The sequence below is a fragment of the Oncorhynchus clarkii genome, chromosome 33, assembly GCF_045791955.1.
Source record: "Oncorhynchus clarkii lewisi isolate Uvic-CL-2024 chromosome 33, UVic_Ocla_1.0, whole genome shotgun sequence".
NCBI classification, from domain to species: domain Eukaryota; kingdom Metazoa; phylum Chordata; class Actinopteri; order Salmoniformes; family Salmonidae; genus Oncorhynchus; species Oncorhynchus clarkii.
This window is the reverse complement of record NC_092179.1, coordinates 3,883,064-4,027,242: the sequence shown is the minus strand read 5'-3', so window position 1 is coordinate 4,027,242 and position 144,179 is coordinate 3,883,064. Positions and strand designations below refer to the sequence as shown.

General features: G+C 42.9%; 1 protein-coding gene across 4 annotated transcripts; it reads left to right on the top strand.

Annotated features, from left to right (window-relative positions):
- The first annotated feature begins 52,769 nt into the window (after positions 1-52,769).
- Positions 52,770-118,416, top strand: LOC139392710 (elastin b). Of its 4 annotated transcripts, XM_071140907.1 has the most exons (46): positions 52,770-53,063; positions 63,942-64,205; positions 66,387-66,536; positions 66,875-67,093; positions 67,188-67,214; positions 67,407-67,595; positions 67,903-68,088; positions 73,195-73,389; positions 73,536-73,868; positions 74,050-74,130; positions 74,253-74,300; positions 74,441-74,503; positions 74,589-74,639; positions 77,552-77,614; positions 80,587-80,637; positions 80,889-81,305; positions 81,716-81,742; positions 84,320-84,730; positions 85,243-85,275; positions 85,405-85,752; positions 88,306-88,338; positions 88,461-88,757; positions 89,051-89,137; positions 89,292-89,321; positions 89,508-89,660; positions 89,856-89,894; positions 90,066-90,161; positions 90,353-90,463; positions 94,094-94,156; positions 94,335-94,409; positions 94,510-94,542; positions 99,958-100,017; positions 107,474-107,956; positions 108,062-108,178; positions 108,291-108,323; positions 108,584-108,778; positions 108,821-109,099; positions 109,215-109,724; positions 109,853-109,885; positions 109,970-110,290; positions 110,419-110,451; positions 110,533-110,895; positions 111,533-111,592; positions 113,707-113,748; positions 114,140-114,205; positions 115,227-118,416. In XM_071140907.1, the coding sequence occupies exons 1-46, from the start codon at positions 52,988-52,990 to the stop codon at positions 115,271-115,273; spliced, it is 6,891 nt and encodes a 2,296-aa protein (XP_070997008.1). In that variant the 5' UTR covers positions 52,770-52,987; the 3' UTR covers positions 115,274-118,416. The 4 variants fall into 4 exon arrangements, with proteins under 4 accessions (XP_070997008.1, XP_070997010.1, XP_070997007.1 ...); XM_071140909.1 differs by having other exon boundaries at positions 80,889-81,221; positions 108,584-109,099; XM_071140906.1 differs by having other exon boundaries at positions 108,584-109,099.
- The last annotated feature ends 25,763 nt before the right edge of the window (positions 118,417-144,179 follow it).

Genomic DNA, 144,179 nt, shown 5'->3' with positions numbered 1-144,179 from the left:
GTGTTGCTGTTGTAGACGGACTAACCTTGTCACGTGTCTATTCAATGTTCGCTTCAACAGGTAAAGCCTGTTGGTATCCCTAGCATCCGGGTAGCCATCCAAGGCGTCCTTTATGTCTGGTAAGAACGTCTCAGTGTCGTTTTGCTTCCCTGGAACGAGGTCAAAGGTGCAGAGGTTCTTGACAATTTTGTCAAGGCGTTCCACGGCAAGTGCAGGGGAGGGCTTTGTATTTTTTTTGCATTTATTATAGATCCCTATTAGCTGCTGCAAAGGCCGGAGCTACTCTTCCTGGTGTCCAGCAAAATTAAGGCATTTTATACAATTTTAAAAACATTACATTCACAGATTTCACAACACACTGTGTGCCCTCAGGCCCCTACTCCACCACTACCACATATCTACAGTACTACATCCATGTGTATGTATGTGTATAGTGTGTATGTTATTGTGTGTGTCTGTGTCTATGTTTGTGTTGCTTCACATTCTCCACTGTTCCATAAGGTGTTTTTTAATCCGTTTTTAAAATCTAATTTTACTGCTTTCATCAGTTACCTGATGTGGAATAGAGTTCCATGTAGTCATGGCTCTATGCAGTACTGTGCGCCTCCCATAGTCTGTTCTGGTCTTGGGGACTGTGAAGAGACCTCTTGGGGCATGTCTTGTGGGGAATGCATGGGTGTCCGAGCTGTGTGCCAGTAGTTTAAACAGACAGCTCAGTGCATTCATAATGTCATTACCTCTCATAAATACAAGTAGCGATGAAGTCAATCTCTCCTCCACTTTCAACCATGAGAGATTGACATGCATATTATTAATATTAGCTCTCTGTGTACATCCAAGGGCCAACCGTGCTACCCTGTTCTGAGCCAATTGCAATTGTACTAAGTTATTTTTTGTGGCATGTGACCACACGACTGAACAGTAGTCCAGGTGCAACAAAACTAGGGCCTGTAGGACCTGCCTTGTTGATAGTGTTGTTAAGAAGGCAGAGCATCACTTTACTATGGACAATCTTCTCCCCATCTCAGCTACTACTGCATCAATATGTTTTGACCATGACAGTTTACAATCTAGAGTTACTCCAAGCAGTTTACTCATCTCAACTTGCTCAATTTCCACGTTATTTATGACAATATATAGTTGAGGTTTAGGGTTTAGTGAATGTTTTGTCCCAAATAAAATTATTTTAGTTTAAAAAATATTTAGGACTAACTTATTATTTGCCACCCACTCTGAAACTAACTGCAGCTCTTTGTTGAGTGTTGCAGTCATTGCAGTTGCTGTAGTAGCTGACGTGTATAGTGTTGAGTCATCTGCATACATAGACACTCTGGCTTTAGTCAAAGTCAGTGGCATGTTGTTAGTAAAAATGTAAAAAAGCAAGGGGCCTAAATAGCTTTCTGGGGAATTCCTGATTCTACCTGGATTATGTTTGAGAGGCTTCCATTAAAAAACTCCCTCTGTGTTCTGTTAGACAAGTAACTCTTTATCCACATTATAGCAGGGGGTGTAAAGCCATAACACATACGTTTTTCCAGCAGCAGACTATGATCGATAATGTCAAAAGCGGCACTGAAGTCTAACAAGACAGCCCCCACAATCATTTTAGCAGTCATTTCTCTCATCAATCATTTGTGCAAGTGCCGTCCGTGCATGTTGAATGTCCTTCCCTATAAGCATGCTGAAATTCTGTTGTCAATTTGTTTACTGTAAGATAGCATTGTATCTGGTCAAACATATTTTTTTCCAGAAGTTTACTAAGGGTTTGTAACAGGCTGATTGGTCGGCTATTTGAGCCAGTAAAGGGGGCTTTATTATTCTTGGGTAGCGGAATAACTTTATGTTCCCTCCAGGCCTGAGGGCACACACTTTCTAGTAGCCTTAAATTGAAGACATGGCAAATAGGAGTGGCAATATCATCACTATTATCCTCTCCATCCAGATCGTCAGACCCCGGTGGCTTGTCATTGTCGATAGACAAAAATCTTTTTTTCACCTCTTCCACACTGACTTTACGGAATTCAAAAGTAAAATTAAACATCTTTCAATATTTGGTCCGACATACTTGGATGTACAGTGTCAGCGTTTGTTGCTGGCATGTCATCCTTAAGTTTGCTTATCTTGCCAATGAAAAAGTCATTAAAGTAGTTGGAAATATCAAATCAAATCAAATGTTATTTGTCACATACACATGGTTAGCAGATGTTAATGCGAGTGTAGCAAAATGCTTGTGCTTCTAGTTCTGACAATGCAGTAATAACCAACGAGTAATCTAACCTAACAATTCCACAACTACTACCTTATACACACAAGTGCAAAGGGATAAAGAATGTGTACATAAAGATATATGAATGAGTGATGGTACAGAACGGCATAGGCAAGATGCAGTAGATGGTATCGAGTACAGTATATACAGTATATACATATGAGATGAGTATGTAAACAAAGTGGCATAGTTTAAAGTGGCTAGTGATACATGTATTACATAAAGATGCAGTAGATGATATAGAGCACATATGTCAGAGTCAAGGCCCGCGGGCCACATCCGGCCCGCAAGAAGGTTTTTTACGGCCCCTGGGATGATCTTGATTTATTATTAGAACCGGCCCGCAGCAAGCCGGCAGCCCGCAGATCTTTTACACGCACCAATACTACATTTCCCACAATGCAAAGGTGACGCACCGAGCAGTAGGCTGCTTCATTTCAATATTTATTGGCACAGCAGTCGTCAGCATCACAGTAAAATTAACTTTCAGATACCCATCAAAAATGGCAAAACGGAAGGTGGATACTGAGAACCGGGGGTTTCAAACAAGGTGGGAGTCGGAGTATATGTTCACGAAGGTAGCTGGAAAACCTGTGTGTCTTCTGTGTGGAGAAAGTGTGGCGGTACTGAAAGAGTATAATCTGAGACGACATTATGAAACGAAACACGCGGACACACACGCGGACGCAACTGTCAAGGCCAGTTTTATTTTGGCAGAAGAGATCGCTAAATCAGCCCGGCCATTTACGGAGGGGGATTTCATCAAAAACTGCATGATTAAAGTTTGTGACGAAGTTTGCCCAGAAAAAAGGCAACTCTTTTTAAATGTGAGTCTGAGCAGAAACACCATTGCCGAGAGAGTAGACCAGTTGTCCATCAATCTAAAAGAGCAGCTTGTGAAAAAGGGAAAAGATTTTATTGCATATTCCTTGGCTGTGGATGAGAGCACCGACATTTCTGACATTGCCCAGTTGTCAATTTTCATCCGCGGAGTGGACTCCAACCTAAGCGTGACAGAGGAGTTTTTGGCTTTACGTCCTATGCATGGCACAACTACGGGGCATGATTTGTATGAAGAGGTGTCAAGATGTGTAAATGAGATGGAGCTGCCTTGGGAAAAACTCGTGGGTTTGACAACCGACGGAGCACCTGCGATGTGTGGACACAGGAGCGGACTGGTGGCGAAGATACGGGAAAAGATGCAAGAGGAAAACGCGACAGGTGAGCTGACAGCTTATCATTGTATCATACACCAGGAAGCGTTGTGCGGTAAAGCCTTGAAAATGGAGCATGTAATGAGCATCATCACGCGCACAGTTAACTTTATCAGAGCCAAAGGTTTGAATCACCGCCAGTTCAAGGCATTTCTGACGGAGTTAGAAACGGAGCATGGTGATTTGCCTTATCACACAGAGGTGCGATGGCTAAGCCAGGGAAAGGTGCTTCAAAGATGTTTCGAGCTTCGTGAGGAGATTTGTCTGTTCTTGGACAGCAAAGGGAAAGACACAACACAACTCCGAGACGAAATGTTTCTGTGTGAAATGGCTTTTCTGTGTGACATTACGAGTCATCTGAATGCAATAAACTTGCAGCTGCAGGGTCGGGATCGTGTCATCTCTGATATGTACAGTACAGTGAAGGCATTTAAAACCAAACTGACTCTGTGGGAGACGCAGATGCGGAAAGAAAATTTGAGCCACTTTCCCAGCTGCCAGACCATGAAAGAGAAGCTCTCTACCAGTGCGTTCCCGAGCACACAGTTGGCTGATAAAATAGGTATGCTTGCCGCTGACTTTCGACGCCGATTTGCTGACTTTGAAGCACAAAAAAGCAGGTTGGAACTGCTCGGTAACCCATTTGCTGTTGACGTGGAAAGCTCACCACCAAACCTCCAAATGGAGTTGATTGACCTCCAATGCAATGATGCACTGAGGGCAAAATATGCGGCAGTGGGTGCTGCGGAGTTCGCCCGTTTCCTCCCCGGCACAATGCCCCAGCTGCGCATCCAGGCTGCTCAAACGTTGTCTATGTTTGGCAGCACATACCTGTGTGAACAACTGTTTTCTTTGATGAACCTGAACAAAACATCACACAGAAGTCGACTTACTGCTGAACACCTCCACTCAATTCTGAGGATTTCTTCAGCTCAGAGCCTTACCCCGAACATTGATGAACTTGTGGAAAAGATGGGACACCACCAAGTATCACCCTCAACCTCAAACAAGTGAACATTACTGTGCAATCACATATTTAGAGTTTTTACTCAGTTCAAGTTTAAAAGTTAAAATTTAATATTTGTTTTCACTGCATGTTACTTCTCCTTAAACAAAGTGTTGTTTTTGATTAATAGATTTTTGCACTTTATTTTTTTGTATTTCAATCCAATTATATTTTTAAAATATTTCAGTTGAGTGGATGATAGAAAATTGCTATTATTGTTTTTTCTTTGAAGTAAATTTAGCCCACTTTTGCTAAAATAGAAAATATAGTCTACTGATGGTGCCTTGAATACCGGTTTCTTTCATTTAATGTTCATGTTATGGGGATATTTATATAAAGGAAATTTGTCTTTTGTGTCTGTTGAAAATTAAAGATTACTGACAGAGCCATAAGAAAATATTGCTTTATTTATCTGATCATATTGTAATATATTTGTTAGGTTTTCAGTAGGTTCAATTAGGTTCACTAGACTATATGCGTCATTTAAAAATTTTTCAATGAACATTCGAACAGTCCGGCCCTCGTCTTGTAGCTGATTTTTTTATTTGGCCCTCCGTCCATTTGACTTTGACACCCCTGATATAGAGGGTATGTAAACATTATATTATATTAAGTGGCATTGTTTAAAGTGGCTAGTGATACATTTTTACATGAATTTACATGAATTTCCATTATTAAAGTGGCTGGAGTTGAGTCAGTATGTTGGCAGCAGCCACTCAATGTTAGTGGTGGCTGTTGAACAGTCTGATGGCCTTGAGATAGAAGCTGTTTTTCAGTCTCTCGGTCCCAGCTTTGATGCACCTGTACTGACCTCTCCTTCTGGATAATAGCGGGGTGAACAGGCAGTGGCTCGGGTGGTTGTTGTCCTTGATGATCTTTATGGCCTTCCTGTGACATCGGGTGGTGTAGGTGTCCTGGAGGGCAGGTAGTTTGCCCCCAGAAATCACTGGGCTTTCTGGTGAACTAGCCACCTGATTATATGAATGATGGAGCTGAGTTGACTTTTTTTCCCCAAAATGTAATTTAAGGTGCCCCAAAGCTTTTTACCATCATCTTTAAATACACTGCTCATAAAAATAAAGGGAACACTTAAGCAACACAATGTAACTCCAAGTCAATCACACTTCTGTGAAATCAAACTGTCCACATAGGAAGCAACACTGATTGACAATACATTTCACATGCTGTTGTGCAAATGGAATAGACAACAGGTGGAAATTATAGGCAATTAGCAAGACATCCCCCAATAAAGGAGTGGTTCTGCAGGTGGTGACCACAGACCACTTCTCAGTTCCAATGCTTACTGTCTGATGTTTTGGTCACTTTTGAATGCTGGTGGTGCTTTCACTCTAGCGGTAGCATGAGACGGGGTCTACAACCCACACAAGTGGCTCAGGTAGTGCAGCTCATCCAGGATGGCACATCAATGCGAGTTGTGGCAAGAAGATTTGCTGTGTCTGTCAGCGTAGTGTCCAGAACATGGATGCGCTACCAGGAGACAGGCCAGTACATCAGGAGACGTGGAGGAGGCCGTAGGAGGGCAACAACTCAGCAGCAGGACCGCTACCTCCGCCTATGTGCAAGGAGGAGCAGGAGGATCACTGCCAGAGCCCTGCAAAATGACCTCCAGCAGGCCACAAATGTGCATGTGTCTCCATGAGGGTGGTATGAGGGCCCGACGTCCACAGGTGGGGGTTGTGCTTACAGCCCAACACTGTGCAGGACGTTTGGCATTTGCCAGAGAACACCAAGATTGTCAAATTCGCCACTGTCGCCCTGTGCTCTTCACAGATGAAATCAGATTCACACTGAGCACATGTGACAGATGTGACAGTCTGGAGACGCCGTGGAGAACGTTCTGCTGTCTGCAACATCCTGCAGCATGACCGGTTTGGCGGTGGGTCAGTCATGGTGTGAGGTGGCATTTCTTTGGGGGGCCGCACAGCCCTCCATGTGCTCGCCAGAGGTAGCCTGACTGCCATTAGGTACTGAGATGAGATCCTCAGACCCCTTGTGAGACCATATGCTGGTGCGGTTGGCCCTGGGTTCCTCCTAATGCAAGACAATGCTAGACCTCATGTGGCTGGAGTGTGTGAGCAGTTCCTGCAAGAGGAAGGCATTGATGCTATGGACTGGCCCGCCCGTTCCCCAGACCTGAATCCAATTGAGCACATCTGGGACATCATGTTTCGCTCCATCCACCAACGCCACATTGCACCACAGACTGTCCAGGAGTTGGCGGATGCTTTAGTCCAGGTCTGGGAGGAGATCCCTCAGGAGACCATCCGCCACCACATCAGGAGCATGCCCAGGTGTTGTAGGGAGGTCATACAGGCATGTGGAGGCCACACACACTACTGAGCCTCATTTTGACTTGTTTTAAGGACATTACATCAAAGTTGGATCAGCCTGTAGTGTGGTTTTCCACTTTAATTTGAGAGTGACTCTAAATCCAGACCTCCATGGGTTGATACATTTGATTTCCATTGATAATATTTGTTATTTTTTTTGTCAGCACATTCAACTATGTAAAGAAAAAAGTATTTAATAAGAATATTTCATTCATTCAGATCTAGGATGTGTTATTTTAGTGTTCCCTTTATTTTTTTGAGCAGTGTATTTGATCTTTGTTTCATAGTATAGTTTATTTTCATTTAGTTTAGTCACATGATTTCTTAATTTGCAGTATGTTTGCCAATCAGTTGTGCTGCCAGATTTATTTGCCATACCTTTTGCCTCATCCCTCTCCACCATACCATTTTTCAATTCCTCATCAGTCCAAGGGGATTTCACAGTTTTTACAGTAATTTTCTTAATGGGTGCGTGCTTATTAGTAACTGGAATAAGCAATTTCATAAATGTGTCTGGAATGAGCAATTTCATAAATGTGTCAAGTGCAGCTTCTGGTTGCTCCTCATTACACACCACAGACCAGCAAATGCTATTTATATCATCAACATATGAATCAACCACAAAACTTCTTGTATGACCTCTTATACACTATATTAGGCCCAGCCTTTGGAACTTTGTTTTTCCTAGATATGGCTACTATATTGTGATTACTACATCCTACGGATTTGGATACTGCTTTAAAGCCAATTTCTGCAGCATTAGTGAAGATGTGATCAACAGATATTGATTATTTAATTCCTATGCTGTAACTACCCTGGTAGGCTGACTGACAACATGAACCAGGTTGCAGGCACTGGTTACAGTTTGAATTTTTTTCTTGAGTGGGCAGCTTGATGATAGCAAGTCAATATTTAAATCACCCAGAAAATAAACTTCTCTGTTGATATCACATACATTGTCAAGCATTTCACACATATTATCCAGATACTGACTGCTAGCAATTGGTGGTCTATTGCAGCTTCCCACAAGAATGGGCTTTAGGTGAGGCAGATGAACCTGTAGCCACATTACTTCAACAGTATTTAACATTAGATCGTCTCTTAGGTTTACAGGAATGTGGTTCTGAATATAGACCACAACACAAACCTAAGGGTTTGCCTCATCCTGTGAGGAAGTCTGGGCCGAAAGGCAAAGAGGAGAAGCCGAGCTTTGGCTTTGTTGGCGAGGATGCGTCATTCTTCTCTGGGCCGAACGGCCAAGTGGAAGAGACGTAGGGATACCTGAGAGAGGTAAAGTCTGAAACCTTCTGTCATCTTCTCTCTTTTGTGTACCAAGCTCCGGTTCCGAGCTTGGTTGCAACCGGAGTCACGCTCTCCAGGTGGTACCGGTTTCCCCGTGTATATAGTCTCGCTATTATTATTTTACTGCTGCTCTTTAATTACTTAGTACTTTTATATCTTATTCATATTTTATTTAAACTGCATAGTTGGTTAGGGGCTTGTAAGTAAGCATTTAGCTGTAAGTTCTACATCTGTTGTATTCAGCGCGTGTGACTAATAAAACTTGATTTGATTTGTAATGGTGGTACCTAAGGGTGTTATTCTGCTGCATAGCAGAGTCCACTTGGGTGCTTAGAGTAGTTATTTTAGACACATGAGTGTCGAACTTGCTCCGTTCAGCCTCATACTTATCTGTCATGGTTTGCAGGTAGAGGTCTTGAGTGCAGTGCGACAGAATCAGTTTACTATTGGCTCATTCACCCCCCTCCTCTCCCCTGTAACTATTCCCCAGGTCTTTGCTGCAAATGAGAATGTGTTCTCAGTCAACTGACCTGGTAAAATAACGGATAAATAAAATCAGTGATGAGATTTCCTCCACTTGTTCAGAGATCATTTGTCCATATTCCTCGCCTGGGTTCTCTCATCATTCATTTGGTCAGCGACTTCAATGAGTTCCGCTGTTATGTCATCCAACTTGGTGATTGTGTTCGTTAATTGACCAGAACATTATTTGGACCAGAAAATTATTGTTTTGAGTGTTATCAAGTTGCGCACCCCTGTTTGTAGATAACTCGGCAGATTTATCTAGTTTGGCGTGGACTTCGGCGTATTTATTTTGGGCTAAACCGAGTTGTTCCTGTAGAAGATTACTTTGTTCCTATTGAAGACAATTTTGTTGAAGAGTTTGTGCTTGTTCGTCGTCATAAGTTTTTGCCATTTCTTTAAAACAAATTGTTCTGAAACGCAGTCCCTCAGCTAGCATTATCTTTTCCTTTCTGCTTTTGTCATTAGTTTCCTGGTTCTCTCCACCTGTCCCTTCATCTCAACCGTTACTTGCTCGTAATGGACCCTGATGTATGGCGGCCATACATCCTAGCTAAACTGGAGAGAACCTTTACAGGGCCTGCGCCTGATGGTTTATTTTGGAGGGCATTTTCCGCAATTTCTGCTGATTTTTGCTTATTGCATTGTGATCTAACATTCTCATCCCTTTGGCATAGTTTGGGTTTAAATCGCTGCTGAGGTCAGCGATCAATCTTTGTGGGTGAGGGTTCAGTAATTAGCGGGGGAATGTGGATCACCCCCTCTGATAGCTTGGTCATTATTTTTATTATTATTATTATTTTAAGTTAAGGTGTTGACCCTTTGGAAGCTGAAAAAAGATTTTAATCAATTTATAGACGTTAATGAATCGTCAACACTGGATCAGTAATCTTGGAGTTGGACTTCAATGAACCTGCAAAAGCTAATTTAATTGATTTAGCAATGTTGATGATTAATCATATGTATAGGCTATCTGGGAATTAAACTTTAATTAACCTGAAAGAGTCACTGTATCTTGGATAAGATTGACAAGTTTAAAATGTCTCATTGGTTGGAACAAATTAATTTGGTCTTTGTCTGAATTGTCAACCTGGGAAAAATGTTTGTTTGGCAATTTAACTTTAAACTGCAGGGCGCCAAATTCAAAACAACAGAAATCCCATAGTTAAAATTCCTCAAACATACAAGTATTTTACACCATTTTAAAGATAAACTTGTTGTAAATCCAGCCACAGTGTCCGATTTCAAAAAGGCTTTATGACGAAAGCTCTCCAAACGATTATGTCAGGTCAGAGCCAAGTCACAGAAAAACACAGCAATTTTCCAGCCAAAGAGAGGAGTCACAAAAAGCAGAAATATAGATAAAATGAATCACTAACCTTTGATGATCTTCATCAGATGACACTCATAGGACTTCATGTTACACAATACATGCATGTTTTGTTCGATAAAGTTCATATTTATATCCAAAAATCTCAGTTTACATTGCGCGTTATGTTCAGGAGTTCCAAAACATCTGGTGATTTTGCAGAGAGCCACATTAATTTACAGAAATACTCATAATAAACATTGCTAAAAGATACAAGTGTTATGCATGGAATTTTAGATGCACTTCTCCTTAATGCAGATTAAATCAGATTTTAAAAAAAACTTTACGGAAAAAGCACAACATTCAATAATCTGAGAACGACGCTCAGTCACAAAAACAAGCCATACAGATATCCGCCATGTTGTGGAGTCAACAGAAGTCAGAAATAGCATTATAAATATTCACCTACCCTTAATGATCTTAATCAGAATGCACTCCCAGGAATCCCAGTTCCACAATAAATGTTTGTTTTGTTCGATAAAGTCCATAATTTATGTCCAAATACCTCCTTTTTGTTCGCGTGTTCAGCCCAGTAATCCAAATTCATGAGGTGCGATGACTAGGTCCAGACGAAAAGTCCAACAGTTCTGTTATAATCTGTAGAAACATGTCAAACGATGTATAGAATCAATCTTTAGGATGTTTTTAACATAAATCTTCAATAATGTTCCAACCGGAGAATTCCTTTGTCTTCAGAAATGCAATGGAACGCAGGTCGCTCTCACGGGTGTTTGTGTGATCAGCTCATGCCAGACACCTGATTGAAAGAGCTCTCTTTCTCTCCCACTTCATAGTAGAAGCCTCAAACAAGGTTCTAAAGACTGTTGACATCTAGTGGAAGCCTTAGGAAGTGCAATATGACCCCATAGACACTGTATATTCGATAGGCAACTACAAACCTCAGATAACCCACTTCCTGGTTGGCTTTTCTCCCAGGTTTTTGCCTGCCATATGAGTTCTGTTATACTCACAGACATCATTCAAACAGTATCAGAAACTTCAGAGTGTTTTCTATCCAAATCTACTAATTATATGCATATTCTAGTTTTTAGGCCTGAGTTGCAGGCAGTTTACTCCGGGCACCTTTTTATCCAAGCTACTCAATACTGCCCCCAGTCCCAAAGTTAAATTGAATGAGACAACGCAATCCAATAAGTTGAGGTTGGTTGTATATTATGAAGTGTAACCAGTTGTTACAGATGTGAGAAGATGTTGTGCCATCACAATGGAAGATTTAAAAAATCACAAAAGAAATTGCTGTCGATTCTTCCCCACAAGGGGTCACATACCCCTGAAATCTGAAATCACACGGGATTCCAGCAAAGGCGGGACTTCTGTCACCCAAAGCGCGGGATTTCTTCTGTAAACAAAAGAGAACGGCTTCTCTCTGTTTGCTAGCATAACTAATGCCAAGCTAGCCGTTCTTGTACAAAAACATTCACTTCAAGCACAAAAAGTCCCCTTCAATTCGGGAACGGGGGTTTACTAACAACATCTCAAGTTCAACCCAATTGGCGTTTCTTGCTAGCAATATTACCAGAACACGCGGCCAGCATTCCGGAGTCGCCTCTTCACTGTTGACGTTGAGACTGGTGTTTTAAGGGTACTATTTAATGAAAATGCCAGTTGATGACTTGTGAGGCGTCTGTTTCTCAAACTAGACACTCTAATGTACTTGTCCTCTTGCTCAGTTGTGCACCGGGGCCTCCCACTCCTCTTTCTATGGTTAGAGACAGTTTGCACTGTTCTGTGAAGGGTGTAAACACAGCGTTGTACGAGATCTTCAAATTGCAAATTATGGTGGAAAATAAGTATTTGGTCAATAACAAAAGTTTATCTCAATACTTTGTTATATACCCTTTGTTGGCAATGATAGAGGTCAAACGTTTTTTGTAAGTCTTCACAAGGTTTTCACACACTGTTGCTGGTATTTTGGCCCATTCCTCCATGTAGATCTCCTCTAGAGCAATGATATTTAGGGGCTATTGCTGGGCAACACGGACTTTCAACTCCCTCCAAAGATTTTGTATGTTGTTGAGATCTGGAGACTGACTAGGCCACTCCAGGACCTTGAAATGCTTCTTACGAAGCCACTCCTTCGTTGCCCGGGTGGTGTGTTTGGGATCATTGTCATGCTGAAAGACCCAGCCACGTTTCATCTTCAATGCCCTTGCTGATGGAAGGAGGTTTTCACTCAAAATCTCACGATACATGGCCCCATTCATTCTTTCCTTTACACGGATCAGTCGTCCTGGTCCCTTTGCAGAAAAACAGCCCCAAAGCATGATGTTTCCACCCCCATGCTTCACAGTAGGTATGGTGTTCTTTGGATGCAACTCAGCATTCTTTGTCCTCCAAACACGACGAGTTGAGTTTTTACCAAAAAGTTATATTTTGGTTTCGTCTGACCATATGACATTCTCCCAATCTTCGTCTGGATCATCCAAATGATCTCTAGCAAATTTCAGACGGGCCTGGACATGTACTGGCTTAAGCAGGGGGACACGTCTGGCACTACAGGATTTGAGTCCCTGGCGGCGTAGTGTGTTACTGATGGTAGGCTTTGTTACTTTGGTCCCAGCTCTCTGCAGGTCATTCACTAGGCCCCCCCGTGTGGTTCGGGGATTTTTGCTCACCGTTCTTGTGATCATTTTGACCCCACGGGGTGAGATCTTGCGTGGAGCCCCAGATCGAGGGAGATTATCAGTGTTTTTGTATGTCTTCCATTTCCTAATAATTGCTCCCACAGTTGATTTCTTCAAACCAAGCTGCTTACCTATTGCAGATTCAGTCTTCCCAGCCTGGTGCAGGTCTACAATTTTGTTTCTGGTGTCCTTTCACAGCTCTTTGGTCTTGGCCATAGTGGAGTTTGGAGTGTGACTGTTTGAGGTTGTGGACAGGTGTCTTTTATACTGATAACAAGTTCAAACAGGTGTCATTAATACAGGTAACGAGTGGAGGACAGAGGAGCCTCTTAAAGAAGAAGTTACAGGTCTGTGAGAGCCAGAAATCTTGCTTGTTTGTAGGTGACCAAATACTTATTTTCCACCATAATTTGCAAATAAATTAATAAAAAAATCCTACAATGTGATTTTCTGGATTTTTTTTCTCATTTTGTCTGTCATAGTTGAAGTGTACCTATGATGAAAATTACAGGCCTCTCTCATCTTTTTAAGTGGGAAAACTTGCACAATTGGTGGCTGACTAAATAATTGTTTGCCCCACTGTATGTATTCACCCCTTTTGCTATGAAGCCCCTAAATAAGATCAGGTGCAACCAATTACCTTCAGAAGGCACATAATTAATTAAATAAAGTCCACCTGTGTGCAATCTAAGTGTCACAGGATCTCAGTATGTATACACCTGTTCTGAAAGGCCCCAGAGTCTGCATCACCAATAAGCAAGGGACACCACCATGCAAGCGGCACCATGAAGAGTTCTCCAAACAGGTCAGGGACAAAGTTGTGGAGAAGTACAGATCAGGGTTGGGTTATAAAAAATATCATAAACTTTGAACATCCCACAGAGCACCATGAAATCCATTATTTAAAAAATGGAAAGAACATGGCACCACAACAAACCTGCCAAGATAAGGCCACCCACCAAAGCTCACAGACCAGGCAAGCAGGGCATTAATCAGAGAAGCAACAAAGCGATCAAAGATAACCCCAAAGTAGCTGCAAAGCTCCACAGTGGAGATTGGAGTATCTTTCGAAAGGACCACTTTAAGCCGTACACTCCACAGAACTGGGCTTTACGGAAGAGTTGCCAGAGAAAAAAATAAGCAAACACATTTAGTGTTCACCAAAAGGCATGTGGGAGACTCCCCAAAAATATGGAAGCAGGTGCTCTGGTCAGATGAGACTAAAATGTAGCTTTTTGTCCATCAAGGAAAACACTATGTCTGGCGCAAACCCAACACCTCTCATCACCCCGAGAACCCCATCCCATCCCATGGGGGATGTTTTTCATCGGGGACTGGGAAACTGGTCAGAATTGAAGGAATGATGGATGGAGCTAAATACAGGGAAATTCTTGAGGGAAAACTGCTTCAGTCTTCCAGAGATTTGAGACGGGAACGGATGTTCACCTTCCAGCAGGACAATGACCCTACGCATACTGGTAAAGCAACACTCGAGTGGTTTAAGGGGAAACCTTTAAATGTCGTGGAATGGCTTAGTCAAAGCCCAGACCTCAATCCAATTGAGAACCTGTTGTATGACTTCAAAACCTCTTAAGGATCCTCCCCTTTTTTCAATTTTCGCCTATAATGACATACCCAAATCTAACTGCCTGTAGCTCAGGCCCTGACGCAATGATATGCATATTCTTGGTACCATTTGAAAGGAAACACTTTGACGTTTGTGGAAATGTTAAAGGAATGTAGGAGAATATAACACAATTGATCTGGTAAATTATCATACAAAGAATGAACCAACAGTTATTTTGTTTTCTTTGAAATCCAAGAGAAAGGCCATAATGTATTATTCCAGTCCAGGTGAAATTTAGAGTTTGGCCACTAGATGGCTGTCAGTGTATGTGTAAAGTGTTTGACTGATCCAATGAACCATTGCATTTCTGTTCAAATTGTTGAATCTTTGCAATTCGTGCAGGTATTAGGAGCTCTCTAAAGTGTTGCTATCTTTTTCGGCGGTCCCACGTGACTCACAGAAATGTATTAACAATAAAAACATAAACACCTTATTTACATAAGTATTCAGGCCCTTTTGCTATGAGGCTCGAAATTGAGTTCAGGTGCAACCTGTTTTCATTGCTCATTCTTGAGATGTTTCTACAACTGGATTGGAGTCCACCTGTGGTAAATTCAATTGATTGGACATGATTTGGAAAGGCACACACCTGTCTATATAAGGTCTCACATTTATTTTTTATTTTATTTCACCTTTATTTAACTAGGTAGGCTGGTTGAGAACAAGATCTCATTTACAACTGCGACCTGGCCAAGATAAAGCAAAGCAGTTCAACACAAACAATAACACAGAGTTACACATGGAATAAACAAACATACAGTCAATAACACGATAGAAAAAAAAGTAAATATACAGTGTGTGCAAATGAGGTAAGATAATAAATAGGCCACAGTGGCAAAATAATTACAATATAGCAAATGAAACACTTTAGTGATAGATGTGCAGAAGATGAATGTGCAAGTAGAGATACTGGGGTGCAAAGGAGCAAAAAAAATAGATAACAGTATGGGGATGAGGTAGTTGGATGGGCTATTTACAGATGGGCTATGTATCTGTGAGCTGCTCTGACAGCTGGTGCTTAAAGTTAGTGAGGGAGATATGAGTTGCCAGCTTCAGTGATTTTTGCAATTCGTTCCAGTCATTGGCAGCAGAAAACTGGAAGGAAAGGAGGCCAAAGGAGGAATTGGTTTTGGGCTTTGACCAGTGAAATATACCTGCTGGAGCGCATGCTACGGGTGGGTGCTGCTATGGTGTCCAGTGAGCTGAGATAAGGCGGGGCTTTAGATGACCTGGAGCCAGTGGTTTTGGAGATGAATATGAATTGAGGCCCAGCCAACGAGAGCATATAGGTCGCAGTGATGGGTAGTATTTGGGGCTTTGGTGACAAAACGGATGGCACTGTGATAAACTGCATTAAATTTACTGAGTAGAGTGTTGGAGGCTATTTTGTAAATTACATCGCCGAAGTCAAGGATTGGTAGGATAGTCCGTTTTACAAGGGTATGTTTGGCAGCATAAGTGAAGGATGCTTTGTTGAAAAAATAGGAAGTCGATTCTAGATTTAATTTTGGATTGGAGATGCTTAATGTGAGTCTGGAAGGAAAGTTTACAGTCTAACCAGACACCAAGGAATTTGTAGATGTCCACATATTCTAGGTCAGAACCATCCAGAGTAGTGTTGGTGGACAGGCAGGCATGTGCTGGTAGCGATCGGTTGAAGAGCATGCATTTAAGAGCAGTTGGAGGCCATGGAAGGAGAGTTGTATGGCATTGAAGCTCGTCTGGAGGTTAGAAGTCTACAGAATGGTGTGTCGGCGTAGAGGTGGATCAGAGAATCACCAGCAGCAAGAGCGACATCATTGATGTATACAGAGAAGAGAGTCGGCCAGAGAATTGAACCCTGTGGCACCCCCATAGAGACTGCCAGAGGTCCAGACAACAGGCCCTCCAATTTTACACACTGAACTCTGTCTGAGATGTAGTTGGTGAACCAGGCGAGGCAGTCATTTGAGAAACCAAGGCTGTTGAGTCTGCCGATAAGAATGTGGTGATTGACAGAGTCAAAAACCTTGGCCAGGTCTTTGAATACAGCTGCACAGTATTGTCTCTTATTGATATAGGTTATGATTTCATATCGGACCTTGAGCGTGGCTGAGGTGCACCCATGACCAGCTCGGAAACCAGATTCCATAGTGGAGAAGGTGCGATGGGATTAGAAATGGTCGTTGATCTGTTTGTTAACTTGGCTTTCGAAGACCGTAGTAAGGCAGGGTAGGATAGATAAAGGTCTGTAGCAGTAGTAGTGTCTCTCCCTTTGAAGACGGGGCTGACCGCGGCAGCTTTCCAATCTTTGGGGATCTCAGATGATACGAAAGAGAGGATGAACAGGCTAGTAATAGGGGTTGCAACAATTTCAGCTGATAATTTTAGAAAGAGAGGGTCCAGATTGTCTAGTTCGGCTGATTTGTAGGGGTCCAGATTTTGCAGCTCTTTCAGAACATTAGCTATCTGGCTTTGAGTGAAGAAGAAATGGGGAGGCTTGGTGTGGGGGGTGCAGGGCTGTTGACCGGTGTAGGGGTGGCCAGGTGGAAAGCCAGAAATTCTCAATTATAGTGGATTTATCGGTGGTGACAAAGTTTCCCAGCCTCATTGTAGTGGGCAGCTGGGAGGAGGTGCTTTTATTCTCCATGGACTTTACAGTATCCCAGAACTTTTTGGAATTTGTGCAGCAGGATGTACATTTCTGTTTGAAAAAGCTAGCCTTTGCTTTCCTAACTAACTGTGTATATTGGTTCCTAACTTCCCTGAAAAGTTGCATATCGCGGGGGCTATTCGATGCTAATGCAGTACGCCACAGGATGTTTTTGTGCTGGTCAAGGGCAGTCAGATCTGGAGTGAACCACGGGTTATATCTGTTTCTGGTTCAACATTTTTGGAATGAGGCATGCTTCTTTAAGATTGTGAGGAAAACACTTTTAAAGAATAACCAGGCATCTTCTACCGACGGAATGAGGTCAACATCCTTCCAGGATACCCGGGCCTGGTCGATTGGAAAGGCCTGCTCGCTGAAGTATTTTACGGAGCATTTGACAGTGATGAGGGGTGGTCGTTTGACCGCAGCCCCATTATGGATGCAAGCAATGAGGTAGTGATCGCTGAGATCCTGGTTGAAGACAGCAGAGGTGTATTTGGAGGGCAGGTTGGTTAGGATGATATCTATGAGGGTGCCTCATTTGGGTTGATTGGGGTTGAACCTGGGAGGTTCATTGATAATTTATGTGAGATTGAGGGCATCAAGCTTAGATTGTAGGATGGCTGGGGTGTTCAGCATGTCCCAGTTTCGGTCACCTAACAGGACGAGCTCTGAAGATAGATGGTGGGCAATCAATACACATATGGTGTCCAGAGCACAGCTGGGGGCAGAAGGTGGTCTATAGCAAGTGGCAACGGTGAGAGACTTGTTTCTGGAAAGGTGGATTTTTAGAAGTAGAAGCTCAAAATGTTTAGGGAACATGCCTGGATAGTACGACAGAACTCTGCAGGTTATCTTCGCAGTATATTGCAACTCCGCCCCCTTTGGCAGTTCTATCTTGTCAGAAAATGTTATAGTTAGGGATGGAAATTTCAGGGTTTTTGGTGGCCTTCCTAAGCCAGGATTCAGACACAGCTTGGACATCCGGGTTGGCAGAGTGTGCTAAAGCAGCGAATAAAACAAACTTAGGGAGGAGGCTTCTAATGTTAACATGCATGAAACCAAGGCTTTTACGGTTACAGAAGTCAACAAATGAGAGCGCCTGGGGAATTGGATTGGAGCTAGGCACTGCAGGGCCTGGATTAACCTCTACATCACCAGAGGAGCAGAGGCGGAGTAGGATAAGGGTATGGCTAAAGGCTATAAAAACTGGTCGTCTAGTACATTCGGAACCAAGAGTAAAAGGAACAGGTTTCTGGGTGCGGTAGAATAGATTCAACGCATAATGTAAAGACAAAATTATGGTAGGATGTGAATTCGGTGGAGGTAAACCTAGGCATTGAGTGACGATGAGAGAGGTATTGTCACTAGAGGCATCAATTAAAACAGGTGAGGTCACCGCATATGTGGGAGGTCGGACAAGAGGGTTAGCTGAGGCATATTGAGCAGGGCTGGAAGCTCTACAGTGAAATAAGACAATAAATAATCACTAACCAAAACAGCAATGCACAAGGCATATTGACATTAGGGAGAGGCATGCGTAATCGAGTGATCATAGGGTCCAGTGAGTAGCTGGGCGTGCTGGAGACACGGTAATTCAGACAGCTAGCGGGCCGGGGTTAGCAGGCTAGCAGGAGGGCCATAGAGCGACTTCGCAATGGATGAAGTCTGTTGAAGCCCCCTCGTGCGGTTACGTCGGCAGACCAGTCGTGATGGATCCTCTGGGGTTCATGTAGTAAATTGGCTGATGGACCTCTTCAGCTAACACTCTCGACAGCTAGTAGGCCGTGGCTGGCAGGTTAGCAGATGGGCATTCAGGGAACGTCACGACGGAGGAGCCTGTTGAAAAAAAACCTCGGGCGGATTACGTCGGAAGTCCAGTCGTGATGGATCGGCGGGGCTCCGTATTGGCAATAAATTAGGTCCAGGCCAATTGGCAAAATAGGTATTGTAGCCCAAAGAGTGGCTGATGGACCTCTTCAGCTAGCCGGTAGATGGGCCTAACATAGGCTAGCTCCAGGCTAATTGGTTCTTGCTTCAGGACAGAGACGTTAGGTAGGAGAAGCCAATTGGATAGCAGCTAGCTAGCTGCGATGATCCAGGTGAAGAGGTTCAGAGCTTGTGGTAGGAATCCGGGGATATGGAGAAAAAGAAGTCTGATAAGCTCTGGGTTGAATTGAGCTGTGCGGACTGGCAGGAGTTGTCTGGGCTAAAGGTTAGCTGATGACCACTAGCAGTGGCTAGCTGACTACTAGCTAGTAGCTAATTAGCTGGCTAACTTCTGTAGGGGGTTTCGGTTCTAAAGTAAAGAAAAATAGCAGATCCATAACACATTGGGTGAGACGGGTTGCAGGAGAGTATGTTGAAGTTGGGGTTAAGAAAAATATTTTTTAAAGATATGTGAAGAAAAAATATATAAAAGATATATACTCGGGACACGACAAGACAAAGACAACAACGCCTGACTGCTACGCCATCTTGGATTTTTGAGGGAATGTTGACAGTGCATGTCAGGGCAAAAACAAAGGCATGTGGTTGAAGGAATTGTCCTTAGAGCCCGAGACAGGATTGTGTTGAGGCACAGATCTGGCGAAGGGTACCAAGACGTTTCTGCAGAATTTTAAGGTCCCCAAGAACACAGAGTCCTCCATCATTCTTAAATGGAAGAAGTTTGGAACCACCACGACTCTTTCTAGAGCTGGCCGCCGGTCCAAACTGAGCAATCAGGGGAGAATGGCCTTAGTCAGGGAGGTGACCAAGAACCTTATAGTCACTCTGACAGAGCTCTAGAGTTCCTCTGTGGAGATGGGAGAACCTTTCAGAAGGACAACTGTCTCTGCAGCACTCCACCAATCAGGCCTTTATGGTAGAGTGGCCACACGTAAGTCACTCCACATTAAAAGGCACATGAGAGCACGCTTGGATTTTGTCAAAAGGCACCTAAAAAAAGATTATCTGGTCTGATGAAACCAGAGAGGAGAATGATATTGTAGAAAAAGAGAATGAGCTGGAAGAGGAGCAGAAAGAGCGAAAGAGAGATAGGAGGTAAAGGAGTTGTAAGATGACAGAGGGAGAGAATTTTTTAGGATACATTTGAAATATAAAACATAAAACATAGAATTAATTACATTTTCGTCAGGGAGCTTGGCCCCAGTGATGTAGCAAGCCAGTCTTGTTTTTTTCTAATCTTTTTAGAAAGATAATTGTCCCTTAATGATGATGTCAGTTATTGTCGGCTCTTCTCCAGACCTGACCACCAAATCTGTCATGCATGAAGGATGAGTGTCACTTAATCATGACCTCTCTCTCGCTCTGAATCCACAGATACCACAACCTCTCCACGGCGACTCTTCTCATTGGGAAGCACTGATATGTATAGACTCTTGTAATATTTAGTGTAGGCTTTACCGAGACCATTATACAGAATATATGTGTGTCTGTGTTTTGTGTGTGTATGTTTGTATGGCTGTATGTCTTCATGTGAGTATGTGTGTGTCTGCGTGTGTCTTCATGCATTGGTATGTGTGTGATTCCCACCATAATCAATCAGAATATTCCCCACTTCCCAGTAATGGGAACTCCAGTGCTGATTGTGTGAAAGCGTATCACACACATTGTGATGTCACATTAAAACAATGATGGCTGTAGAATACCAGAGATCTTTTCCACCCCAGCGCACTGAGGTCATGGCTGAAGCCTGGGCCTTCCACAGATAAGGCAATTACGGGCTCAGTCCTATCTCACGGAGCTGTTAATGCTTGCGTGTGTATGCACATGCATGTGTGTGTGCTTGTGCTTGTGCATGTGTGCGTAGATAGGCATTGTCCTACTCCACAAATCCCAGGCAAACCAACAGAACACACCGTACCCCAGGATTTGCACACCCACATTTTTTTGGGGCCTTTCATTAACACATTTCATGCAATTCTACGTAATTTACATGACTAGAGACCAGGGGTTGGAACCAAAATTATTTTCCAATCGTTACTTTCTGAACAGAACCACTATTTTTTTTTTATTCGTTCCACTGTTCCCGGAAGAAGAAGAAGTAGAAGAAGAAACTGGTTCCAATCCAAAGTTCTGGACTGGTTCCAACTTCCAAAAAGTACTGGTTTACCTTTCTGTTCCTTTTTCAACCCGTGAAATCAACTGTTGTTTACATTTAGCTCATTAAATGACTTCACCAGTCAGTGCAGGAAAGCTGATTGTTTACATGCGTGACGGATAGACGAGTGTAGCCAATGGCACAAGATGCCACTGAGATTTTTCAGGGTGGGGAGAGAGTGAGAGAGGGTTGAGGAGGAGGCTTGAACCGCTGGGCATCTTGTTATGACATGTATTATCTGCATCACCTGTCCTTTGAGCTAGCTAGCAAACAAGCTTGTGTGTGCAGAGCGGCACCACAATTAAAAACATGTCTTACCTTTTTGTAGTGAATAAATAGGCCTATAGTGTCTTTAACTAGCATTGAAAAAGTGAATCCATTATTTTCTAGCTAATAAAAAATCTCTACTCCCTATCTTCTGAATCAAACTAGTAATGTCAGTACAGTAGCCTATGCTTCAGAGGGGGGAGGGGCAGGTAGCCTAAACACGCACAAGCACAGGCAAAGATTTTCAGCTTGCGTGCAGACACTGGAATACATTTCTGTGTAACAGACAGAGGGCTTTGCCGAGGCGCTTGTTGTGTTTTGTTGTGGAAGTTGATAAAAAATGCCTGAAACATTAAAAAACGTTACAAACCAGTTCCCAGGCTTTTAAAATAACGGTTATTTTTTTCAGAACAGTATGGATCAGTTTCGTTCCAGGTTCCATTTCTGATCTTTGAAAAATGTTGATCTTTCCCGGTTTTCTGTTCTGTTCCCTGAACCAACCCCTGCTGGAGACATTAGCAGAATATTTTTTAATACCACACAATTAACCGAAATGAGTAACTACTCAGACATTGAAAAACTGAGATCAATAAAAATGACCTCATCGTGAATGCAACCAATAGTCCAGGCCAATGAAAAGAGAATATTAGGAGGAAATATAATAGGCTACATTATAGGCTACTAAATAAACTTTTGAGTGGCACTGACTCACCCACTGAGAAAGAGAGCATGAATATGCATAGGCTACTCACCGTTGATTGGCCGATGCTCTTGCACCAATAGCTTGTCTCAAGCTAGGCTACTTTGAAAAACAGTGCTGTTTGCTCAAAATTGAGAGCTGAGAAAACATTTGGTAGCTTCTACAGATGGATTAGTCTTCTCTTTTCATCAGTAGGCATTTGCTTTCCAAACAAACTAAATTATATTTTTTAATCTAGACATACTACATATGTTAGAGCACACTATAAGGAGGATTCATTTTTTTTTTTAAATTTTACCTTTATTTAACTAGGCAAGTCAGTTAAGAACAAATTCTTATTTTCAATGTCGGCCTAGGAACAGTGGGTTAACTGCCTGTTCAGGGACAGAATGACAGATTTGTACCTTGTCAGCTCAGGGATTGTGAACTTGCAACCTTCTGGTTACTAGTCCAACGCTCTAACCACTAGGCTACCCTGCCTACCCTGACACCAAGATGGGTCTTACAGGAGGCATCTATAGCTATAAAAAGTGCCTAAGATGGCCACTCTCATCATGATTTTCCCCCCAAAAATATGTGATTCAAATGTAACAAGCATGTCAAACATCCTTCCTCACGATGAAGATCCTACGTGAGAATTGGCAGAACAATCTGAGATACCCAAAATATTTTCGGGCAGTCCTGGTGTGGAATCGCCCCCATAGGGCTCTAGTCAAAAGTACACTATGTAGGGAATAGAGTGCAATTTGGGGCACATAGTCCTACATAGGATTCTATTTGTAAGTGTAACTATGGCAATCTGTGAGGGAACAGTGGCCATAATGGTTGAATCACATTGGGCTATTCTTCGGATTTGTCATTGGATGAATTCATCACATCCCAGTTTTATTTTAGGGTATGTACTGTAAGAGAGAGTCTGATTGACTGGGAGACAGAAAGCATCTCTGGACAGAGTTTAGATGGACTCAAGGGACGTCCCTGTCTTTGAACAATTATTATTTTGTTATTCAATAAATTTATTTATTAGCAACAGATACCATAGATTAATGAGTCATTAGCATCAATGTGTTGTATGCAGATGGGACAAGACAGCCAAACAGTCATGTCTGACTGCATTAGTTAGTTAGTTAGTTACTTTAATCAATTATTATTCTGAATACTATACCGCAATTCATGTCTGTTGTTGGTGTGTTCGTCTCTCTGGGTAAGACCCTTTGATTAATGAAAGTCTGTTTGACAGGCTGAGTGACACAATGAGTGACACTGAGTGACAGCCACATCAGTCTCATATGTCAGAGGTGTGCTTTAGCAATGGTCTAACGTTAATGAGTGAAGCCCTTCAGTCCACTCTCTATATAATTAATGGTACTGTATGTCACATCACAGTCAGCACAGCACACAGACTAGAAAAAGATTACAGTAATACTCAGTTCTTTCCTTTTATTTATAAAAAAACCCGAACTGTTCATAGTTTCAGGGTTTACCTCACAGTTTGAACTTGCCAAAGTATCTCAAATCAATATTTATAGCGCGTCTCAGCTCGGCAGTCTGTGATAGGGGCTGATTCTATGTATGGTCAGAAGTAAAGAATGCAGGTATGTGGTCACTAGTGGAGTGGGCTGCTGGTTGCTGCTGCCAGGATTTTGACTGACAGGCTGACCCAATCTCTCTCTCTCTCTCTCTCTCTCTCTCTCTCTCTCTCTCTTTCTGTGTGTGTTTCTCTGTGTCTATCTCTCCCTTTCTCTCTCCCTCTTCTGCTCTCTGCTTGGAGTGATTACATTCCTGTGTTCTGTTTGTGCAGTGATTCAGAGGTCTGAATCAGACGTTGTGTGCTCATAACTGTGGCATGCACTGATATTTGCCACACACACACACACACACACACACACACACACACACACACACACACACACACACACACACACACACACACACACACACACACACACACACACACACTAGCACACACACACACACACACACACACACACACACACACACACACACACACACACACACACACACACACACACACACACACTTGTAAGAACATGTGCACTCACACTTGCAAGAGCACACACTACACTGGGAGAGTGTCTTGGCACACGCATAGACCAGCAGACATTAAAGGTGCTTAGTTTTGGCATTTTCACTTTTATTACGATTTGTACTGGTTTTATTGAATTATTGGATGTTTGCTGGCATCACTGCACCAACCAATGACTTTGCATGTCTGACTGCAACATTGAATAAGTCCTCCATTAATATCCAAGCAAGCATTGATTTGTGAGCATAAGACCTGTTGCCAGGCATTTCAATCGCCATAATCATGACCTAAGTGGCTTACGTTATATGGGCATTGAATTGGTGAAGGTGCGACATAGGGGAGGAGATAGGGATAAAAATACCCTCCTTACATTTAGGTTATGGCATACTAATGTATCTTTATTGTGTGTTTGTATATTTTTATTTCATTTCACCTTTAGTTTATCAGGGAGTCATATTGAGACCAAGGTCTCTTTTCACAATTTACATGAAGAACAGAAAATGCAAGCAGAACGAATTAAAAGAGTCATAAAAAAACATCCATCAGTAATAAGGTCTCAATCACCGTTTTGAATTGCCCTGGAGGGACCAGAACATTACGTTAATGAGTAATAAGGCCTCAATCACCGTTTTGAATTGCCCTGGAGGGACCAGAACATTACGTTAATGAGTAATAAGGCCTCAATCACCGTTTTGAATTGCCCTGGAGGGACCAGAACATTACGTTAATGAGTAATAAGGCCTCAATCACCGTTTTGAATTGCCCTGGAGGGACCAGAACATTACGTTAATGAGTAATAAGGCCTCAATCACCGTTTTGAATTGCCCTGGAGGGACCAGAACATTACGTTAATGAGTAATAAGGCCTCAATCACCGTTTTGAATTGCCCTGGAGGGACCAGAACATTACGTTAATGAGTAATAAGGCCTCAATCACCGTTTTGAATTGCCCTGGAGGGACCAGAACATTACGTTAATGAGTAATAAGGCCTCAATCACCGTTTTAAATTGCCCTGGAGGGACCAGAACATTACGTTAATGAGTAATAAGGCCTCAATCACCTTTCTGAATTGCCCTGGAGGGACCAGAACATTACGTTAATGAGTAATAAGGTCTCAATCACCTTTCTGAATTGCCCTGGAGGGACCAGAACATTACGTTAATGAGTAATAAGGCCTCAATCACCGTTTTGAATTGCCCTGGAGGGACCAGAACATTACGTTAATGAGCAATAAGGTCTCAATCACCTTTCTGAATTGCCCTGGAGGGACCAGAACATTACGTTAATGAGCAATAAGGTCTCAATCACCTTTCTGAATTGCCCTGGAGGGACCAGAACATTACGTTAATGAGCAATAAGGTCTCAATCACCTTTCTGAATTGCCCTGGAGGGACCAGAACATTACGTTAATGAGTAATAAGGTCTCAATCACCTTTCTGAATTGCCCTGGAGGGACCAGAACATTACGTTAATGAGTAATAAGGCCTCAATCACCTTTCTGAATTGCCCTGGAGGGACCAGAACATTACGTTAATGAGTAATAAGGTCTCAATCACCTTTCTGAATTGCCCTGGAGGGACCAGAACATTACGTTAATGAGTAATAAGGTCTCAATCACCTTTCTGAATTGCCCTGGAGGGACCAGAACATTACGTTAATGAGTAATAAGGTCTCAATCACCTTTCTGAATTTCCCTAGAGGCACCAAAACGTCACATTAATCGGTAATAAGGTCCTCAATCACCTTTCTGAATTGCCCTGGAGGCACCAGAACATCACATTAATCAGTAATGAGGTCCTCAATCACCTTTCTGAATTGCCCTGGAGGCACCAGAACATCACATTAATCAGTAATGAGGTCCTCAATCACCTTTCTGAATTGCCCTGGAGGCACCAGAACATCACATTAATCAGTAATAAGGTCCTCAATCACCTTTCTGAATTTCCCTAGAGGCACCAAAACATCACATTAATCAGTAATGAGGTCCTCAATCACCTTTCTGAATTGCCCTAGAGGCACCAGAACATCAACTTTAAGAATATTTTGAAGATTGTTCCACATAATAAGGTGCTAATTTACTGAACTCAGTAGAGCATTTCCAGAGAATTTCCAGAGATAGCCATCCCTGAGATTGTGACATCAACCTCTGTGACATCAAAAGAAGGCCAATCAACTTTCTGGTATAGAATGCAGTGATGAGAAACTGTTGCTTTTTCCTTGCTTTGGCCCAGGCCTGATTTCTCATCTGAATGAGCTCAGATAACTCAGAAGAAACACAAGGATTCGATCTACAGTGCCTTGCGAAAGTATTCGGTCCCCTTGAACTTTGCGACCTTTTGCCACATTTCAGGCTTCAAACATAAAGATATAAAACTGTATTTTTTTGTGAAGAATCAACAACAAGTGGGACACAATCATGAAGTGGAACGACATTTATTGGATATTTCAAACTTCTTTAACAAATCAAAAACTGAAAAATTGGGCGTGCAAAATTATTCAGCCCCCTTAAGTTAATACTTTGTAGCGCCACCTTTTGCTGCGATTACAGCTGTAAGTCGCTTGGGGTATGTCTCTATCAGTTTTGCACATCGAGAGACTGACATTTTTTCCCATTCCTCCTTGCAAAACAGCTCGAGCTCAGTGAGGTTGGATGGAGAGCATTTGTGAACAGCAGTTTTCAGTTCTTTCCACAGGTTCTCGATTGGATTCAGGTCTGGACTTTGACTTGGCCATTCTAACACCTGGATATGTTTATTTTTGAACCATTCCATTGTAGATTTTGCTTTATGTTTTGGATCATTGTCTTGTTGGAAGACAAATCTCCGTCCCAGTCTCAGGTCTTTTGCAGACTCCATCAGGTTTTCTTCCAGAATGGTCCTGTATTTGGCTCCATCCATCTTCCCATCAATTTTAACCATCTTCCCTGTCCCTGCTGAAGAAAAGCAGGCCCAAACCATGATGCTGCCACCACCATGTTTGACAGTGGGGATGGTGTGTTCAGCTGTGTTGCTTTTACGCCAAACATAATGTTTTGCATTGTTGCCAAAAAGTTCCATTTTGGTTTCATCTGACCAGAGCACCTTCTTCCACATGTTTGGTGTGTCTCCCAGGTGGCTTGTTACAAACTTTAACCAACACTTTTTATGGATATCTTTAAGAAATGGCTTTCTTCTTGCCACTCTTCCATAAAGGCCAGATTTGTGCAATATACGACTGATTGTTGTCCTATGGACAGAGTCTCCCACCTCAGCTGTAGATCTCTGCAGTTCATCCAGAGTGATCATGGGCCTCTTGGCTGCATCTCTGATCAGTCTTCTCCTTGTATGAGCTGAAAGTTTAGAGGGACGGCCAGGTCTTGGTAGATTTGCAATGGTCTGATACTCCTTCCATTTCAATATTATCGCTTGCACAGTGCTCCTTGGGATGTTTAAAGCTTGGGAAATCTTTTTGTATCCAAATCCGGCTTTATACTTCTTCACAACAGTATCTCGGACCTGCCTGGTGTGTTCCTTGTTCTTCATGATGCTCTCTGCGCTTTTAACGGACCTCTGAGACTATCACAGTGCAGGTGCATTTATACGGAGACTTGATTACACACAGGTGGATTGTATTTATCGTCATTAGTCATTTAGGTAAACATTGAATCATTCAGAGATCCTCACTGAACTTCTGGAGAGAGTTTGCTGCACTGAAAGTAAAGGGGCTGAATAATTTTGCACGCCCAATTTTTCAGTTTTTGATTTGTTAAAAAAGTTTGAAATATCCAATAAATGTCGTTCCACTTCATGATTGTGTCCCACTTGTTGTTGATTCTTCACAAAAAAAATACAGTTTTATATCTTTATGTTTGAAGCCTGAAATGTGGCAAAAGGTCGCACAGTTCAAGGGGGCCGAATACTTTCGCAAGGCACTGTATCTTTGACTCTGAACTGTTTAAAAGGGGAAGGTTTATCTGCCAGAGGAATAAATATGGAGGATACATTTTCTAGAGCCAACCCAGGTTCAGGAATACAGGAGACAGTGGCAAAATCAGAGTAGAACATGTCATGTAAAAATCCTTGAGCAGAAAAAATGTAACTTCTTAATTAAACAAGGATTAGTATTTTGCTGTTTCGTATCGCTAATATATACTATGGGATAATGGTCACTGAGATCGTGTGCAGATACTCCACTAGACACATATTTATGGGGGTTATTAGTAATTAAATCAATCAATGGAGAGTAGCAGGCAGTTTACTCTGGTGCCACTGCCCCCAGCCATAAGAAGTTAACAGGTTTTTTCACATTTAGCTGTGTGGGTTTTGACATAGAGGCCAGGGATAGCCAATCCAGATTAAAATCCCGTAAAATGACCAACACCGAGGACAGAAAAGGTGTTAAACCCTTAGATATAGCACCAATAGCATCCGCCATGGCAGCAATGGAGGCGGTAAATCCCAGCAACAAATAAATGTTTATTCTGGTTTACGAACACATCTACAATCAAGAGCTCACATTTCTTGGGAACATAAATGTTTAAAGATTGGGATGCCATAAAATTAAATTGTACATATATGGCCACTCCTCCCCTTTTCTGTAATCTGTCACATCAAATACATTATAATAAGAGACAAAACTATTTGACCATGTTTCCATATAATCATGTTTCCAGAATGTCAGTCCAAATGTAAATTGTGTCAATTTTTGTAATCATACTTTGCCCATTTAAGTGCATTAGTCCAAGTCCCCTATGAGATTTAAAGTCAGAGGGGGTATTAAGCTCCTTCCCATAAGAGCTAAGAGGCATGGGGTCATCTGCAGCTATTTGTTGAGAGAGCTGAGACTTTGTCAAGGTCCCTGGCCAACAACGTGAGAGCAGAGCAGAATGAGCATTTGACAGACCTCCCTCAAGAACTGGGAGAGCAGTGTTTGCAGAGCTCAGTGCACCCATATGTCCTAGGCCTGTCCTGGGGATGGGAGTAGGGAGGGTAACCAAAACTAGCCTGGAAGGGAGGTTGTGGCGGAAATTGATGAGGTTGGTGTGGAGGGCAGTGTGGCTGGCAAAGCTCAAAACTCTCATTATATGCAAGTTGATGATGAATATGATACATGGTGTGGACTGCATCATGTGGTGCATTGACAGTGTTTTGTCAGACCCTAGGGTAGAGCTGGGCTGAGTTGAGGTGGGCCTGGTCTAGTAGAGCTGTGATGGGCCGGCTCTGGTAGAGCTGTGCTGAGGCAGGCCGGGTCTGGTTGAGCTGTGCTGTGATGGGCCGGCTTTGGTAGAGCTGTGCTGAGGCGGGCCGGGTCTGGTAGAGCTGTGCTGTGATGGGCCAGTTCTGGAAGAGCTGTGCTGAGACGGTCCGGGTCTGTTTCAGCTGTGCTGAGACGGGCCTGGTCTGGTTGAGCTGTGCTGTGATGAGCCGGCTCTGGTAGGGCTGTGCTGTGACGGGCCGGCTCTGGTAGAGCTGTGCTGAGGCGGGCCTGTTCTGGTTGAGCTGTGCTGAGTCGGGCCGGGTCTGGTTGAGCTGTGCTGAGGAGGGCCTGGTCTGGTAGAGCTGTGCTGTGATGGGCCAGCTCTGGGGAAGCTGTGCTGAGACGGACTTGGTCTGGTTGAGCTGTGCTGTGATGGGCCTGGTCTGGTAGCATGGGAGGGAGGTTTTAGAGGGTATTGAAGAGGGAAGTGTGGCCGGCGATGCTCCAAACTCTGTGTGGGGTCTCTTTTACTGCGTATAGCTTGGGCATAGCTCAGTGTATCTGCATACAGTTCCTGGGAGATAAGTGGTGGAGAGTGGTGTGGGGGGCGTTGTCTGCTGGCTGTTCTCCAGTCTCTGTGAAGCGCCACCAGATACATGTCTAAAGGAGTGTCTGATTTGTCTAGGGGAGTTGGTGGCTGGTCTCCAGTCTCTGTGAAGCGCCACCAGATACATGTCTAAAGGAGTGTCTGATTTGTCTAGGGGAGTTGGTGGCTGTCTCTGTGAAGCGCCACCAGATACATGCTAAAGGAGTGTCCTGTGGGGTGAGTCTCTGTGAAGCGCCACCAGATACATGTCTAAAGGAGTGTCCACACAGAGCAACATCTTTTAATGCCCTTTCGAATGTGGAGACTGTCTCTTTGTACATGTGTACATTATCATAAAGACAAGTCCAGGCTGAAGATGGGATGGTGGGCCAGGTGTATGTTGGGCCATAGCACACAGTCCCGAGAGAGGCTGACATTTACCCTCTGTATGGTGGCGGGGTGGAAATCTCTCCTCTGGTGTAGTGTAGATATTGCAATCTTCTAAGGGGGAAGATGGTGGAGGCCCTCTCTATCACTCAGTGATGTGGCCACCTCTCCTGTGAGATGGGGATGAAATGGGTCAACTGGGTTGGTGCGTTGGTTGGTTGGTTGGGTGGGTACTGATCCAGCTGTTGGCTTGGTTCTGGGTTTTTGTGGGACTCTTTTAGAGTGGATGGTTGCAGCTGAGAAATTCCTGCCTTAGCTCGTGTACTGTAGCTCCATCTGCATGTGGCTGGTGTTTTCTGTGCTGGACAGTTCCTCCCAAAATCTGCGCACTTCCATCCTGAGAGCCTGGTTGTTTTTATTTGATTTTTCATTTAAGTTTATTCACCGGGGGGCTGTCCTATTTTTGTTCTTTGGATTATATACGAGGATTCAGCGCCCAATTTAAGTTTATTTAATGTGGAGTTGAGCGTGTTGTTTATCTTTTAAGCAAGAATGGCCCTCATTTATAAATACAAAGCAGGCCTATATGAAACACTGTGAGCTCATAACTTACACCATTGTGCTGTGACTTTGGGTGGACACCAGAGAGACTTTTCCTACTTTTCCATGGCTGTGCCAGTCAACATAAACATGCACCCAGTAAGCAAAATGATGTTGAAATCACGTGCTTTTCAGGTTAGAAGACCTCTTTTCCGGATGTCAGAAATACGTCTTATATGAACGTTGAAAATACTTCTTATACGGACATTTTAGGTGATGAATGAAAGGTAAAAATACATTGAAAATATATAATTTACAGGCATTGAAAATATATAATTTACAGGCATTGAAAATATATAATTTACAGGCATTGAAAATATATAATTTACAGGCATTGAAAATATATAATTTACAGGCATTGAAAATATATAATTTACAGACATTGAAAATATATAATTTACAGGCATTGAAAATATATAATTTACAGACATTGAAAATATATAATTTACAGGCATTGAAAATATATAATTTACAGGCATTGAAAATATTTATTTTCAGTCATTGATTCTATGGCCAAATTTCAACTGCTAGACATTCTAAATTAAGCATCATATACGTTAATAATCGTTCACGTCTCTTAATAGGAAATATCACGTGCACTTATGTTAGCTTTTTCAAAAGCTTTAAAACTGGCAATGATGTTATAAGTAGTCCAACATAAAGAATAAACCAACAGATCACTTCAACTACAATAACATTCTAATAAGAGTCATGGTTACAGATTTTTATGTTGTTGCTATGAATGTTGCATTTTGTTGTTTATCTACCTTAGTTGAATGCACTGGATGACCGTAAGCCAAATCAAATGTTATTTCACATGCGCCAAACACAGCAGTTGTAGACCTTACAGTGAAATGCTTACTTACAAGCCCTTAACCAACAATGCAGTTTTAGGCAAAAAGGTGTTAAGTAAAAAATTAGATAAGTAAAAAATAAGAAGTAAAAGAGCAGCAGTAAAATAACAATAGCGAGGCTAAAAACAGAGGGTACCAGTACAAAGTCAATGTGCAGGGGCAGTGGTAAGTGGATGTAATTAAGGTAATATGCAGTTATTAGTGACTATGCATAGATAATAACAGAGAGTAGCAGAAGCGTGAAAGGGGTAGGGGCAATACAAATAGTCTGGGTAGATATTTGATTAGATATTCAGGAGTCTTATGGCTTGGGGGGTAGAAGCTGTTTGGAAGCCTGTTTGTGAAGCCTCTTGAACTTAGACTTGCCGCTCCGGTACCGCTTGCCGTGCGGTAGCAGAGAGAACAGTCTATCACTAGGGTGGCTGGAGTCTTTGACAATTTTTAGGGCCTTCCTCTGACACCTGGTATAGAGGTCCTGGATGGCAGGAAGCTTGGCCACAGTGATGTACTGGGCCATACGCACTACCCCCTGTAGTGCCTTGCGGGCGGAGGCCGAGCAGTTTCCATACCATGCAGTGATGCAACCCGTCAGGATGCTCTCGATGGTGCAGCTGTAGAACTTCATTAAAAATCCTACAATGTGATTTTCTGGATTTTTTTTTCTCATTTTGTCTGTCATAGTTGAAGTGTACCTATGATGAACATTACAGGCCTCTCTCATCTTTTTAAGTGGGAGAACTTGCACAATTGGTGGCTGACTAAATACTTTTTTGCCCCACTGTATGTGCTTTCTTGAGCAGTGGGACATTGCGGGCACTGCAGGATTTCAGTTCTTCATGGCGTAGTGTGTTACCAATTGTTTTCTAGGTGACTATGGTCCGAGCTGCCTTGAGATCATTGACAAGATCCTCCTGTGTAGTTCTGGGCTGATTCCTCACCATTCTCATGATCATTGCAACTCCACGAGGTGAGATCTTGCATGGAGCCCCAGGACGAGGGAGATTGATCGTTTTTTTGTGTTTCTTCCATTTGCGAATAATCGCACCATGTCACGGCTGGCTGAAGGACCAAGGTGCAGCATGGTAAGCGTACATTTTCTCTTTATTAAAAATGATGCCGACAAAACAAAGAACAAAACCAAACCGTGATGCTTTGGGCTATGTGCCCTGAACAAAGTCAAAGTTAACTTCCCACAAAACAGGTGGGGGAAAAGGGTACCTAAGTATGGTTCTCAATCAGAGATAACGATAGCCAGCTGTCCCTGATTGAGAACCATACCAGGCCAAGACATAGAAATACAAACATAGAAAAAAGGACATAGAATGTCCACCCTAGTCACACCCTGGCCTAACCAAAATAGAGAAAAAAAAGCATCTCTATGGCCAGGGCGTCCGGGTGGGCTTTCTTACGGCGGCGGCTCGGGTGCGGGACGTGGAGCCCGCTCCACCTCAGTCTTGGCCCACTTAGGTGGCGCCTCTGGAGCGAGGACCCTCGCAGCGGGCCCCGGACTGAAGACCCTCGTAAAGGGCGCCACTGGACTGAGGGCTGCCTCTGGACTGAGGGGTGCCACTGGACTGAGGGGCGCCTCTGGACTGAGGTGCGCCTCTGGACTGAGGGGCGCTTCTGGACTGAGGGGCTGTGGCTATGGCAGCTCCGGACAGGAGGGCGGCTCTGGCAGCTCCGGACAGGAGGGCGGCTCTGGCAGCTCCGGACAGGAGGGCGGCTCTGGCTGTTCCGGACAGGAGGGCGGCCCTGGCAGCTCCGGACAGGAGGGCGGCTATGGCAGCTCCGGACAGGAGGGAGACTCTGGCAGCTCCGGACAGGATGGAGACTCTGGCAGCTCCGGACAGGAGGGAGACTCTGGCAGCTCCGGACAGGAGGGAGACTCTGGCAGCTCCGGACAGGAGGGAGACTCTGGCAGTTCCGGACAGGAGGCAGGCACAGGACTCACCGGGCTGGGGAGACATACAGGAGACCTGGCTCTGGGAGCAGGCACAGGACACCGGGCTGGGGAGACATCCAGGAGGCCTCTTCCATGACCGAGGCACCGGATACACTGGGCCGTGGAGGCGCACTGGTGGTCTCGAGCGCAGAGCTGGCCCCACCCGTTCTGGCTGGATTCCAGCTTCCACCCGGCAAATGCGGGACGCTGGCACCGAGCACACCGGCCTGTGAATGCTCCGCCTCGACACCGTGAGCATCACCCCATAGCACGGGGCCTGATCAGTCCCGTGCTCTCCACGGTAAGCACGGGGAGTTGGCTCAGGTCTGCTTCCTGACTCTGCCACACTCCCCGTGTGCCCCTCCCCCCTAAAAAAATTGGGGCTTCCTCTCGGGCTTCCTTGCCAGCCGTGTTCCCACATACCGCTGGTTCCTCTCTCCGGCTGCCTCTGCTCTCCTAGCTGCCTCCACCTGTTCCCATGGAAGGCGATCCCTTCCCGCCAGGATCTCCTCCCATGTGTAGACTCCCTTGCCATCCAACACGTCCTCCCATGTCCAGGAGTCCACCTTACCATGCTGCTTGGTCCGTTGGTGGTGGGAAGTTCTGTCACGGCTGGCTGAAGGACTGGACCAAGGTGCAGCATGGTAAGCGTACATTTTCTCTTTATTAAAAATGATGCAGACAAAACAAAGAACAAAACCAAACCGTGATGCTTTGGGCTATGTGCCCTGAACAAAGTCAAAGTTAACTTCCCACAAAACAGGTGGGGGAAAAGGGTACCTAAGTATGGTTCTCAATCAGAGATAACGATAGACAGCTGTCCCTGATTGAGAACCATACCAGGCCAAGACATAGAAATACAAAACATAGAAAAAAGGACATAGAATGCCCACCCTAGTCACACCCTGGCCTAACCAAAATAGAGAATAAAAAGCCTCTCTATGGCCAGGGCGTGACACACCAACTGTTGTCACCTTCTCACCAAGCTGCTTTGCGATGGTTTTGTAGCCCATTCCAGCCTTGTGTAGGTCTACAATCTTGTCCCTGACATCCTTGGAGAGCTCTTCGGTCTTGGCCATGGTGGAGAGTTTGGAATCGGATTGATTGATTACGTCTGTGGACAGGTGTCTTTTATACAGGTAACAAACTGAGATTAAGAGCACTCCCTTTAAGAGTGTGCTCCTAATCTCAGCTCGTTATCTGTATAAAAGACACCTGGGAGCCAGAAATCTTTCTGATTGAGAGGGTGTCAAATACTTATTTCCCTCATGAAAATGCAAATCAATTTATAACATTTTTGACATGCGTTTTTCTGGATTTTTTTGTTGTTATTCTGTCTCTCACTGTTCAAATAAACCTATCATTAACATTATAGACTGATCAATTCTTTGCCAGTGGGCAAACGTACAAAATCAGCAGGGGATCAAATACTTTTCCCCCTCACTGTATATACGTCTAAAATCGGACAAAATCTGATCGTCTATGTTTGGGTCAAATATAGGCCAATCGGGACATCTGTACACATCTATGATTGGTTCAGATTTGTTCAGGACCAGACCAAAAGTCAACGTACATGGACGTTGAAATCAAGGCAAGTCTGGACCAAAAAAAGCCTGCCAAAAGACATTGCCTGATGTCAAATACTTAATGGGCAGCGTCCTCCTGTTGATTTTGTCATCCATTCGTATGTTTGTTTATCCTTCGTTCTCAGGAGCGCCCGTCCTCTCCTCATCTGCCCAGACACTAAGGAAAACACAACAACCGCCCTTCTCTTTCTCTCTTCTTCTAAACACAGCAGGCATCATGCATCACCATGGTTACAGACGTATTCACGTGTAGTCATCGCACATCTCACTGGTGTCCTGCACACACACACACACACACACACACACACACACACACACACACACACACACACACACACACACGTTAACGGCCTGTACCAGTCACAGCAATGACACAATACATGATTTACCATTCTTTTCTATTGGTCACAAAATAACCTGAAACACAATCAACACAAACAGTAAATTTATAGAAAAAGTTTGTACAGTCACAACTTTGTACAGCCACAAGCTTAATGTAGTCATTGCGTGCTAGGAATATGGGACCAAAGATTGAACTTTTTACTACTTTAATACACAAGTTAATTTGTCCCAGTACTTTTGGTCCCCTAAAATGGGGGGACTATGTACAAAAAGTGCTGTAATTTCAAAATGGTTCACCCGATATGGATCACAATTCCCTCAAATTAAAGCTGACCGTCTGCACTTTAACGTCATAATCATTGATTAATTTCAAATCCAAATTGCTTGAATACAGAGCCAAAATGACAAAACATTTGTCACTGTCCCAATACTTTTGGAGCTCAATGTGACTATGAATGACATCCATGTAAAGTATGTGGTACAGTACAGTGTGTGATCTTGGCTGTGCAAAGGCAGATTGTTGAGTGAAGGATAAATGAATGAGACTATATAATGTATTGTGTCAGACACAGACCTTGTGCCACCTGCCTGCCTGCTGTAACCGTCGCACTCTGATGACATTCATCATATGGATAAGCCTGTGATGACCAGGGGCAGCATGGTTCGTATCTTTTAGTAGTGTACTATATAGGGAATAGGGTGCCATTTGAGAAACTGCCGTAGTTTGCCATTATAATTGCTATTGGCCTAACTCAGGGATTGGCATGGCAACGCTGGGCCTGGAGAGCTGTATATGATGTGTATAGTCTGTTCTCCAAGCATAGCACTAACACACCTGATTAAACTAGTCAACTAAACATTGTCTTCTATTTAGATCATGATTAGTTTAATCAAGTGTGTAAGTGTTGGGCTGGAACAAAAGCCTGCACAAACGTCAGACCTCCGGAACCGGAAGTGGCAGTTTACTTAGATTTTTTGTAAGGTTTTAAAAAAACAGATTCACCCGTTTTGAGTGTTATATTGTTTTTGTGCATCTCTGAGTGATGTTCTGTCGATTCCCAGGTTCATTTCATGTGCATCTGAGCTAATGCTCTTCAAGCAGGCAGAAATTCGGCATTGTGAAAAGCCGCTCTCACTACACTGGATGTTACTAGGAATACGACTTTTAGATCACAAAAGCATGTCAGTTTTCAATACGGGACAATGGCATAACGTTGGAGGTTGTCTTCTCTCGAATGAGACATTGATCATATTTTGGTGATATTCCTACCTCGGGAAATGTGTAATTTAACAGAGTAATCACTTTTGTAATACAGTAGATCGCCTAAAGCTATCTTACCATGTAACATTCAACCTTAAAATTAGTAGCACATATATGTCCACGTTGTGAGGTTACTTGGTCTGTAAATGTATTGTTATGTAATCATATAAAGATTACATGTTCAAAATAGGTCAGTGGAGATCTTCACAATTGCTGTAATAGTGTGTACAGAATCTCAAACGGCATTTCTAACTTGTACCGAGTACTTTTAACGTCTCAAAAGCTCTGGTGAAGGCCGTGAGGCCGACACGTAAAGCTTATTAAAGAGCAGTGATACTAGCAAGACCAGTGTGTCTGACTTCCTTCTCATTTTATTCAACTGTTACCCACGCACCTGCAAAAAAAAGATAGCTCAGATGTGCCAGTGCCTTTTTGAATTTCGAATGTAATCTCAACTGAAATCCAAGTCATTTGGTTCTGCTAATAGATGAGGAACGGTGATAACACATCAATATGTTGTATAATTAAACAAAATATCTCAATTGTAATCCTGTCGAACTTTACAATGATTGAAGCACAGTGATAGACATTTGGGTGAAAACTAAACCAAAAATAGTTTTTCCATTGGATTATTATACACATATATATTTTTTTTAATCATTATTTAAGCAAGGAGTCATCATTGAGACCCGAGGAACCTCAAGAGTTAACCATCCTTGTGAATAGGTTTTGTATCTTATGTTATTATATTTGAATAGCGGAGTTAGGTAAGTCGGAATGTAGTAGAGCTTTGTAACCAAAAAGGGAATAGTGAAGAGATCTACGGGACTTTAATAAGTTACGCTTCTAGATAGTTGACACAACAGAAAATGGGACCTCATTCACTCATAGGGCTCTGGTCAATGGAAACACACTATATAGGGAATAGGGTGCCATTTGGGACACACTACAGCGGTACTGACAGTCCAGGTTCAGATGTGTAGCTGGTCTAGTTTAGTTTCTCTAATTAACGCACACACTTGCTTTTTAAAACATTCGTACAGCTCGAAAAAAAAAAAGAATACATACCACATCGAAGGACAATTAGTCACCACAAGCCAAGGGTTTTTGTGCTAGGTACATGCAAAACTGATTAATGTTACTCAAAATTTTGGCCCATGTGTGCAAGAAATCAGTGTGTGTGTATGTGTGTGTGAGTGAGAGTTTGCGAGCAAGCAAGTGATCAATCTGTGATAGCTAATATGGTGTGTGTTTCTTTGTCTGTTAACATGTGAGCGCTGTGCGTGAGACTGCGTGTGGGCGGAAATGTGTGTGTTTAGTTGCGTCAGCGTGCTGTTATTAACGTGGTCAGACAGCAGGTCATTGCTCTCTCAGGGAGCACCAGCTCTCTTATCTGACTGGCTGCTCTCCATCCCACATAAACTAAACATTATTAAAGATTAGTAAATGGCTTCAGCTGGGACTGCAGGTTGGCTCTGAAAAGCTATTAGTTCTCAACCAATATCTGTTTTGGATTTCAATGTTAGAGCCAGAGGGAGAAATGACAACTCTTTGCTGCAGTCTTGTAGAGATAGGGAGAGAATGAGAGAGAAAAAGAGTGAGCCAGAGAGAGAGAGAGAGCTCTATTTTCATGTAATCTGACCATAACACCGGTTACAATCTAAGTTCTCATGCGGTTTAGCAAACTCCCAGCATTTACTTTTGTTGGACGACATGAAAATAGAGCTCTTTGGCCACGCACACCAGTGGTGGCTTTGGCATCTAAATAAGGATGCGTAAGCAGAAAGGTCAACAGCATCACAAACTTTACCCAGTACCAGGACATTTTAGCCAAAATGTTTTTTCATGTTTTCTGGGTGCATGAGGGTTTTGGAAGGCCAATGGGGAGGGTTACTTTTGGGGGTTGATTTCTAGAATCCACACTCAGCAATAGGTCGTTATCAATAAAAAGTTGCATTAATAAAGTACAGTATTTCTCACATGTTGGTATTATGAGTTCATCTCTATAATTATTTTGTTTATATTTTTTTTAATGTATTGTTAGTGCATTGCCAGTCAGGGGTGCCAATAATATTGGAGCCCACTGTAGATGGCTATATGCAAATATTGTTTGATTTACTTGCCATCTATACTGGTGATGACAGTAGTCAGACTGACAACTTTACCAGGACGAGGACTTGCCGATGTCAAATTCTTACCAAAAGCCTAATCTCTGATAAAGCAAGCTAAATTACACGTTGTTTGCCTAGATAGCTACTTGCCAAATGCGTCAACTTCTCTCACGTATCTGAAAATAAATAATAAATTGATGTTTACTGATCATGAAAACCGTACAGTTATTTGCTGTAAAACTCTGATGATAGAGCTAAATGTGGAATAATCGGAAATGTGTAGTTCTGACTATGCTCTTCAAGAGGTGATGATATTTAAACCAAATAGTTATAACATTTATTTAACAATCCCTTTGAAAACGGGATTGGTAATGGTTTTAGCAGAGCTGGTGGTCTCCTTGCCCCCCAGCAGTCAAATCGAACGCTCTGCACTGTATTGTGACGTTTTCTTCATTACGACCTCTATAAACAATTGATTGAAGGTTGGTAAATAGTATGTGTTCCATTATTCTGGAGGACATTAAAATTCCATTCATTCATAATTCCAAGCCCTCATTTGGCAGACTGTGACCAATCAGTGTGCTCAGAATAGTAACTCACGGAAACCCATAGGAGTGGTCACCATCTTGTTCTGAGTCAAGATCACTTTTGGAGTCAAAAAGCAAGCTGAGATCTACCGCTCTGAATTTTTTTTCAACATGACTAAGCCTATGCAACATTAACCTAATTAAAACAGTTTTGTAGGAATGAGGTTTGTGCTGTAGGCCTAATACATAATCACAGCATATTGGCTATATGCTTGGCCTGCCAATGTTGTTCTTTCTCAGACTATATTATATTTCAAAACTCAAGCTTTGATAAAAACACTTATCAGTTGTTGTATCACTTGCAAGAAATATCTGAGCATAAATTGAAATAATTAGCAAATAATTATGTTTTTAATTTACTGTACCAAATGGTACCTGCATTTGATGGTCAGTCTCAGCGAAGGGAGGGAGAGAGAGAGCAGCAGAGGGTCTGCCTCTCACAGTCCCTGCTCTCTTCCTCCCTCCTGTGAGACTGACCAGAGAGAGGGCCACAAATTCATGTTGTTCCCATGAACAGATGAAGTGAAATATTCCTAGATATTAAAATAGACACAATGAGCTGCAAAGAATAAAAAGGCAGGCCTGTCAATACACTTGGCTACTCATTCATTGCAGCTGCAGTGCTGGTTGTAGCATGAGTGGAAGTAGGGAGAAGCGCATCATATGTTTTGGAAAAGTGTTGAATAAGCACAGTGTTGGCAGTGCTGAATAAAACTGAAACATGAACTCACTCTTTGCAGTATTCTTTGACAGTCTCTCTCCGGTCATGGTTTTAAAAGTTGTGAAATCTCACATAGGCTAGTATCACACTTTGCTGTGGGGTCATGGAAGCTGTTGACTGAATGATTTTTAGCTATCTGATTGGCCAGCGCGGTAGGCACACTTGATTTAGCTCTCCTGGTTCACCGGTAGGCGGAATCTGTCCCTTCAGACAAATTAAATGGTTCAAAATGGGAACACGTTGCCTACCCGGTTTGCAAAAAAATAGCAGCGCAACGTTTCTCAACCAGTTTAAATCACGATTCAGCTGCCATCATTTTTATAGATAAAAAAATATATATATAATTTGAAAAAAGATATAACGAAACGCAGCTAATTTGCAGTCTTTCCAGCTTCAGTTTGAAGTGATTGTGTTACTCTATATGTGTTGTTGGAAAGCTCCTCTGAACAACAGTGTCCTGACAAGTAAGCACATTTTCTATGCCAGGCGAAATCGCGTCTCATCAGCATATTGTTATTGATGTATGCAAATAAATGTCACTAGAAAACAGTTTATGCAAATGCAGGTACTTTGCTGTTATTCTGGCTGCACTTCGTCTTGGGCCGAACAAGTGGCGCAGCGGTCTAAGGCACTGCGTCTCAGTGCCAGAGGCGTCACCTCAGTCCCCGGTTTGAATCCAGGCTGCATCACATCCGGCTGTGATTGGGAGTCCCATAGGGCGGAGCACAATTGGCCCAGCGTTGTCCAAGTTTGGCCGGGGTAGGCCGTCATTGTAAATAACTAAAGTTAAATGCATTTTTTTAATGAAAACAACACCCGTGCCAATATATCCTTCAAATATCAGCTTCTTGGGAATTATTACTTAAATAAATGCCTGCAGCTGGGCATGGGGTGGGGGTTTGGCTTTGCGTCAGTTTAATCACTGTGGAGGGTGGAAATACCTGAAAGCCTCATGCAATGCATGAGGTTTACGTGAGCAATACAATACCTGCAACATTGACTAATGTTTTATTATTAGGTAACATGGTCTGGGTAAAAGAGCCTGAGATACTAACGTTATCTAACGTTATCTAACTAACTTCATCATTAAAACAATGTCAGATAGTTTCAGTCAGGGATATCCCCCTGACTTTGTATAACATTTCCTTGACATTAAAAGCAAACCATAACTCTAAAATAATGGTAGGAAAATTACTACTAAGAAATGGCAGGCTTTGAACATCATTTGATAAGGCGTGGGGGGTGTAACCGACAATATTTCCTCATAATGTTCCCCTTTGGTTTCTCCAGGGAGAAAGTTATTGTGAAATAAAGTCATGATGAAGACAATGAACTTTGTCATACTTTAACAACTGGAGCAGAGAAAAAGAAGAAGAAGTTCTACATACATTGCTATTTGCAGTTGCCATGACATCAGGGGAGTCTGTTGCCTTGCCGACCTTGTCTCTAAGGATATGACCTATTCTCACAGGTACTATTTGACAAAGGTGAGCTCACATCAGTAGTATGCGTGTGGGTGCGTGTGTGTGTGTGTGTGTAACGTTCGTCGTTGGGAGAAAGAGAGGAGGACCAAGGTGCAGCGTGTGAAGTGTTCATAGCGTTTAATGAAGTACTAGAACACTGAACAAAACAATAAATAACAAACGAACAGTCCCGTAAGGTGAATGACAAAACCATACCAGGCCAAACACAGAAATCCCAAATCATAGAAAAAAGAACATAAACATCCCACCCAACTCACGCCCTGACCATACTAAAAACAAAGACATAACAAAAGAACTAAGGTCAGAACGTGACAGTGTGTGCAAATGCATTATTGTTCTCCTTTTCTGTGAGCTATGCTGGGTGGTCATCCACTCTTCTTCTAATCCCCATTATTAGGTGAGATTATGGTGTTCATAGTGACACGTTTCGTTTAGGCGAGTATTTATCCTCTCTACTCTATTGGCCCTGCTTTGTGCCCCCATGGGATTTGGAATGTAATATAGAGTAATTTACTCTTCACTGAAAAACAGATACTCTTAAATAACAGGTAAATGTACATTAGAGGTATTGCAGGGGAGAGAAAAATAAGACTTGATTGCCCATTGTCATACCTTGAATGTTTTCGCTCCCACGCCTGTCTCCATCTCAGCCCTGCAGAGAGGAGAATCCTTAGAGCTGACCTCATACACACATCACAGCCTGTGTTATTACAGCAGTCTAATGAACCAAATACACACCCAGTCCTCACATTTCTCCTGCCCTGGCACAGGCAGTCAACACACACACACACATGCAAATTGTTTTTTATTCTATCTTTGTGGGGACCTAAAACTTATTTACATTCTAAATGTCCCTTAAACCTAACCCTAAACCTTAACCTAACCTAACCCTAACCGCAAACCTAACACTAAACCTAACCCCTAAGCATAGCCTTTGTCCTCATGGGGACGTGGGAAATGGGAGCATTTTCCTTGTTTTACTATCCTTGTGGGGACCCACACGCACGCACACACACACACACACACACACACACACACACACACACACACACACACACACACACACACACACACACACACACACACACACACACAGAGTGGAATCAGTCAACAACCTTCATTAAAGCGTTTTTCATGAGGGTAAAACACTTTTGACCATTTTCCAGAAAGTCAGAATGATGACGTAAACCACAGTCAGAACAGGTAGAAATATGAAGGTGTGTGAATGACACCCCCATCTCCTAACCAACATCCATTCTGTCTGATTAGTTTCCATGGATACCAACAGTATGTTTTGGTCCAGCCACCTGTCTGAAGCATGGAGAGGGTGGAGGTCTGGGTGAGGATAGGGGTGTGTAATGCTTTGGCGAGGGTCGACACTGAAAGCCAATACCGACCTAGATCCAGACCTTCATGCTGAGAAATAACAGGGCTCACTCGTGCCAGATTATCAGAGGAGTGTGTGTGTGTGACCTTGCTCAGATTTGACTTTTTACTTCTCTCTCTCTCCTTTCAGGGGTACCAGGCTGGAGGGGGTAGACTGAGCAAGGGAGAGCAGCACAGAGCATTGCTCCCCACAGGTCCTTATAAAGGCAGCAGACGTTGGGTAAATGCTAGGTAGACGTTAGGTAAACTTAAACAGGCAGGACTCAATCGGTAGCTTTATACATAGCACCAATACGCCTCTCTGAGCTGGCACAGGCATCACTCAACATAGGGTACTGGGAAGGCATGGGGTGTGTAAGTGTGCACGTGTGTGTGTGCACACAGGCATGCATGAATATGGGTGTGGGCAGGTGGATGTGTGTCGGTCTGTTTGTTTGGTTTGGATAGGAGTCAAGAGAAGCATATCTATATCAGAGGGATCAGCTCTTCCCTCTCTAGCTGTCAAATGAAGTAAATGGGTCAGATTCCCCTCTCACATGTCTTTTCCTGTACTGTTGGACAGATGCCTGCAGTGCTGGCTCATAAATCTTCTCAAAAGGTCACAGCACCCACTTACATTTTGTATGAAAGGTGCGAACCAAATAAGGTTTCTGATATTTACCACAGCTCATTGCTGTTTTCCCCTCAGAGGCACTAAAAACCGTCCTGGTAATTTCACCGTGGGCCAAGTCCTCTGCCACCACTACCACTGACTCTCCTCTCTTGTTTCTTATTACATGTCTGAGAGGCTGAGTTAGAGTAGTGTTTCATCTCCCTGTCTGACCCCTTTCTACACTGCTGCATGTATCACCTGAGAGAAGGAAAAATGCATACCGTTCCATAAGTATATATTTTATATTTCCCCTAATTTTTTTCTCTCTCTATTATTCTGGTCTTATTTCACTGCATAACTATGCTACTCCATTAAAGCATACGACCTAATTTGAAAAAGGGGTAATACAATCTATGCCTTCAAGCCCAATTATGGGAGTTCAGGTAGTTCTTTACACACACACACACACACACGCACGCGCGCACACACGCACGCGCGCGCGCACACACGCACGCGCGCGCGCACACACACACACACGCACACACACGCACACACACACACACCACACAAAACTAGTAAAGTTGTTTCAGATGGGTCTCAGAGCCAACAGTGTCAGCTTGATCAAGTCTCCAAGACTTCTAAAGGTGTCCGCATACATAGTTTCGGTTTGCTCCTAGCAGAACTAGGCTAGGCGAAGCGACAGTCTGTGCTCTCATACTCACTATAAAGAACTTTGCTTGAAAAACAAGAAAAAAGCAGCAACATTGCTGTCGTTGGTCCCTCTTGAGCCATCATAGCAACAACAAAGCCAGAAACATTTCCTCAAAATAGTCAGAAGTATTTTACGTTTTTGCCGATGAGGTCTTAGTAGCTAAATTTTACATCTAGCTAAGGTGCAGTATTTCTCAAGTTAAAAAATGTGCATGAAAACTACTCCCCTCTCTTTGAATGACAACAAACACTTAATGTTCCCACTCCTACTAGGGTAGTACCAGGGGCGTAAACTTAGGTTACTGAAATTCGACTTGCCACAAGAAAAACATTTGCGTTCACGAACAGTCAAAAGAAAACCTGTTCAAAACGATCAAAGCAAACAAAATCGTAACCAAATGTTGTTTTAATATACAGTGGGGAGAACAAGTATTTGATACACTGCCGATTTTTTCAGGTTTTCCTACTTACAAAGCATGTAGAGGTCTGTAATTTTTTATCATAGGTACACTTCTACTGTGAGAGAAATAATCTAAAACAAAAATCCAGAAAATCACATTGTATGATTTTTAAGTAATTAATTAACATTTTATTTGATACATCAGAAAAGCAGAACTTAATATTTGGTACAGAAACCTTATAGTAATTTCTTTTTTTTCACGTGAGATGGGAAAACTAGTTTTTTGAACATGTGCTCTTGATGATAGAATGTAAACGTTTGGTAAAATCAAACTTGCTCATTTTTACTCACCATCACCATTCAAATGATATCACAAAACAAGTTTTGGCTTGTTGTTCCAAAAAATTATCTCCGTTGATCAATACGTAAAGAGTAATTTATGAAGCCGAATTAAGAAACCACTTTGGCCACCCTGTGTAGACTTGATGCCATTATCCATACATTTCTGGAATATTGTCAGGCATTACATGCATTTGAGCAACGATGTAAATCTATCTACATGTATTTGAAATACATTTTACGGGACATTAAAACTTCTTCGGGATCGGTGTCCCTTCCACGGGACGGTTGAGCTAATGTATGGTATGGTGGAGGACACGTTCCTCCATCGATGGGAGAGGGTTGGCAGCTGCTCCTGCTGACTCCATTTTTAAGGTGCGGGATTCTGTAACGCCCGGGGTGTAGTGGGGAAGAAGTCAGGCGCAGGAAGCAGAGAGTTCAGGGTAGCGTTCACTTTTAATGCACCACACGGTGAACAGACGCCAACCAAACCAAATGCCCTAAACACGGGGGACTTAAACAGTCCAGCAAAAACCCAAACACACAGACAACCGTGACATGCAGCCGTGTACACATGTGCATCGAAATAATCTCGCACAACCAGCAGGCTGGTAAATAAAGCCCAACCAATCAGCCTAAACTAGACACAGGTGAAACCAATAAACAGAAAAGGGGAAAAAAGGGATCAGTGGCAGATAGTAGGCTGGTGACGACGATCGCCAAGCGCCACCCGAATAGGAAGGGGAGCCACCTTCGGCAGGAGTCGTGACAATACTTCAACAGGGAAGTGAGGTATGATGGATGCTTGTGGAGCAGAACTTTGTAAACAAGAAGGGAGCAATGAAGTTATCTACAGGATTTTTGTGAGGTCTAGCCGACCTTCTGATACAGGATGCTGCGAGGAGTATTAAAACTGTCACCTGTAATAAAGCGAAGGGTGCAATGGTAGACGGCTGCCAAAGGTTTAAGAGTAGTGGCTGCTGCATTCTGGTAAATGGTGTCACCATAGTCAAGAACTGGCAGGAAAGTTGACGTTACAAGCTGCTTCCTGCTGTTCATGGAGAAGCAAAATCTATTCTTTAAAAAGAAGCCCACTTTAAATCTTAGCTTATTAACTAGCTCATCGGTATGCTTTTTAAACGTTAGATCTGTAGCAATCCAAACAGCCAGATATTTATAAGTGAAGTCTTCTCTGATTTAAAGAATAACATATACAGTGCCTTGCGAAAGTATTCGGCCCCCTTGAACTTTGCGACCTTTTGCCACATTTCAGGCTTCAAACATAAAGATATAAAACTGTATTTTTTTGTGAAGAATTAACAACAAGTGGGACACAATCATGAAGTGGAACGACATTTATGTGGATATTTCAAACTTTTTTAACAAATCAAAAACTGAAAAATTGGGCGTGCAAAATTATTCAGCCCCCTTAAGTTAATACTTTGTAGCGCCACCTTTTGCTGCGATTACAGCTGTAAGTCGCTTGGGGTATGTCTCTATCAGTTTTGCACATCGAGAGACTGAATTTTTTTCCCATTCCTCCTTGCAAAACAGCTCGAGCTCAGTGAGGTTGGATGGAGAGCATTTGTGAACAGCAGTTTTCAGTTCTTTCCACAGATTCTCGATTGGATTCAGGTCTGGACTTTGACTTGGCCATTCTAACACCTGGATATGTTTATTTTTGAACCATTCCATTGTAGATTTTGCTTTATGTTTTGGATCATTGTCTTGTTGGAAGACAAATCTCCGTCCCAGTCTCAGGTCTTTTGCAGACTCCATTAGGTTTTCTTCCAGAATGGTCCTGTATTTGGCTCCATCCATCTTCCCATCAATTTTAACCATCTTCCCTGTCCCTGCTGAAGAAAAGCAGGCCCAAACCATGATGCTGCCACCACCATGTTTGACAGTGGGGATGGTGTGTTCAGCTGTGTTGCTTTTACGCCAAACATAACGTTTTGCATTGTTGGCAAAAAGTTCAATTTTGATTTCATCTGACCAGAGCACCTTCTTCCACATGTTTGGTGTGTCTCCCAGGTGGCTTGTGGCAAACTTTAAACGACACTTTTTATGGATATCTTTAAGAAATGGCTTTCTTCTTGCCACTCTTCCATAAAGGCCAGATTTGTGCAATATACGACTGATTGTTGTCCTATGGACAGAGTCTACCACCTCAGCTGTAGATCTCTGCAGTTCATCCAGAGTGATCATGGGCCTCTTGGCTGCATCTCTGATCAGTCTTCTCCTTGTATGAGCTGAAAGTTTAGAGGGACGGCCAGGTCTTGGTAGGTTTGCAGTGGTCTGATACTCCTTCCATTTCAATATTATCGCTTGCACAGTGCTCCTTGGGATGTTTAAAGCTTGGGAAATCTTTTTGTGTCCAAATCCGGCTTTAAACTTCTTCACAACAGTATCTCGGACCTGCCTGGTGTGTTCCTTGTTCTTCATGATGCTCTCTGCGCTTTTAACGGACCTCTGAGACTATCACAGTGCAGGTGCATTTATACGGAGACTTGATTACACACAGGTGGATTGTATTTATCATCATTAGTCATTTAGGTCAACATTGGATCATTCAGAGATCCTCACTGAACTTCTGGAGAGAGTTTGCTGCACTGAAAGTAAAGGGGCTGAATAATTTTGCACGCCCAATTTTTCAGTTTTTGATTTGTTAAAAAAGTTTGAAATATCCAATAAATGTCGTTCCACTTCATGATTGTGTCCCACTTGTTGTTGATTCTTCACAAAAAAATACAGTTTTATATCTTATCTTTATGTTTGAAGCCTGAAATGTGGCAAAAGGTCGCAAAGTTCAAGGGGGCCGAATACTTTCGCAAGGCACTGTATTTAGTTTTGCCTGCATTAAGTAACATTTTTATATCAACAAGGGCTTTTTGTAATGTAACAAATCAGATTGCAGCTATAACATAGCTTGGTCAACAGTCGGTGCAATGGCATACATAACTGTATTGAGTGAATACAGATGGATATTGCAGTACTTAAATCATAGACCAATATTATTTATATAAAGAGTAAAGAGAACAGGTCCCAATACGGACCCCTGCGATTCGCCTTTCATAATATCGAGGAAACTAGACTTGACACCATCAGAAAGCACACATTGTGTCCTGCCTGTCAAATAGTTCTTAAACCATTTGCAAGACTCCTTATCCGGGCCATTTCAGACCGTTTTTGAATGAGTAGGGAATGGTCAACGGTGTCGAATGCCTTGGAAAGGTCTATACATAAGGCAGCACAATATTTTTTATGATCTAGGCAGTTTAACACATCATCTAAGACAAGCGTAGTGGCTGAAACAGATCTATGTCCAGGTCTACAACCAGATTGTTGCATGTTTAGAATACAGTTAGAAGTTAAAGTTCTTAGCTGGGAGTTGGTCAGGGATTCTAATATCTTAGCTCGGCAAGATAACTTGGGTATTGGATGGTAATTATCTAAGTCAGAAGGAACGCCGCCCTTATCTAGGGGGAGGACATTTTCCGCTTGTCAAATCTTAGGGATAACATCAGTAGCAATTGTTAAATACGAAATGCAGGTTCAAGGTTCAACAATGAGTGGGGCAGAGAGCTCTAGTAAGACGGGGTCAAGTAAATCAGCCCCTGTGGATATGTTTTGCGTCGATCTTTAGCAAGGCACTTAATACATCATAGACAAATGGTTGAACTGAAAATAAAGTATGTGAGTCTGTTAGAGCATCATTCTCCACAATCTGTTTTGAGGTGACTAAAGGACTCCCTCTAGTGGAATGAGATACATTTTCAGAGACTATCATTGTAAACAGCTGTTATTAAAAGCATATCTACAGTATTTCACTTTTTAATGTGTATAGTATTGCTTACTAGGTGTAGTCCAATGAATTATGTAACCACTCCTTCAAATCAAATGGTGTACCTTAGCAGCGCTTCCCTTCCTTCTTTTTTTCTACACTACAAATGTCTAGTTTGGTACAAGAGGCTGTCAAAACCTGCTGGTGCCACAAAGGGGTGAATTCTCAATTCAATAAATATATTGATATTGCTTTTTTAACCATGCATAGATAGACATCTATTTCTGAAATGTCTGAAGGACTGCCACAGACATAACCCACCAGTAACTCAACCCCAGCTAAGACAAAAGATGTTGCTCATTAAAATGTCTATAATATTCATTTGTAATGATTCGTGAGCGAGATTTAAGGCAGTTTAAGGTCTCTTATGCTGGCAATGGAACAAATATTCCATTGCCTGTAAACTTATGAGGAGCATGTGTTAGAATAATAGCTAAGAGAGTCAATTTTTCGGGGTGTTTAATCAAGTTGAGGCTAGTTAGTTTAGTTGAGTTAGATTTAGCTCCGTACAAATATCTTTCAGATTATCAGATGTTGGTGTCAACTAGTCCAGATTAAGATCATCCGCTGTTAATAATTCAGATTTAGAATAGTTAGACAGCAGGTCAGACAATTTGTTAAGAGCACATATGGAGGCAAAGGGCGGGGGATAAATTCCCACGAGCTTCAGATTATTACCATGGCTCACATCTAAGAGATGACATTCAAATTGCTTAGGCACAGAGATGTTAATGGATACAAAAACATTTAACTTGCTCTTTATGCATATGGCGTCAGCCCCTCTGTCAGATCTAAAAACATTCTAACAAGTCAGATACACATCAGAGTCCGGCATAGACTTCTTTAGCCAAGATTCGGTTATAACCAAAACGTCTGCGTCGGTTTGAGAAGCAGGAGTCACAATAAAGGCAATTTTAGAAATCAAAGATTTAGTTTTTACATGAATCAATCCAAGGCCGCAGCTGCGGGATTTCAGATCAGGAGTAATTTCTAATAACGAACATGCCATGTATTACTAAACACCATGGGTTTGGCTTGAATACAACATACACGATTTAAAGCTGCAATATGTCACTTAGGAAGAAACCTAGAGAGGAACCAGGCTATGAGGGGTGGCCAGTCCTCTTCTGGCTGTGCCGGGTGGAGATTATAACAGAACATGGCCAAGATTTTCAAATGTTCATAAATGACCAGCATGGTCAAATAATAATAATCACAGGCAGAACAGTTGATACTGGAGCAGCAGCACGGCCAGATGGACTGGGCACAGCAAGGAGTCATCATGCCAGGTAGTCCTGAGGCATGGTCCTAGGGCTCAGGTTCTCCGAGAGAGAGAACGAAAGAGAGAATTAGAGAGAGCATACTTAAATTCACACAGGACACCGGATAGGACAGGAGAAGTACTCCAGATATAACAAACTGACCCTAGCCCCCCGACACATAAACTACTGCAGTTATAGATCTGTCATTCTCATTGAATGCAAGTCTAAAAAAGACAGTGGAAGATGTGTTCTATGTGCGCTATTTCTATGCTTTCCGTTCTTAAATTTTATTTACTCTCTGTTTTGTACACCGCCTTCAACAGCTGAAAAATACATATTTTTCGTATTTGAAAAGATTTTTCACAGCGGTTTAGATGGTACAATGATTTTGTGATGTCTTGTTACATTTACTGAAATTAAGCAAACTACTATAATTTTTGCAACCAGGAAATGGTGGAGCAATTTCTGCATATTGCACCTTTAACTCTGTGGCAGTGTTCCCAATTTAACTCTGAAAGTGTGAAATGCACACTGTTTTCACTGTACTGTCCCACTGTTCTGGTGTTAAAATAACACTTTTGAAAGTGTTAAAGATTTAACTATGTTGCAGTGTTCCCCATGTAACTCTTAAAGTGTTCAAAGGAACTAAATGGTGGTGCTTGCATAGCTTTACTGTGGAGTAGTATGCCACACCTACAGTGTGAAACATAACACTTGATTTAGAGAGTAACGTTTAATTTGTATGTTTCCCAGGGTGCCTTTTCTTTTTGAGTAAATTGAGTTAACACCCATGACTGTATTTGTTAACACCCAGAGACATGTTTGTTGAATTATTTCCATTATAAAGGCCCGTGCTTTTGCCAAGTAGGTACCTAGGGGAACGTTATCATTTAAAATTAAACCCTATTCCAATGCATTACATATATCATAAGGTCTTAATTATTAGTATAGTAAATGGCCTAGATTAACCCTAAAACAGTGGTGTTAGGAAACTCCTGGATGACAGGCCACATCAGGTCTGCAAATCACATTATGCTTGCTTGCAAGGTTATGTGTATTGGATTCCAGCCTGGGATTGGATATCCAACAGGTGGCATTTTTATTCACCCTCAACCTGCATTCAGATTGACTGTGTGGATTAAGATACTTGGTTAAAAAAACACTACCTAAATCATTTAAACCGGAAAAAACATAAATCTAACTAACTGATTGGATTAGATTAGCAAAATGTATGTTATATATCTTTGTGTAGCATAAGATGAATGAATATATCAATATACAGTACATGCAAAAATGCAGATATTTTTAAAAATCGACCTGCAGTAGAGCATGCTGGGAAATATGATAATGATGGGCGTGGTTTTGATGGGACTATTTTACTTTCCACAGTGTAAAACAATAACTCTAGCTATTAACACCAACACTGGAGGTTATTTTATACCACTGAATGTTAATTTCACTCTTACAGAGTGAATTTAACTCCTGAATCAACAGTATAAATATTAAAATGAAAAATTAACACTGGCCAATTTAATGTGTGTCTGTGTGATTGTGTGTGTGTGTGTCACTTTTTCAAAGGAATGGTACTAGGAGGTGCTAATTTCTATCTGGCTGATATATCTCCTATTCTTTAATTACGTCTTTCTATGAATAACAAGTTTACATTTCAGTTTCCCCCGTTAGTGACATGACTTCATGCTCTTCTCAGAAAAGGACTGTGTTGAGTGGAAGCCTGCCAAGGACCCTCCACCCCCTCTACACACATACACCAACACATGCACAAAATATGCACATGCATACACACACACAAACACACACACACACACACACACACACACACACACACACACACACACACACACACACACACACACACACACACACACACACACACACACACACACACACACACACACACACACACACACACACAAACAAACTGTGGGTCTAGAAGAGTGTGCAAAGAGGATAATGGGATGATCAGGTGAGGTTCCTCAGTCTTTACTTGGTGCTACTTGTCATCAACACAGTATCCACTTACTCCACTGTTCTAGAGTTGTCCATGGATATACCGTATTGTATAATGTTCCGGAAAAGTTTCCGTCTTTCTTCAGTTACATTCAGCAGAAAAAACACACATCTGTAATTGCCGTATCAGGCCTGTATAGTTAGTTACCTCTTCCCCTTGACTTAACAAAATGACATCATTTTGGAATCTATGAGAATATCTGGCAGACTGTCCCATTTATTTTCCTTTGGTGGGGTGGGATGGGGGGTGGACCCCCAACTCTCTCTCAATTTCCTTCCCTCTCCATCTCTCTCTCTTTACATCCTCCACCACTCTGTTTTTTTTGGGGAGGGGTGGGATAGGGGGTGGACTCACCCGACTCTCTCTCCCTCTTCATCTCTCTCTCTCTCCTCTTCATCTCTTTCTTTTTCTCCACCTCTTTCTCAATTAACCCCCCCCCCCCTCTCTCTTTTAGGCAACCATGTTTTTATGGCAGGAGTCAACCAAATAAAAGCAGCCCCACCAGTCTGTGGGGGAGAAAAGCCGCTGGTTCAATGAAGTGATCTATTCAACTCAGTGTTTCTCTCTCTTGCTCTCTTCATTAATTACATACTGTCCTGCCTTTTCATCCTTTCTGTCTTTTGTTTTCTGTCTCTCTTACTTTTTATTCCCCTCCTTCTTTCTCTGACTGGCTGAGCTCTGACAAGGGGATAGAATCAAGAGTTTTGGGAGAGGAGAGGGACATTTGGGAGCGAGATGGCGAGTGGGACGGTGGCGTTGTTCCTGTATGGATTCCTGCTCCTGTCTCTGTGGAAACCTTCACTGCAAGGAGGTAGGACCCCCTTTACTATGGATATCTATTTATATACACCCCTGTGTTTCAGGTGCCCCTCTAAGCTTGTACACACAAAAAAAGGAGGGTTTCTCAAGGGTTCTTTGGTAAGGGTGATTGTTCTGTGTGCAATTCTAATGAGTCAAAGAACCCTTTGAACTCTTCAATGGTTCTTTACGGTTCACAAAAGGGTTGTTTGCTCTTTTAGTGATAATTAAAATGTAGGGGAGGTGGTACATTAGAATATTTTGGGGTGTGGTTTATGCACAGCTCTTTTTGTAAAACCGTGATTGGGAGTGTCATTCCAGTTTATCTAATGTGTTGTGTTACTGTATGAAATTACATATTTTGAATGGCTATGGCTAGTGACAGTGTCTTGTGTCAATTGTGAACAGTTGACGAAATCAGTCAGTGGGTCTTGATTCTTTCCACAGGGATCTCGGGCTGTTCCTGAGAAAGCTCACGTTATTCAACAAGTAAATTAACATAATAACAAGTAAATTAACATAATAATAACGTATTTGGAATTTTAACAATATAAAATGGTTGACCAGAATAAAAAACCCTGTATGGTTCTTCAAAAGGATCTACAAAGAACCTTTCAGATTGAGAATGTTCTATAAAGAACAATAAAAAGATCTATATAGCCCCCAAAACGGTTGTAACTGTAGCGGAACCCTGTTTTTGAATGGTTCTTTATAGAACCTTAGAAAAGGGTTCTTTATAGCACAGTGCAGGTGTACACGCTCCAAACGCTCTCCCTGCTGCAGGCACTGAAACCATAGTCCTGAAACCATAGTCCTCCTCTCCCTGCCGAAGGCACTGAAACCATAGTCCTCCTCTCCCTGCCGAAGGCACTGAAACCATAGTCCTGAAACCATAGTCCTCCTCTCCCTGCCGAAGGCACTGAAACCATAGTCCTGAAACCATAGTCCTCCTCTCCCTGCCGAAGGCACTGAAACCATAGTCCTGAAACCATAGTCCTCCTCTCCCTGCCGAAGGCACTGAAACCATAGTCCTGAAACCATAGTCCTCCTCTCCCTGCCGAAGGCACTGAAACCATACTCCTCCTCTCCCTGCCGAAGGCACTGAAACCATAGTCCTGAAACCATAGTCCTCCTCTCCCTGCCGAAGGCACTGAAACCATAGTCCTCCTCTCCCTGCCGAAGGCACTGAAACCATAGTCCTCCTCTCCCTGCCGAAGGCACTGAAACCATAGTCCTGAAACCATAGTCCTCCTCTCCCTGCCGAAGGCACTGAAACCATAGTCCTCCTCTCCCTGCCGAAGGCACTGAAACCATAGTCCTGAAACCATAGTCCTCCTCTCCCTGCCGAAAGCACTGAAACCATAGTCCTGAAACCATAGTCCTCCTCTCCCTGCCGAAGGCACTGAAACCATAGTCCTGAAACCATAGTCCTCCTCTCCCTGCCGAAGGCACTGAAACCATAGTCCTGAAACCATAGTCCTCCTCTCCCTGCTGAAGGCACTGAAACCATAGTCCTCCTCTCCCTGCCGAAGGCACTGAAACCATAGTCCTGAAACCATAGTCCTCCTCTCCCTGCCGAAGGCACTGAAACCATAGTCCTCCTCTCCCTGCCGAAGGCACTGAAACCATAGTCCTCCTCTCCCTGCCGAAGGCACTGAAACCATAGTCCTCCTCTCCCTGCCGAAGGCACTGAAACCATAGTCCTCCTCTCCCTGCCGAAGGCACTGAAACCATAGTCCTGAAACCATAGTCCTCCTCTCCCTGCCGAAGGCACTGAAACCATAGTCCTCCTCTCCCTGCCGAAGGCACTGAAACCATAGTCCTGAAACCATAGTCCTCCTCTCCCTGCCGAAGGCACTGAAACCATAGTCCTCCTCTCCCTGCCGAAGGCACTGAAACCATAGTCCTCCTCTTCCTGCCGAAGGCACTGAAACCATAGTCCTCCTCTCCCTGCCGAAGGCACTGAAACCATAGTCCTTCTCTCCCTGCCGAAGGCACTGAAACCATAGTCCTCCTCTCCCTGCCGAAGGCACTGAAACCATAGTCCTCCTCTCCCTGCCGAAGGCACTGAAACCATAGTCCTCCTCTCCCTGCCGAAGGCACTGAAACCATAGTCCTCCTCTCCCTGCCGAAGGCACTGAAACCATAGTCCTGAAACCATAGCCCTTAACCCCTGCTCAGGATTTTGGTTGTATAGTTCACCAGCCTGGTACGCAAGTACAAGGTACATGATGCTCCAAGCTGAGCATTAATCCTTGGTAGAGTCAAGGGTGTTTGAGTGTTTTTAGTTTAAGTGTTTTCAGTTTTGAGCGTTGTACTGATTTGCTCAAGACGTATTGATGTATTATGCTATTTAGATAGATTTGTTAAAAAGTGTGTAACATTCTGGAGCTCTACTGTTCTGTGGAGTGACATAGAATCGGCCCGTGGAGCTGTGTGTATTTACCTGCTGGTATTCCCTCTAGGAGTGGGGCTTGTAGTTTGAGTCCCACTCTGCTCCCCGCTACAGTACAGGCAGTTACATCATTCAGAATTACCCACGATGCCATACTATAGGTAGACAGTGAGCTGTCTGATTGGCTGTTGGGTTTTGTTAAGCTTGTTTTGATAGGCCAGCTGAGGGTTACTGGTTCCTATGATCTCTCCGCTCACTGGAACACAGGACTTAAACAGCTCTGAGAGAGGTCAAAGGGTGGAGGGTAATAACTATGTTTCTAACACTGTAATAAGCATGTAATAAGATCGTAATATCAGTATCTCACATGTTCAACCAAGGTGTGTGAACTGTGTAACCAACTGGAAATACTGTATATTCAGCTACTGTTGGAGGAGAACAGAAGTTGAATAGAAAATGCAACTTTATTATTACACACTGATTGAAGAAAATGCCAAATCTTGCTGGTCTTTGGTAACAGTGAAATAACAGTGAGGTTTGTGGTTCAGGCTTAAGTTTATATGGAGTGTAACTCAATGAAAGGAAATTATTTGTAGAGCATGGTTCAGGTTTGTATGATTGAGTTCCCCATTGATAGAGAAATACTCAATACAACATTGGGCCCCTCCAAGACTCTTACATCTATGCTGATGTGAGAAATCTGTCCTGTTCTGTTGAAACATACAGAACTGTCGTGTTCTTTTACAGACGACTCATGGCAGAAGGGAATGAGTAATGTTGTCCACTTCACAGATACTGAATCTCCCACTGTGGATTATAGCAACATGCACAACAATTCCTGTACATTTCCAACCCACTGGGGTCTTGGTTAGGTCCAAGACAGAACATATCACTGGAGTCTCTGGTCAAAGTAGTGCACTTTATAAGGGATATGCTGTCATTTGGGGAACAACCTATACCTTTCCGCTCCACCGTGCTCTTGGTCAAGTCCAATGATAGAAGCAGATGTCCTTCTCATGTTCAGTTTCCTTTGAACACAGACCACAACTCTCCCAAAACTAGATGCATCATTTCTTATTATCTCTGAAACAGTGAAGATTCTTTCGCAAGTTCCTCATGAGATCAAACATGGCATTGATGAATGACTGAAAAGGGAAAAGACTAAAGTGTAAAAATCCATCATATAACAGATGACAAAACATAAATCAATTCTTATAAAACTGCAGTTCCTCACAATAAAATGACAGCTCTTTAATAAAGATTGTTTAAAAAAAAGACCAGCTCTATACTGTTAACAAAATTATTTGAAACTCACAGCCTACATCCCAAATGGCACCCTCTTCCCTTTACAGTGCACTAAGGACTCTGATCAAAAGTAGTGCACTATATACTGTGTATCGGCTGCCATTTGCTGATGTAGCTGATGTAACTGCACAAGGGGGGCACAACAGACTTCCCTCCGTCGCGTCATCCCTCTAAGGCCTTTCTGCTAGCCTGCTAGCCTCGTGCTGCTAGCTGCTTGAAGCCACGCACTGGACTTGAATGATCACCCGGCTATGCATGCCTTTCCGTAACGTCACCATGCCGTGTCGATTGCTGTTCTGGTTTGTAACTATTGTTTTATTTCACCGTAGAGCCTCTAGCACTGCTCAACACGCCTCGGCTAACAATTTAGTTCCACCCCCCACACACGCAGTGACTTCACCTGGTTTAAATTCTATTTCTAGAGACAATATCTCTTTCATTATCACTATATGCACAGGTTTACCCCCACTGTATTCACATCCTACTATACCTTTGTCTGTACATTATGCCTTGAATATATTCTACCGTACCCAGAAATCTGCTCCTTTTACTCTCTGACTCTCTGTTCTGAACGTACTAGGCGTCCAGTTCTGTTAGCCTTTAGCCGTACCCTTATCCTACTCCTCCTCTGTTCCTCCGGTGATGTAGAGGTTAATCCATGCCCTGCAGTGTCTACCTCCACTCCCATCCCCCAGGCTCTCTCATTTGTTGACTTCTGCAACCGTAAAAGCCTTGGTTTCATGCATGTTAACATTAGAAGCCTCCTCCCTAACTTTGTTTTATTCACTGCCCTAGCACACTCCACCAATCCGGATGTCCTAGCCGTGTCTGAATCCTGGCTTAGGAAGACCACCAAAAACCTTGAAATTTCCATCCCTAACTATAACATTTTCCGACAAGATAGAACTGCCAAAGGGGGCGGTGTTGCAATTTACTGCAAAGATAACCTGCAGAGTTCTGTCTTACTATCCAGGTCTGTACAATTTGAGCTTCTACTTCTAAAAATGAACCTTTCCAAAACAAGTCTCTCACTGTTGCCGCTTGCTATAGACCACCCTCTGCCCCCAGCTGTGCCCTCGACACCATATGTGTATTGATTGCCCCCCATCTATCTTCTGAGCTCGTGCTGTTAGGTGACCTAAACTGGAACATGCTTAACACCCCGGCCATCCTACAATCTAAGCTTGATGCCCTCAACCTCACACAACTTAGCAATGAACCTACCAGATATAGCCCCAAATCCGTAAACACGGGCACCCTCATAGATATCATCCTAACTAACTCACCCTCCAAATACACCTCTGCTGTTTTCAACCAAGATCTCAGCGATCACTGCCTCATTGCCTGCATCCGTAATGGGTCTGCGAGCAAACGACCACCCCTCATCACTGTCAAACGCTCCCTATAACACTTCTGCAAGCAGGCCTTTCTAATCGACCAGGCCGGGGTATCCTGGAACGACATTGATCTCATCTCGACAGTAGAGGATGCCTGGTTATTCTTTATAAGTGCCTTCCTCGCCATCTTAAATAGGCATGCCCCATTCAAAAAATGTAGAACCAGGAATAGATATAGCCTCAGGTTCACTCCAGACTTGTCTGCCCTTGACCAGCACAAAAACATCCTGTGGCGTTCTGCATTAGCATCGAATAGCCCCCGTGATATGCAACTTTTCAGGGAAGTTAGGAACCAATATACACAGGCAGTTAGGAAAGCCAAGGCTAGCTTTTTAAACAGAAATTTGCATCCTGCAGTACAAAAACAAAAATGTTCTGGGACACTGTAAAGTCCATGGAGAATAAGAGCACCTCATCCCAGCTACCAGCTACCCACTGCTCTGAGGCTAGGAAACACTGTTACAACCGACAAGTCCACTATAATTGAGAATTTCAATAAGCATTTCTCTACGGCTGGCCATGCTTTCCACCTGGCTACCCCTACCCCGGTCAACTGCCCCGCACCCTCCACAGCAACCCGCCCAAGCCCCCACCATTTCTCCTTCACCCATATCCAGATAGCTGATGTTCTGAAAGAGCTGCAAAATCTGGACCCCTACAAATCAGCCGGGCTAGACAATCTGGACCATCTCTTTCTTAAATTATCTGCCGAAATTGTTGCAACCCCTATTACTAGCCTGTTCAACCTCTCTTTTGTATCGTCTGAGATTCCCAAAGATTGGAAAGCTGCCGCGGTCATCTCCCTCTTCAAAGCGGGAGACACTCTAGACCCAAACTGCTACAGACCTATATCTATCCTACCCTACATCTCTAAGGTCTTCGAAAGCCAAGTTAACAAACAGATTACTGACCATTTTGAATCACATCATACCTTCTCCGCTATGCAATCTGGTTTCCGAGCTGGTCATGGGTGCACCTCAGCCACGCTCAAGGTGAACCTTTTGTGACTAGGGGGCAGTATTTTCATTTTTGGAAAAATAACGTTCCCGTAGTAAACGGGATATTTTGTCAGGACAAGATGCTAGAATATGCATATAATTGACAGCTTAGGATAGAAAACACTCTAAAGTTTCCAAAACTGTAAAAATATTGTCTGTGAGTATAACATAACTGATATTGCAGACGAAAGCCTGAGAAAAATCCAATCCGGAAGTGCCTCATGTTTTGAAAGCGCTGCGTTCCAATGCGTCCCTATTGAGCTATCAATGGGCTATCAACCAGATTACTTTTTCTCCGTATTCCCCAAGGTGTCTACAGCATTGTGATGTAGTTTTACGCATTTATGTTGAAGAATACCTGTAAGCGGCTACATTGCGCAACAGGTCACCTGATGGTTCCCAGAGTGATTCTCGCGTAAAATACAGAGGTAGCCGTTATTCCAATCGGTCCTGCTGAAAAACCAATTGTCCCGGTGGATATATTATCGAATAGATATTTGAAAAACACCTTGAGGATTGATTATAAACAACGTTTGCCATGTTTCTGTCGATATTATGGAGCTAATTTTGAATATTTTTCGGAGTTTTCGTGACTGCAATTTCCGGGCGATTTCTCAGCCAAACGTGAAGAACAAACGGAGCTATTTCGCCTACAAAAATAATATTTTTGGAAAAAAGGAACATTGGCTATCTAACTGGGAGTCTCGTGAGTGAAAACATCCGAAGCTCAGCAAAGGTAAACGATTTAATCTGATTGCTTTTCTGATGTCCGTGACTAAGTTACCTGCTGCTAGCTGGACAAAATGCTATGCTAGGCTATCGATAAACTTACACAAATGCTTGTCTAGCTTTGGCTGTAAAGCATATTTTGAAAATCTGAGATGACAGGGTGATTAACAAAAAGCTAAGCTGTGTCTCAATATATTTCACTTGTGATTTTCATGAATAGGAATATTTTCTAGGAATATTTATGTCCGTTGCGTTATGCTAATTAGTGTCAGTCGATGATTACGCTCCCGCATATGTGATGGGGAGTCACTAGAGGTAACGATATCATAACCGCCATCGATAAGAGACATTACTGTGCAGCTGTATTCATCGACCTGGCCAAGGCTTTCGACTCTGTCAATCACCACATTCTTATTGGCAGACTCAACAGCCTTGGTTTCTCGAATGATTGCCTCGCCTGGTTCACCAACTCCTTCTCTGATAGAGCTCAGTGTGTCAAATCAGAGGGCCTGATGTCCGGACCTCTGGCAGTCTCTATGGGGGTGCCACAGGGTTCAATTCTCGGGCCGACTCTCTTCTCTGTATACATCAATGATGTCGGTCTTGCTGCTGGTGATTCTCTAATCCACCTCTACGCAGACGACACCATTCTGTATACTTCTGGCCCTTCTTTGGACACTGTGTTAACTAACCTCCAGACGAGCTTCAATGCCATACAACTCTCCTTCCGTGGCCTCCAACTGCTCTTAAATGCAAATAAAACTAAATGCATGCTATTCAACCGATCATTGCCCGCACCTGCCCGTCCATCCAGCATCACTACTCTGGACGGCTCTGACTTAGAATACGTGGATAACTACAAATACCTAGGTGTCTGGCTAGACTGTAAACTCTCCTTCCAGACTCACAGTAAGCATCTCCAATCAAAAATTAAATCTAGAATCGGCTTCCTATTTCGCAACAAAGCTTCCTTCACTCATGCTGCCAAACGTACCCTCGTAAAACTGACCATCCTACCGATCCTTGACTTCGGCGATGTCATCTATAAAATAGCCTCCAACACTCTACTCAGCAAACTGGATGTAGTCTATCACAGTGCCATCCGTTTTGTCACCAAAGCCCCATATACTACTCACCACTGCGACCTGTACGCTCTCGTTGGCTGGCCCTCGCTTCATACTCTTCGCCAAACCCACTGGCTACAGGTTATCTACAAGTCTCTGCTAGGTAAAGCCCCGCCCGATCTCAGCTCGCTGGTCACCATAGCAGCACCCACTCACCCCCAAAGCCAATTTCTCATTTGGTCGCCTTTCCTTCCAGTTCTCTGCTGCCACTGACTGGAACGAACTGCAAAAATCACTGAAGCTGGAGATTCCCATCTCCCTCACTAGCTTTAAGAACCAGCTGTCAGAGCAGCTCACAGATCACTGCACCTGTTCATAGCCCATCTGAAAACAGCCCATCTACCTCGTTCCCATACTGTATATATTTATTTTGCTCCTTTTGCACAACAGTATCTCTACTTGCACATCCATCTTTTGCACATCTACCATTCCAGTGTTTAATTGCCATATTGTAATTACTATGCCACCATGGCCTATTTATTGCCTTAACTCCCTTATTTGACCTTGTTTACACTCACTGTATATAGACTTTCTTTTCCTTTTTTTCCACTGTATTATTGACTGTATGTTTTGTTCATTCCATGTGTAACTCTGTGTTGTTGTACAGGTATCTTATGTATAATCTTAAAGTGCAATTCCTTAAATTTGTTTGGTATACAATATTTGTCAGGCATCAACCAAGCATTACAGGAAGACAATGACAGGAATAAGCATTTCCACACTTTGTTACATTACAGCCTTATTCTAAAATTGATTCAATAACATTCATCATCAATCTACACACTATACCCCCTAATGACAAAGCTAAAACAGGTTCATAGAAATGTTTGCTAATTTATAAAAAACTAAACAGAAACACCTTGTTTACATACTTTCTCAGATGCTTTGCTATGAGACTCGAAATTTAGCTCAGGTGCATCCTGTTTCCATTAATCATCCTTGAGATGTTTACACAACTTGATTGGAGTCCACCTGTGGTAAATTCAATAGATTGGACATGATTTGACAGTGCACAGTTGACAGTGCATGTCAGAGCAAAAACCAAGCCATGAGGTCTAAGGAATTGTGCGTAGCGCGCCGAGACAGAATTGTGTTAAGGCACAGAGCTGGCGAATGGTACCAAAACATGTCTGCAGCATTTAAGGTCCCCAAGACCACAATGGACTCCATCATTCTTAAATGGAAGAAGTTTGGAACCACCAAGATTCTTTCTAGAGCTGGCCGCCCGGACAAACTGAGCAATCCTGGGAGAAGGACCTTGGTTACGGAGGTGACCAAGAACCCAATGGTCATGCTGAAAGAGCTCCAGAGTTCCTCTGTGGAGATGGGAGATCCTTCCAGAAGGACAACTATCTTTGCAACACTCCACCAATCAGGCCTTGATGGTAGTGGCCAGACAGAAGCTGCTTCTCAGTAAAAGGCACATGACAGCCTGCTTGGAGTTTGCCAAAATACACTTAAAGGACTCTCAGACCATGAGAAATAAGATTCTCTGGTCTGATGAAACCAATATTGAACTCTTTGTCAGGAATGCCAAGTGTCACGTCTGGAGGAAACCTGGCACCATTCCTACGGTGAAGCATGGTGGTGGCAGCATCATCATGCTGTGGGGAAGTTTTTCAGCGGCAGGGACTGGGAGACTAGTCAGGATCGAGGGAAAGATGAATGGCGCAAAGTACAGAGATATCTTTGATGAAAACCTGCTCCAGAGCACTCAGGACCTCAGACTGAGACAAAGGTCCACCTTCCAACAGGACAACATCGCTAAGCACACAGCCAAGACCATGCAGGAGTGGCTTCGGGACAAGTCTCTGAATGTCCTTGAGTGGCCCAGCCAGAGCCTGGACTTGAACCCAATCTAACATCCCTGAAGAGACCTGAAAATAGCTGTGCAGTGAAGTTTGTGATCTAACCTGATTGATCTTGAGAGGATCTGCAGAGTTGAATGGGAGAAACTACCCAAATACAGGTGTGCCAAGCTTGTAGGGTCACACCCAAGAAGACTCAAGGCTGTAATCACTGCTAAAGGTGCTTCAACAAAGTACTGAGTAAAGGGTCTGAATACTTATGTAATTGTGTGTTTTTATTTAATTTTTATTATTATTTTCAAAAATAAAATAAAAACTAACTTTTTCTTTGTTATTATGGGGTATTGTGTGTGCAAATTTGCATAATGTCCAAAAGTGTGCAATGGAACAAGTTAGGGTAAACTATTAGAACCATACTGAACAGCACAGGCAATGAGGAAATTAAACGGTGCTTTATAAACTATGACAGATTTAATACAGGCTGGGTTTACACAGACAGCCCAATTCTGATATTTTTTGACAAATTGCATCAGATGATTTCACATCAGCTCTTTTTCAGAGCTGATCAAATTGGTCAAAAGACCAATTAGTGTAAAAGTATCAGAATTGTTCTGCCTGACATAGAACCGCAGAAGTATCATGGTCATTTAAGAGTCCAGAACAAATGAAAATATGGATAAACGGTTGTTTATTAACATATAAGGCCAAGCCCTTTGTATTAAGATTTACATGGTTATGAAATCAGCCGTCCACTGTGGACTGACAGAATGAAGAAGGGGAAGAAGGATCTGAGCCAGTAGAGAAAATCCTTCCTCTATGTTTCTTATTGGTCATCAGTGTTGCTGCCAAGGCCAATGTTTATCACAGACAATCAATCAACCCACCAATCAACCAATCAATCTGGCAATCAAACACACAATGTATTTTTTTTTTAAATCACAATACAGAAATGTCCCTGAACACAAACTCAATCCCATACCTCACTTGACGATTGATTAGGTATTTTGGTGCTGGACTGGAACAAAAGCCTGGACTCCCTATAACTCTCCAGGACCAGAACTGGTTGTGCTATGTTTCAGGTGTGTGCTTTAGTTGTGTGTATACAGTGGTTTAACATGGTTGTGCTGTGTTCCAGGTGTGTACATACCTGCTGGTGTAGGTGAAGGAGCTGGGGCTGGATTAGGAGCTGGAGCAGGAGTCAGAGCTGGATTTGGTCCAGGTGGAGCTGGCACCGGTTTTGGGCCTGGTGGTGTAGGCACTGGATATGGGCCAGGTGGCGGAGCCGGAGTTGGACCAGGAGTTGGACCAGGAGGTGTAGGTGGAGCTGGCGCTGGTCCAGGTGGTGCAGGCTTTGGCCCTGGAGCCGGTGGAGGTTACACCAAGCCAGGGAAGACGGGAGGTAAGGGAGAACGTTAAACTATCAACTGCTATTTGCCATATCTTCAATTTAAGTCTACTAGAAAGTGTGTGCCCTCAGGCCTGGAGGGAAGCAAAAGTTATTCCACTACCCAAGAATAGTAAAGCCCCCTTTACTGGCTCAAATAGCCGACCAATCAGCCTGTTACTAACCCTTTGTTAAATTATGTTTGACCAGATACAATGCTATCTTACAGTAAACAAATTGACAACAGAATTTCAGCATGCTTATAGGGAAGGACATTCAATAAGCACAGCACTTACACAAATGACTGATGATTGGCTGAGAGAAATTGATGATAAAGAGATTGTGGGGGCTGTTTTGTTTGACTTCAGTGCAGCTTTTGACATTATCGATCATAGTCTGTTGCTGGAAAAGCGTAAACTATCGTTCAAAAGTTTGGGACCACTTAGACATTTCCTTGTTTTTGAAAGAAAATCAAAAAACATTGTCCATTAAAATAACATCAAATTGATCAGAAATACAGTGTAGACATTGTTAATGTTGTAAATGACTATTGTTGCTGGAAACTGCAGATTTTTTTATGGAATATCTACGTAGGCGTACAGAGGCCCATGATCAGCAACCATCACTCCTGTGTTCCTATGGCACGTTGTACTAGCTAATCCAAGTTTATCATTTTATAAGGCTAATTGATCATTAGAAAACCCTTTTGCAATTATGTTAGCACAGCTGAAAACTGTTGTCCTGATTTAAAGAAGCAATAACACTGTCCTTCTTTAGACTAGTTGAGTATCTGGAGCATCAGCATTTGTGGGTTCGATTACAGGCTCAACACGGCCAGAAACAAAGACCTTTCTTCTGAAACTCTTCAGTCTATTCTTGTTCTGAGAAATGAAGGCTATTCCATGCGAGAAATTGCCAAGAAACTGAAGATCTCGTACAACGCTGTGTACTACTCCCTTCACAGAGCAGAGCAAACGCGGTCTAACCAGAACAGAAAGAGTGGGAGGCCCCGGTGCACAATTGAGCAAGAGGACAAGTACATTAGAGTGTCTAGTTTGAGAAACAGACGCCTCACAAGTCCTGAACTGGCAGCTTCATTAAATAGTACACCAGTCTCAACGTCAACATTCAAGAGGCGACTCCGGGTGGCTGGCCTTCTAGGCAGAGTTCCTCTGTTCAGTGTCTGTGTTCTTATGCCCATCTTAATCTTTTCTTTTTATTGGCCAGTCTGAGATATGACTTTTTCTTTGCAACTCTGCCTAGAAGGCCAGCATCCCGGAGTCGTCTCTTCACTGTTAACGAGGCGTTTGTTTCTCAAACTTCTGTTGAATGCACCGAGCTGTCTGTTTGAACTACTGGCACACAGCTCAGACACCCATGCATTCCCCACAAGACATGCCAGCAATGGTCCCGTCAGTCTCCAAGTCCAGACCAGCCTATGGGAGGCGCACAGTACTACATAAAGCCATGACTACATGGAACTCTATTCCACATCAAGTAAATGATGCAAGCAGTAAAATTTGAATTAAAAAAACACTTAAATATACACCTTATGGAACAGCGGGGACTATGAAGCAACACAAACACAGGCACAGACACATGCATATAAACACACGATAACATACGCATTACACACTCATGTACAGATGGATTTTGTGTTGTAGATATGTGGTAGGAGAGGAGGGGCTTGAGGGCACACACTTAATATGTTGCGAAATCTGTTGGTAATGTTTTTAAAATGTAACTGCCTTAATTTTGCTGGACCCCAGGAAAAGTAATGGACATCCATAATACATGCAATACATCATTTCTGTAATGTCTTTATTTAAGTCCTGCTGATACTTTATTAACATATAAAGCCAAGTCCTTTGTATTTAAGATTAACATGGTAATGAAATCAGCCGTCCACTGTGGACTGAAGGAATGAAGAATGGGAAGAAGGATCTGAGCCAGTAGAGAAAATCCTTCCTCTGTTTTTCTTATTGGTCGTCAGTGTTGCTGCCAAGTCCAATGTTTATCATATTCCTATTAAAGTCTTACAATGATTCATGCTCTCACAGACAATCAATCAATCAACAAATTGATAATTGCCTTTATTTAGTCTCAAGGTTAGGATGATGACCTTCGATTAAACAAATATCTGTGTTTTCATTTGCTGGGATGTAATTCTGTTGATATGACCATTGTATCTTGCAGCTGGCTATGGTGGTCAGGTTGTAGGCCAAGGCCAAGGAGGACTGGGGACTGGAGGTCTGGGGGAAGGAAGAGTTAGACCAGAAGGAGCTGGGGCCGGACCAGGAGGTTATGGACATGGCGGTGGTTTAGGAGCTGGAGGCCTTGGAGCAGGTATACTATGAGCTACTCACTGTTTGTGTTTGTTATATTGGTATTTTCTTGGCTTAGAGATGTAATCAGGGCCGAACAACTGAATTTGGGGCCCCAGGGATATTTGTGGGGGGAGTGGGGTAGGGCAGATTTAAAGCAAATTTCCTGCTATACTAAACATTTTTCATAATGCTGAGATAATTTTTTATAAGTTTTAAAGCTAATTTCCTGCAATTCTACACATTTTGCTATCATATGGTATCTGGGGGCCCGTGCCCTGCGTGCCCCTTCTGTAATCCGGCCCTGGATGTAATGGACAGATTCAGTTGTGGTACTGATACTTGAGTCTTCCTCTCCAGGAGCTGGCAATGGAGGTTGGGGTCCTGGAGGACAGGGGGCTGGACTAGGAGCTGGAGGTCTGGGAGGAGGAGGTCTTAGACCAGGAGCCAGACCAGGAGGTTATGGACCAGGTGGTTATGGGCCTGGAGCTGGTCTTAGTCTGGGCGGAGCTGTAGCTGGAGGTCTTGGTGGTGGTTACGGACTTGGCGGGGGTCTAGGTGCCGGAGGCCTTGGAGCAGGTATGAGGCTCTTGATTTGATCATCTGATCAATTATAACTAATTTCAGTTAATTTTACAGAAATGTATTTTTGATGATTGTTGTGTTTCCACAGGAGCTGGAGGAAAGCCAGAGAAGGCAGGTGAGTGACATATGCAGTTCAGGTCTGCCCTAGACTTCTTTTAGGGCTCACAAACTATTGACTTGTTTTTTCAATGGCAGCCTATTTCCTCAGTACATCCAAATTAACACTACACATGACAAAGACCCTCCTAAAGGTTTTAAGCCTGTTTGTTGTTATCGAGAGGATGATGCAGTCAATCTTGATCTCCAGGAGCTGGCTACGGTGGTAGAGATCCAGGAGGACAGGGGGCTGGACTGGGTGTTGGAGGTTTTGAACCAGGTGGCTATGGACCAGGTGGAGCTGGTGCCGGACCAGGTGGCTATGGGCTTGGTGTTGGTCTTGGTCCTGGGGGAGCTGGCCCTGGAGTTTTTGGTGGTGGTTATGGACCCGATGGAACAGGTAAAGAACCCTGAGGTTTACAGATGGAGTACAGTCAAAGATACCGGACGTGTACCCAAATGTTACCTAAATAGTGCACTACTTTTTCCCATAATTGGGTGCGTTTTGGGAGTCACACTAACTCATGCAGTACAACCTGATCTTATGGCCTCTGTTATTCCTCTGCTGTTTCTCCATCTTTCTATAGGAGCCAGTGGGAAGCCTTCCAAAACAGATGTGTGTGAATCTTGTCTCTATGTTCAGTAGACCTTTGAGATGTACGTGTTTTTGTCTGTTTGAGTCTGTATTTCTTGTGTTTGATCCCCAGGAGCTGGCTATGTAGGTCGCAGTCCTGGGGGACAGGGGGCTGGATTAGGAGCTGGAGGCTATGGACCAGGTGGAGCTGGACCAGGAGGATATGGGCCTGGTTCTGGTGTTGGCCAGGGTGGAGCTGGTCCAGGTGGTTTTGGTGGTGGTCTTGGAGCTGGCGGACAAGGAGACACCCTTGGAGCTGGTAGGGTGTATGGCCTAACTCGTATAGCCCATGAGTCTGATATACTGTAACTTGCTACTGTAGGTGCGTCTTTGGGTGCTATTAATAATGACAAAGTCTGTGACTGCTGTAATGGAGTAAAGCCAAAGCCATGTTACCATCTTTATGCACTAGCATCCATAGACCCAGGAATTTGATTATTAGAATGGACCTTCTTATTATGGTCCAAAGGTCAGCCGCGTTGGTCAGGGAGTTTGTCAACCATGGTTTGCCAGTGCTGAGATAAGATATTGTGTAAAACAATGAATGTTGATAATTGATCTGCATTGTATGTGTGTTAGCTACAGTGCCTTGCGAAAGTATTCGGCCCCCTTGAACTTTGCGACCTTTTGCCACATTTCAGGCTTCAAACATAAAGATATAAAACTGTATTTTTTTTGTGAAGAATCAACAACAAGTGGGACACAATCATGAAGTGGAACGACATTTATTGGATATTTCAAACTTTTTTAACAAATCAAAAACTGAAAAATTGGGCGTGCAAAATTATTCAGCCCCTTTACTTTCAGTGCAGCAAACTCTCTCCAGAAGTTCAGTGAGGATCTCTGAATGATCCAATGTTGACCTAAATGACTAATGATGATAAATACAATCCACCTGTGTGTAATCAAGTCTCCGTATAAATGCACCTGCACTGTGATAGTCTCAGAGGTCCGTTAAAAGCGGAGAGAGCATAATGAAGAACAAGGAACACACCAGGCAGGTCCGAGATACTGTTGTGAAGAAGTTTAAAGCCGGATTTGGATACAAAAAGATTTCCCAAGCTTTAAACATCCCAAGGAGCACTGTGCAAGCGATAATATTGAAATGGAAGGAGTATCAGACCACTGCAAATCTACCAAGACCTGGCCGTCCCTCTAAACTTTCAGTTCATACAAGGAAAAGACTGATCAGAGATGCAGCCAAGAGGCACATGATCACTCTGGATGAACTGCAGAGATCTACAGCTGAGGTGGGAGACTCTGTCCATAGGACAACAATCAGTCGTATATTGCACAAATCTGGCCTTTATGGAAGAGTGGCAAGAAGAAAGCCATTTCTTAAAGATATCCATAAAAAGTGTTGTTTAAAGTTTGCCACAAGCCACCTGGGAGACACACCAAACATGTGGAAGAAGGTGCTCTGGTCAGATGAAACCAAAATGGAACTTTTTGGCAACAATGCAAAACGTTATGTTTGGCGTAAAAGCAACACAGCTCATCACCCTGAACACACCATGCCCACTGTCAAACATGGTGGTGGCAGCATCATGGTTTGGGCCTGCTTTTCTTCAGCAGGGACAGGGAAGATGGTTAAAATTGATGGGAAGATGGATGGAGCCAAATACAGGACCATTCTGGAAGAAAACCTGATGGAGTCTGCAAAAGACCTGAGACTGGGACGGAGATTTGTCTTCCAACAAGACAATGATCCAAAACATAAAGCAAAATCTACAATGAAATGGTTCAAAAATAAACATATCCAGGTGATAGAATGGCCAAGTCAAAGTCCAGACCTGAATCCAATCGAGAATCTGTGGAAAGAACTGAAAACTGCTGTTCACAAATGCTCTCCATCCAACCTCACTGAGCTCGAGCTGTTTTGCAAGGAGGAATGGGAAAAAAATTCAGTCTCTCGATGTGCAAAACTGATAGAGACATACCCCAAGCGACTTACAGCGACCTAATCGCAGCAAAAGGTGGCGCTACAAAGTATTAACTTAAGGGGGCTGAATAATTTTGCACGCCCAATTTTTCAGTTTTTGATTTGTTAAAAAAGTTTGAAATATCCAATAAATGTCGTTCCACTTCATGATTGTGTCCCACTTGTTGTTGATTCTTCACAAAAAAATACAGTTTTATATCTTTATGTTTGAAGCCTGAAATGTGGCAAAAGGTCACAAAGTTCAAGGGGGCCGAATACTTTCGCAAGGCACTGTAGGTAGCCACAGTTTTAGAGGAATGATTCCATTCATTTTTCAAATGAACTGCCAACATTCCATTCAAGTAATGCAGTCAATCCACAGCCATACACTGGCTGAAATCAGTTGATGATACAGATGTACTGTAGGATCTTCATTTGCTCACTATTTTTTTGCTGATCATTTTTCCTGCACAGGAGGAAATGCAAACTTCTAGTGTATTTGAGTTTTAAAAAGGCTTCTAAAGTTTGTAATTTCAACTTTGAAATTTGAGACTTGTTTTGCCCTAATGGAAAATGTATCGACCCCTACAAAAAGGTATATTAATTATAATTCGCATAATAATTCAAATATCCTGTTGCGGCAGGATTATTTTCCTGCTGTAGCAAGCTGTCTTCAATTAAGATCCTACATCTGTAGGACTTAGAGTTGTAAATTAAACGAGTACTCCTCATATAATCAAATATGATATCTCATATACATATACACTCCATGGTCAGTTTATTAGGTACACCCATTGCCTACAGAACAGTCTGAATTCTTCAGGGCATGGATTTTACAAGGTGTTGGAAAAGTTCCACAGGATGTTGGTCCATGCTGTAGATTTGACAACGGTACATTCATGCTGTGAACAGCCCATTCCATCTCATCTCAAAGATGGTCAATTGGGTTTGGTCAGCAGCAATATTCAGATACACCGTGGCGTTCAATCGTTGCTCAATTGGTATCAAGGGACCCAAAGTGTGCCAGGAAAACATTCTCCACACCAGTACACCACCGCTGCCAGCCTGTACCGTTGACACCAGGCAGGATGAGTCCATGGACTGATGCTGCTTACGCCAAATCCTGAACCTGCCATAAGCATGAAGCAACAGAAAACGGGATTCATCGGACCAGGCAATGTTTTTCCATTCCTTAATTTTCCAGTGTTGGTGATGGCGTGCCCACTGGAGCCACTTCTTCTTGTTTTTAGCTGATAGGAATGGAACCCGGTGTGGTCGTCTGTTGCAATAGACCATTCGTGACAAGTTGTGTGTTCTACACACCACTGTGCACCGTTATTTGTCTGTCTGTGGTCCATCTGTTGCCTAGCACGATACTTGCCATTCTCCTTTGACAATCTGTTTTTGCCCACAGGCCTGCCGCTGACTGGATTTTTTTTGTTTGTTGCACCATTCTCTGAAAATCCGAGACACTGTCTTGCGTGAAAAGCCCAGGAGGGTGGCTGTTTCTGAGATATTGGTTCCGGCACGCCTTGCACCTACAATCATACCACGTTCATTCTAATGTTCAATCAAAGAATAACTGAATGCCTGCCTGCCTGCCTGTCTTCCTGCTTTACATAGCAAGCCACGGCCACTGTCTGTAGGAGTGATACATTTTTGTGAACTGGGTGGTGTACACAATTAACTGGCCGTTGAGTGTATATCATATGATATATACATGCATATAATCATATAATAACACAGCTTTCCAAGAAACACAATCTGAGACATTTATAGTTTGTTTATACAGAAAATGTCTATATAAACTTTATTTAGAATTATATGACAATAGTTTAGGTCGATTATATTCCATTACACAATTTCTGATACATCACATGCTTTAATTGTATTTTCCTGCATAAGTGAAAGCAGGAAATGGATCAAGTTATCCATCATTTCATTTCCTCAGACACAACTGAAGCCTGGGGTTGTTATTTGGATTGTATGCACACCGAACATGCACACACACACACATACACGCACATGCACGTACACACAGGCACACACACAGCTTATATAGAATGAGGAATGTTGATGATGTTATCCGAGGAGCAGTTCTCGATACTTATGACCCGGCTTTGTGGAACCTTTAGTTAGATGTTCCACCCTTTAGACCAGAGGTCTCCAACCTTTTCTAGCATGAGAGCTACTTAAAAAAATGAAATGTTGTGAGCTAATTTTTTTCTAGCTTTTAAATAGGCACATTCTTCTCCTCTCCCATGCAACTCTTCCTCAGGTCCTTAGTGTATAAGAGAAAGTAATGCACAACGTTTTCTGTCAATATACCTGGTAAAATATGGTTAAAAAACAACTTTAAGGGGGGCCCTATAAAATTAGATTTTTTTTCCAAAATTATGTTTTAGCAGTTTTATTTTTCCTGGTTTTATAATTATAATTATCATACTAAATGGAATGTCTCGAATTTATGTCCAGAATAATACAAAATGCCCTGAGCCCGAGTTGACTTTGCAGTTAACATTTAATTGAGAAGGTTTTGGGGAAAGTATTTCTGGCTACACACGGAGTGATAGACAAATGCGCACACCATACAGACAGACAGGGGCAATATTGCTGGAAATTAATTGGCAGATATTTTCATAGGTTTGGCTTTTTAAGCCAATAGTGGCTAACCAGGGGTGGGATAACGTCAATGTTGCGTTGATTAGACAGTAGCTGGGAGCTTGCAGTGTCAGATACTTGTGTGATTTGTTTATGACAGTTTGCGATGGATTACATACAAAATTGCATATACTTTCGGAATTGTTTGGTGAGCTACTCATAGGTGGGCTGCGAGCTACTGGAGACCCCTGCTTTAGACCCTGAGATAGAAAGTGTGCCACAGACCTGGGTTCAAACACTATTTGAAATACTTTAAAATATAACAATGAAAAATGTTTTCCAGATTGTATCTTGTCGATTATTATTTTTAAAAATTGCAATGCGAGTATTGGGTTGAAACTGAGACAACCTGGTTCAATTTGGGTACCGGGGTAAAACCAGTTCAGAAACACTGATGTAGTGTAATACACCTGGGAATTAGACTGCATGCTGTAATGTAACTGGCCAAAGGAGGGCAGTGCTTCGTACTCCAGGGCTTGGAGCCGGGCTTGGATTTAATTCAAGCACTAAACCCTTATATACCCAGTGTGTTTTTAGAACATTAATCTCAGTGTTCTATTTTGGAGTGTTATTTAAAATGTATTTTACATTAACCTCAGAAAAATGTGCCCACAATGCAAGGATGCCATCATGTGTTGGATTCATATAAAACATAATTCCTCCTGTGTTCCCATCAGGGTATGGAGGCCTCGGAGCAGGGTGAGGCCACAATTTAATAATGCCGTCATGTGTTGGATTCATGTAACACATCAAAACATCATGTCTATACTGTGTTCCCATCAGGGTATGGAGGCCTCGGAGCTGGGGGACTGGGATCCAGAGGTACAGGTCAGGGGGCTGGAGGACTTGGAGCAGGCCAAGGTCTTGGAGCCGGCCAAGGAGATGGATACAGACCTGGAGGAGGCTACGGTGGTGCTGCTGGTGGTCTGTACCCTGGAGCTGGAGGGGCGGGGGCAGGCCAGAAACCTCCCAAAACAGGTACAGGCTCCGGGAGGATGGGGCTAGGGGTGGAATGACCAGAGCCATATGTCATAGGTATACAGAGTTTGGTCAGCTCTTTATGGCCACCTGGCTATTGCCTGATTGTTCTGTGCATTTCTCTCACCCTTTTTCATTTGCATTAGGAGCAGGAAGCACACTAGGAGGAGATGGATATGGGCCTGGTGGTGCTGGTGGATATGGGCCTGGTGGCGCAGGTGGACATGGGCCTGGTGGCGCAGGTGGACATGGGCCTGGTGGCGTAGGTGGACATGGGCCTGGTGGCGTAGGTGGACATGGGCCTGGTGGCGTAGGTGGACATGGGCCTGGTGGCGCAGGAACTGGGACTGGTGGCGCAGGAACGGGACCTAGTGGCACAGGTGGATATGGTCCTGGTGGCGCAGGAACTGGGCCTAGTGGCGCAGGTGGAGTTGGCCTTGGTGGTTTTGGGCCTGGTGGCGCAGCAGTACCAGCTGGAGGTTAGTAAGGGTTTATCAAACCCGAGAACTACGACATACACAGAGAACATGCAAAAAAACAGAGCGAGACTGAACACTATTTCATTGTGTAAAGTATATATGTTAGACTGAGTGGGAAATGAAGGGAGAAGATATGCAGTACAATACACCTCATTAAGATGAATGATGTATATTGTTGCAGCACCAGTACTTCCACAGACTGGAGTCCCTGGGGGTGGAGCTAGAGAGAAGAGCGGTTGGAAGGCCAACAAACAAGTGCCAGGTAAACTACAAGTCCCAGAGGCCAACTCCTTATCTTACTGCAGTACAGATGTAAAGGTAGTAGTTTTATTTCAAAACACAGTAGTTTTGTTTTGTCATATATTCCTTACTTTATCAACACAGGTGTTGGAGTACCTGGACTTTATCAAGGTGGAATAGTGCCTAGTCAAGGTATGTCTGCCAAGATGTTCTGATTTGGTTGATATGTTGTGAGATTAGATGAGCTGAGATGCGTTACAATACTTTACATGTCTGCTTTTGCAAAGCTTTGCTTTGGTGCTCTCTCATTTCTCCTCCATTATTGTGTTTAGGTTTCGGAGGGCGTGGGGTTCTACCAGGTGTTGCCACTGGATCCGGACTTGCTCCCCAGACAGGTGAGTCTGTCATCCACCTGTTGAACTACTGACCTTTGACCCCTAATTCTGCACCCTGTTGACCTTGGTCTCGTCTTTCCTACAGGGGCAGGTGTGCTGGGCCAGGGTGGAGTTGGAGCTGGCACTGGAGCTGGAGGTAACGGTTTATCAAACAGAGAGGGACAACAGTGTTATAATTGATTTTATAAGACGTGAATATACAGTGAGCTCCAAGTATTGAAACAGTGACATTTTTGTTGTTGTTTCGGCTCTGTACTCCAACACTTGAAATGATAGGAGGTTAACCTCTTAAAGGGCAGACTGTCAGGGCAGACTGTCAGCTTTAATTTGAGGGTATTTTCATCCATATCAGGTTAAATGTTTATAAATAACAGCACTTTTTGTACATCGCCCTCCCCATATTTTAGGGGACCAAAATTATTGGGACAAATTCACTTGCAGTGCATTTGGAAAGTATTCGGACCTATTATCTGTTTCCAATTTTTGCTACCATAAAGCCTGATTCTAAAATGGATTACGCAAAAAAAAATGTCCTCATCAATCTGCACACAACACACCATAATGACAAAGCAAAAAAAATAATAGATTAAAAATCAAAAACAGAAATACATTATTTACATAAGTATTCAGACCCTTTGCCATGATACTCGAAATTGAGCTCAGGCGCATCCTGCTGCCATTGATCATCCTTGGGATGTTTCTACAACTTTATTGGAGTCCATTTGTGGTAAATTCAATTGATTGGACATGATTTGGAAAGGCACACACCTGTATATATAAGGTCCCACAGTTGACAGTGCATGTCAGAGCAAAAACCAAGCCATGAGGTTGAAGGAATTATCTATAGAGCGCCGAGACAGGATTGTGTCAAGGCACAGATCTGGAGAAGGGTACCAAAAAATGTCTGCAGCATTGAAGGTCCCCAAGACCACATTGGCCTCCATCATTCCTAAATGGAAGAAGTTTGGAACCACCAAGACTCTTTCTGGAGCTGGCCACCCGGCCAAACTGAGCAACCGGGGGAGAAGGGCCTTGGTCAGGGAGGTGATCAAGAACCAGATGGTCACTCTGACTGAGCTCCAGAGTTCCTCTGTGGAGATGGGAGATCCTTCCAGAAGAACAGCCATATCTGCAGCACTCCACCAATCAGGCCTTTATGATAGAGTGGCCAGACGGAAGTCACTCCTCAGTAAAAGGCACATGACAACCCATGACAACCCACTTGGAGAAGGACTCTCAGACCATGAGAAACACGATTCTCTGGTCTGATGAAACCAAGATTGAACTCTTTGGCATGAATGCCAAGTGTCACATCTGGGGGAAACCTGGCACCATCCCTATGGTGATGCATGGTGATGGCAGCATCATGCTTTGGGATGTCTTTCAGCGGCAGGGACTGGGAGACTAGTCAGGATCGAGGGAAAGATGAATGGAGCAAAGTATGGAGAGATCCTTGATGAAAACCTGCTCCAGAGTGCTCAGGACCTCTCTGAACATCTCTGAAGAGACCTGGAAATAGCCGTGCAGCAACTCTCCCTATCCAACCTGACAGAGCTTGAGAGGATCTGCAGAGTTGAATGGGAGAAACTCCCCAAATACAGGTGTGCCAAGCTTGTAGCGTCATACCCAAGAAGACTCAAGGCTGTAATCGTTGCCATAGCTGCTTCAATAAAGTACTGAGTAAAAGGTCTGAATACTTATGTAAATGTGAATATTTCAGTTTTTTTTTAAATAAATTTGCAAACATTTCTAAAAACCTGTTTTTGCTTGTCATTATGTGGTATTGTGTGTAGATTGATGAGGGGGAGAAACTATTTAATCAATTTTAGAATAAGGCTGTAATGTAACAAAATGTGGAAAAAGTCAAGGGGTCTGAACATTTTCCAAATGCATTGTATATGTGTATAAAAGTAGTAAACATTTTTAGTTTTTGTTTAAAACATTTGCTGTTTGTTTTAGTTGTTTCAGATTATTTTCTGCCCAACAGAAATTTATGGTAAATAATGTGTCATTCTGGAGTCACTTGATTACGGATAGTCCTGATGAATTGTGAATAATGATGAGTGAGAAAGTTACAGATGCACAATTTCATGTGTCTAACCTTCTCACTATACATTATTTACCATTAATTTGTACACAAAATGTTGGGCACAAAATAATCTGAAACGCAACCAAAGCAAACAGCAAATGCGTCCAACAAATTTGTAAAATCACAAACTTGATGTTGCGTGCTATGAATATGGGACCAAATACTTAATTTTTTACTACTTTAATACACATAAGTGAATTTGTCCCCATAGTTTTCGTCCCCTAAAATGCAGGGACTATGTACAAAAAGTGCTGTAATTTCTAAATGTTCCACCTGCTATGGATGAAAATACCCTCAAATTAAGATTGACAGTCTGAACCTTCTGAACCTTGACAGTCTGAAAGTGCTGGAGTACAATACTTTTGTAGCTCACTGTATGTACTCTATATAAACACTCACCTTGTGCATTAATATACAGGTAACTGGCAAAATAAAGGAAACACTGAGTAAATAAGGAACACAAAGTATATTGAAAGCATGTGCTTCCACACAGGTGTGATTCCTGAGCTAATTAAGCAATTAACATCCCATCATGCGTAAGATCATTTATAAAAATTCCCCGTTGCCCATTATTTTGTCTACCATGGCTAGAAGAAGAGATTTTGAAAGAGGAGTCTCTAAGGAGCATAAGCGTGTGTGTGTCTCAGTTACCAGATCTCAACCGAATTGAGCACATATGGAAGATTCTGGAACGGCACCTGACACAGCGTTTTCAACCACCATCAATCAACAAAACATAAAATTATGGAAATTCTCGTGAAAGAATGGTCACATCCCTCCAATAGAATTCAGACACTTGTAGAATCAAATCCAAGATGCATTGAAGCTGTTCTGGCAGCTCGTAGTGGCCCAACACCCTATTAAGACACTTTATGTTGGTGTTTCCTTTATTTTAGCAGTTACATGTACATTAATATAGAAATAAATACATTGTACATAGTGTATATTTTTCTCCTCAGGTGGCCGAGGCAGTTTAAATGGAGTGTTCCGTGGATATCCCCTCATATCACCTAAATCTGGAGGTACTGGACACTCAGCCTGGTCTCATAAACTAGACATAGTAAACATAAATTCGGGACACTCAAATTTGTATGATATGTTATGTTTTGTATGAGACTTAATGAAAGTAGCGTGATTGGTCGGAGTGGATGGGTGGGCATATAACGCAAACGTCTATCAACCCAAAAGTTGCAAGTTCGAATCTCGTTACGGACAACTTTAGCATTTTAGCTAATTAGCAAGTTTTCAAATATTTAGCATGTTAGCTAACCCTTTTAGCTAACCCTAACCTTAACCCTTTTAGCTAACCCTAACCCTTTAACCTAACTCCTAAACTTTACCCTAACCCCTAGCCTAGTTAATGTTAGCCAGCTAGCTAATGTTAGCCACCTAGCACCTAGCTAGAATTCAAAACATATCATAAGTTTAGCAAATTCGTAACATATAGTATGTTTTAGAAATGTGTAAGTTATTGTACAATTGCAGATTCATAATATTTACTGCTCAAAAAAATAAAGGGAACACTTAAACAACACAATGTAACTCCAAGTCAATCACACTTCTGTGAAATCAAACTGTCCACTTAGGAAGCAACACTGATTGACAATAAATTTCACATGCTGTTGTGCAAATGGAATAGACAACAGGTGGAAATTATAGGCAATTAGCAAGACACCCCCAATAAAGGAGTGGTTCTGCAGGTGGGGACCACAGACCACTTCTCAGTTCCTATGCTTCCTGGCTGATGTTTTGGTCACTTTTGAATGCTGGCGGTGCTTTCACTCTAGTGGTAGCATGAGACGGAGTCTACAACCCACACAAGTGGCTCAGGTGGTGCAGCTCATCCAGGATGGCACATCAATGCGAGCTGTGGCAAAAAGGTTTGCTGTGTGTGTCAGCGTAGTGTCCAGAGCATGGAGACACTACCAGGAGACAGGCCAGTACATCAGGAGACGTGGAGGAGGCCGTAGGAGGGCAACAACCCAGCAGCAGGACCGCTACCTCCGCCTTGTGCAAGGAGGAGCAGGAGGAGCACTGCTAGAGCCCTGCAAAATGACCTCCAGCAGGCCACAAATGTGCATGTGTCTGCTCAAACGGTCAGAAACAGACTCCATGAGGGTGGTATGAGGGCCCGACCTCCACAGGTGGGGGTTGTGCTTACAGCCCAACACCGTGCAGGATGTTTTTAATTTGCCAGAGAACACCAAGATTGGCAAATTTGCCACTGGCGCCCTGTGCTCTTCACAGATGAAAGCAGGTTCACACTGAGCACATGTGACAGACGTGACAGTCTGGAGACGCCGTGGAGAACATTCTGCTGCCTGCAACATCCTCCAGCATGACCTGTTTGGCGGTGGGTCAGTCATGGTGTGGGGTGGCATTTCTTTGGGGGGCCGCACAGCCCTCCATGTGCTCGCCAGAGGTAGCCTGACTGCCATTAGGTACCGAGATGAGATCCTCAGACCCCTTGTGAGACCATATGCTGGTGCGGTTGGCCCTGGGTTCCTCCTAATGCAAGACAATGCTAGACCTCATGTGGCTGGAGTGTGTCAGCAGTTCCTGCAAGAGGAAGGCATTGATGCTATGGACTGGCCCGCCCGTTCCCCAGACCTGAATCCAATTGAGCACATCTGGGACATCATGTCTCGCTCCATCCACCAGTCGTTGCACCACGACTGTCCAGGAGTTGGCGGATGCTTTAGTCCAGGTCTGGGAGGAGATCCCTCAGGAGACCATCCGCCACCTCATCAGGAGCATGCCCAGGCGTTGTAGGGAGGTCATACAGGCATGTGGAGGCCACACACACTGAGCCTCATTTTGACTTGTTTTAAGGACATTACATCAAAGTTGGATCAACCTGTAGTGTGGTTTTCCACTTTAATTTTGAGTGTGACTCCAAATCCAGACCTCCATGGGTTGATAAATTTGATTTCCATTGATAATTTTAGTGTGATTTTGTTGTCAGCACATTCAACTATGTAAAGAAAAAAGTATTTAATAAGAATATTTCATTCATTCAGATCTAGGATGTGTTATTTTAGTGTTCCCTTTATTTTTTTGAGCAGTGTATTACGAATTGCAATTCGAAACATATCATACGAAATAGGTGATGGACAACAACAAATTTTACAGAGTTACAGTTCATATAAAGAAATCAGTCGATTTAAATAAATTCATTAGGCCCTAATCAATAGATTTCACATGACTGGGCAGGGGCACAGCCATGGGAGCCAGGCCCACTCACTAGGCAGCCAGGCCCAGCCAATCAGAATGAGTTTTTCCCTACAAAACAGCTTTATTACAGACAGAAATACTCAGTTGGGTGGCTGGTCTCAGACAATGCCACAGGTGAAGAAGCCGGATGTGGACATCCTGGGCTGGTGTGGTTACACATAGTCTGCATTTGTGAGGCCGGTTGAACGTACTGCCAAATTCTGTAAAATTACGTTAGAGGTGGCTTATGGTAGAGAAATTAACATTAAATTATCTGGCAAATGCTCTGGTGGATATTCTTGCAGTCAGCATGCCAATTGCATGCTTCCTCAAAATTTGTGACATTGGTGGCATTGTGTTGTAACAAAACTATACATTTTAGTGGCCTTCTATTGTCAACAGCACAAGGTGCACCAACGTAATGATCATGCTGTTTAATCAGCTCCTTTATGTGCCACACCTGTCAGGTGGATGGAATTATCTTGGCAAAGGATCACTAACAGGGATGTAAACAAATTTGACAGAAATGAGCTTTTTGTGCAAATGAAACATTTCTGAGATATTTTGTTTCAGCTCATGGAACATGGGACCAACACTTGACATTTTGTTCAGTATAAATTGAGTGTCCCGTATTTACGTACGAAATGCTCTGAGACCAGGTTGGGACACTATAAAACTACTACAACAATCCACAATCCATATCTATTATCCTGCTATTTCTCTTCCTTTTCTTATTTCATTCCTCCTCTTTGTCCTCTTTGTTCTTCTCTTCCATTTTTAGGGGCTGGGGGCAAATCAGCTAATTCCCAGGCCAAGCTTGCTGCTAAATATGGTAAGACTGAATTCATAATTAATCCTTCAGGAAGGTGGTAGTTGGTAGGTTTACGGTAAGACTATATGAACTAGTCCTTAGGAAGATGGTAAGTGTACGTTTGGTGACATAACAGGTTGTATTACCCAGGTATTGAATGATTCAGGTGTTTGTAGTCTGGGGGATTCAGGTGTTTGGTGTGGAGAGGCTCAGGTGTTTGGTGGTTCAGTGTGAATTGGAGTCAAAGATGAGAATTGTCTAACCCTGGACAGCTGGAGGTGTACTTCGTCAAGGGGGCATGTCGGGAGCAGGAGGAGTACCTAGCGGTGTACCTGGAGCAGGTGGGGTCCCTGGTTATGGAGTTGGAGCTGGAGGTGTACTTCGTCAAGGGGGCATGGCCGGAGCAGGAGGCGTACCTAGCGGCGTACCTGGAGCAGATGGGGTCCCTGGTTATGGAGTTGGAGCTGGTGGTGTACCTGGTTACGGAGGTGGAGCAGGAGGCATACCTGGATTCGGAGGCGTAGCCAGAGCAGGAGGCGTACCTGGTTACGGGGGCGGAGCCGGACCAGGAGGCGTACCTGGGGCAGGGGGCGTCCCTGGCTCAGGTGGGTATGGATACCCAGGGGGTTACCCAGGTGGAGGGCGGTACCCAGGGGCTGGCCTAGGTGTAGGAGGTGCCTACCCCGGAGGTGAGTTAGAGACATAAAGGAAAAGAAAGGAGAATACTTGCTGCCAAGTTTTTAAATACTCCTAGCTGTTTTGATGTTGCAAAATTTTGACCATATTGACCTAAACATTGAATCTGGTCCTCAACTAACTCTAAGAGCATCTAAACAGTGTGTGGGGGCATTCTCCTATCTTTCCACATGATATCTTACATATCATACACGTGTAGAATGTGCTAGATCTGTGTACACTCACTCCTACCACCCAGCAGGTCCCTCCACCTGCTACCTCCCATCCTACACTCTGCATGGCTATGCATTTGGCGTTTGAAATACAAAAGGAGTTCACTTAAATATTCTTATTTTTTGAAGGATAAGTTTTTTCATCTGATGCCAATGTTAATTTTAGTTTCTTGCATCCCTCTATTTTACAGGAGCTGGATCTAAGGCAGCCAAATATGGTGAGAGTTTGCTTCAAAACCAAGAGCACATAACTATGATTTATTTAAGGTAACTGTCTGCATCCTATTCAGTTTTGGGTAAGCTACTCTGAAAAAATAGTTTACCAAGCTACCAATTACTTCACACTGGAAGACGTTAAGCTACACTAAAGCTACCCTTAAGAAAAGTATAGTTTACTTAGCTAAAATTACTTTGGAAAAGTAGTTCACGACATCCAAACTACTTTGGGAAAAATTATCATATCTAAATCTGATATGTCAGACTACAAATTGCAAGAATAGATCACTCTGGAGTCAGATGTTAACAGAATGGGTAATTTAGCCTATTAAACGCAAACTTACCCATATTATTATTATTACTACTTTTATTATTATATATACAGTTGAAGTTGGAAGTTTACATACACCTTAGCCAAATACATTTAAACTCAGTTTTTCACAATTCCTGCCATTTAATCGTAGGAAAAATTAGTTAGGATCACCACTTTATTTTAAGAATGTGAAATGTCAGAATAATAGTAGAGAGAAAATTTATTTCAGCTTTTATTTCTTTCATCACATTCCCAGTGGGTCAGAAGTTTACATACACTCAATTAGTATTTTGTCGCATTGCCTTTAAATTGTTTAACTTGGGTCAAACGTTTCGGGTAGCCGTCCACAAGCTTCCCACAATAAGTTGGGTGAATTCTGGCCCATTCCTCCTTACAGAACTGGTGTAACTGAGTCAGGTTTGTAGGCTTCCTTGCTCACACACGCTTTTCCAGTTCTGCACACTAATTTTCTGTAGGATTGAGGTCAGGGCTTTGTGATGGCCACTCCAATTCCTTGACTTTGTTGTCCTTAAGCCATTTTGCCACAACTTTTAAAGTATTCATGGTGTCAATCGCCATTTGGAAGACCCATTTGAGACCAAGCTTTAACTTCCTGACTGATGTCTTGAGATGTTGCTTCAATATATCCACATCATTTTCCTGCCTCTGTCACGCGGGACTAGGTGGGTGAAGGAATCAGGCGCAGAGAGTTCCACTGGGGAAAAGTGCTCATTAATACGGCACACAAAAATGACAAGCCCAATAACACAGGGTGCAGACAACAAAGTGACTACCCAAAAACACAGGGTCCCAAGTCCAGAAAATATAACTACCTCTACCTAAAACGCACACATGTAACATAAAGACAATCCCGCACAAAACAAGGGCGGGTACACGTACTTAAAATAGGGAAGCTCATTAAGCCATACAACAGAACACAGGTGAAACTAATAAGACAAAACAAACAGACGACCGAAAAAGGGATTGTGGCGGCTAATAGGACGGTGACGACGAGGCAGGGGAGCCAACTTCGGCGGAAGTCGTGACAACCTATTGATGACATCTATTTTGTGAAGTGCCCCAGTCTCTCCTGCAGCTAAGCACCCCCACAACATGATGCTGGCACCACCGTGCTTCACGGTTGGGATGGTGTTCTCCGGCTTGCAAGCATCCCGCTTTTTCCTCCAAACATAAGGATGGTTATTAAGGCCAAACGGTTCTATTTTTGTTTCATCAGACCAGAGGACATTTCTCCAAAAAATACGATCTTTGTCCCCATTTGCAGTTGCAAACCGTAGTCTGGCTTTTTTATGGTGGTTTTGGAGCAGTGGCTTATGTCGATATAGAACTAGTTTTACTGTGGATATAGATACTTTTGTACTTGTCTCCTTCAGCATCTTAACAAGGTCCTTTGCTGTTGTTCTGGGATTGATTTGCTCTTTTCGCACCAAAGTACGTTCATCTCTAGGAGACAGAATGCGTCTCCTTCCTGAGTGGTATGACGGCTGCGTGGTCCCAGGGTGTTTATACTTGCGAACTATTGTTTGTACAGATGAACGTGTACCTTCAGGCATTTGGAAATTGCTCCCAAGAATGAACCATACTTGTGGAGGTCTACAATTATTTTCTCTGAGGTCTTGGCTGATTTCTTTTCATTTTTGCATGATGTCAAGCAAAGAGGCACTGAGTGTGAAGGTAGGCCTTGAAATACATGCACAGGTACACCTCCAATTGACTCAAAATATGTCAATTATCAGAAGCTTCTAAAGCCATGACATAATTTTCTGATATTTTCCAGGCTGTTTATAGGCTCAGTCAACTTAGTGTATGTAAACTTCTGACCCACTGGAATTGTGATACAGTGAATTATAAGTGAAATAATATGTCTGTAAACAATTGTTGGAAAAATTACTTGTGTCATGCACAAAGTAGATGTCCTAACCGACTTTGTAAACTTCCGACTTCAACTGTATAATATATATATACAGTATATATATATAATAGTGTGTAGTTGGGTACACCACTGCATGGCAAAAAAAAAAGTTATTAACTTCTGAAAACAATACCTAGACTTGAATTTTGTTGAACTACCACCAAGCTACTGCAACGTGGAATTAAATAACTAGTTGAACTACCACCAAGCTACTGCAAAATGCAGTTAAATTACTAGTTTAACTACATGTAGTTCACTACTCCCCAACACTGGTCCTCTAATTGTTGAGGTATAAGCACTCTTCATACAAGACCATTGCCTCCCTTTCTCCAGGTCAGGGTGGAGCAGGCACTGGAGCTGGTGGTGGGCTCAGCCAGGGAGTGCCTGCATCTGGGATTGGAACAGGAAGACTGCCTGGTGGGGCTGGAGGGGAACCAGGAGGCGGTTACAGGCCTGGCGGTAGCTTCGGTCCTGGAGGTGGAGTTGGACCAGGTGGGGCCAGTTATGGACCAGGTGGGGCCGGCTATGGACCAGGTGGAGCTGGACCTGGTGGCTATGGACCAGGTAGTGCTGGAAGTTTTGGAACAGGTGGAGGGGTTGGACCAGGTGGTGCCGGGGAAGGACATGGTGGAGCTGGCTATGGACCAGGTGGAGGAGTTGGTGGAGTGCCTGGTGGTGGACACAGACCTGGAGGTGGTTTACCTGGTAGTGGTGCTGGTTACGGACCTGGTGCTGGTGTTGGAGGTACATTAAACCAGTGGGTCAAAAAATCGAATATGATTTGTCACAAGCTTCGTAAACAGGTGTTGGCTAACAATGAAATGCTTAATTACAGGCCCTTCCCAATAATGCAGAGAGAAAAATAGAAAAATAATAACACAAGGAATAAATACACAATGAGTAACAATAACTTGGCTATATAGATGGGGTACCAATACCAAGTCGATGTGCAGGGGTTCGAGGTAAATGAGGTAGATATATTTATTTAACTACATTTCAACAGGGAAGTCATATTGATACTAAAGTCTCTTTTACAAATGAGCCCTGCACCATACAAAACAAGTGTATCAATAGACAAGTATGGATAAACATAAATATACACATTAAATAGACATTCAGTCAAAGAACCAGGTGAAGCTGGGGAAGGACAAGGAACTGGAGCTGGAGGCATAATTGTATTCCTGTTCAGTGACAAGAATAATCTGTAAAAGAGAAAACAGGATGTGTATTTAATTCAAAAATGTGCTCCTTTACAGGATATGATGCAAATGCCAAAGCTCGTAAATATGGTGAGTAAATCCAATATCCTTGTCTTTTGTAAAGTTGAAAGTTCCGTTTTGAAATATTTATGTGTATGCATACTGTACCAGCTGGTATAATACTTTAATAGAGAGGTAAATCAATGTCTCCACTGACAGGTATGCTAAGTGGTGTCCTTGGGACCCCAGGAGGAGGACAGGCAGCCAGCCTGGGAGGAGTACCAGGAGGGGGAGCAGGGACTGGAGTAGGCCAGGGTGGAGTGCCTGGATCTGGGCTTGGTGGTGGTGGAGGTGTCCCTGGTGGTTATGGTCCTGGAGCTGGATTTGGGCCTGGCCGTGGAACCGGTGGTGGTTATGGACCAGGAGTGGGTGCTGGGACTGGACTTGGCCAGGGAGCAGGGCCTGGAGCTGGGCTTGGTGCTGGTGGAGTGCCTGGTGGTGGATACAGACCCGGTGGTGGTTTACCTGGTAGTGGTGCTGGTTACGGACCTGGTGCTGGTGTTGGAGGTACATTAAACCAGTGGGTCAAAAAATCTAATATGATTTGTCACATTCTTCGTAAACAGGTGTAGGCTAAAAATGAAATGCTTAATTACAGGCCCTTACCAATAATGCAGAGAGAAAAACAGAAAAACAATAACAAGTTATTTATTGCAAGTTATTTAACCCTGTGAACGGGGTTGATAACTTGTAGTTATAAATCGTAACAGTAAAGAGAGGTAAGTTGGAAGCTTGTTGAGCAGGGCTTTATAAACAAAAAGAGCGTAATGATGTGATCTACTGTACGTGACTTTCACCTTTAATCGTCCAGCCAACCTTTGGTAAAGAATGCAGTGATCAGTAATACAACTGTCTACTGTGATAAAACGAAGGGTACACCAAAGGGTTTAAGAGTAGTGGCAGCTGCACTTTGATAAATAGTATCACCATAATCAAGAACAGCTAGAAAGGTTGACAGCACAATCTGCTTCCTACTGACTAGAGAGATGCAATATCTGTCTCTGTAAAAAAAAAGCCCACTTTTAATCTTAGCTTCTCATTCATATGTTTTTTTTTATGTTAAATCACTGTCAATCAACACACCAAGGTATTTGTATGCAGGGACTTGTTTGATTTATAGAACCATCCGATGATAAATGAAGATGTAATCCAGCAGAGACAATTTTAGGGGAAGTTCAAAACAGCATTTATTTAGTTTGCCCGTATTAAGCACAAGCTTTAAAATAGAAGTCATGGATTACAGGCAACATTCACACTGAGCTACATTCGCACAGACCCTGCTTGTCTGGTCTGTGAGGTTTGGTGAGTGGCCCTATCTTGGCAGGTTTGTTGTGGTGCAATATTCTTTCCATTTTTTAATAATGGATTTAATGTTGCTCCGTGGGTTGTTCAAAGTTCCGGATCTTTTTTTATAACTCAACCCTGATCTGTACTTCTCCACAACTTTGTCCCTAATCTGTTTGGAGAGCTACTTGGTCTTCATGGTGCCGATTGCTTGGTGGTGCACCTTGCTTATTTCTATTGCAGACTCTGGGTTCTTTTAGAACAGGTGTATATATACTGATATCATGTGACACTTAGATTGCAGACAGGTGGACTTTATTTAACTAATTATGTGACTTCTGAAGGTAATTGGTTGCACCAGATCTTATTTAGGGGCTTCATAGCAAAGGGAGTGAACATATGCACGCACCACTTTTCAGTTGTTTCTTTCTTTGCACAAGTCATTTTTTTCACTTCACCAATTTTGAATATTTTGTGTATGTCCATTACATGAAATCCAAATAAAAATAAATTATAATTACAGTTTGTAATGCAACAAAATAGGAAAAACACAAAGGGGGATGAATACTGTTGTGGTAATTTCCTGTATTACTAAATGAGGAGAGTTACAAACCACACACCAGTCAGAGTTGTACTTAAACTTAATATTTTAATAATATGACCTTCACCATAGCCCTGTGACTCTCAGATCAATTCAGTGTCTATAAATGAATTCTGAGAGTGCTTACAAAAGAATACTTCATATTTTATAGCCAAGATACACCCCTCTCAACTCACAATGACGAACCACAGATCTTAGGAACTTCACAAAGGGCCTTTTACTTGAAAGAGGAGTATACCATAGCCAGATAGCATTAACTATAAATTATCGTTCAGTTTGGTCTCTTAGACGAGGTTCTACTTCTCGTTCTTGGTACTTCATATTACCAAAACATTACCTCATCCAATGGCATATATCAATTGTCAATTCTAGATACCCCCATCTCAAATACACCCCATCCTGGACAAGAGTGAGGAGGAGGAGGAGAGTGAGCCTCCAGGTCATATACTAGGTCAAGAGAAGGGCAACATCAGAGGGGACATACAATGGTTCCAGACACTGCCATACTCCTCCCCCAATGGGAAAAGAGAGGGAGTGACTGGAGTACAGACATTATGGAGCCCTTCACATGGTTTCACAGATATATTCATTATGAAGACAATGTTCAAACCTGACTTCTCCCTTTCTGATATTCTACCTATTACCAGACATGTAAAAGACAAGCCTGACCTCTCCCCTCTCTGGGCCCCAAGGGACTTTTCCCTAGAGGAGAGGAAAATGCAACTGCCAACAGTATAGTCCAAAATAAGACATTCTAATGACAAGTATAAAGTAAATAAAACATCTTATTTATCTATGTTACCTAACTAATTCTGATTCAGCTACAACAATACTTTTGCAAGGCACTGTATAGGTAGAGGTAAAGTGACGAGGCAACAGGATAGATAATAAGCAGCAGCAGCTGCATGTGATGAGAGTTAGTGCAAAAAGGGTCCGGGTAGCTAATTGGTTAACTATTTAGCAGTCTTTTGGCTAGAAGCTGTTCAGAGTAATGTTGGTTCCAGACTTGGTGCATCGGTACCGCTTGTCGTGCGGTAGCAGAGAGATAAGTCTATGACTTGGGTAGCTGGACTCTTCAACCATTTTTAGGGCCTTCCTCTGACACTGCCTGGTATAGGACCAACGAAGTGTCTCCCATCATTAAAATGTCTCCCATCATGTGCTCTGTCTCACAGGATATCCTGCTGGGGCTAAGTCTCTGAAATACGGTAATCATTATTTTCTCTTTGTGGAGAGTATTTATGTTAAAATCCTTGAAACAAAACAATATGGCTGCCATATTTATGTTGTCTAACCCTAACCTTTGACCCCTCCCGTGTTGTCCTGCCAGGTCCAGGAGGAGGTGGAGGAGCTCCGGGTGGAGGCCTTGGTGGGCGATTCGGTGCCCCGGGAGGAGGTCTGCCAGGAGGAGGCTACGGACCAGGGGCAGGAGGCGCCTTAGGAGCAGGAGAAGCAGGAGCAGGAGGAAGAGTGCCTGGGGGTGGATACGGGACCGGAGCTGGGCCTGGTGCAGGAACAGGGCCTGGAGCTGGGTACGGTCAGGGAGCAGGAGGAGTCCCTGGAGGAGGCTATGAAGCTAGGGTGAGAGCAGGAGGACTACCTGGGGCCGGATATGGACCTGGAAGAGGTTAGTCAACAGCAGAGCCAGGGGTTCCCTAGGGCAGGTTGGGATATAGGGGCAATTTACAAAGTTTGTTTGTTGAGAATATGTTCTCAATGATTTACCTGGTTAAATAAAGGCAACTAATAATAGTTGGACTTGGGGGGATTGTTTGATTGGGAATCCTTGTTGTGTATTCCAGGGAAAACATTGTTTGTTGGGCTTCAAGCTTCCTACTAAATGGCATTGGTTGGCCAGTTTTTTTCTGTTGGTTTTGAGTTCAACATTCTGTAGTGAAAAGAGTCGCTATGATTCTACAGGATATGGAACCGGATCAAAAGCTGCTAAATATGGACAAGTTGCTGGTGGGGCCGGTGGGGCCCTTGGAGGAGGAGCTGGACAAGGATGTGAGTTTATTTGTCTTGTCAGTCTGGTCGTACGTTGTTCAAGGAAACCAATATGGTAATTTGGGTGAACTATCCCTTTAAGGGAATATAAAGTTGAATCGATGTCCAGAAAATGTCTAACTTTGATCTGGGGGATTACCTCTTACTTCCATAGTCGGAGGGGTACCAGGTGGCTATGGACCAGGTGAGAAAATATTGCCTATTATTTAGCACCAATGTCGACTTTGCCTCTCAAAGCTACTTATTGCACTACCACAATTTAAGTAACAGCTGAAAATGTTACATATAATCACACTGCAACACCACATTCTAGCTAAACAGATGATACAATATCATCACATCCCTATATTAACACACTCTGTATACAAAGGTGGCTTCGGAGCCGGACCAGGTGGCTTCGGAGCCGGACCAGGTGGCTTTGGAGCCGGACCAGGTGGCTATGGACCCGGGGGCGGAGCAGGATCAGGAGGGGTGCCAGGTGGGCTTCCAGGAGGGTACAGCGGTTCTCCCTGGGGGAAAAGGGGTAAGTGTGAGGAGAGCTGAGAGGGTGGAGAGGATATAGATGGGTTAGTTTGAGTCATTTCACTGACCTTTACTTTACATAGAAGACAAGTTGGTAAGTACATGAAATGTACAGAGAAAGACCAATGAGTAAGTGTATTGTATCAGTATGTTCTGATGTCTGACACTGGTCTCTGTGTTTGGTTGGGATCTGCAGGCTACGGTACTGGATCTGAATTTAAGGCAGACAAATACGGTGAGAATAGGTTTTGTTTTCCAGAATACTGCACTGTTGCATTCAAGTGAAGCCGTTCCCAGAGCTAAACCGGCACCCATTACCCCTACTATACCTTGCTGCTGCATTTCCCATCATCTCTCAGATGGAAAGATGCAGACATATGAACTGCCTTCATGTTTATTTTTCTAGGACCAGGTGGGGCAGGAGGGGCCCTTGGTGCTGGGGCAGCTGGAGGTGCAGGGGCTGGGACAGGGGCTGGGACCGGAGCTGGGACAGGTGCTGGAGGTAAGGTCAAGTTGGTACTGTTAGGGATAGAGTCTAGGAAGGGACAGATCTTATGGTTTATATGTTTTGCAGGTGTGCCTAGTGGAGCCGGAAGCAAACCTGATAAATACGATGAGGGTCCATTCTTTGTTATCCGGTCTAATGATGACGAGGAGGAGGATGTTGGATGACTTATTTCTATTTTTACTTAGGAGGTGCAGGACCTACACCTGGCCCTGGCACAAGAGCAGGAGGAGATGGCACTGTGACAGGAGCCGGAGGAGACAGGACAGGCGCAGGAGGAGCAGGCACAGGAGCAGGAGGTAGCTTACACAATCAGTTATTGGTCAAAGTTTGAGTTAACTTCACTTCAATTCTTTATGGGTCAAAGTTTGAGTCGACTTCATTTCAATTCATTTCAACTGAATAATCCTGTTTGAACTGGTTCTGGCATCTATTCATCTCTCTTTACCTGCTGCATGCCCTTACAAAAAAAAACAGGCTTCTGGCAAACAGTTGTGGCAATAATATTTTCACTAAACTGTTGTGCCAAATTTGCGACGACGTGAACATCTGGCAAACAATTCTGGGAAACTTGTGGAGAACACGGTTTGTTGCAAATTTGTTTCAAACTCATTCTGAATATGCAAATTAGATGAGGTTTTTGATGACTTCACATTGAAATGTCTTATTTACATAAAACCAATCACACATAGCTTAAAATGAACTTGTTTTTCATAGAGTAAACTAAACAACATGTATTGAATGTCTTAACATATACAAATAAATCCAAACAAATTCTTATCTATCCTACAATTAAAGCATAATGCCAAGTGTTACAATATTACCCTTGAAATCATCAGCATGTTAATGAAAAAAAGAGCAAAGACTGAATATTTCCCAAATAAATTGTTTATTTAATGCTTTCACATTGCTACAACATTTACATGAGAGAAATGTGAACACTATAGGGATGTTAGCTTTAGGACAGTATATAACTGAGCAATGAGCTTTCAACCAATGGGTTTAAAATAGAATAAACCAAATTTAAACAATTAAAACAACAAAAACAAAATCAAACCCAGGTCAGAACTATTGCATTTTTTGAGTGAACTTTGGAGTCCTTCATCCAAAGCTTGTTGAATGCATGCACTGGAACATGAGAACACAAAACAAAAACAAAATGAAGATAGAAAACCTAGTACCTAAACATTTAATATTTGTGCATCTTAAGAGGTAGACTCACCAGCTAATGGGTGGGTTAGGCTTTGGAAAAACTGGTTGAGCTGTAACAAAGTTGCCTTGATGTTGCTTTTCTTCTAACTAAAACAGATATTCTATATATTTTTCAGCAAGGAAACAATGTTTCTGCCTTGTATAAATGATATATAGACAAACGATGTAGCTAGCATAAAGTGGGACTTAGGCCTACTAAATCTTAAATGTGTGGCTAAATCGTTCCTATACAAGATTTTTCTCCAGCCAAGCCTCAACACAATTGATTCAAACGAATTAACTAATTACGATCTTCAATCTAGACTGCATTCGGACATCATGATGAAGAGCCAGATGTCTACTAGCTGTCTCTTATTCCTGATTTGGGTGTATAAGGCTTGTGTGGAAGAAAAGCAACATACAATTGAGTTATGCCTAATATGGCTATGTATATTATTTTTCCAAAATTAATTGTATTTGAGTTACATCAAGGTAATGTATGGAAGAAGTCTTGATTTGGTGCACACATATTTCGCTTTCCTCCGTTTGAAAGCTTCAATCTGTCTTTTTGCCTGGTAACTGATTGCTTCTAGAAAGAGAGAGAGCTCCTAGTATAAAGTAATGAAAGATCCAATTGTTACAAAGAATGAATGAGTTGGCGTTTGAGAACAATACATGCATTTTCTTACCTTATCAAGCTTGAAGACGATACACATATTTATCAATAAAAAAAAGTCTTAGTGTACCACAAAAATCTTTCCAAGGTGTTGATGCATCCTCTTCCCAATGCAGCCTCTTCCAACACCATGAGTAGGGAAAAAAGGGTATCCATCCGCAAAAGATGTCAACTCAAATAGTTGCTACCTTAGTTGTTGTGCTAGCTAATAAACATGCTAACCTTACTGAACAGTGACGCTACCATATTGACATGTATATTGGTATTTAAAGACAGCAACGTCTTCATCTAAAAATATGTCTTTAAGATATCAATCGAATCATTAGTTAGCTAGTTATAATAGCCAACTTTAGCAAGCTAAGCTAGCTAGCTAAGCGCTAGCCATTTACCCAGTAACAAAATGTGCTTCCCTCTATACCATAAAAACATGACAATTCTAACCAGGCATCAAATACCTAGCGAGTTTTAGGTTTATTAGGACAATTTATGAACAAGTTATCCGGCACAACTTTGGTAGAAAGCTAGTTTACAAGGTTTCCAATTCCAATATATTTTTCTTCTATGGTTCTAAATATGGCTGCCACAAGAATTTCGGCAGAAAAAAAACCTCTGATGAACTGTTTGCCATTAAACATTTGCATATTTCTAGCAACATTTTTTGGCACACTATTTACAGTGAACAAAAATATAAACGTAAATGTAAAATATTGGTCCAATGTTTCATCAGCTAACATTTTTAAGATCACAGAAATTTTCCAGATGCACAAAAAGCTTATTTCTTTCAGATGTTGTGCACAAATTTGTTTACATCCCTGTTAGTGAGCATTTCTCATTTGCCAAGATAATCCACCCATCTGACAGATGTGGTATATCAAGAAGCTGATTAAACACCATGATTATTACACAGGTGCACCTTCTGCTGGGGACACAACACAATGCTACAGGTTTCTCAAGTTTTGAGAGAGCGTGCAATTGGCATGCTGACTACAGGAATATCCACCATAGCTGTTTCCAGAAAATGTCATGTTAATTTCTCTATCATAAGCCGTCTACAATGTTGTTTTAGAGAATTTGGCAGTATATCCAACCAGCCTCACATCCGCAGAACACGTGTATGGCATCGTGTAGGCGAGCGGTTTTCTGATATCCATGTTGGGAACAGAGTGGCCCATGGTGGCGGAGGGGTTATGGTATGGGCAGGCATAAGCTACGGACAATGAACACAATTGCATTTTATCTAATACTTGGTAAAGTCAAAGTACTATTTGGGATGTTACCTAGGTTTATGTGGACAGGGGTAACTGTATTGGAGGTACTCTGGATGGTGCCTCCATGGAATTTAGATATTTACATTTGGTCTGTTAGAGCATGTTTTCATTAACAGTTACAGTAAATACGTGGTTACACATGCCATAACTTTGCAATGGATGTTTAAATAATATCTAGGATGTCCAGTATAAACACTTTTCTCCCTTTTTGTTTGCTATGTCACACTGGAATGTCACTGCATGTGTCATATTCATCCCATTAATATTTGAAACTTTCCCAGTTTTCATAGTACAGGTAACTGCCAAAATAATGAAAACACTTGAGTAAATGAGGAATGCAAGTATTCCACACAGGTGTGGTTCTTGAGTCAATTCAGCAATGAGCATCCCATCATATATAAAAATGCTGTGTAGGCTATTATTTTGGCTACCATGGCTATACCCCCATAGGATGACAATGCCCCAATTCACAGGGCATGAGTAGTCACTAAATGATTTGATCATCATCAAAACGATGTAAACCATATGCCATGGCTGTCTCAGTCACCAGACCTCAACCCAATTAAACACTTATGGGAGATTCTAGAGTGGTGCCTGAGACAGTTTTCCAACACCATCAACAAAATTATGGAATTTCTCATGGAAGAATGGTGTTGGATCCCTCCAATACAGTTCCAGACACTAATCTATGCCAAAGTGCATTGAAGCTGTTCTGGCCCAACGCCCTATTAATATGCTTTATGTTGCTGTTTCCTCTATTTTGGCAGTTACCTATAGTTACTTTGTTCCACCAGGTGAGCCTGGTGGTGCCGGTGGGGTTCTAGAAGGATCTGGAAGTTCTGGTGGCCCAGGAGATGGTGGGTGTGGTGGGATAGGCCAAATCCTATTGCTGAAACCATTCATTGATTCTGGCCAATCAAGATTTAGCCATTGACTTCAATAAGTGCAACAGTGGTTTTAGAGAAGAAGCCATAAACTAAGGTGATGTTTTTGACTTTATATAATTCTTATAACACCTTTATCATCTCATGACAGGCACCGGCGTCACAGCTGGTGCTGTTGGAGGAGGGGTGGGAGACACAGGAATCCCTAGCATTGGAGGAAAACCAGGTATTTCTGATAACTACCTGATCAAACATCCCTAGTCCCAGTCTTGGGCTTTAGTTGTATGTGTGAACACATGCATTTCTATTTCTTTTCTGTTTAACAGATCAATCGGGGCTCGGGGGGACAGCAATCCCAGGTGTGTTCATCTGATCTTTTAGAGAGAATGTAATAGGTCTCTTCTGCATCTGTTAATGAGCACTGTTTGTGTTAAAGTTACCTTTGCTTCATCCTCAACATCACTGCATCCTCTCTTCAACCTCATTGGCAATGCTGTGTGCGCAAAGTACCAGTAGTTGGTTTTTGTCTGGCTTCATGTGCACACATATGATACCAGATATGCTGTAGAACACAAAAGGGGTGCGTGCCAAATGGCTCCCTATTCCCTGTATAGTGCAATACTTTTGACCAGGGCCCGACAAGGGCTCTGGTCAAAGTAGTGCCTGGTCAAAAGTAGTGAATTATGTTGGGAATAGGGTGCGGAAAGCACACAAAGTATTCTGGTATCATATGTGTGCACATGAAGCCAAAAAACAACTACTGGTACTTTGCACACACAGCACTGCCAATGAGATTGCAGAGAGGATGCAGTGATGTTGAGGATGAGGACCATAGTCATTGTTCTCTGTTGTCTCTTTTGGCAACAGGCATCGCTATTATCATTAGTGACACAGCCCCTGATTCACCCAGTAAGGCAATATGCATCTCGCTCTCACCCTTTCTCACCTCTCTTCGCTTCCAACTCACACATCAGCTCTCAACCCTTTTCATGCTAACTTTTATCACTATAATGTAACAGATGCACAGTACATAGTATTGTTTCACTTCTAAAATGTCTGTTTCCATTTGGTTCCGTAGGTGGAATTGCAGTGCCAGAAAGTAAGTGATTTAAGAATCTGACGTTATCTAAACGTATAATATGCTAATCCTGAATTCAATAAGGTGTGGTTTCATTGGCCAACATCTGAAATTATTGTGTCTTATACAGCTGGAGTTGTTCAACCCAGTGGTGAGTCTGTGGTGCATTGATATTATCTTGATGTCTGTGTCACCATTACATGAAGTCTAATACTATCTTTCATGTCTTGTCTTATACAGCTGGGGCTGGAGTTGGTGAGTATCAGTTGTCTTTGTGTTAATTGTGATATCAATATACATATGTAATAACAGCCTTTTAATTATTGATATCTGTTGCATGCATACGTGACTTAAGGTATTCTTTCTCTTTCTTTCTCTCTCTCTTTATTTGTCTTTCACTCCATCCGGCTTCCTCTCTCTCTTGCTCTAACTCACCCCCCCCCCCCTCCCCCTCCCCCTCCCCCTCCAACTCACCACCCCCTCCTCTCCCACTATCACTCTCTTGAGCTGCAGATGGGGTAGGAGTTCCCTCTGGAGGTGAGAAATAGAATAACAACATATTTGTAAACTAACACCATACCCTTATGTCTACGTGCCTATTTTTTCCTTCTGTGGTCTGCACTTGGATCACGTGGTCTGTCTTTCTACAGAGGACTCAGGAGCTGGTGTTGAGCACCAGAGCCAGTCTGGTGCTGGTAAGTGACTTTCAGACCCCTGATGTTCCAAATACTTTTAGACTTTTACTCAAGTGTATTTTACTGGATGACTTTCACTTTTTTTTTCTTTTTTTAACTTTCTATTAAGTTATCTACTTTACTCAAGTATGACAATTTTCTACTTTTTCCACCACTGTGTGTGTGTGTGTGTGTCTGTATATAGATATCTATGGACATGATGCTCGTCTAGCATACTGTCTAATATACAAAGAGAAAAGGTGTAGTTTTAACTAAATAAGTCTGTTTGATCCAGTCGAATTGGCTGTTTGAAACTGAATGTAGATTATTTGTCTTTCTACAACACTCAGAAGACATGGGAGGAGCATGAAAGTACCTCTAGAGTGATGACCTCATTGACAACAGGTTCATCTCTTTCAACCTATGGTCTCTTCATCAGGTTCCGCTGGTTCTGGGTCAGGTTCATCTGGTGATGCGATTGGTGTGGGGTTTGGTTCTGGTACTGGTGTTGGTGCGGGCACTGGTATTGTCGGGCTGGGCGATGGTGGTATTGGGTTGGGTATCGGTATCGGCTCTGGTGGTAAAGCTGGAGGTAATGAAGGCTCTGTGCCTTGACAGGCCAGTACCGTATGTGACTGGAACCTGGTCATAACATGCCATGATATTGACATTAGTATATGACTGAACATTGTCATAACATGTCAGTACAGTGCAGTATATGACTGGAGCTTACCATAACATGTCAGTCGAGTTTGTGACTGGAGGTTACCATAACATGTCAGTCCAGTACAGAATGTGACTGGAGCTTACCATAACATGTCAGTCGAGTTTGTGACTGGAGCTTACCATAACATGTCAGTCGAGTTTGTGACTGGAGGTTACCATAACATGTCAGTCCAGTACACAATGTGACTGGAGCTTACCATAACATGTCAGTCCAGTACAGAATGTGACTGGAGCTTGCCATAACATGTCAGTCCAGTACAGTTTGTGACTGGAGCTTGCCATAACATGTCAGGCCAGTACAGTTTGTGACTGGAGCTTACCATAACATGTCAGTCCAGTGCAGTATGTGACTAGAGCTTACCATAACATGCCAGGCCAGTACAGTATGTGACTGGGGCTAACCATAACATGTTTATGCAGAACAGTATGTGACATTCATGTAGATATGCCTGAACTTGGCAGTATTCGCCACTAATAGCTTCAAGAAGGAAACAAGCTGCTTGGTTCACTGATGGTCTGCTTGTTTGTACGGTTTTACTACTACTAATAATAATACATTGCCAGTGCAAAGATAAGCCCTTTTATAATCAAATATTTCTGCTTACATAATTAATCATTCATTTTCCAGATGCTCATCATTGTTCAAGATAAGAGTTAAAAGTGATGTCTCAAACACTTAGTTCAGGACTTTAACCTGGTTATTGTTGTGATCTAACCCTGCCTGGTCTAGGGCTAATGCAGGTACAATTTCTGGATTATTCTATTACTGCATGGCTGTCTCAGCCATTTGGAATTGTAAAACCAAAGTACTTTCCTCTTGCACCGAAAACGAATCAACAATCTGATTCTCCATGACAAATATGAGCGTACTGTAACTAACTTGCTTTAAGCAGTTGTTATTTTGTAAACAAATTAAACAATAACAATGTACCTGTACAACGTAACCACCAATACTTATTAACATATATTAGAAACAAATTAATCCTAGTCTATATATGTGCAAGTGTCTGAATTACCTCCAGTTATAATCTAAACACTGTCCCCACTGGCCTACACACAATACTCCATAATGTCAACGTGGATTTATGTTTTTTGACATTGTTATAAATTAAAAACTGATATCGAGTCAATAATTATTCAACTATTTTGTTATTGCAAGCCTAAATAAGTTAAGAGTAAAAATGTGCTTAACAAGTCACATAAAAGTAGCAATAATAGTTTTTAACATGATTTTTAAAATGACTACCTCATCTCTGTAAGATCTCTGACGAGCAGTGAAATTCAAACACAGATTCAACCACAAAGACTAGAGAGCTATTCCAATGCCTCGCAAAGAATGGCACCTAATTGGGACATGGGTAAAAATATTGCGTATCCTTTTGAGCATGGTATAGTTATTAATTACACTTTGGATGGTGTACCAACCCAGTTACTACAGATATAGGAAAACTTCTTAACTCAGTTGCTGGAGAGGAAGGAAACTGCTCAGGGATTTTACCATGAGGCCAATGGTGACTTTAAGAAGAGATAGAGTTTAATGGCTGTGATAGGAGAAAACTGAGCATAGATTAGCAACATTGTAGTTACTCCACAACACTAACCTAAATGACATAGTGAACAGAAGGCAGACTGTACAGAATAAAATATTCCAAAACATGCATCCTGTTTGCAACAAGGCACTGAAGTAATAACGATAAAAATGTGGCAAAGTAATTCACTTTTTTTCCTGAATACAAAGTGTTATGTTTGGGGCAAATCCAAAACATATTACTGAGTGTAACGGTTTTCTTCCGTTGAAGGAGAGGAGGACCAAAATGCAGCGTGGTTAGTATTCAACATCTTTAATATAGATGATAAACGAGAACACTACAAAATACAAAATAATCGAAACAGTCCTATCTGGTGCAATGACACAAAGACAGAAGACAACCACCCACAAAACCCAACACAAAACAGGCTACCTAAATATGGTTCCCAATCAGAGACAATGACTAACACCTTCCTCTGATTAAGAACCATATCAGGCTAAACATAGAAATAGACAAACAAGACATAGAATGCCTACTCAGCTCACGCCCTGACCAACACTAAAACAAAGAAAACACAAAAGAACTATGGTCAGAACGGGACACTGAGTATCACTCTACATATTTTCAAGCTAGTGGTGGATGCATCTGTAACGAGTTTCTTCTTCCTCTTCTGAGGAGGAGTAAGAGATATCGGACTAATATGCAGCGTGGTAAGTGTCCATAACGATACTTTATTTACATGAACACTAAACTACAAAATAACAACGTGAAATACCGAAACAAACTAAACAGTCCCGTGTGGCACAAACACTGACACGGAAAATAATCCTCCACAACTCAAAAGTGAAACCAGGCTACCTAAGTATGGTTCTCAATCAGGGACAACGATTGACAGCTGCCTCTAATTGAGAACCATACCAGGCCAAACACAGAAAACCCCAAAAAAGAACATAGACAACCCACCCAACTCACGCCCTGACCATACTAAAACAAAGACATAACAAAAGAACGAAGGTCAGAACGTGACAGCATCATGTTATGGGTATATGCTTGTAATCGTTAAGGATTGGGGAGTTTTCTGGAAAAAAGAAAGGAAATGGAGCTAAGCACAGGCAAGATCCTAGAGAAAAACCTGGTTCAGTCTGCTTTCTACCAGACACTGGGAGATTAATTCACTTTTCACAATAACACAAAACACAAGGCCAAATCTACACTGGAGTTTCTTACCAAGAAGATAGTGAATGTTCCTGAGTGGCCGAGTTACAGTTTTGACTTAAATCTACTTGAAAATCTATGGCAAGACCTGAAAATGGTTGTCTAGCAATAATGAACAACCAATATGACAGAGCTTAAATATTTTTGAAAAGAATAACGGTAAAAGTTGCACAATCCAGGGGTAGAAAGAGGCATACCCAAAAAGACACAGCTGTAATCACTGCCAAAGGTGCTTCTACAAAGTATTGACTCAGGGTTGTGAATACTTATGTAAAAGAGATACATTTGCAAAAATGTCTTAAAACATGCTTTCACTTTGTCATTATGGGGTATTGTGTGTACATGGGTGAGATTGAAAAAACTTTTTTTAATCCATTTTAAATTCAGATTGTAACAAAACCGAAATGTGGAATAAGTGAATTGGTTTGAATACTTTCTGAAGGTACTGTAGATGCCAAATCAAGCTCCACCCCTATAGCCTTCAGTAGTGCTTGACTAACAGTTATGCTATGTGTACAGGTAATGTCATTTTAAGTCCTTTATCTTCATTAGGTCCGGAAACAGGCATCGGTATTGGTGCCGGCGGAAAACCCTCTAAAGAAAGACAAGCAGGTGATGGTTTCATCGTGTACATGATTTCACCAAAATAATCTCCCGTAAAACTTAAAACATGAAATATCAGCTAACACTGTCTGAATAAAACTGTTAAAAGAAAGGTTATTAAACCTCTTACTTCTACCCCTTCCTTTTTCGAAAATTCTGTTAAAAATCGCGCAACTTTTCAGCGTCCTGCTACTCATGCCAGGAATATAGTATATGCATATGATTAGTATGTGTGGATAGAAAACACTCTGAAGTTTATAAAACTGGTTAAATCATGGCTGTGACTATAACAGATCGTGTGTTTCATTGAAAAACGCAAGAAAAACTGCTCTCTGAAAGCAAAAAATAATTTCCATAAGTCACTTCCACCAGTTGTTAAAAGAGAACAGAATTTAATGGCAATCTGCCTGCAATTCATACAAATTCCGCACGATGGCGCCATTGTCCTAATTTTCAATTGAATTAATTGTTGGAAAATCCTTCTATCTGAACTCCATTTTCCCAGTCTTCACCCGGATGCAGTTGAGGGAGATATCAGATGGCATTGTTTTTGAAGTGAAGACCTATTGAAGAGACATCGCCCTGTAATCATTTTGATAGATTATAAACGTTTACTAATACCTAAAGTTGGATTACAAAAGGATTTCGAAGTGTTTTGTGAAAGTTTATCGTCGACTTTTTTAATTTTAAAAAATTACGCAGCGTTTAAAAACGATGATTTTTTCTGAATGACACAACTTCCATACAAAGCTATTTTGGGTATATATGGACCGATTTAAACGAAAAAAAGACCCAATAGTGATGTTTATGGGGCATATAGGAGTGCCAAGAAAGAAGCTTGTCTAAGGTAATGAATGTTTTATATGTTATTTCTGCGTTTTGGGTAGCGCCGGCTATCGCAAAATCTGTTGTTTACGTGTCGAGCTGGCATTTTGGGGGGTGCATGCTATCAGATAATAGCTTCTGATGCTTTCGCCGAAAAGCATTTTAAAAATCTGACTTGCTGGCTAGGTTCACAACGAGTGTAGCTTTAATTCAATACCCTGCTTGTGAATTTTGATCAAAGATTGAGTTGTAACGAGTACATTTAGCATTTAGCGTAGCGCATTTGCATTTCCAGGGGCATACTTGAGACGTCTGCGTCTCAAGTATGGTCAAGAAGTTAAAACTTCTTAGGGCTAAAATCCCGTTAACGGGATCGATATGACAACAGCCAGTGAAATGCAGGGTGCCAAATTCAAAACAACAGAAATCTCATAATTAAAATTCCTCAAACATACAAGTATCTTATACCATTTTAAAGCTAATCTTGTTGTTAATCCCACCACAGTGTCCGATTTCAAATAGGCTTTACAGCGAAAGCACCACAAACGATTATGTTAGGTCACCGCCAAGTCACAGAAAATTTTTCCAGCCAAAGATAGGAGTCACAAAAAGCACACATAGAGATACAATGAATCACTAACCTTTGATGATCTTCATCAGATGACACTCATAGGACTTCATGTTACACAATATATGTATGTTTTGTTCGATAAAGTGCATATTAATATCCAGAAATCTGTTTACATTGGCATGTTATGTTCAATAGTTCCAAAACATGCAGTGATTTTGCAGAGAGCCACATCAATTCACAGAAATACTCATAATAAACATTGATGAAAGATACAACTATTACACATGGCTCTTTAGATAAACTTCTCCTTAATGCAACTGCTGTGTCAGATTTCAAAAAACCTTTACGGAAAAAGCATACCATGCAATAATCTGAGTACGGCGCTCAGAGACCAAACAGCCAAAGAAATATCGCCATGTTGGGTAGTCAACATTAGTCAGAAATAGCATTATAAATATTCACTTACCTTTGATGATCTTCATCAGAATGCACTCCCAGGAATCCCAGTTCCACAATGAATGTTTGTTTTGTTCGATAACGTCCATCATTTATGTCCAAATTCCTCCTTGTTTTTAGCACGTTCAGCCCAGTAATTCAAATTCATTTATTTATTTATTTTACCTTTATTTAACCAGGTAGGCAAGTTGAGAACAAGTTCTCATTTACAATTGCGACCTGGCCAAGATAAAGCAAAGCAGTTCGACAGATACAACAAAACAGAGTTACACATGGAGTAAAACAAACATACAGTCAATAATAAAGTATAAACAAGTCTATATACAATGTGAGCAAATGAGGTGAGAAGGGAGGTAAAGGCAAAAAAGGCCTTGGTGGCAAGGTAAATACAATATAGCAAGTAAAACACTGGAATGGTAGTTTTGCAATGGAAGAATGTGCAAAGTAGAAATAAAAATAATGGGGTGCAAAGGAGCAAAATAAATAAATAAATTAAATACAGTTGGGAAAGAGGTAGTTGATAGGGCTAAATTATAGGTGGGCTATGTACAGGTGCAGTAATCTGTGAGCTGCTCTGACAGTTGGTGCTTAAAGCTAGTGAGGGAGATAAGTGTTTCCAGTTTCAGAGATTTTTGTAGTTCGTTCCAGTCATTGGCAGCAGAGAACTGGAAAGAGAGGCGGCCAAAGAAAGAATTGATTTTGGGGGTGACTAGAGAGACATACCTGCTGGAGCGTGTGCTACAGGTGGGAGATGCTATGGTGACCAGCGAGCTGAGATAAGGGGGGACTTTACCTAGCAGGGTCTTGTAGATGACATGGAGCCAGTGGGTTTGGCGACGAGTATGAAGCGAGGGCCAGCCAACGAGAGCGTACAGGTCGCAATGGTGGGTAGTATATGGGGCTTTGGTGACAAAACGGATTGCACTGTGATAGACTGCATCCAATTTGTTGAGTAGGGTATTGGAGGCTATTTTGTAAATTACATCGCCAAAGTCGAGGATTGGTAGGATGGTCAGTTTTACAAGGGTATGTTTGGCAGCATGAGTGAAGGATGCTTTGTTGCGAAATAGGAAGCCAATTCTAGATTTAACTTTGGATTGGAGATGTTTGATATGGGTCTGGAAGGAGAGTTTACAGTCTAACCAGACACCTAAGTATTTGTAGTTGTCCACGTATTCTAAGTCAGAGCCGTCCAGAGTAGTAATGTTGGACAGGCGGGTAGGTACAGGTAGCGATCGGTTGAAGAGCATGCATTTAGTTTTACTTGTATTTAAGAGCAATTGGAGGCCACGGAAGGAGAGTTGTATGGCATTGAAGCTTGCCTGGAGGGTTGTTAACACAGTGTCCAAAGAAGGGCCGGAAGTATACAGAATGGTGTCGTCTGCGTAGAGGTGGATCAGAGACTCACCAGCAGCAAGAGCGACCTCATTGATGTATACAGAGAAGAGAGTCTGTCCAAGAATTGAACCCTGTGGCACCCCCATAGAGATTGCCAGAGGTCCGGACAACAGACCCTCCGATTTGACACACTGAACTCTATCAGAGAAGTAGTTGGTGAACCAGGCGAGGCAATCATTTGAGAAACCAAGGCTGTTGAGTCTGCCGATGAGGATGTGGTGATTGACAGAGTCGAAAGCCTTGGCCAGATCAATGAATACGGCTGCACAGTAATGTTTCTTATCGATGGCGGTTAAGATATCGTTTAGGACCTTGAGCGTGGCTGAGGTGCACCCATGACCAGCTCTGAAACCAGATTGCATAGCAGAGAAGGTATGGTGAGATTCAAAATGGTCGGTAATCTGTTTGTTGACTTGGCTTTCGAAGACCTTAGAAAGGCATGGTAGGATAGATATAGGTCTGTAGCAGTTTGGGTCAAGAGTGTCCCCCCCTTTGAAGAGGGGGATGACCGCAGCCGCAGCTGCTTTCCAATCTTTGGGAATCTCAGACGACACGAAAGAGAGGTTGAACAGGCTAGTAATAGGGGTGGCAACAATTTCGGCAGATAATTTTAGAAAGAAAGGGTCCAGATTGTCTAGCCCGGCTGATTTGTAGGGGTCCAGATTTTGCAGCTCTTTCAGAACATCAGCTGAATGGATTTGGGAGAAGGAGAAATGGGGAAGGCTTGGGCGAGTTGCTGTTGGGGGTGCAGTGCTGTTGACAGAGGTAGGAGTAGCCAGGTGGAAAGCATGGCCAGCAGTAGAAAAATGCTTATTGAAATTTTCAATTATGGTGGATTTATCAGTGGTGACAGTGTTTCCTATCTTCAGTGCAGTGGGCAGCTGGGAGGAGGTGTTCTTATTCTCCATGGACTTTACAGTGTCCCAGAACTTTTTTGAGTTAGTGTTGCAAGAAGCAAATTTCTGCTTGAATAAGCTAGCCTTGGCTTTTCTAACTGCCTGTGTATAATGGTTTCTAGCTTCCCTGAACAGCTGCATATCACGGGGGCTGTTCGATGCTAATGCAGAACGCCATAGGATGTTTTTGTGTTGGTTAAGGGCAGTCAGGTCTGGGGAGAACCAAGGGCTATATCTGTTCCTGGTTCTAAATTTCTTGAATGGGGCATGTTTATTTAAGATGGTTAGGAAGGCATTTTTAAAAAATATCCAGGCATCCTCTACTGACGGGATGAGGTCAATATCCTTCCAGGATACCCCGGCCAGGTCGATTAGAAAGGCCTGCTCGCTGAAGTGTTTCAGGGAGCGTTTTACAGTGATGAGAGGAGGTCGTTTGACCGCTGACCCATTACGGATGCAGGCAATGAGGCAGTGATCGCTGAGATCTTGGTTGAAGACAGCAGAGGTGTATTTAGAGGGGAAGTTGGTTAGGATGATATCTATGAGGGTGCCCGTGTTTAAGGCTTTGGGGAGGTACCTGGTAGGTTCATTGATAATTTGTGTGAGATTGAGGGCATCAAGTTTAGATTGTAGGATGGCTGGGGTGTTAAGCATGTTCCAGTTTAGGTCGCCTAGCAGCACGAGCTCTGAAGATAGATGGGGGGCAATCAGTTCACATATGGTGTCCAGAGCACAGCTGGGGGCAGAGGGTGGTCTATAGCAGGCGGCAACGGTGAGAGACTTGTTTTTAGAGAGGTGGATTTTTAAAAGTAGAAGTTCAAATTGTTTGGGTACAGACCTGGATAGTAGGACAGAACTCTGCAGGCTATCTTTGCAGTAGATTGCAACACCGCCCCCTTTGGCAGTTCTATCTTGTCTGAAAATGTTGTAGTTTGGAATTAAAATGTCTGAATTTTTGGTGGTCTTCCTAAGCCAGGATTCAGACACAGCTAGAACATCCGGGTTGGCAGAGTGTGCTAAAGCAGTGAATAGAACAAACTTAGGGAGGAGGCTTCTAATGTTAACATGCATGAAACCAAGGCTATTACGGTTACAGAAGTCGTCAAAAGAGAGCGCCTGGGGAATAGGAGTGGAGCTAGGCACTGCAGGGCCTGGATTCACCTCTACATCGCCAGAGGAACATAGGAGGAGTAGAATAAGGGTGCGACTAAAAGCAATAAGAATTGGTCGTCTAGAACGTCTGGAACAGAGAGTAAAAGGAGGTTTCTGGGGGCGATAAAATAGCATCAAGGTATAATGTACAGACAAAGGTAAGGTAGGATGTGAATACAGTGGAGGTAAACCTAGGTATTGAGTGATGAAGAGAGAGATATTGTCTCTAGAAACATCATTGAAACCAGGAGATGTCATTGCATGTGTGGGTGGTGGAACTAGTAGGTTGGATAAGGTATAGTGAGCAGGACTAGAGGCTCTACAGTGAAATAAGCCAATAAACACTAACCAGAACAGCAATGGACAAGACATATTGACATTAAGGAGAGGCATGCTTAGTCGAGTGATCAAAAGGGTCCAGTGAGTGGAGAGGTTGGTTGAGGCTCACGGCGATTTAGACAGCTAGCCGGGCCATCGGTAGCAAGCTAGCATAGGATGGAGTCTGTTGTTAGCCACCTCTTGCGTTCGGTCAGTAGATTAGTGGGGTTCCGTGTGGTAGAGGGGATTTATCCAAATCACATAACAACAACAAAAATAAGAACAATAGATATAGTTATAGAGGCCCGAGAAGAAAACATAATAATAAAAATAAATAAATTGTCCGATTGTCTATTCAGATAGCAGCCGGTAAGACAGCTAACGGTTAGCGGGCCGCAGATGGGCGTTCAGGTAACGTCGCGACAGAGGAGCCAGCCGGATCTCATTCAGGTAGATAACGTCGGCAGTCCAGTTGTGAAGGCCCGGTGGGGCTCCGCGTAGGCAGTGAAACGGGTCCGGATAGGTGACTGCAGCCCAGGAGTGAATGATGGAACTCAGGAGTGATTGACGGAGCTGGCTAGCACCGGAACAATCGATGTTTGCTCCGGAATCGACGAAAGCCGACTGTCACACGGATAGCAGCTAGCTAGCTGTGAATGTCCAGAGAGCAGTTGAAATCCAGGGACATGGAGAGAAAAATTGGTCCGGTATGTTCCGTTCCGAGCCGCGCTGCGCCGTACAAAACTGGCGATAGATTTTCGAGCTAAAGGATAGCTGATGACCACAAACCGTGGTTAGCTGAATACTAACGATTTGCCAGTAAAGAAGCTAACTAGCTTCTGATTAGCTTCTGGATTAGCTTCTGGGCTAGCTCCTGGCTAGTTTCTGGCTAGCTTCTTGGAGTTTCTGGCTAGCTTCTTGGAGGATTACAGATCTGAGGTAAATAATACTTTTTTATAAATATAAATTGGTGAGGCTGGTTGCAGGAGAGTGTTTAGAAGATGAGTTGATGGAAAATTAAAATAAAATGTATGTGAAAAAAGTTGTAAATATATATATATATATACAGGACACGACAAGACGAGGACAAAAGACGTCTGAACTGCTATGCGATCTTGGAGAGAGTGTAATTCAAATTCATGATGCGCGAGCAGACGAAAAGTCAAAGTTCCGTTACAGTCAGTAGAAACATGTCAAACGATGTATAGAATCAATCTTTAGGGTGTTTTTAACATGAATCTTCAATAATATTCCAACCGGAGAATTCCATTGTCTTCAGAAAAGCAATGGAATGGGAGCTACCTCTCATGTGAATGCGCATGACCAGCTCGTGGCTGCTGGCAGACCTCTGACACATTCCCCTCTCATTCGGCCCCCTTCACAGTAGAAGCCTCAAACAAGTTTCTAAAGACTGTTGACATCTAGTCGAAGCCTTAGAAAGTGCAAGATGACCAATATCCCACTGTATCTTCAATTGGGTCTGCATTAAAAAACTACAAGCCTCAGATTTCCCACTTCCTGTTTGGATTTTTTCTCAGGTTTTTGCCTGCCGTATGAGTTCTGTTATACTCACAGACATCATTCAAACTGTTTTAGAAACTTCAGAGTGTTTCTATCCAAATATACTAATAATATGCATATATTAGCAACTGGGACTGAGGAGCAGGCAGTTTACTCTGGGCACCTCTGGGCACCTTATTCATCCAAACTACTCAATACTGCCCCCAGCCATAAGAAGTTATTAACAAGAGACAATTGCAGCAGTTACGATCGTGGTATTCTGTGTTCCACATCGATCTGTCTGGCAAGGTTTGGGTCTGAAACCTCTGTCCCCTGATTGGTTCTACAGGTGCTGCTAACGGTGATATCACTGGAGGGGGGACTCTACCTGGAGCTAAACCTCTGAAGGCTCCAAGAGGAGATACACCTGGTGAAGGAGAGGGAGATGCAGGAGGAGGAGCAAGAGGTGTTGGTGGAGGTCCTGATGGTGCAGGAGGAGCAGGCAGTGGATCTGGCGGAGTAGGAAGAGATGGTGATGGTAGAGGAGGAGGACCAGGAGGAGCAGGCAGTGGATCTGGCGGAGTAGGAAGAGATGGTGATGGTAGAGGAGGAGGACCAGGAGGAGCAGGCAGTGGATCTGGCGGTGTAGGAAGAGATGGTGATGGTAAAGGAGGAGGAGGACCGGGAGGAGCAGGGGGGAAAGACGGTGGTGCAGTTAGAGTGGGAGGAAGTCCTAACGGTACAGGGGGAGCTGGAGGTTCAGGAGGTGGAGGAGCAGGAGTAGAACCTGGAGGAGGTGCAGGACCAGGCAGTAGTGACAAACCACCCAAAGGTACAGTTTAAAAGCTACTATAACAAGACTATATAGGGCTGTCACTGTCAACGAAGTGAAGATTAAGATGACACTTTAATGATCTGTTGGTCTCTGCAACTTTAGGTTATGGAGCAGGTGGGGCTGGCAGTCTGGGTGCAGGAGGTGCTGGAGGAGCAGCTCTGGTCCCTGGGTCTGGTGGTGCCAGTGATGTAGGAGCTGGAACCCCCAAACCAGGAAAAAGTAAGCCATGACTGCAAACCAGATAAACCAAACCAGTCTTCTGGTTTCAACTCAACACCACAACAAGATGATTGTCCTGATGTTTTCATTATGGTAATTATTCTCTCTGCAGGCTACGGAGCTGGTGTAGTCCTGCCAGGTGGAGGTATGTTAAAGTCATTCCCCATTCAGTCTGAAAGGAGTTCACACACATAATGTTAATTTTATTAGAACATTAATCACAGGCTTGGTTTCTCAGGTCTACGTTACCCAACTGGGGCTAGAGAAGGACTGGGCTCAGGGAAGCCGGGCAAACGTACCTTTGAGCATTCTTTCAGCTGTCTGCATGTCTTTCTGTGTTTGTATCTCTTCTAAAAAAATATCTGCTTCAGGCTCATCCATGTAATTTCTCTCTCCTCCACTTAGGATATGGTGCTGGCCAATTTGGAGCAGGAGGACGACGTCCTGGAGGATATGGTGCCGGACCAGGCGGATACGGAGCCAGTCCTGGAGGATATGGCACTGGACCCGGTGGTTATGGGGCCAGGCCCGGTGGTTATGGTGCTGGTCCAGGTGGTTATGGGGCTGGAGCTGGTCCTGGTGGCTATGGTGCTGGGCCAGGTGGATATGGTGCTGGGCAAGGTGGCTATGGTGCTGGGCCAGGTGGCTACGGGACAGGGGCTGGGCCTGGAGGATATGGATCCAAGCCATACAAGACTGGAGGTGCTGGAGCCGGTGGTGTTGGTGGAGGTCTGGGTGGAGCTGGCAGCCTGGGTGCCATAGGAGCCGGACCAGGAGGAGTGGGTGGAGGTCAAGGAGGCGGTCTAGGTGGAGGTCAAGGTGGAGCTGGACCAGGTGGATATATACCAGGTGGAGTTGGTAGCAGATACCCCACAGGTGCTGGAACTGGTACAGGAACTGGCACTGGAAAACCACCTAAAAGTATGGCAGAAACATTGTCACATACATTTTTAATAATGTCACATCACATTTACATCATGTGTGAAAATAAAAATGTATCCTAGTGTCTGTGAATTCACTGTCCCCTCTGTTTCAGGCTATGGGAGAGCTGTTGGAGCTGGAGATGGGCTTGGTGGTTATGGTGGCGGAACAGTTGGTTATGGACCAGGAGGAACCGGGGCCGGACTAGGTGGGGCTGGGGCCGGGCAAGGTGGATATGGTGCCGGACATAAAGGTTATGGACCAGGTGGAGCAGGGCCGGGAGGAGCTGGGGTCAGACCAGGTGGAGCAGAGGCCGGACCTGGTGGCTATGGTGCTGGGCCTGGAGGTTATGGGCCTGGGGCTGGTCTTGGTCCTGGAGGTTATGGGGCTGAACCTGGTGGCTATGGACCAGGTAGAGCAGGGCCGGGAGGAGCTGGGGTCAGACCAGGTGGAGCCAGACCAGGTGGAGCAGAGGCAGGACCTGGTGGCTATGGTGCTGGGCCTGGAGGTTATGGGCCTGGGGCTGGTTTTGGTCCTGGCGTAGCTGGTCCTGGAGGTTATGGGGCTGGACCTGGTGGCTATGGACCACTTGGAGCTGGGGCTGGACGGGGAACTGGAGCTGGAGGTACTGAAAATAACTGCTTTTAAGTGTGGATCGATAGAGATCGTCTCTTTGTATTTATTTATACACCTCTCCACTCAGAAAAATGCACTTTAGAGCAAACAATTTGTGATATCTGTTTTGTATTGCAGGGTATGACGCAAATGCAAAAGCTCGTAAATATGGTGAGTATATCATTTTTTTAGATGTTCCATTCATTCTCTCAAAGAATAATAATCTTTGTTCTGATGAAGTTCTTCCATTGACAGGTATGCTAAGTGGTTCCCTTGGAGGAGGACAAGCAGCTGGCCAGGGAAGAGTGCCAGGAGGGGGAGCAAGGACTGGGCTAGGTCAGGGAGGAGTGCCTGGAGGGGGAGCAGGTACTGGGCTAGGCCATGGAGGAGTGCCTGGATCTGGGCTTGGTGGCGGTAGTGGTCCGGGTGCTGGGTATGGACCTGGCATTGGAACCCATGGAGGTTATGGACCAGGAGGTGGTGCTGGGACCGGACTTGGTCAGGGAAGAGCCGGGGCCGGACCAGGTGGCTATGGACCACTTGGAGCTGGGGCTGGACAGGGAACTGGAGCTGGAGGTACTGAAAATAACTGCTTTTAAGTGTGGATCAATAGAGATCATCTCTTTGTATTTATTTATACACCTCTCCACTCAGAAAAATGCACTTTAGAGCAAACAATTTGTGATATCTGTTTTGTATTGCAGGGTATGACGCAAATGCAAAAGCTCGTAAATATGGTGAGTATATCATCTTTTTAGAAGTTCCATTAATTCTCGCAAGGAATAATCTTTTTGCTGATGAAGTTCTTCCACTGACAGGTATGCTAAGTGGTACCATTGGAGGAGGACAAGCAGCTGGCCAGGGAAGTGTGCCAGGAGGGGGAGCAGGGACTGGAGTAGGCCAGGGTGGAGTGCCTGGATCTGGGCTTGGTGGTGGTGGAGGTGTCCCCGGTGGTTATGGTCCTGGAGCTGGATTTGGACCTGGTGGTGGAACTGTTGGTGGTTATGGACCAGGAGGGGGTGCTGGGACTGGACTTGGCCAGGGAGGAGTTGGGGCCGTACCAGATGGCTATGGGACTGGGCCTGGTGGTTATGGACCAGGTGGAGCCGGACAGGGTGCAGTGAAGCCAAACAAATCAGGTTATGGCTCCTCCTCCTCGGGTGGAGCTCTCTTTGGACCAGGTATGGAAGGAAACATACTTGTATCCCCTCTGTAGTTAACTGTCCAGGGTCTTGGTGTAGCTACAACTGATGATGACTAGACACCTGCTTACCTTTTCACTGGCCTTCTGGCGCTTTTGAATTTACAATCAATCTGTTCTTCAGGTGTGTCCAGTTTACCTGTGTTAGTCCATAGGGGCGTTTAAGAAGGGAAACATTCCATTTGTTTTGTATATAACCTTGATGCATTTTAGGATACATGTGAATTATAAATGTTTTGCCAAATAAGGTATTTCTTTGGCAATTTTGAAACGTAAATATATTTGTAATACATACATTTGGAAATATATTTTCGGGCCAATTCTTTATATTTATTTGATATGGGAAGGTCATTGTTTGGCGAACATCTGTTTCGGGTTTAAACTGCTGATACAGTAGGGTTTCTACGCAGTAATAATAGCAAAGTAATTTGCACTTTGAATATTGCTGGTAAAAAGTCACAGTTATCCATACTAAGATTTGCTATTTGCAGCTTTACCGTAACATTTTGGAATGGTAATTCAAATTGTTGAACTGAAATTGTTCACCGCAAACAGCACCCTTGTTGAACTTCCATTTATCTTACACACACCCTAACACACCTGTACCTCTTCTCCAGGTGGTGGAGCAGGTGGGGTACCTGGTGCTGGAGCTACCGGGCGAAGAGGAGGAGTACCAGGTTAGTTACCTGGGGTGTAAATATAGGGTGTACCTGGAGTTAGGTACAAGGTGAACTACCAAGGGGGGTAGGAACATACATCCCATGTGTTGGTATTCTCTGTAGCCTCTGCTTGTTTAGTGCAGGCTAGATGGCTTGTTTACTGTGTGCTCTTTCCAGGTTATTATGGCTCCCAGGGTGGAGCTGGCTATCAACCAGGTTATTATGGCTCCCAGGGTGGAGCTGGTTATCAACCAGGTTATTATTACACACACACATACATCCAACCAAACTGAGCAACCGGGCAAGAAGGACCTTGGTCAGGGAGGTGACCAACAACTCAATGACCACTCTGACAGAACGACAGAGTTTCTTGGCTGAGACGGGAGCACCTGCCAGAAGGACAACAGTCTCTACAGCACTTCACCAAACTGGGCTTTATGGGAGTGTGGCAAGACAAGAGGTCGCTCCTGAGACAAATGCACATGACAGCACGCCTGGAGTTTGCAAAAGGCACGTGAAAGTCTGAGTGCATAAGACAAAAGATTCTGTGGCCTGATGAGACAAAAATGTAACTCTTTGAGATGTAACTCCTTGGCCTGAATGCAAAGCGCTATGTCTGGAGAATACAGCTCATCACCCTTCCAACACCATCCCTACCGTGAAACATGGTGGTAGCAGCATCATGTTATGGGGACGCTTTTCAGCAGCAGAGACTGGGAGTCTGGTAAGGATAGAGGGAACAATGAATGGAGCCAAATAAAGGCAAATCCTTGATGAGAACCTGCTTCAGCGTGCAAACAACCTTAGACTTGGGCGAAGATTTACGTTCCAACAGGACAATGACCCTAAGCATACAGCCAAAGCAACGCTGGAATGGGTTCAGAACAAGAATGTGATAGTTCTTGAGTGGCCCAGCCAAAGCCCAGACTTGAATCCCATTGAACATTTTTGGAAAGACTTGATTGCTGTGCACCACCACTCCCCCGTCTAACTTAACAGAGCTTGAGAAAATCTGCAAGGAAGAATGGGAGAAAATCCCCAAATCCAGATGTGCAAAGCTGATACAGACATTTCCAAGACGACTTAAAGCTGTAATGGCCGCCAAAGGGGCTTCTAAGTATTGAGTCAGGGGTGTGAATACTAATGTAAATGAGCGATATCTGTATTTTATGTTCAATACATTTGCAAACATTTCTAGTTTTCACTTTGTCAGTATGGGGTATTGTGTGTACGTGGGTGAGAAGAAAAAAAAAATCGAATACATTTTGAATTCAGGCTGTAACACAACAAAATGTGGAATAAGTCAAGGGGTATGAATACATTCTGAAGTTAGTGTATATGTGATCACCTAAGGGGGTGAGAGAGAGCGATAATTCCCAAGAGGACAAAAGAGATCCTTGCTTATGGTGTCGAGAGTACACACTGAACATATCCACGTTACCACAGAGATCATACATCCATATAGCATCAGAGTTACCCTCAGTGAACAAGTTTCAGATAGATACCAAACATGAATTCTTACTATTATTATATCACACATTCCAATGGTAAGTCCTCTGGATACTGTAGAGAGAGAATTTGGCCTCTTGACAGGGAAGGGCTGACTGACCTTTGGGCATTGTATTGGGCCATTTGCCATGCGGCCAGAGGTGATACACATAAATTAGGACCGAGACTACAATGTCAATTCACAAATACCAATTCATCTCTACTTCAAAATAGTCAATAGTGAAATATCTAAATAACAGCCAAGGTGTCGTAAAACATTGTTGCGACACCATATCAATGCACCTTTTCTCAATAGTTCTAAGTGTAATCCTCCACTGTGTATGCTAGAAGATGTTAACGAGTTTTACTATAGAGACCTCTCACATGAGTTTATATTCACTATGTTCTCCCATGGTATGAAAAAAGATGTTGGAAAAGCTTTAGTATACAATTTTCTGAGAGTCAAAAGTCTTTGGGTTTTATAAACGTTGATGTTGCAGAGATGTCAGTCCTTTTATTTATTATGTTAACAAATGCCTGACAAAAAATGAACAGATTAAATAGTCAGTTTAGTAGGAATGATCAGCTGTTTATTATGACTGATGTGGGTTTGTCTATTTCCTGTTATTTTTCTTCTCCTCTAGGAGGCTACGGAGTAGGAGAAGCGGGACAGTCAGGGCAGAAATGTAAGACATTCCGCTTCACATATTATAATCAATTACTGTCCTGATACTCAAATGCACATGTAAGCACAAATACACATGTGCGCATGCTCACTCCCGCTTGCTCACAGTTAATTAACACATGTTAATCTTGATTAGCTTGACATCTCACTGAGTCAGAATGATTAACATAATGAAACACAATATCAGCTCAAAGACTTACAAATAGTTTACTATTTTTTTGTATTTTAGGGACTTGGTCTCATTTTGCTTAGTGATGAATTGAGTCAAAACTACTTGACCTTATGGCACAACACCTGATACATGAAATAGACATGTTTCTGGCATTCCTGAGCTGTACTGGACACATAAGGTTTAAATAGATGAACCTCCTTGTCTTATTCTACTCTTCCAGCAAAGGCACAGAAGGCAGCCAAATACACAGCCATGCAAGGCTTCCTGGGAGCACGCAGCTACAGAGGTAAACAACAGCACCAGAGCACAATGACTTGTGTTGTAAATAATATACAGTGGGGTCCAAAATGATTTACCTACTTGATAAAGATGAGCTATACTGTGTGCTCAAAAAAAATTGAAATTACATTATTTTATACTAATACAATAGCTCACAGAAATAGATTTTGTTTAACAGGTAATCCATTTTTTCTCAAAAAGGTAGGGGTCAAAATGGTTGAAACCTCTGTTTTTTTAATAGCTTTCAATACCTCACCTTGCGAGGATGTTTTATTTTTTGGAGAACACATTGGGAGGGATCTTAGTCCATTACTCCTTATAGAATTCGCCTGGTAGAGGTGACCAAATTTTGGGGAAAATGTCCTGGTACTGGGTAAAGTTCATGATGACCTTAACAAAGACCCCAGGACACGTGGAAGCAAAATAGCCCGATAACTTCAAAGATCCACCACCATATTGGTTTTATAGAAAAATGGAACATTTAAAACATCTGTCGTTCTGTCCCTGAAAAAGGCCATTAACCCACTGTTCCTAGGTCGTCATTGTAAATAAGAATTTTCTTAACTGACTTGCTTAGTTAAAAAAAGGTGAACTAAAAAAGGTGACATGGCTGGCGGCCATGGAACAGTTTTTTGGGCAATTTTTTTGACAATTTATATAATAAGCCTTTGGCTGATCAGTAGGCAACGGCCAGCCCCCATACCAAGATGGACCAGCACGGTTTTCTGATAGGCTGAGCTGAAGTCACGCAAACTAACATTCAAAGTCAAATGCGACATCAGCAAAGAGACCTGCTCCGACTCCATCATTAGTTAGACAGCCAAGATCATGAATCGTAAAAAACAGAAAGGGTGCCTATAAACGTAGAAAGAGCACATTCTATATTGTAACCTCACTCAACTTCATGGCTAACAGTAAAGGGCATTATCGTAATTGTTCCACCCTTGCTATACTGTAAATATTCTTATTTGATTGTATGTAATTTGATCAAATGGCCCTGAGATGCTGTGCTGTGAATGGTCCTTCAGGGGTCGCCGACTGCCAGGGTATATACTGCGGACGGAGGAGGAAGTGAGAGAGCAGCAAAAAGAAGTGACCTCATCAACAACATTGTGGTGCTACTGCATGATTCAAGAATGTACTGATTTTCAACTACTAATATGTCCCTTTTTTCTTTTAAAGTGTGAATCTCGGGCAATGGCAAAACCAGAGCCTGTTTGATCTTTTATTCTGAAACTGTGATCATGTGTTTATTGTTCCTCACCTGTAACCCTTTAGCCCCTCCTGTGTGTACCCCATTTACCCATTTAGCTCCACCACGAATCATGTTTGTTTAAAACACTGATACTAAGGCGTCCCACAACGGAGTGCCTCTAGACCTGTCTGTATGCTGACTAAACTGTCTGTTTTCTGATTAATGTGACTAACATCCCTCTATAAAGCTATGCTATTGACACACAGGCCCAGACTTACTCAACATTTGCACCTGCACTTTTCAATATACCTAGTTTTTGTTCAAGTTGTTTAGTTGCAAACATTTACAATATCTGGCCCAAGGCGTCTTGAGATATATACACACACTGCTGCCATAAATGAAAATCATAGGAGATATCTTTAGAGTGGTAATCTTACAACCACCATTTTTGATTTAGAACTGTGTCCACTCTGAACCCTCAAAAGCAGTGTGTGTCCACAGCAACGCTCATGTTCTAACTCTGATTCTAGTTTCAGCAGTTCTCAAAAAAAAGGAGCTTATTGCCCTTAGAGCCATTAGTAAAGGTTTTAAGATCTTATATGCAGTCGTGTATAATGCCTTTACAGAATATATATAGTAAGGTTTAACTAAGCCACTTGCCTGAAATATTATCAACATCTTTCTGAATGGCTGTATAACACTGAATTGCTGTGAGTGTTTTGAATACTTAATCACACCGATATGACTGTGTTAGTACAGCCATAGTTGAGATGACTGAAAATGCAAACGTATATTTTCTTTGTTTAAAATCCTCATCTTGGCTTTACTGAGAGCAACAGTACCTACATGACATTTGCAGTTGATTAAAACTAATATTATAATCATGCTCATCTCCACAGATTGGCCTGTTTTCAGACCTATCACCGTAAAACATAATTCTGTTAACTCAAATTATTTGAAAAACTGATTGCCTTGACTCATTAAATTAAAGCAACAAATGTTTTGTAAGTTACCAGTACTCAGTTCATTTAGTTTTAGTGACTTAGAAGATTATGTTACACAGTGAACTGTAGAGAACATATAACTGCAGACTGTTGACAAAAGCCCAACGTTTTTACGCGTGTTAATTCACCCAGGAAATAGAATGCATGGGAGAGAATGAGAGACAACAGATGGGCCTCAACGGTGTCATTACACATCAGTTTAGAAAGCAAGTCTATTTCTCTCCACATCTACAAGAAGCAATGCTGGTAAAATTAGCAAATAAATTGCCAGAAAATAGACTGTTTGCATCGTTATGTCTGAAATGTGAAATGTATAGTTAAAAAGTGTCTATTCAGTGTTGATCAGTTTAACTGCCAATACATATTTGAAAACAAATGCATAGAATTTCGATCACAGGCATATAGCCTAGGCCAGGGGTCTCCAAACTTTTCTAGCCTGAGTTACTTTAAGAAAAATTTAACATGTCGCTTCTCTTCTCCCATTCAACTCTTCCTCAGTGTATAAGAGAAAGTAGTGCACTGTTTTCTGTCAATATACCTGGTAAAATAAGGATTAATAAACAACTCTAAGGGGAGACCTATAAAGTCAGATTTGTTTTCTCCAAAATTATGTTTTCAATTTCCCAAAATACGTTTTCTCTGTTTTATATTTTCTGGTTTAAGATGTTGATTTTACTCTCAAAATTACAATTGTTCATAGAGAAGTTTGTTCTGAGGACATGTCAATGGTTAAATCACATCAGGATACCTTTTTTTTGGGGGGGGGGCAAATAGATTTCCCCTTTATTGTGTAAGGAATGTGCCGTCTAATGTGCCAGTCTGGCGATGGTTCTGTACTGCTGCTGCTGCTCATTTAATGGCAAAGTTAGTAAATAACAAATAGATACAAATGATATATTATGATAAACTTCTGCCTGGTAAGCCTACTGCCACAAGACGGTTATCGCATCACCTGGCTACACACGGAGTGATTGACAAACGCGCCACACCATATACAGTAGACAGACGGGCAATACTACCGGAAATTAATTGGCAGATATTGTGAAGGTTTAATTCTTTATGCCAATAGTGGCTAACAAGGGGTGGGATAATGTCAATGTTGAGTTGTTTAGATAGGTGGTAGCTTGCAGTGTCGGATAATTGGGAGATTTGTTTATGACAGTTTGCGATGGAACAGATAAAAAATTGCATATGCTTTCAGAATTGTTTGGTGAGCTACTCATAGGTGAGCTGCGAGCTACTGGTAGCTCATGATCAACCTGATGGAGACCCCAGGCCTTGGCAGACTACGGCTGGGAAACTCAAGGAACTACGATTTCAAGAGAGAATACTATTATGTAGGAAGAACGAACTAGCTAAATTCCTTATAGACTGCTCGGGTTTATTAGCTACAACTCTCCTCATGTTCATGAATAACAATTTTTTAGCCTGTGCAGGCAGGTACGGTGGCTCCCATAGGACATCTAAGATGAGTCAAAAGGAACACACAAAAATAGTTCCCAGGTGCTATATAGCGAACATAACAATTACAACTGTTTATTATGGATTATCATGACGATTCCGTTGGCATACGCTACGCAGTATATGTGAATTGACGCTGGCCTCTGGCAAGCAAATTTCACACCGTTGACAGGCATCTCCGGGTGTAATTTCGGTTTAACACCGATGCAGTTCAAGTCTTTTCACTCTGAACTTAAACTATTTGTTTACTTTAGCTTTTTAAATTATGAAGGAAAAAAATGCTAAAACATTTTCAACAATGTCTACTCTTCTGATTTTAAAAAAATGAAGTGCTTTATTTTTTTACATTGTCTTTGAATGCTCTCTAATGCTAGTGTTACCTGAGGTGTCATGTTACAGGTTTAATGAAACTTTGTAATCTTCAGTTATCATCTATGGGCTCTAGTGTTTATATCATTAAGCCCAGACAGACAAAGAACATCTGTGTTTTACCTTAGAAGAGAATGATGCACTTTTTAAAAAAAAAATTACACAGTTTTTAAATAAAGAAATTACCTGAATGTTGTGTTGTGAGTCTAACCTTTTCCAACACACACACACACGCGCACGCCCACCCACCCACCCCCCACTCTAGTGACTGCTTTTTTGCACAGCAAGAGTAAACAGATACACCCCTCCCACCCAGGCACATGACATTCTGCTCCCAGCATTAACCATACGTGTTCCTCTGCTGGCCTGGCATGCTATACCACCACCGTAACCCTGAGTTACAGCCTGGGGCTCTGCGTATCATTAATAGAACCACAGTATACAGTACCAGTCAAATGTTTGGACACATTTTCTTTATTAGACATCAAAACTATGAAATGACACATGTGGTAGTCAAAATATATTTTAGATTCTTCAAAGTAGCCACACTTTAGCTTGATGACAGCTTTGCACACTCTTGGTATTCAGTTGGTATTGCTTTGAAAATTGATACACTTGTAAACTCACTTTTGAGGAAAGGAGCTATTGAATGTTTTGGTACCTACTGGAGAGCTCTCCTTTGTCTACACTCATTCAGCATTGTTCACACCCTCCTAGGCCAGCCCCACCCATCTCTTTAAGGATTCACATGAGGTCATGTGCTGAACAGTGAGCCTACAATAAGGAAACATGTCAGGTAAACAGCAAGCGTCCAGACAGAAATATTTGATATTAGATGACGCTTACACAGACACACTAAATTGATGGGTCATGTGAAACAAATGCTTTAACCCCCAGCCACATCCAGTGGTGGAAAAAGTACTTAATAAAAATAAAAAAAGTACATTTTTGGGGCCGTATAGTTAATTATAAGGAATTTGAAAAGATGTATACTTTTACTCAAGTATGACAATTGACAGACAAAGTATTTGTGTTTAGTGAGTCTGCCAGATCAGATGCAGTTGGGATTCTCTCTTGATATGTGTGTGAATTGGATAATTTTTCTGTCAAAATGTAACGAGTACCTTTGGGTGTCAGGGAAAATGTATGGAGTGAAAAGTACATTATTTTCTTTCGGAATGTAGTTTAGTAAAAGTTAAAGTTTCCCAAATATAAATAGTAATGTACAGATACCCCCCAAAAAATACTTAAGTAAAACTACTTTAAATTACTACTGTAACAGTTTTCTTCCGTCGAAGGAGAGGACCAAAATGCAGCGTAGTTCGTGTTCATCATGTTTAATAAAAGACGATAACGTGAACACTACACATATACAAAATAACAAAACGTGGCAAAACCCAAAAAACAGTCCTATCTGGTGCAGAGAACACAAAGACAGGAAACAACCACCCACAAACCCCAACACAAAACAAGCTACCTAAATATGGTTCCCAATCAGAGACAATGACTAACACCTGCCTCTGATTGTGAACCATATCAGGTCATACATAGAAACTTACAAACTAGACACACAACATAGAATGCCCACCCAGCTCACGTCCTGACCAACACTAAAACAAGGAAAACACAAAAGAACTATGGTCAGAACGTGACAACTACTTAAGTATTTTTGACCACTGCCCAAACACCAGTACATTAGCATACTTTATATACTGTTACACACTTATTATGTAGTATTCCATACACAAGTTAAGGCCATGCAACCTGAGTTGAAACCTGAGTGAGGTGCACATGTACAGTACATAAACAGAACCAAACTTCTTAACCATTAGACCAAAGAAATAGTCAGTCTTTGGCCAAGGGTGGTTTTAAGTTGTATGCCGAGCTACTTCATCACGAGAGTGTTTTAACTCGACTCTGCTACACTTATCCTAGATCAAATAAAATAAATGTGGCCTAAATGACTGCTGTGTTTCCCTCTGTACTCACTGAAATATACTGCGTGTTAATGTCAAATCTTTTGGTTTTCAGGAGTTCCAGGGCAAGTAGTATAGGCAATAAATATATTACTTTTAAAAGGCAATAACTTTTTGTAGATTAATGGTTTGTAAAATAGTGGTACAGTCTGCCACGACCCCCAGGTGCCAAATCTGTGGGTGTTCCAAATCTACATCTTCCAGGGTCCATAAAATGATCTTGGTTCCAAATTTGGTGCCTTTACCTCAAAACAGTTCTTCTGAATTGTAAAAAAAAAAATGGTAGACCAAATAATGGTGGCTGGCCGGTTCCCCTCTCTCCACTGGGATTCTCTGCCTCAGAGTCACTGGCTTACTGGTGTTCTTTCATGCGGTCCCTAGGAGGGGTGCGTCACTTGAGTGGGTTGAGTCACTGACGTGATCTTCCTGTCTGGGCTGGCGCCCCCCCCCCCCCCCTTGGGTTGTGCCAGGCCGGAGATCTTTGTGGGCTATACTCGGCCTTGTCTCAGGATGGTAAGTTGGTGGTTGAAGATATCACTCTAGTGGTGTGGGGGCTGTGCTTTGGCAAAGTGGGTGGGGTTATATCCTTCCAGTTTGGCCCTGTCCGGGGTTATCATTGGATGGGGCCACAGTGTCTCCTGACCCCTCCTGTCTCAGCCCCCAGTATATATGCTGCAGTAGTTTATGTGTCGGGGGGCTAGGGTCAGTTTGTTATATCTGGAGTACTTCTCCTGTCTTATCTGGTGTCCTGTGTGAATTTAAGTATGCTCTCTCTAATTCTCTATTTCTCTCGGAGGACCTGAGCCCTAGGACCATGCGTCAGGACTACCCGGCATGATGACTCTTTGCTGTCCCCAGTCCACCTGGCCGTGCTGCTGCTCCAGTTTGAACTGTTCTGCCTGCGGCTATGGATTCCTGACCTGTTCACCGGATGTGCTACCTGTCCCAGACCTGCTGTTTTCAACTCTCTAGAGACAGCAGGAGTGGTAGAGATACTCTTATGATCGGCTGTGAAAAGCGAACTGACATTTACTCCTAAGTTGCTGACTTGCTGCACCCTCGACAACTACTGTGATTATTATTATTTGACCATGCTGGTCATTTATGAACATTTGAACATCTTGGCCATGCTCTGTTATAATCTCCACCCGGCACAGCCAGAAGAGGACTGTCCACCCCTCATAGCCTGGTTCCTCTCTAGGTTTCTTCCTAGGTTTTGGCCTTTCTAGGGAGTTTTTCCTAGCCACCGTGCTTCTACACCTGCATTGCTTGCTGTTTGGGGTTTTAGGCTGGGTTTCTGTACAGCACTTTGAGATATTAGCTGATGCACGAAGGGCTATATAAATAAATTTGATTTAAAAAAAACTATTTTGAAATGTAATAAATTCACCACTTAACAATAACCAACACAATTCCAGTCAAAACAGAAGATTGCAGGAAATACTGTATCCTACCATTACTATATCCAACCAAACTCCAAACGTTGCCTGTCATTTCAGTCATAAAATGCAAGATAGGCTACAGAACTAAACTGCGTTTTACACCTGCATTTGGAACTGAAAGTCATTCATGTTAGTAGGGATATATGATGTCACATCTCTGGAGTCCAGAGCAAGCCAAATCATATGGCCTACTTTTAGCAGAGGTTGCAGGATCAGATGGAAAGCGTACCATCACGTTGGAGGGCAACCTGCCTGCAGAATGCTTGTTGCCAGTCTGGAAGCCCTTTTCTTCCTCACAAATATCACAATAAATTTGCCAGAATATGTTACATCATCATCCCATAATATTTAAGGCAGTGTGATGTTACAGCTGCTTATCTTTAGACATATAGCCACCCAAACTGGGCTTATCTGAAATATGAAAATTATCATGAGTCAGTAGTAGATTGCTAAACTGTATTTTATATGGATGATAAATGTAGTCCTACTCTAGTTTTGCTAGGCAAAACTGGAGGGAACAAAACAAGTTGTTTCTGTTCACTAATCTGGATAGGCCCACCTTTGCGTACCAATGCTGATAACTGGACATTGATCAACAATCAAGACTCGTGGCGCAGCTTTTCGGTTCTGAAGAATAAATATTAATTTAATGACGACTTGCGAGCAATGGGTTCAGAACAATGACCAAAAATGTATAGGGAAAAGGGGCAAGTGCTGTGCACAGGTAGAGCCATATCTGTGCATGTGCCTGAGAAGATTCACTATTTTAAGATTTGTTTTAATAAGCGACCGCCATGTGACCTGAAACGACATCTGGTTCGAGTCAGTTGGGAAAACGTTAGGCTAAAGACATCTTAAGATGGTCATATTTTGGTCATATGACATTGCGACCAGAATATGCCCATAGTGAGACGTCGAAATGACATTGTGTGCCTGTTGGGTTGTTGTCTATGATGTCGATCATGACGTCATCGACGTGACAGTGGCCAACGACGTTAGTGGGGTCGAACGAAATGGGGATGTGGCTGATGGAAGTCTAGTTTCACTAGACCATAGTTACGCAGCTGTGCTTTCTAAATGTTATGTTGAGACTGATCACTCCAACATTGTGGCACCGGATCACTCCTACCATGCGTCATCTCCAAGAACAATGAAGACGAAAATGGACCCAGGGTCAGCTGAAAGCATGCCGTACAAAGGTGAAGATGCAGTGGCAGGAGATCAGCCGATTGAATAGAAAGGTTTCTTCTTTGTCATGTCACATAGAAGTTCAACGAGAAACGATGGGTCTCAACAGACTGCGCAGAACTGATGAAGATCTTCAATGATCTACCAAGGGAGGTCCTGTCCAGGTTACAACAACCAGGTTTCAGGGAGTTAAATAGAAGTTGTTGTGGTGACAGTGGCTCCACCCACTGCCCATCCATTGTCTGGTGCTACTCTGATGCTAATGTAAGATTGTGTCTTATTAAGTTGTATTTTTCCCTCACACACACACTCTCTCTGTCTATCAACGTAGCTTGCAGCATTGGCCGAGGAAGAAGCCCTGCAGAGAGGGAAGATTTTTTTCCTTTTGTGTTCACATGTTACTTGCCTGAGATCCTCCCGTGTGTTCCAGTCTCCTGATGCCTGAAGCAACCCTGCTAATTTTCAAATTCATTCATTAACTTGAGTGTGAAATCTAGAGTTATTAATTAATCACATGCCATTTAATTAATTTCACTTGTGTGTTCCAGACCACCCGACGCCGGAGCTCCAAAAGACCTACCTGGCTGACGACAGTGGAGCTGGCGTCACCACGTGACACTCCCAAACCTCAACTGAGCAGAGAAGACCCAAGACCGACAAACCCATGCTCTCTAACCCACTTTGCCAGCGCTGCCGTAAAGAGCCAGCTCAGCTCATCAAACAGACATTGCTCAATCTGGGCTTGATTCAGCCCATTCGCCACCTAGACAAACCTTTTTTAATGCATGAACTCTTTAGCTATTGTATTTCAACATTTTGTGTGTATTTCTTAGAAGCTTGCAGGTTAGTGTGGGGCTGTTGAGAGGTTCAAACACTTTCATTGTGTTTAAAATCCTCTAGTCTATTACTTGCTCATAATTATTATCAGTTATCACATGTGAAAAGATTAGCTGTGGAATTTTGCACTCGATTATGATATCATTGATATATAATGTTTGCAGTGAAAATCAGAGCATTTCTAGTGTGAATGCTTTGCAGTCTAGACTACTAATCTGTCCTTGTCATGGTTCAGCTTCTCAGTCCCTCAGACCTGTGATGTTAAATGTCAAACTCCATCAACTGAGCCAGCAACCAGTATGTAACCTGACACCACTGAAGGTCTTGATGGTTTTTTTTGTAGAACAAGAAAGAAAACATAGAGGCGCCCAGTGCAATGCAGAAAAGTTTAGTGAACTATTTACAGATAACATAACATGTAACTACAATACCGTAATTGCCAGAGTCTTAAAGAATCCTGGAGTTGGTATATTAAACTACCTGGCACTGGGTTAGGCATCCTTACATAAAAACATGATATCCCTGGCATACTGCACAATGATGACCTTGGAAGACACCAGAAAGATCTGCAGCAGGCTGGACATCTCACACATATCCAGCAGGGCTTGTATCCTCCTAGGTGGGCTAGTCAGGTTACGGGAAGGTTGGCCCTCTCGGTCTTTGTCAGGTGCTTCAAAGGGAAGTAAATGAAAGGTACTGGCTACAGAGCTTCTAACAGATCGTATCCATGTCCTGTGTGTCCATCAGGAGGGCCCACAGCCTTCTCCACACCATTTCACCGTTTCTGAAATTATATAAAATAAAAAACAACAGTAAATAATAGGTCATACAAAATACCAATTACACTGTTACGTCATCATATTGCAACTTTTCAGAGGTGTATGCAGTGCATTCAGAAAATACTTTTTCCACATTTTGTTGTATTACAGCCTGAGATTAAATTGAGATATTGTGTCTCTGGCCTACACACAATACCCCATAATACCAAAGTGGAATTATGTTTTTTTAAATGTTTACACATTTATCGAAATGAAAAGCTGAAATGTCTTGAGTCAATAAGTATACAACCCCTTTGTTATGGCAAGCCTAAATACACTAAAAGTATTTGGACACATGCTTGTCTAATATCTCCTTCCAAAATCATGGGCATTAATATAGAGTTGGTCCCCCTTTGCTGCTACAACATCCTCCACTCTTCTGGGAAGGCTTTTCACTAGATGTTAGAACATTGCTGCGGGGACTTGCTTCCATTCAGTCACAAGAGCATTAGTGAGGTCAGCCACTGACTTTGGGCGATTAGGCTTAGGTTGCAGTCGGCGTTCCAATTCATCCCAAAAGGTGTCCGATGGGGATGAGGTCAGGGCTCTGTGCAGGCCCGTCAAGTGCTTCCACACTGATCTCGACAAACCATTTCTGTAAGGACGTCGCTTTGTGCACAGGGGCAATGTTATGCTGAAACAGGAAAGGGCCTTCCCCAAACTGTTGACACAAAGTTGGAAGCACAGAATCATCGAGAATGTCATTGTATGCTGTAGCGTTAAGCTTTCCCTTCATTGGAATTAAGGGGCCTAGCCTGAACCATGAAAAAACAGCCCCAGACCATTATTCCTCCTCCACCAAACTTTACAGCTGGCACTATGCATTGGGGCAGGTAGCCTTCTCCTGGCATCCGCAAAACCGAGATTTGACCGTTGGACTGCCAGATGGTGAAGCGTGATTCATCACTCTAGAGAACACGTTTCCACTGCCCCAGAGTCCAATGGATGCAAGCTTTACACCACTCCAACCGAACGCTTGGCATTGCACATGGTTTATCTTAGGTTTGTGTGCGGCTGCTCGGCCATGGAAACCCATTTCATGAAGCTCCCAACAAATCGTCATTTTGCTGACGATGCTTCCATAGGCAGTTTGGAACTCTGTAGTGAGTGTTGCAAGCGAGGACTGTCATACCCTGATCTGTTTCACCTGTCTTTGTGCTTGTCTCCTCCCCCCTCCAGGTGTCGCCCATCTTCCTCATTATCCACAGTGTATTTATACCTGTGTTCTCTGTTTGTCTGTTGCCAGTTCGTCTTGTCAGGTCTTACCAGCATGTTTTCCTGTCTCCCTGCTTTCTCAAGTTCTGTTTCCCCGGTTCTGAACATTCTGCCTGCCCTGACTCCAAGCCTGCCTACTGTTCTGTACCTGCCTGACTCTGACCCGTTTACGAACATCTGCCTGTCCAGACACCGAGCCTGCTGTTCTGTATCTTATTGACTCTGCCCTGGATTACGGACCTCTGCCTACCTTTGACCTGACTTTTGCCTGCCCCCTGTTTGGGTCAATAAACATTTGTGACTCTAGCTGTCTTCATCTGGGTCTTATCCTGAGTTCTGTTAAGGACAGATGATTTTTACGAACTTCAGCACTCGATGGTCCCATTCTATGAGCTTGCTCCTTGACGTTTCCACTTCACAATAACAGCACTTACAGTTGACCAGGGCAGCTCTAGCAGAGCAGAAATTTTACAAACTGACTTGTTGGAAAGATGGCATCCTATAATGGTGCCACGTTGAAAGTCGCTGAGCTCTACAGTATAGGCCATTCTACTGCCAATGTTTGTCTATGAAGATTGCATGCCTGTGTGCTTGATTTAATATACATGTCAGCAACGGGGTGGCTGAAATAGACAAATCCAACTCATTTCAAAGGGTGTCCACATACTTATATAGTGTACGTTAAGGAGTAAATATGTGCTTAACAAGTCATATAATACGTTGCATGGACTCAATCTGCGGGCACTAATAGTGTTTAACATGATCTTTTTATGCCTACCTCATCTCTGTTATTATTTTAAATGTATCTTTAGTTTCTTTAGTAAAAACCTCTTTGGGCTAGGTGGGGCTCTAGTGACCCACCTGGCCAACATCCGGTGAAATTGCAGAGTGCGGAATGCAAAATACAAAAATTGTAATATTAGACATTCATGAAAATACAAGTGTCTTACATCACGGCGAAAGCATACCAAGCGATACCAAGCGATTATCTGAGCACTGCGCCCCGCATACAAAATCATTAAAAACATTTTCCAAACCAGCAGAGGCGTCACAAAAGTCAAAAATAGCGATAAAATAAATCACTTACCTTTGAAGATCTTCCTCTGTTTGCAATTCCAAGGGTCCCAGATACACAACAAATGGTTGTTTTGTTCAATAAAGTCCTTTATATCCCCAAAAAGTCAGTTTAGTTGGCGCGTTTGATTCAGTAATCCACCCGTTCCAGTCGTTCAACATGCAGACAGAGCAATCCCAAAACTTACCAATAAGCTTCATCCAAACAAGTCAAACAACATTTCTAATCAATCCTCAGGTACCCTAATATGTAAATGAACGATAAAATTTAAGACAGAGAATAGTATGTTCATTACCCGGAGAAAAATAACGAAGTGCGCGACCTCATCCACACAAGACTACAGTCCAAATGAGAGCCACCTTGAAACACTACAAATTCTCGCTAATTTTTCAAAAAACAAGCCTGAAACCCTTTCTAAAGACTGTTGACATCTAGTGGAAGCGATAGGAACTGAAATCTGGGAGGATTTCCTTTGAAATTCCCATAGACAAGCATTTTCAATGGGTGGTGACCTCAAAACAAAGATTTCCAGATGGATTCTCCTCAGGTTTTCCCCTGCCATATCAGTTCTGTTATACTCACATACATTATTTTTAACAGTTTTAGAAACTTCAGAGTGTTTTGTATCCAATACTACCAATTATATGCATGTCTTAGCTTCTGGGCCTGAGTAATAGGCAGTTTACTTTGGGCATGTCAGTCATCCGAACTTCCGAAAACTGCCCACTAGCCTTAAGAATTAATTATATTTTCTTAAAACTGCATTTTTGGTTAAGGGTTTGTAAGTAAGCATTTCACGGTAAGGTCTACCGTGATAACACCTGTTATATTCGGCGCATGTAAATCCTTTGGATGAAAACGTCTGCCAAGTGATATTGAAATTGTTGTAAAAATGTATTTGGTCAAAAACATTAATAAAAGGGTCATTGAGGAATACTTCTGCCTCCTGTTGGTCTGTGAGTTCTTATTTATTGATTGTATTTGAAATTGAAAGACACATGTAGGCCTTTATCATTGCAACGCTTGTAAAATCCAGCCCATACAGAAGCACTCATTATATGATATAATATGGTCTTCTACCCTGTAATGTAATGGTTCGTTATTATTCTGCCCTTGAGTTGCGTTCCCATGCAAAACTAGACAGATAGCTAACAACTAAGTCTTCAATAAAACTCCCAAGGCCTGACTTTTCTTGACTGAATATATTGAAAACGTTTATGTTGTGAAACTGCAAAATACAGAAAAGAATATACTTTAGTATTCAATTCACACCGACATACTGTAGCTGTACATTATACATTTGAAGTTGCATAAATACAAAGCATGTGCCAAGGTACCATGCATCTGGCATGATGCCAAACCATATAGCTAATTGTTACTCATATGGTAATTGGCTCCTTTCATTACTCTAATAATGTACAACCATTTATGTAGAATAACAAAGAATATTACACTAGGAACAGTAACAAAACTACAGTATTGTATATTTTACAATTCGTTTGCATGACGCACGAGCAAAGTAATACAGCTAACGACATACATGAAAGGCATTGCAATTTGAGAGTAAATGCAACCAACCAACATTGATATGTAAGCAACTCTATCATTGACAAGATTATCATCATTAGCTAAATGCTTGAATCGAACTTACAAACAAATATTTTCCAAGGCTGAAGCGTGACAAGAAATAACTACATTGAAAGACCTGCACCGTAGCATTGTTTGTAGCTGCTTCTATGCGTGCAGAACAAATTCTCTACTTCCTGGTACTTAGTCTTTCTAAGTACCAGAAACATCCACTAGGGGGCAAATAACACCATTGAACACAATGAAAATCCAATTTAACCATTGTAATAAAATAATCTGCTACCTTCTAACAGGATGGCAGCACAGTTATAATATATTACCTGCTTGGATTGTACAGTTCGCTCACTGTATTTTTTACAGTCTATGTACTACCCATGCTCTTAAATGGCAAATAAAATGAGTTTAAGCCCGCTAATACTTGTGCACCTGAGAGAGGACACAACAGGCCAGTGCTGGGCTAGCTAGGAGCATCTGACAACTCACACAACTCATGATCAGTGCATGGGGACAGCCTGGTTCGCTGAAGCCACGAGCTGGAGGTGATCGATATGTGAGGGGGAGAGCTATACTACGCATGTGTTTCGCTTTTCAACTAGCTAAAAGCAAGCTAGTTGGAGTCTGTGACTGTACTTTCGCTTTTACCACCGCACAGTAAGGCAATGCACAAGTTAAAATTATTGAGCGCACCGCAGTCTAGTGCGGCAGAGAGGGCGAAAGGACGTTGTGTGAACTGTTAGAAATAGCGGAAAAACAAGCAATCTAACTTTACTTGGTGTGGCGGCAGCTCGGCACAGTTGTGCTGTGACTGGTTTAGAGATGGTAGGAGATAGTGATCGAGAAGTGAAGCAAGTATGGAGCATAGTGGTACAAATAAATGAGGGAGTAAGAAAGACGGAGATAAATGGAGTAGTGGTTTGAAGGGGAGCGAAAGGGGAGCGAAAGGGGAGCGAAAGGTCTATGGAGGCAGAAAAGGAAGTTTGAGGAGAGCAACCATTTCTAACGCTAGTGACAGATAAAACGTGAGGAGAGCATGGAGGTGAGTGTTTCAATATGCTTTGTGTTGTAGTCACGACAAAGATTCCGTTTCCTACCTAACATCAATGAGTAACATCAATATTGCTACATGTTCTCTTTTTTTTAACAAAGGCAGACTCCACCTAACTTTGGCTTGTAGTCCATGTCTGCTGGACTACAACTGAATGTGAACTGAATGTTTGTTTACTGTCTCTGACTGTCCATTAATTATTATTATTTTTATCTTCACACAAAGTCTTTCACGTGTATAGGTCTTCGGCTGGCGCTACCAGACCTTGTGCGTGGAGTGTTGATTACATCAGGAGGTGCTTGACCTGAGATGTTTGGATCTTCTTGTTGAGGTGCAGCGTCCACCTCTAGGTTGTGTTCTGCACCCTGCTGGGTGTCAGCTGGTGCTCTGTTTACTGTCTCTGTGCAAGGCTACTCAAAAGTGGGGAAATCCTCCTCTATTTGTCTGCTCTTCCTCAGGTGTCGCCTGTTCCTCCTGAAGACTTGTCCCTGTTCTGTCTTCACCTCATAGGACCTTTGCTCCACAGGTCTGACTACTGTGGCCCTCTGCCACCACTGTTTCTGTCCTGTGAGTGGCTGAACTTTCACCCTGTCATCTCGTTGCAGCTCTGTGAGATACTTAGCAGAGGTGTCGCGGTACTTTGCCTGTTTCTGCTATCTTTCTTTGAAGTTCTCCAGCTGACAGTTTGACATCCCCAGAGATTTTCACTCATTATAAGTAGTGTCTTTGTACGTCTTCCGATGAGCACCATTGCAGGGCTGTTGTCTGTTCCTTGTGACATGGTTTTTCTGTGATCCAGCAGGGCCAAGTATGGGTCAGAACCTTCTCTCTTTGCTTTTGCCATCAGTCTTTTGGCTGTTTTTACTGCTGATTCCACTTTCCCATTACTTTGCGTGTATCCCGGAGACAATGTTTTGTGTATACAGTCCAAAGCCTTGCTGAAACTCGTCTGAAGAATACTGGGGACCATTGTCTGAGTAAAGGATGTCGGGTATCCCATAGCGTGCAAAGTGTGTCTTCAGTTTTCGAATTACCATTTTCGACTGTGTGTTCTCCAAATGGTCCACTTCCCAGAAGTTGGAGAGATAATCAACTGTGACCATGTAGACTCTGTCGTTGAACTGGAACAGGTCAGTGCCTATTTTTTGCCCAGGGACACTTTGGTGCTTCGTGTGGCCTCAGCGTCTCTTTTGGCTACTTCCAAGGGTACGTGTTCTTTCACTTCAGGCCACCCCTGCAGGATCACATTTTTCAGTGTCTGGAGCTCCCGGTCCAGCTCAGTGGCTCTCTGAATGTCCTTTAGTCTCTGGCTTAGCACAGGGAGGTAGTGTATCATATCATATGATTGATTCCACCTCAACCTCCACAGGGCCTCTGTTGTCTTGTTCTGTGAGGGGTATCGGCCAGCACCACATGTTGTCCCGGAACGTATCGGAGACTAACCTCGTAGTTTTGGAGTCTCATGAGCATGCGTTGTTGTCTTTTTGGTGCGCTGAGGAGAGGCTTTGTCATGATGCTCTCTAGAGGCTTGTGATCTGACTGCACTTCCACAGTTCGTCCATATGTGAATTGGTGGAACCTCTCCATGCCAAACACCACTGCAAGCAGCTCCTTCTCTATCTGTGCATACCCTTTTCCAGTCTGCCAGGGCTCTGCAAGCAGCTCCTTCTCTATCTGTGCATACCCTTTTCAGTCTCTGTCAGGGCTCTGCAAGCAGCTCCTTCTCTATCTGTGCATACCCTTTTCCAGTCTGTCAGGGCTCTGCAAGCAGCTCCTTCTCTATCTGTGCATACCCTTTTCAGTCTCTGTCAGGGCTCTGCAAGCAGCTCCTTCTCTATCTGTGCATTACCTCTATCAGTCTCTGTCAGGGCTCTGCAAGCAGCTCCTTCTCTATCTGTGCATACCCGTTATCAGTCTCTGTCAGGGCTCTGCAAGCAGCTCCTTCTCTATCTGTGCATACCCTTTTTCAGTCTCTGTCAGGGCTCTGCTGGTGTATGCTATTGGTTGTCCTCCCTGCATCAGGGCCTCTCCTAACCCACTCTCTAAAGCAGGGGTGTCAAAGTCAAATGGACGGAGGGCCAAATAAAAAAATCAGCTACAAGACGAGGGCCGGACTGTTCGAATGTTCATTGAAAAATTTTTAAATGACGCATATAGTCTAGTGAACCTAATTGAACCTACTGAAAACCTAACAAATATATTACAATATGATCAGATAAATAAAGCAATATTTTCTTATGGCTCTGTCAGTAATCTTTAATTTTCAACAGACACAAAAGACAAATTTCCTTTATATAAATATCCCCATAACATGAACATTAAATGAAAGAAACCGGTATTCAAGGCACCATCAGTAGACTATATTTTCTATTTTAGCAAAAGTGGGCTAAATTTACTTCAAAGAAAAAACAATAATAGCAATTTTCTATCATCCACTCAACTGAAATATTTTTAAAATATAATTGGATTGAAATACAAAAAAATAAAGTGCAAAAATCTATTAATCAAAAACAACACTTTGTTTAAGGAGAAGTAACATGCAGTGAAAACAAATATTAAATTTTAACTTTTAAACTTGAACTGAGTAAAAACTCTAAATATGTGATTGCACAGTAATGTTCACTTGTTTGAGGTTGAGGGTGATACTTGGTGGTGTCCCATCTTTTCCACAAGTTCATCAATGTTCGGGGTAAGGCTCTGAGCTGAAGAAATCCTCAGAATTGAGTGGAGGTGTTCAGCAGTAAGTCGACTTCTGTGTGATGTTTTGTTCAGGTTCATCAAAGAAAACAGTTGTTCACACAGGTATGTGCTGCCAAACATAGACAACGTTTGAGCAGCCTGGATGCGCAGCTGGGGCATTGTGCCGGGGAGGAAACGGGCGAACTCCGCAGCACCCACTGCCGCATATTTTGCCCTCAGTGCATCATTGCATTGGAGGTCAATCAACTCCATTTGGAGGTTTGGTGGTGAGCTTTCCACGTCAACAGCAAATGGGTTACCGAGCAGTTCCAACCTGCTTTTTTGTGCTTCAAAGTCAGCAAATCGGCGTCGAAAGTCAGCGGCAAGCATACCTATTTTATCAGCCAACTGTGTGCTCGGGAACGCACTGGTAGAGAGCTTCTCTTTCATGGTCTGGCAGCTGGGAAAGTGGCTCAAATTTTCTTTCCGCATCTGCGTCTCCCACAGAGTCAGTTTGGTTTTAAATGCCTTCACTGTACTGTACATATCAGAGATGACACGATCCCGACCCTGCAGCTGCAAGTTTATTGCATTCAGATGACTCGTAATGTCACACAGAAAAGCCATTTCACACAGAAACATTTCGTCTCGGAGTTGTGTTGTGTCTTTCCCTTTGCTGTCCAAGAACAGACAAATCTCCTCACGAAGCTCGAAACATCTTTGAAGCACCTTTCCCTGGCTTAGCCATCGCACCTCTGTGTGATAAGGCAAATCACCATGCTCCGTTTCTAACTCCGTCAGAAATGCCTTGAACTGGCGGTGATTCAAACCTTTGGCTCTGATAAAGTTAACTGTGCGCGTGATGATGCTCATTACATGCTCCATTTTCAAGGCTTTACCGCACAACGCTTCCTGGTGTATGATACAATGATAAGCTGTCAGCTCACCTGTCGCGTTTTCCTCTTGCATCTTTTCCCGTATCTTCGCCACCAGTCCGCTCCTGTGTCCACACATCGCAGGTGCTCCGTCGGTTGTCAAACCCACGAGTTTTTCCCAAGGCAGCTCCATCTCATTTACACATCTTGACACCTCTTCATACAAATCATGCCCCGTAGTTGTGCCATGCATAGGACGTAAAGCCAAAAACTCCTCTGTCACGCTTAGGTTGGAGTCCACTCCGCGGATGAAAATTGACAACTGGGCAATGTCAGAAATGTCGGTGCTCTCATCCACAGCCAAGGAATATGCAATAAAATCTTTTCCCTTTTTCACAAGCTGCTCTTTTAGATTGATGGACAACTGGTCTACTCTCTCGGCAATGGTGTTTCTGCTCAGACTCACATTTAAAAAGAGTTGCCTTTTTTCTGGGCAAACTTCGTCACAAACTTTAATCATGCAGTTTTTGATGAAATCCCCCTCCGTAAATGGCCGGGCTGATTTAGCGATCTCTTCTGCCAAAATAAAACTGGCCTTGACAGCAGCCTGGCCTTGTGATTTGGCTTTTTTGAACAGAGCCTGTCGAGATTTGAGGCCTCGTTTTAATTCCTCTGCCTTTTGTAGCCTTTGTTCCATGTCCATATTCTTGTTTTTGTCCGCGTGTTTCGTTTCATAATGTCGTCTCAGATTATACTCTTTCAGTACCGCCACACTTTCTCCACACAGAAGACACACAGGTTTTCCAGCTACCTTCGTGAACATATACTCCGACTCCCACCTTGTTTGAAACCCCCGGTTCTCAGTATCCACCTTCCGTTTTGCCATTTTTGATGGGTATCTGAAAGTTAATTTTACTGTGATGCTGACGACTGCTGTGCCAATAAATATTGAAATGAAGCAGCCTACTGCTCGGTGCGTCACCTTTGCATTGTGGGAAATGTAGTATTGGTGCGTGTAAAAGATCTGCGGGCTGCCGGCTTGCTGCGGGCCGGTTCTAATAATAAATCAAGATCATCCCAGGGGCCGTAAAAAACCTTCTTGCGGGCCGGATGTGGCCCGCGGGCCTTGACTCTGACATATGTGCTCTAAAGCATCACACTGTAGTACAAGCTGCTCTGTTGGGTTGTAGTATTTCAGCACAGGGGTCTGTGCAATGGTATCTCTGATTTTATTGAAAGGCAGCTCATGTCTCTCTGACCACTCCCACAGTGAGTCCTTGTGTGTTAGCTGTCGCAGTGGCTCACAGAGCTCTGTGGCGTGGCTACAGAACTTGGCTAGGTAGTTTACCATGCCCAGGAAGCGCTGCACCTCCTGCACATCTGTAGGCCTATGCATCTGTCTGATGGCTGTCACTTTTCCTGGGTCCACTTTCAACCCTGCTGATGTGAGCAGGTGGCCAATGTAGGGCACTTCCTTCAGCCTGAGCTGCAGCTTCTCTGGATTCAGCTTGATATTGAGCTTCCTGCATCTGTCCAAGAGCATTTTCAGGTTCTAGTCATGGTCCAGAGTCGCCGCTTCATCATTGTCTTCTTCTCCCACAAGCAGGATTTCATCTGCAATGATTTTGACTCCAACAGCGTTTATCATCCTTCTTTTCTCTAGACCACGAGCTCCTCTTTGAGTGGTTTATATAGTGCTACTGGCACTCTTCTCTTTGGCAGCTGGACGGGCTCCACTCGCTCATCCACTTCCAGCTTCAATTTGCCGGGTAAGCATCGATCTCCCTGGAATACATCAGAGTACTCCTGTTTAATTTGCTCTTTAGTCCAGGATCCTGTTGTTTTCTCGATGGCCAGGATGTTGTGGTGCTGCACAGTAATCAACTCCATTGCCTGGATAGCCTTACTGCCTAGAATGGGCCTGTGCACATTTTTGTTGACTACGATTAACTCAACTCGGTAGGTTTCTTATTGCGTGGATTGGTCACTTTAAGTGTGCACTTCCCCAGTGGTGTCAGAGTGCTCTTGTGCTCTAGGTGACTGGCTTTTATGAGGTTTGCAGGGATAACATTACAACTAGCGCCACAATCTAGCTGAAATCTGACTTTTTGTTGACCAGCATGGTTGCAAAGAGAGCTGCATTGGGGTCTGTGGTTTTCTCCTGCACCACATTGATGCTCTCTGACTTTGGCCCTAGTGTGAAGCAGAGCACATTCTTACCGCTCTCAGAGTCAGCTGACGCATTTTCCATTGCTTAGGACTCTGTTACTTTTGCTGGTCCCTGCACTTTTGAAAACCGTAAAAAAAGTAATTGTTTTTTCCACAGGATTTACATTTATGTCCATATGCAAGGTATTTTTCCTTTTTTCTCTCATGTGTCCATCCAACGTATCTGCATTGTATAATGCTCTGTCCCTCTGTAGGGTCTCCTCTCCCTGTCTTTCTGTGTTACTGCATGCACTGCTACATGGCCCTGCACATTTATGACTTTAGCTCTCTGTCTGGACAGTTCTACAGCTCTTCCAATCTGTATGCATTTCTCTAAACTGAGATCAGTCTCTCTGAGTAAGCGCTCTCTAAAGTGTGGGTCACACGTGCCACAAACAATCCTGTCCCTGATAAGAGAGTCTGTGATTACTCCAAAGTTGCAGGTGGCCACTAGAGTCCTCAATTCAGTGAGATATTTGTCTAAACTCTCATCTTGGCCCTGACTTCGCATGAAAAAAGTATATCTCTCAATTGTTTTATTTTCTTGGTATCACAAAATGCATCCAGTGATGCAATTACTTCCTCAACAGAGAGATTGTCTTTTGTACTGCCCACACACAGGGTCTCACAAATATCTCTGCCTTTTCCCCCAATGAGATAATACAGTAGCTTCACTTTGTAGTCATCAGGTTTTTCTCTCATTGTAAGAGCCATGTACAAATTGAATTCCTCTTTCCTTCTTTTCCAGGTCAGTGCTAAATTACAATCATCAAAGTCTATTTTTCCCGGAAGTTTCAGTGCATTTTCCATGCCGATTTATTTGTAGAATGGAATGTTAGCTACTCATGAATCTGCTTGTGTCCAATAGCCAGCTAGCTTTTAGCATAGAGTCACTCACAATAGCCAGCTAACGTTAACGTTCAGCGCGATGACTAGCCTGTAAACGTGGCACTTTTTCAAACTGCCGCCTGGGATGTATTCTTCATTTACATCGATGAGATCCAGGTTCTATTGACTCCCGCTGCCACCATGTTTCAATATGCTTTGTGTTGTAGTCACGACAGACAAAGATATATAGTTAAGCAAACTTTACGAGGCATGTTTTCAACCAGCACATGAATAAGGTAAGTAACAACTGGTTTCCGTTTCCTGTGTCGATATGAGTAACATCAATATTGCTACAGTGAGGAGGAGTATGAAGTAATTCTGAAGTTTAGGGAGGAAGTGGGAGTAGGGGCGATGCTTCCGATAAGGTTGATGCCTGTGATAAAAGAGTTGATTGGGGAAGTTTTCGTGTCTTTACTATGGATTAAGTGATATATGACATGCTATTTTATCAAATCAAATCTCTGTAATTAATATTACCTGATTAAACTAATCATGTAAATGTAATTAACTAGAAAATTGGGGCACCACGGAAGAATGTTTTATAGAGCTGTGGTCTAACGAATAAACTCTTAAAGACCTGGTTATCTTTTATATCAATTATTTTTATTTATTATTTATCCAGGTAAGTTTACTGAGAACACAGTCTCATTTGCAGCAACGACCTGGGGAATAGTTACAGGGGAGAGGATGGGGATTTATGAGGCAATTGTAAACTGGGGATTATTAGGTGACCGTGATGGTTTGAGGGCCAGATTGGGAATTTAGCCAGGACACCGGGGTTAACACCCCTAATCTTAGGATAAGTGCCATGGGATCTTTAATGACCTCAGAGAGTCAGGACACCCGTTTAACGACCCATCCGAAAGACAGCACCCTACTCAGGGCAGTGTCACCAATCACTGCCCTGGGCATTGGGATATTTTTTAGACCAAAGGAAAGAGTGCCTCCCACTGGCCCTCCAGCACCACTTACAGCAGCATCTGGTCTCCCATCCAGGAACTGACCAGGACCAACCCTGCTTAGCTTCAGAAGCAAGCCATCAGTGGTATGCAGGGTGGTATGCTGCTGGCTAACAGCAGTCAATTATCAATCATCACCTTATTCAGTCTCATCTGAACATCGTAAAATTATTGGTTATCTACACAAACCCTGGCTAGCAAGTTGAGTCAGCATTACAACATTTGGTTTAATTATTTTTTTACTAAATAATCACACAGAATTACATATACACAGGATGGATCATACATTGATTGCCAATTATGTCATACAAGAAAACGTCCCTAGCGGATGGAACCGATATGACAGCTGGTTACACAAAGAAAGGGGGTTGGGTTTGAATGAAAGCGTGGGAAGACAGAGACCCAATCCTTTTGTTCCTCAATCAGACCTTATGAAGTTATGCTATCGTAAATACATAATCTTATGCATTCTAAATAACCGCCCATTTGGAAAAGGAAAATGCAATAAATATATTTACTCTGAGCTGTGCTTCGATAGATTGGTCAAAGATGGAAGGCTGGGTTGCCCAGCAGAGATCTCCCTTGTCCTTTGAAGAATATGTCTTGTTGTAGTACCGTCGTTGTGTGGTAGAACGGATACATTGTAGTACCCTGTCTTTCTGAAGAGATAGTTCGTCCTTTCCTAGCCCACGTTTACAGCTGCTGCTGATAACTCGACGTCTAGGATGTATCACTTCTTTAGTGAATAAGAGTTCAAAGTTCATACCAAGTTGCCATACTATAAGCTCATGCTATATTCTGGCTGGTATAGTCAAAATTCATCCTTCCAGCGTGTCGATCGTCACCTCCACAATGAAATTAGCCCTTTTAAATGTATGGACAGCAGTCCTCACGTCCTCGGGAACACAATGTTGATTTTGTTAGGTTGTAGTCGTTCAACCATTTGTAACCATGGCTCACGCTGAGGTTGGCTTAGTTCTGTAGTTGATATTAGCCCTTTTAAACGTATGGACAGCAGTCCTCACGTCATCGGGAACACAAGAGGTTGACTTTCGTCAATGGGCTTTTGTAGTGGGGGAGAGAAGGGCATGTTTCATAGTTCAACATCAATGCCTGTTCACTTGGGTGGGGCCACTGAGTGAGCATAGTTAATTTATGAAAACAATTCTCTCATTTAGAAGCTTAAATTTTCACAAATAGTTTCATATTTAAACATTTAAATTGCACACTTCCATGTGAATCTGATAACTAGAATGTGTAGACTTTCCAAGATACAGTTTGTCGTCCTGTCATCAGTAATAATGTCTCAGACAACCACTGATCTGACATCATATTCTTTAAGTACCAATGGACACTTTCAACTCGTTGGATTACATAAAGATTGTTATTTTCCCCAACCTTTTGATGTTATAATACTCTGTCTATGTTAACAAAAATACTTTCAAAGAGTCCATTCTGTAGAGTGGAGAGAAACGGGGGGAAAGATATTTATGGGGGGTCATGAATATCCCCCAACAGGGCAACGTCATGACAATATCAATGCTAAGGTGTTAAGAGATGAGAGTTTGTTGGTGTTCTGTAAAGACATGGTGCAGAGGGAAAAAGCTCTCAGAGTGAAGCAAATAAGGAAGTGTAAGTTGGTGTCGAGCAGCTGGAATGATCAAGCAGGGAAGCAGTGGATTAAATGGGTGGTAACAGGAGTGCCTGTGAGTGTTAGTAATAAAGAGGTAAGAGACAACTTGAGAAGAGGCATTCTAGAGAATGTTCATAAATTGTAAGCAACAAGTTAGGGTAGATAGCACATCTATTCTGTTACACTTCAAGGACCAGTTACTGCCAAATAAAGTAACCTTAGGATATATGACTTATTATGTGAGGGCTTATTTACCAAAGCCTTTAAGCTGTTATAACTACCAGAAGTTTGGGCATGTGGCAACAGCCTGTAGAGAGAAAAAGAGGTGTGCCAGGTTTGGAGGGGAGCATGAGTAAGGGAAGTGTGGGGATGGTGTACAACCAAGGTGCTGCAGCTGTGGGGTTGCTCATAGTGTGGCATATAGTGGGTGTGAGGCTTTGAAGCAGGCAGTGGAGGTGCAACAAGTGAGAGTGGAGAGAAGGGTGTCATATGCTGAGGCAGTGAGGGTGGTCCTGGTCCAGGGAGATACAGGTTGAAGGGAGAGATGGGTAGGAGCATCTAGACCGGGGATTACGGGGCATGCATGTGGCTTAATGGTATACATAGATAAGAGAAAACTGGTGACGTTCATAGTCTAAAACAGAGAGGATTCAGCTAATAGTGAAAGCGGCTGGGAGACATCTCAGTATGACAGAGTTGACATGGGAAGAGTTTCGAGATGACCTCAAATCAGCTGAGGATGGAGTCATGATATACTGGATCTTAGTTAAGGTGGTAGTACTACAATAGAAAGCTTGAAGCCTGTTGGCTAATGGGCAGGAGTTTCAAATACATTTTTAATACAGGATTTATAATACAGGGATGTAGAGGGGGAGGAATGTGCCACCTTCATAAAGCAAGGACTTCCCTACAGGATGCTAGGCAAAGGTATTGAACCAGAATATGTGGTGGTGGAGGTGTGGTTGAGAGGAGGGATGATAGTGGTAGTGAACTACTGCAGTCCGTGTCAGGTATTGGACCTAGGAGAGGGTGGAAGGCCAGGACAGAACTGAGGGGGGGGGGGGGAGAATCTGATAGAAGTTAAATATCTGGTGTTTCTGAATGATGGCCAAGGGACCAGGACTGATGTAGCCACAGGGATAGAGTCTGCCTTGGACCTCACTCTGGTATCTAGTGCGATGGCAGGAGGAGTGTGGGGCAATGGTGAGGAGTAGGAACAGGGCATTTACAGTACTGAAAAGGACACATAACTTCAAACATCTGATTCAGTATAAGCAGGCCCAGGCCCTGGTGAGGAGAACTATCCGTCAAGCAAAGAGGTCATGTTGCCGTCGGTTCTGTGACACCATTGGAAGGGTGACACCAGTGGGAGAAGTGTGGGGGATGAGTGGGGACAGATGGGATTGGGATTATCCAGTGTTGACGAGTGGGAAGGATGTGGCAGTAACAGATGAGGAGAAAGCAGAGATGATGGTCAAAGTGTTTGTACAAGTGCATAGCTAGGCAGATTTGTCAGAGGGGCAGAGAGAGAAAGAGACATCATGGAGTGCTGGATAGGAGGGAGGATTTAGATTATGTGTTGAATGCACCACTTACCATGGCAGAGATGAAAGGGGCAATAGGGAAGGCTGGGTTAACTTCACCTAGGAAAGATGAGGTGTGCTATGTTATGTTGGCCTATCTTAGTGATGTGGCACTGGACAAGGTATAGGTGTTGTACAACAGCATGTGGGAGGAGGGGAAACTACCAGGCAGCTGGAAGGAGGCAGTAGTGGTACCAATCCGGAAGCCAGGGAAGGACCCAACAAGGCAAACAAGCTATCGGCCAATAGCCTTATCACATGTATGTAAGATTATGGAACGTATGAGAGGAGAGGCTAACTAACTTCATGGAGAGCAGGGAGTTAGTATCGCCACATCAGAGTATGTTCAGGAAGGGTAGGGGAACAATGGACCCAGTGCTCTGCTTAGAAGCAGGTCAGGAAGGCTCAGGTGAACAAGGAGACTGTTGTAGCTATATTTTTTGATGTGCAGAAGGCGTATGATATAATGTGGAAGGAGGGGTTGTTCATTTTTTTAAACATTTATTTTATTTAACCTTTATTTAACCTTTATTTAACCAGGTAGGCTAGTTGAGAATACGTTCTCATTTGCAACTGCAAGATGGCCAAGACAAAGCAAAGCAGTTTGACACATACAACAACAGAGTTACACATGGAATAAACAAACATACAATCAATAAAATAGTAGAAAAATCTATATACAGCATGTGCAAATGAGGTAGGATAAGGGAGGTAAGGCAATAAATAGGCCATGTTGTCGAAGTATTTACAATATAGCTGTCAGAATCGTGTGTATAGGTGGCAGGGAAGTCAGGCGCAGGAGAGTCAAATGGAGTCTTTTAATATAAGTCCCCTTAACATGCTCCAAACACTAAATACATAAACGAACATGGGTACGAAGACCCATCGCACACAAATACAAAATAAAACAACACTTGACATCAAACAAAATCTGACAAAGACATGAGGGGAAAATACAACAACAGGTAATGAATGGGATTGAAAACAGGTGTGTGGTAAAACAAGACAAAACCAATGGAAAATGAAAAATGGATCAATGATGGCTAGAAGGCTGGTGACGTCGACCGCCGAGCACCGCCCGAACAAGGAGAGGCATCGACTTCGGGAGAAGTCGTGACAATAGCAATTAATGTGCAGAAGATGAATGTGCAAGTAGAGATACTGGGGTGCAAAGAGCAAGATAAATAAATAAATACAGTATGGAGATGAGGAAGTTGGATGGGCTATTTACCGATGGGCTATGTACAGGTGCAGTGATCTGTGAGCTGCTCTGACAGCTGGTGCTTAAAGCTAGTGAGGGAGGTAAGAGTCTCCAGCTTTAGTGATTTTTGCAGTTCGTTCCAGTGATTGGCAGCAGAGAACTGGAAGGAGAGGCGGCCAAAGGAAGAATTGGCTTTGGGGGTGACCAGTGCGATATCCCTGCTGGAGCGTGTGCTACGGGTGGGTGCTGCTATGGTGACCAGTGAGCTGAGATAAGGCGGGGCTTTACCTAGCAGAGACTTGTAGATGACCTGGAGCCAGTGGGTTTGGCGACGAGTATGAAGCGAGGGCCAGCCAACGAGAGAGTACAGGTCGCAGTGGTGGGTAGTATATGAGGCTTTGGTGACAAAACGGATGGCACTGTGATAGACTGATTCCAATTCGTTGTGTAGAGTGCCGGAGGCTATTTTGTAAATGACATCGCTGAAGTCGAGGATTGGTAGGATCGTCAGTTTTACGAGGGTATGTTTGGCAGTATGAGTGAAGGATGCTTTGTTGCGAAACAGGAAGCCGATTCTAGATTTAATTTTGGATAAGAGATGTTTGATGTGAGTCTGGAAAGAGAGTTTACAGTCTAACAAGACACCTAGGTATTTGTAGTTGTCCACATATTCTAAGTCAGAACTGTCCAGAGTAGTGATGCTGGACGGGCGGGAAAGTGCGGGCAGCGATCGGTTGAAGAGCATGCATTTAGTTTAACTTGCATTTAAGAGCAGTTGGAGGCCACGGAAGGAGAGTTGTATGGCATTGAAGCTCGTCTGGAGGTTAGTTAACACGTGTCCAAAAAAGGGCCAGAGGTATATAGAATGGTGTCGTTTGCGTAGAGGTGGATCAGAGAATCACCAGCAGCAAGAGCGACATCATTGATGTATACAGAGAAGAGAGTCGGCCCGAGAATTTAACCCTGTGGCACCCATATAGAGACTGCCAGAGGTCCGGACTTCAGGCCCTCTGATTTGACACACTGAACTCTATCAGATAAGTAGTTAGTGAACCTGGCGAGGCAATCATTTGAGAAACCAAGGCTGTTGAGTGTGCCAATAAGAATGTTGTGATTGACAGAGTCGAAAGCCTTAGCCAGGTCGATGAATACGGCTGCACAGTAATGTCTCTTATCGATAGAGGTTATGATATCATTTAGGACCTTGAGCGTGCCATGACCAGCTCTGAAACCAGATTGCATAGCGGAGAAGGAACGGTGGGATTCGAAATGTTCATTAGAAAGACAGGGTAGAATAGATATAGGTCTGTAGTAGTTTGAGTCTAGAGTGTCTCCCCCTTTGAAGAGGGGGAGGACCACGGCAGCTTTCCAATTTATGGGAATCTCAGAGAGAGGTTGAACAGGCTAGTAATTTTGGCAGATCATTTTAGAAAGAGAGGGTCCAGATTGTCTAGCCCGGCTGATTTGTAGGGGGGGGGGGGGGGCTGTTGATTGGGGTAGGGGTAGCCAGGTGGAAAGCATGGCCAGCTGTAGAAAAATGCTTATTTTATCGGTTGTGACAGTGTTTCCTATCCTCAGTGCAGTGGGCAGCAGGGAGGATGTGCTCTTATTCTCCATGGACTTTACAGTGTCCCAGAACTTTTGAGTTTGTGCTTGTTACGTTCCCTAGTTCCTGTGTTGTGGTTGTTTGTATGTGTGTGTTTCAGAAAAATGGCTTCCTGGATTCCCCCAAGCAGCTGATTGGTCGGCCCCATTGATGATTGGAGAGCTGACCCCGCCGCCTCGTCAGGATACAGCTGTATCCCATTACAGACTCCTTCTCCAGCTATATAAGCCTGTTGCTCAGAAGAGAGATGATTAGTATGTTCTGTGTTGGTTGTTGCTGAGAGAGAGCTAATTGGTATGTCCTGTTTTTGTCAATAGGATGCAGTTTTTTATTTATTAATGACATTGTGTTATTCTGTTTCATTTGTTCCAAGGGGGGGAAGAGGACGGCGCTTAGGCAAGAGAACCGCGGGCATACATAACCCATAGTATTTACTGTCCATACACACTAGGTAAGACCTGGGCGGACCACCCCCTGTATTTTGGTTAGCACACCAGGTGGTGCTAAGTTAGGTAAGTAGTGGGTCGTAAGGTAGGAGAGGGGGCTTTGTTATTTACTTTCTTTGCTTTGGTTCCGTTCAGCCCCATTTCCCAAAATGTACTGTGAAGGAATAAATGGTAAATTTAACCTTTTGTCATCCTTACTCGCACCTACAATCCCGTACCTCTTTCTCTCCACAGGGAGTTGCGTTGTAGCAGGGTGTTGCGTTCCCTCTTCCTAGAGTTGTAAGTGCTACAGGATGCAAATTTATGCTTGAAAAAGCTAGCCTAAGCTTTCTTAACTGCCTATGTATATTTGTTCTGGAAACTACTCGTACTACAGAAGCATGCACTGTATTTTGCCAAGTTCTCTCTGTGTTAATCCTGTTTCCCAAATATAGCAGGTAACTTGTGTCGCTGTTGAGTTCATCTTGCCTAGTTAAATAAAGATGAAATAAATTAGAACATTTAAAATATATACTTTGCCCTATTTCAGGTAACCCCAATATGCTTGATTCACTACAGCTGCTTTTGAATAACGTTCCAGTCATTTTTGCTTTACATTCCGACTTTTGAACGTCTGTCTATTGGACATCCACTGCTCAAAAAAATAGAGGGAACACTTAAACAACACAATGTAACTCCAAGTCAATCACAC

What these genes read in the sequence shown, in the direction of transcription:
- LOC139392710 (XM_071140906.1), top strand. Translation starts at nt 52,988, where the DNA reads ATGGCGAGTGGGACGGTGGCGTTGTTCCTGTATGGATTCCTGCTCCTG. An exon ending in ATCTAAGGCAGCCAAATATG is followed by an intron (nt 81,743 to 84,319) that starts GTGAGAGTTTGC and finishes CCCTTTCTCCAG; the next exon opens with GTCAGGGTGGAGCAGGCACT. An exon ending in TAGTGACAAACCACCCAAAG is followed by an intron (nt 107,957 to 108,061) that starts GTACAGTTTAAA and finishes CTGCAACTTTAG; the next exon opens with GTTATGGAGCAGGTGGGGCT.